At 44.1% G+C, this 144,179-nt stretch overlaps 1 protein-coding gene across 1 annotated transcript; it reads left to right on the top strand.

Moving 5' to 3' along the window:
- Positions 1–47,766: 47,766 nt before the first annotated feature.
- LOC309567716 (vomeronasal type-2 receptor 26-like) lies at positions 47,767–143,615 on the top strand (the record flags this gene model as incomplete). Its single annotated transcript, XM_082273159.1, has 6 exons — positions 47,767–47,984; positions 89,990–90,281; positions 107,630–108,412; positions 135,734–135,967; positions 142,101–142,224; positions 142,705–143,615. The coding sequence occupies 6 exons, from the start codon at positions 47,767–47,769 to the stop codon at positions 143,613–143,615; spliced, it is 2,562 nt and encodes an 853-aa protein (XP_082129285.1).
- Positions 143,616–144,179: the final 564 nt, after the last annotated feature.

Below are 144,179 nucleotides of genomic sequence, written 5' to 3'. Positions count from 1 at the left end.
GCTGGTGGGAAACTTCAGAGTGCCCTGGTGAAGGAACCCTCTGGGTGCCCATCTTCAAAAGCAATGACACACAGAGACCACAGCGGAAATCCAAACCCTCTCTGAGGGCTCTCGCTGTAGTCTCTGGGTGACCCAGTTTCCCGCTCCCCTTGACACACGCTGCCCGGCGTCAGAAAGTCAGTGCACACCAAACCCCCAGAGCTCAATGAGGACTTGAGCTGGATCAGAAACCCCACAAGAAAGGAGGGAGGATACAGGCTAAAGGGCAGTCTGAGGCTACCAAGCTTGTGGGACCTTCTCCTGTCATGCCCATTCAGGTAGAAAGAATCTACACCAAAGTCCTTGTGAATACTGGGGCACAAGTGACCCTTCTCTACTGAGACTTCTACGACAAGCATCCTAGACACCTGCCATTGCAGAGGTTTGAGAAAAAATATATATAGGGCATTGGGACCCAAAATTTCCCCTACAACAGGTACCTGCAAGTCAAGCTGACCTTTGACCCCTTTGTGGCTGGAAAGACAGAGATGTTCTACACACTGGCCCACGATCTGTCCTCGCTCACCAGGGGCCAGCAAGAGTTCCTTGATTATAGAGACCAACACTGATCTTGTCAGAAGACTGTTGGCACCTCTTGTCCTGGAACCTGGCACTTCATCCATGGATGTACACCAAATGCTCAGAGAAGCTTACCAGTGCCTGGTGCTACAGCAGAAGGTCCCAGCTTAAGGAGTTGGAAAGACATGGCGCCCGGACCGGTGTGAGAAGGTGTTAAAGTCTTACCTTGCCTTCCTGTTGGCAGCCATCTTGGACATGTGCAAACTGCTTTCTCTTATAAACCCTATTTGCATCACTTGTCTGCTGCCTGGGTATCGCTCAGTGATGATGTTGCACATCTGACTATATACAGTATCTCACAAAAGTGAGTACAACCCTCAAATTTTTGTAAATATTTTATAATAAAGCTGTTTTGGAAAAAAAAATACAATTTCTTATATATATTTAGGCCAATATGTATTCTGCTACATTATATATATATATATATATATATATATATATATATATATATATATATATATATATATATATATATATATATATATATATATATATATAGTATCTCACATTTCTGTAAATCTTTTATAATATCTTTTTATGTGACAACACTGAAGAAAATTACACTTTGCTACAATGTAAAGTAGTGAGTGTACAGCTTGTATAACAGTGTAACATTGCTGTCCCCTCAAAATAACTCAACACACAGCCATTAATGTCTAAACCGCCGGCAACAAAACTACACCCCTAGGTTAAAATGTCCAAATTGGGCCCAAAGTGTCAATATTTTGTGTAGCTACCATTATTCTCCAGTGCTGCCTAACCCTCTTGGGCATGGAGTTCACCAGAGCTTCACAGATTGCCACTGGAGTCCTCTTCCACTCCTCCATGATGACATCATGGAGCTGGTGGTTGTTAGAGATCTTTCGCTCCTCCACCTTCAGTTTGAGGATGCCCCACAGATGCTCAATATGGTTTAGGTCTGGAGACATGCTTGGCCAGTCCCTCAGCTTCTTTAGGAAGGCAGTGGTCATCTTGGAGGTGTGTTTGGGGTCATTTATCATGTTGGAATACTGCCCTGCGGCCCAATCTCTGAAGGGAGGGGGTCATGCTCTGCTTCAGTATGTTACAGTACATGTTAGCATCCATGGTTCCCTCAATGAACTATAGCTTCGCAGTGCTGGCAGCACTCATGCTGCCCCAGACCATGACACTCCCACCACCATGCTTGACTGTAGTCAAGACACATTTGTCTTTGTACTCCTCACCTGGTTGTCACCACACATGCTTGACACCATCTAAACCAAATAAGTTTATCTTGGTCTCATCCGACCGGAGGACATGGTTCCAGTAATCCATGTCCTTAGTCTGCTTGTCTTCAGAAAACTGTTTGCGGGCTTTCTTGTGCATCATCTTTAGAAGAGGCTTTCTTCTGGGATGACACCCATGCAGACCAATTTGATACAGTGTGCGGCATATGGTCTGAGCACTGATAAGCTGACTACCCCCACCCCTTCAACCTCTGCAGCAATGCCCAAAGACAGCCTCTGGATATGACGCTGAGCACGTGCCCTCAACTACTTTGGTCAATCATGGCGAGGCCTGTTTTGAGTGGAACCTGTCCTGTTAAACCACTGTATGGTCTTGGCCATTGTGCTGCAGCTCCGTTTCAGGGTCTTGGCAATCCTCTTATAGCCTAGGCCATCTTTATGTAGCTCAAAAAATATTTTTTTTCAGATCGTCAGAGAGTTCTTTGCAGTGAGGTTCCATGTTAAACTTCCAGTATGAGAAGTAACTTGTAACACTAACGAGTCACATGACACCGGGCATGACATCGGGGGGGGGCTAATTGGGCCCAATTTGAACATTTTCTCTTAGGGGTGTACTCACTTTTGTTGCCAGTGGTTTAGACAATAATGGCTGTGTGTTGAGTTATTTTGAGGGGACAGCAAATTTACACTGTTATACAAGCTGTACACTCACCACTTTACATTGTAGCAAAGTGTCATTTCTTCAGTTACAATAAAATATTTTAAAAAATGTGAGGGGTGTACTAACTTTTGTACATACTTTTGAGATACTGTATATATATATAGATACTGTATATATATATATATATATATATATATATATATATATATATATATATATATATATATATGTATTCCCTCTGCTGACCAGCTTAATGGAGCTGCTGCTTTAATTTTCCAGCAGGACTTGGCCCCTGCCCACACTGCCAAAACCAATATCTGGTTTATTGATCATGGTGTCATGGCCAGCAAAATCGCCTGACCTAAACCCCATAGAGAATCTGTGGGGTATTGTTAGAAGGAAAAAGAGAGACACCAGACCCAACAATGTAGATGACCTGAAGGCCGCTATCAAAGCAACCTGGGCTTCCAAAACACCTCAGCAGTGCCACAGGCTGATAGCCTCCATGCCACGCCACATTGATGCAGTAATTCATGCAAAAGGAGACTTGACCAAATATTGAGTGCATATTATACTGTACATGGACATACTTTTCAGTAAGCCAACATTTCTGTACTAAAAATTTTTTTTTTTTTATTGTGTTAATGTAATTTTATAATTTTCTGAGATAATGAATTTTGGTTTTCACTAGATGTAAGCCATACTCATCAAAATTAAAAGAAAGAAACGCTTGGATTATATATCTCTGTGTGTAACACATCTATATAAAATATATGAGTTTCACTTTTTGAATTGAATTACTGAAATAAATTAACTTTTTGATTATATTCTAAGTTTATGAGATGCACCTGTATATTACATAACCTTTCTTCACAAATCATAAATCCACTATTTATAGTATTTATTGTAATCATTTTTATTATTGATATTTTATTGAATAGTACATTTTATCTTTAACTATTATATGCAGGTTCTTAATATTTGACATGCTAATAGCAATTAAATTATTTTGTATATTTGCATCTGAATGTTAAATATAATATATACTGAATATCTAGCAAAAGAAACTACTAAACTTTATAACTTTTATTTCTCGGCATTGCTGATACTGGAAAGCAATCTTTTAGTAAAACATTATTAGACATTTTCTCCAGACATCAGCCGGAGTTTATTCTATTGGATGAAAGTTTAGAGACACGTTTAGACTTTTGTATTTCTTGTGTCTTAAGCAGCAAAATCTTTTAATATCTGTGTGTAGTGTTGGATTCCCCTGATAGGGGATATTCTGGAGGCCGGTTACCATATGATGACAATATCTCACACATTGCAGCAGATTGTAGAGAATAGTAAAGCCGGTGACTTCATTCTTCATTTTTAGAGTCATTCTAAACCTTCTGTGTGCCGTTCTCCCGGGACTACTGACACCTGAGCTGACACCTAGAGACACCACAAGACCCACACATGATTACAGTGGTGGGACCACTCCATTCAGAATAGAACAAAAGAACAAAGAGTCACCAAAGAACAACAAACCTGAGATTTTATTGGATGAAAGTTTCTGCCGGATTCCCCCAGGAAACAGACGCTGAATTTACCGATCACCATCTGCTTTCCAATACAAACTGTCATCATACAAGTCTTACTATCTCTCCTTCACTTTAACTATTCATTTATCCATTTAGTTTAGATACATAGTAATAGGACAGAAACAAATAAATAAAATAATAGTAAAAAGCAATATTATTATTGTTTTATAACTAGCACTAAGCAAAGTATTGATACAATTGTACAGTGATGTTTAATGTGTACATTGCAGCCCTAGTTTACTATTAATACTGAACATCCAATTATCCAATCCTAAAAGGTGCGGTGCATAACGCAGTTCAACACTTCACTTAAGATGAATTCATTAAAAAAATTAATTAAATTAAATAATGTGAGTGGCTTTCTGTGTAATAAATTGTGCATCTACTAAGCTAAATGACATGTCAGAAAAACTCCTGTACAATGTGCTGTCATCAAAAAAAAGGCAACAAATGTATGAGTGCTGATACCCAGACAGCAAGCAATTGTGCTGCAAGTTTGAAAATGACTTGATAAGCTATTGCTAGACGTGCCAGACTTTACACGTTTGTTGCATAATTGCAGCAAATTCGCATTACAAGACTCCAAATCATCTTTCTGTGCAAACACTCGGCAAGTCTGCTGCAAGTTCTGTTTCAGTTATATTGTGCAATAGTCATCCCACCACAGGGGTCACTGTGGCTAAATGTTCATGCTGTAGACTTGCAGAGCTCTTGCTGTAGGCTCACTACTGCAACTTTGCTTTTGCTAGAGACTTGCCACGCAAATTTGCTACCAATTGCAAAAGTGCCAACTAGAACTTCTTCAACCACTTCAAGTGCTCTGCAAGTGTACAACTTGCCAGTGAAAATGTGCAGCAAGGTAACAGACTCACGATTCAACACTGTCACACATTTGTGGCAAGTTATCCTTGCTATCTGGGTAGGGTATAGCATAAATATATATACTATATATATATATATATATATATATATATATATATATATATATATATACATATACTTTGTACATGAGCAGTTCAATATGCTCCACATATGGCTTTTTATTTTTCTTAAATTATTACTTTTTTTTTTACAGTCTTCTTTAATAATAAATACAACTGTGGTCAAAAGTTTTGAGAATGACACAAATATTAATTTTCAAAAAGTCTGCTGCCTTTTTATGGTGGCAATTTGGATATACTCCAGAAGAAATTAATTGCAAAGCCCCTCTTTGCCATGAAAATGAACTTAACCCCATAAAAAAAAATTTCCACTGCATTTGTGAAGGAGGCTTCAGGGCGCCCAAGAAAGTCCAGCAAGCGCCAGGACCGTCTCTTACGGTTCAGATCCACAGGTTCAGCTGTGGGATTGGGGCACCACCAATAAAGAGCTTGCTCAGGAATGGCAGCAGGCAGATGTGAGTCCATCTGCACGCACAGTGAGGAGAAGACTTTTTGAGGATGGCCGGGTGTCAAGAAGGGCATCAAAGAAGCTACTTGTCTCAAGGAAAAACATCAGAGACAGACGGATATTCTGCAAAAGGTACAGAGATTGGACTGCTGAGGACTTGGGTAAAGGCATTTTCTCCGATGAATCCCCTTTCTGATTGTCTGAGGCATCCGCAAAAACCTTGTCCTGAGAAAGAAAGGTGAGCGCTACCATCAGTCCTGTGTCCTGCATTCTGAGACCATTCATGTGTGGGGTTGCTTATCAGCCAAGGGAGTGGGCTTACTCACAATTCTGCCTAAGAACTTAGCTATGAATAAAGAATGGTACAAAAACATCCTCGAAGAGCAACTTCTCCCAACCATCCAAGAACAGTTTGGTGAGGAACAATGCCTTTTTCAGTATGATGGAGCACCTTGCCATAGGGCAAAAGGGCTTGAGGAATAAAACATCAAAAATTTGGGTCCATGGCGAGGAAGCTCCCCAAACCTTAATCCTATTGCAAACTTGTGGTCAATCCTCAAGAGGTGGGTGAACCAAAAAAACCCCCACAAATTCGGACAAATTCCAAGCATTGATAATGCAAGAATGGGCTGCCATCAGTCATGATGTGGACCAGAAGTTGATTGACAGCATGCCAGGGCGAATTGCAAAGGTCTTGAATAAAAATTAATGTAATTGTCAATAAAAGCCTTTAACACTTATGAAATGCTTGCAATTATACTTCAGTGTACCATAGTAACATCTGACAAAAAGATCTAAAAACACTGAGGCAGCAGACTTTGTGAAAATTAATATTTGTGTCATTATCAAAACTTTTGGCCACGGCTATAAGCTTTTTTTTTTTTTTGCAATATTGTCTTGCAAAAATTATTTACATTTTTTATACAATGACAAAAAAAATGCTGCCTGCACTCAGTTTTCGGGAGGTTTGCAAACTCCAACATCTGTGAAGTCTATGGGAGATGAATGTTGATATTAACCACTTGCTGACCGCTCACATGGATACTACTGCGGAAAAGTGGCTAGATTCTGTCCAGTGACATAGACCTACGTCGGGCGCGATCACGAGCCGATCCTGGTCTGATTCGGTAGATAACCGATCAGTCACCAGATACAGACCAATGATTTTTGGTCTGGATTTGGTGATCGGTTCCAGCCAATGGCATCATGTCCCCTGCCTGTGTAATGTAAACACAGGCAGGGGAAGTGATGTAACTGTCCCTTCTGGAGCCCTTTCGTTTCCAGGAGAAGACACAGAGACATCAAAAACATGAGTTCCACCAAACACTACACTGACACACCTCACATAGGCACATTTAACCCCTTGCTCACCCCTGATCACCCCCCAAACCCCTCACAGTGAACACTATATACAATGGTATACAGATCTTTTACTGATCACTGTATAAGTGTCATTTGTGCCTTAATTTGCGCTTGCGTTAGGCCCAAATAGGGTTAGGGCACCCGCCATCTATCCCCTAATAAAGTTTTAACCCCTGGATCACCCCCAGTTAACCCCTTCACTCCCTATTGCTCTGTGCACTAAATACAGTATATAGGTAAATACTGATCACTGTATTTAGTGTCACTTGTGACACTAATTTGCGCTTGCGCTGAGCCCAAATAGGTTTAGGCCACCCGCCATCTATCCCCTAATAAACTTTTAACCCCTTGATCTCCCCCACTTAACCCCTTCACTGCCCTGTCACAGTGTTCACTATATACAGTGATTACCGATCACTGTATTAGTGTCACAAGTGACACAACTTAGGCTAGTTAGCGTCAGGGTCCCACCACACCACCGTTATTTAGCATCAGTTAGAGTCAAGTACACTAACACACATACACACACACACCTCCATTACTAGTATAGTGTTTGAACAGATCAATATCTGATCTGATCAGAACTATACTAGCGTCCCCACAGTTTAGTGTTCCCAAAACGCAGTGTTTGCACAATCAGCACTGATTCCTGCCAGCACCTGCATTTAGCCCCTCCACCCAGCCCACCCTACCCAGGCAAGTGTAGTAATCAATAGATTACTGTCACTTCCAAAAAAACACAAATCACACAAAAACCACTGCGTTAGCAGAGTCAGGCCTGATCTCTGCTAGCACTAGCAGTTTTTTTTTGTAGCAACCAAATAGTCCTTGACAACCAGGTGCTTTTTTACCTGTTAGTCACACTACTGTACTGGTAAATTTAGTTACTAAAATGACCAAATGTTGGTACAGTAGTGCAGAGGCTTACAGTATACTGACCATGTCAGATGAGAGTGATCGGGAAGCCTCACTGGCAGAATCAGGGTCAGTATACGAACCTGTAGACAGCAGCGGCTCCCTGACAGATAGCTCCGGCGACAGAGGGGTCCCAGCTAAGGACAGGCATACCTGACCCTATTCTGGAGTTGCTGAGATGCAAGAACCGGATGTTTCTCGTATGCAGCAGAGTGCCAGTACTAGTGCCGCTCACACTTCTCATGATCTGGCAAGCACGAGCAGCCTAGTACACCCTGGACCTAGTACAACCAGCATTGCAGTAAGACTTGGTGAAGTGGCGAGTCCCATAAGTGCAGTTGAAGCTGGTGCTGTGGCTAGCATGAGTAGTGGCCTGCAGCCACCGCTTATTCGAAGACAAGCCCATAGAGCCCATAGTGCCCTCCCTGAAGCGCTGGCGTATCCTAATTGGCAGCCCACAGATTCCACCGCGCCAGTACTTCCCCCATTCACTGCCCAACCTGGAATCCAAGTGGAAACAGCTGGTTTTAATCCCATTAATTTTTTTGAGCGGTTTTTCACTGAAGATCTTTTCAGATCTATTGTGGATCAATCAAATTTGTATGCACAACAATTCATCGCCACCAACCCAAATTCACTCCTTGCCAGACCATTCGGCTGGAATCCCATAACGATTCCCGATTTTAAAATCTTTCTGGGCCTATCCTTCAACACGGGCATTACAAAAAAGAATGAATTGTGGTTATATTGGTCCACTGAACCAATTCATCGAATGCACGTGTTCTCTGCTGCTACAGTATGTCCAGGGCTCGATACGAACAAATATTTTGGTTCATGCATTTCAGCAACAATGAACTCTGTCGTCCTGAGACCCTGAATTTGATCGGCTCCAGAAAATTGGGCCCCTCGTAGACCACTTCAATCAGCGGTTTGCAGCCTTGTTTACCCCCCCAACAAGATGTCTGTGTTGACGAGTCCCTGATTAAGTTTACTGGTCGCCTTGCTATCAAACAGTATCTCCCCAGCAAGCGTGCCAGATACGGGGTCAAGCTGTACAAGCTTTGTGACAGGGCCACAGGCTATACAGTTAATTTCTGTGTCTACGAGTGAAAAGAAAGCTCTGTGGAGTCCCCCGACTGCCCAGACTACATAGGGAGCAGCGGCAAGATAGTTTGGGACTTGGTGTCACCCTTATTCGGAATGGGGTACCACTTGTACGTGGACAATTTTTATTCAAGCGTGCCACTTTTTAGACACCTCTTTCAATTGCAAATTGGCGCTTGTGGCACCATGCGATCTAATCGCTGGGGCTTCCCCCAATGGCTAGTAAATGCCTCACTGAGCTTGGGGGGAGAGAGCCTGCTTGAGGTGCGATGAATTGCTTGCAGTGAAGTGGAGGGACAAAGGGAAAGTTTTCGTTCTGTCCTCCATTCACCCAGACACGGCAGTGGAAATTACTACGGTCACCGGTGTTGTTGTTAAGAAGCCCCTCTGTGTCCACGACTATAACCGTAAAATGGGAGGGGTGGACTTCAACAACCAGATGATGGGACCGTACTTAATTGTCCGTAAGGCCAGACGCTGGTACAAAAATGTGTCTGTATACCTATTTCAATTGGCTATTTACAACGCTTTTGTCTTTTACAAAGCGTCTGCTGGAACATTATCCTTCTTTCAATTCCAAGAAGAGATAATCAGAGCCCTTCTGTATCCAGCTGGTGCTCCTGCCCAAATTCCCCAACCATATGCAGTGAGCCAAAGATACCCCCAAAAAAGATGCCGTGTCTGCAGCAAGCGCGGATTTAGGCGTGACACCCGAAATTATTGTCCCGACTGTCCTGACCGACCTGGTCTTTGCCACGGTGACTGTTTCCGTCGCTACCACACACTAGTGGATTATTAGCGTAGGTTACAGCATGGCACAGTTTAGGGCACATTTACACAGAGTCTCAAAAGATGTTCGATGGCTATCGTCATTTTGAGAGACCCTAACCTGGAACTCTAACGTTTGAAAAAAAAAAAAAACATAAAAACATAAAAATGCTGAAAATAGTTGTCATCTAAGTTATTTTTATGCTCTTCTACATTTCCTACTGTACTTTGTTTGTTTTTCATTCTTTTGTGAACCTGTTTCTCTTGCAGGTACCTGTCGGCTGCCACATTTATTTTATATATTCTGACACAAACAGCGTTTGCGCACAGCATATATGGATACCTCTGATGGCAGTGCTGTGGTAGGCTGATTTCAGCACTGCAGTTAAAATACCTTTAGGTATACGTGGAATATTGTCATGTATACCCACCATTAAAATCAGTGGGTGGCTGTTTGGGCGTGTAATACTACACAATGGTGTGTAATACTACACAATATTCCTGTGGTGATTTCTGTTAGGTTCTCTTTTTTTTTTTTGTTCAGCCCACAGGCAAAAAAAAACCCCTACACTATATGTCAAACAAGGACCAGCAATGTACTGGTACGTTGCTGGACTTTGAGTGATAATACCAGGATGATGCCTGCAGATTTAGGCATCATCTTGGTATTGTTTTTTACAGCCAGAGGTCAGCTTACATGTAAAAGCAATCCTAGCGGATAATTGGCCGCTAGACTGCTTTTACATGCAGTGGGAGGGGACTCCCCCACCTCCTGCCGCCTTCCACGGTTTTTCTTGGGCTCTCCTGTCCCACCGGTTAACCCGAGAGTGCAGTTGGTGGTTCAGTTATCTAACCATAGAGCTGATTAGAGATGAGAATGGCTCCAATCATCTCTATGGCCTAAGATATCGGAAGCTACGAGCAATTCATGACTTCTGTTTCGCCAGAAATAAACAGCGCCATTGGGAAATTGGGAAAGCATTTTATCACACCAGTTTTGGTGTGGTCAGATGCGTTAAGGTCAGAGGAGAGATCTAGAGTCTAAAAGACCCCAATTTTTTTTAAAAAGAGTACCTGTCACTACAGATTGCTATCATAGGAGAAATTTAAATTCACTGTGATAACAATAAAAATGATTAAAAAAAATGAAAGAAAAGGTGTCAAACTAACATAAAAAAGCAAAAAAAAATAAAAAATCAAGCCCCCCTGTCCCCCCGTGCTTGCGTGCAAATGCGCACACAAGCGTTGGTTTAGTGTCATATGTAAACCTGCAATTGCACCATGCATGTGAGGTATCGCCGCAAACGCCAGGTCGAGTGCAGTAATTCTTGCAGTAGACCTTCTCTGTAAGTCCAAAGTGGTAACCTGTAAAGACTTTTAAAGGCTTTTAAAACCGTACGTAGTTTGTTGCCGCTGCATGAGCATGTCATGTTTGGTGTCTATGTACTCGGCATAAGATCATATTTTAAATTTTACCAAACAATTTGGAATTATATAGTGTATTTCTGCATATCTAAAAAAATTTTTTTTTACGCAAAAATTGCGTTTGGAAAATCTGTGCGCAAATACCGTGTGACAAAAAAAATTGCAACATCCACCATTTTGTTCTGTAGGGCCTCTGCTTTAAAAAAAAATAGATAATGTTTGGGGGTTCAAAGTAATTTTCTTGTAAAAAAAATATATTTTTTCATGTAAACAAAAAGTCACAGAAAAGGCTTGGTCTTCAAGTGGTTACAAGAGTGGGTGATGTGTGGCTAAGATTGAGCATAAAATGTCAGGACTGTTCAAATACCCCCCAAATGACTCCTTTTTGGAAAGTAGACACCAAAAGCTATTTGCTGAGAGGCATATTGAGCCCATGGAGTATTTTACATTTTGCCCTAAGTTTCAGGAAAAAGACAATTTTTTTTTTTTTTTTTACACAAAGTTGTCACTAAATGATATATTGCTCACGCATGCCATGGGTATATGTGAAATGACACCCCAAAATACATTCTGCTGCTTCTCCTGAGTACAGAGATACCACATGTGTGAGACTTTTTGGCAGTCTAGCCGCGTACAGGACCCCAAAACCAATCCCCGCCTTCAGCCTTTCTAAGGGCGTAAATTGTTGATCTCACTCCTACCTATCACACTTTTGAAGGCCATGAAATGGCAAAATGGAACGAAACCCCCACAAATGACCCCATTTTGCAAAGTACACACTCCAAGCTATTTTCTGAGAGGCATGGTGAGTATTTTGCACCTCTCATTTTTTTGGAAAATGAAGAAAAAACAGGAAAATGCATTTTTTGCCTCTTTTTACAATTTCCAAAACTTTGTGACAAAAAGTGAGATCTGCAAAACACACTCAACACGCCTCTCTGCAAATAGCTTAGAGTGTCTACTTTCCTAAAAGGGGTAATTTGGGGGGGGTTGTGCTGTCTTGGCATTTCATGGCCTCCGGAACTGTGATAGGTAGTCAGAAATTAAATCAAAGGGGTGCATGCGCGGCGCGAAGCTGGACGGCTGCTAGTGTTTCAGCTCCGCCGGAGGGGAGAAAGAGAAGCTGCTTCCTCTGGGCCAAATCGATACTTTTCCAGCCTTTTACCTCCCGCACCCCCGTAGGAACTCACCGTGCATGCCGTCAGCCAAAAAGAAGCAACGGGGTCGCCCGCCACAGCATTCCCTGACAACTTATCTGCTCCGTACCAAGGAGGTCACCAGGATGACGAAAGATGGCGCCCAGTCTCAACCCACGCTGCCTCGTCCACCGCTCCATTGAGGGATCGTGAGTACACTCAGGGCATTACTAAGGCAGACTTAGATGCAGGGTTTCCAGCCATTTATGAAAAGTTGGCTGATAAAATTCAGACTGAAATCCATAAGTCCACAAGCACCCTGACATCCGAGATTGCTGCATTGGGAGGCCACACAGATTTACTTGAGACAAAACATGATAAACTTTCACTAGCTCATAATGATCTCAGGAAGGATTTCAAGCTTCTGTCTGATAATTATAACCTGCTCCAGTCTCAAGTGGAAGATTTGGACAACAGGAATCGTAGGAACAATCTGCGTCTCAGGGAATACCTGAATCCATAGCTGAGCTTTTTCCTGCAGTTTCCAAGCTCTTTAGGGAGCTGCTGCCTGACAGGCCAGACAGAGTCTGCATTTATTTGTGACAGTATTCATAGGGCCTTGCGCCCCAAGCCACCACCTGATAAGCCCCCCAGGGATGTGATCTTGTGCCTTAAAGACTTCCTGGTAAAAGAAGATATTCTTCGTGCTTCCAGAAACACCCCTAACATTTAGTTGAAAGGAAACAGGATCCAAATTTTTCCTGATATCTCTCAGGCTACATTGGAAAAACGCCGTAAAATTAAAGAGGTTACTTCATTATTGCAAGCGGCTCGGATCAGATACAGATGGGGCTTTCCTGTTAAGCTTACTGTCCCACATAATGGCTAAGTTTATGTTGTCTATAATGTCGCTGAAGGCAAAGAACTGCTTATCAAACTAGGCCTTTTGGAGGCTGAACCTGAAGTTCGCCAGCAAGTGACCCCTAGACCTTCACCCATCTGGGCTGCTCCTGCAACTAGGCGTGATCAACGGAGATGGCGCAATCCCTTCAGGGACGGTTCTCTTTGATCTCTAATTTTTTGAGTCTCTTTTTGTTCCTGAACTCTCTACATGCGTTTTGCACTCTGTGCTTTGGTGTGTTTGGTGCTATTGAGTGGGCCCCCATCGCCGCATGGCCGCCCTGCTTTTGGGGGGGGGGGGCGGGCATGGGGTGACGGCTGTGCCCGCCAGTGTTGAGGTTTAATGTGGAAGGTTACACTCCTATGGACTGGGTGCTACGTTTTATTTGCACAAACTATATGCCAACCTGATTATTATGCTTAGCATGCTTTCAACTTAAATGTTTCATGCTTCTCTCTCTCCCCTTTGTCTTGTTTTTCCCTATTGGTCAGTTTTGTGTTGATTCGCATCCCGGCCATGCATCGGCTCACGAGTTGGCTCATGTACTTTAGTGGACTGGTTGCGGATCCCCACGGATGGATGTTGGACGTTGAAGTCCATAGGTACGTGATTTTCTGGATGGGTTTACTTTTTTAGATCTTTGAAGATTTTTATTCTGTTCTCACTTATGGTTTGTTGTTTTTTTCTCACAAGAGGAATAGAAAAGAGAAAGTCATCTACTCAGATTTATACAATGCTTTCTATGTCAACGGGTTTGATCCACTGGCCTCTGGCGCTTGGGCCTAGGCCCAGACCAGATTTTGCCTCCACAGGCTTGGTTTTTATTTCTATCCAAGGGCTAATTCTCCTTTTTGCTCAGGCTGCCGTTAAGCTTATACAGCAAATACATTTTTTTCTTCTTAAACATTTCTCTAGGAGAGATATCTGCACTCGAACCGCTTACCATGGGGCTTAAAGTTATATCACACAACGTACAGGGGTTTAACTCCCCTAACAAAAGACATAAAGCCTTCAGGCAGTACAAGCGCTTGGGTGCAGATATAATACTGTTACAAGAAACCCATTTTGCCACAGATAAACATCCTAAATTTTTTAATAAATCCTTTCAACAATTTCGGTGCTCAATCTATAATAACAAAACTAAGGGGTTGCAATATTCATCCGTAATAATATTATGTTTGATGTTTCTTCCTCATATTGTGACCCTGAAAGTAGGTTCCTGATACTCAAAGGTAGTGTTTGTGGTAAACCGATCACAATTGCATCGCTATATGCCCATAATGACGCTCAAGCTACGTTTTTCAAACACTTTTTCGATACTCTAGGCAGATTTGAATCTCCTCATATGATTGTTGGGGGGGATTTTAATCTGACGGCTCACCCACTTTTTGATAGAAGTAGGGTGGTGGCATTCTCTAAGGCGTTCCCTAAGAGCTTAACTCGTGCGCTCAGTGACTCGCAGCTGGTGGACGCATGGAGAGCCCATAATGTTGGAATTAGGTCATATACTTATCATTCACACCCTCATGATAGTTTTGCGAGATTGGACTATATCTTTTGCACACTGGTTCTTTTGGCAAACTCATCTGATGCTCACATTCACGCTTGCCCGTGGTCTGATCATCAGATTGTTACATTTGAAGCCTGTGGCATAGGGATGGAAAGATCATCCTTTAACTGGAGATTGAACGACTCTTTGACCAATGATCCCACACTGGTCGCCCAGATTTCCTCCTCGTTAGATGAGCATTTTGCAATTAATAAGAATGAAGACACCCCTATTTCTACTGTTTGGACAGCGCATAAAGCTATAATCAGGGGTAGATTCATTGCTCTTGCCTCTGCGAGGAATAAATCTAGATTAGCTGATATTAACTCATTGACTAAAGATGTAAACCGTCTCTATAACTTAGTCAACCATTCTTCCTCCCCTGCACTTTTAGATCAGATTTCCACCAAGAAGAGGGACTTGGATGAGATTCTTTCTAATGATGCTGAAAAAGCACTTAGATGGTCAAGAGCCAAATTTATTCTTAACAGTAATACATCCTCCACAATGTTTGCCAAGAAACTTACACAAGCAGTTAAACCCACCCATGTCTATAGGCTTAGATGACAGGATGGTAAAATGTTCTCTCATCCTAAGGAAGAATTGGAGGTCTTTACAAATTTCTATAAGAACCTGCTTTTGGAGATTACTTCGGTGCCTCTATCTAAATTTGATGCTTGGATTGATAAGTTACACCTCCCATCCCTTACGGTTGGGCAGAGGGAAGCGTTGGAGGCACCCTGTACGGAAGCTGAGATTTTGGTCATAATTAATTAAAGTCTTCCACAGCACCTGGCCCAGATGGCTTTTCCGCGACCTATTATAAGACTTTCTCCTCTTTCCTGGTCCCTAGATTAACCAAACTTTTTAATTGGGTTCTCCAAGGTGGTAGTTTTCCTGAGGAGATGCTCCTCGCAAATATGTCCCTCATCCCTGAGCCCGATAAAGATCACTCACTTCCACAAAACTACAGACCTATCTCGGTCATGAATAACAATCTTAAGCTATTTGGTCGCTTTCTCGCTAATAGATTGGCCTGTAACATAACTCAATTAATTAACCCTGACCAAAAACGGGATTTATCCCGGGCAGACAGCTCACGGATAACATTAGACTGGTCACTAATTTAATACAGGATGCTAATTTTACCAAAATTCCAACATGTTTAGTCAGCTTAGACATCCACAAGGCATTTGACAGCGTTAGTTGGTCTTATATGGAGAATCTATTGCCTAGATTTGGGTTGGGAAATGGATTCATCCATGGTTTCAAGGCCCTGTATAACTCCCCCCCAAACGAGGGTCCGCCTGCCGTGATGTAACTCAGATTTATTTCACCTTAAAAGGGGTACCAGGCAGGGGTGCCCCCTTTCCCCTCTACTTTTTGCCTTGGCCATTGAGCCTTTGGCTTGTGCCATCAGAAACAATAATAAGATAAGTGGTTATTGTAAAGAGGGTAAAGAATTCAAACATAGCCTATATGCGGATGATGATTTGTTATTTTTATCAAATCCACATTTGTCTCTACCTCAGTTGCTGGTGGAACTGGAGGCTTTCCACTCTGTATCTGGTCTTGGCATTAATATTCCAAATGTTCCCTGATGCCTATCAACCTGCCAAATTGGATGCAAGTTTCTATTAAAGAAAGTTTTTCATTTTCATGGTGCAAAAAATCTTTCAAATACTTAGGGGTTCATGTTACCCCCCTCATTATGATTCCCTATACTTATCTAATGTTCCCCCAATTTTCAGAAAATTGAGCACACTTTTAAAGACTTGGTCTTCATACTATATCTCATTCCTGGGCAGAATTATGGCAGCAAAAATGATTATCCTTCCTAAGATATTATTCTTTTTTAGAGCCCTCCCCATTAATGTGCCTAAGTCCCACATTGTTACATTTCAGCGCAAATTATCTAAATTCATATGGAGTGGGAAGAGGCCCAGATGCAACAAACATGTTCTTCATGCTCCTCAATCAACAGGAGGTATTGGTCTCCCAGACTTATGGTCTTACTACCTCTCTGCTAAAATGTGTGCAGATGGCACAATGGCCTTCTGAGGGGAACGATATACCATGGCTGATTTTTGAGAAAGCTTCCATTGCTCCTTACTTTGTACATGCTACTTTATGGAACAGGTCAGCTATCCCTAGATATGTCACTCAATCCAATAAGGTTATTAATCATCTATATCAACTATGGTTGAGGTTTAGAGATACACATGGGTTGGTTTCTCAGGTACCCCCTTAACTTCATTCCTGGCCTATATAGACACCCCTACTCTTCCCTTAAATAGGGAGGATTTGGAACCTTGGATATCCAGAGGCCTTGTTTCACTTAAAGCCTTATCTGTTTGCAATACTTTTTGTACATTTGATCAGCTCAGGCGTATACACAAACTCCCCATTTCAGAAGTAGATCACTATGATTTTATAAAACAATTCTTTCAATCTCAATATTCTTTGATGCTACACCCACCTTATACACCATTCGAAACCATATGTTGCACTTCCCCCAGGGGCAGGGGCTTGATTTCAATGTTGTATAACCATTTTAACTGCTCCCCCTTACCGGATAAACAAAAATATATGATTAAATGGGAGGAGGACTTGGGTTGTACATTTTCTGTCCCAGAGGGGCAGGGTATGATAGGTAACCTGCGCAAATGTACGCGCTTTAGTGCTAGCAGAGAATCTCCCCTTAAATTGTTCACTAGGTGGTATTTGACCCCTCCCCTGGTACACTCCTTTTACTGTTCAGTCTCTCCCTTATGCTTCAGAGGCTGTCCAGAGGAGGGTACACTTCTGCATCTCTTTTGGAATTGCAGGCATTAACAGACTATTTGGGATAGGGCTAAACAGAAATTATCACTAATAGCAGGTCCGGGGGTTGCCCTTTCCCCAAAAATTTGCCTCCTTTTCTCACGTGTACCTGGGGTCCCCATTCCTGTGTCTAGGCTATTCCACACTTTAATGCCCTCCATTCATTGGATGATTGCCCTGAATGGGAGATCTGATACTCTTTTGTGGTCTCAAGTTTTATCTAGAATGGATATCAGGCTCTCAGAGAAAGTATTTCATTCCTTGCACAGTTCTATGCCGGCTTACCATGCCAAATGGGATCCATGGGATTCCCCTAGTTAATTGATTTGTGCTGTGAAATATATGTTGTGATATCTAATATTGTACCTATGTTTATTGTCATTGCATTTCTATTCTGTTCAGCTTGTATAACATGTTCAGTGTCATTTACGGTATGCACTACCTTACCTTCAGGATACACCTGTGAAAAATACCTTTTTTGTTTTTCTTGTCTTCTCCTTTTTCATATGGCATTGTATGAGTTATGTCCTTTTTTGATATGACTTTCTAATAAAAATTTTTTGTAAACAAAAAAAGAAGTGAAATCAACAATTTACGCCCTTGGAAAGCCTGAAAGTGGTGATTGATTTTCGGGGTCCTGTACTTGGCTAGACTGCAAAAAAGTCTCACACATGGGGTATCCCTGTACTCAGGGGAAGGGGGTGTCATTTCACATATACCCATGGCATGTGTGAGCAATATATCATTTAGTGACAACTTTGTGTAAAAAAAAAAAACAATATATTTGCCTATTTGCCGGGAACTTGTGGCAAAATATAAAAATATTCCATGGACTCGCCATGCCTCTCAGAAAATAGCTTGGGGTGTCTACTTTGCAAAATGGGGTCATTTGGGGGGGGGGGGGGGTTTGTGCTATCTTGGAATTGTAGGGCCTCCAAAACTGACAGGTAGTGCGGAGGTGAAATGCACAATTTACGCCATTAGAAAACCTGAAAGTGGTGATTGCTTTTCAGGGTCCTGTACACAGTTAGGCTCCCAAAAAGTCTGACACATGTGGTATCCCTGTACTCAGGAGAAGCAGCAGAATGTATTTTGGGGTGTCATTCCACATATACCCATGGCATGTGTGAGAAATGTATCTTTTAGTGACAACTTTGTGTTAAAAAATAAATAAATAAATAAAAAAATGTAATTTTCCGGAAACTTGTGGCAAAATATAAAATATTCCATGGACTCACCATGCCTCTCAACAAATAGCTTTTGGTGTCTACTTTCCAAAATGGGGTCATTTGGGGGAGTTTTGTGCTATCTTGAATTTTCAGGGCCTCTGAAACTGTGATGGGTAGTGAGTAGGGTTGAGCGAACACGGACTGTATTATTCGTGTTCGTACCGAATAATTGGATTTTTGTTACCCGAACACGGACCCGAAAACTTTACTGTATATTCAGGTAAAAATCCGTGTTCGGTCATTTTATTTCCGGGTTTTGCATGCTTTGGCGCGCTTTTCATGGGGGGCTTTCAACAGCCAATCTAAAAGCGTTTAACTGGTGTGCCTAAGCCATCCCAGCCATGCCTACAAATGTATCAGTAGCTGTGATTGGCCGTCTGGAGCATGTGACCAAGTCTTTATAAGTTCGAGGCAGCGCCGCTGCGGCGTCATTCTGCTGTTTAGTTCAGGGAGAGAGCACACATCAACGTGCTGCCTGCTGATTAGGGACAGACAGGAAAAAAAAAACATTTGTGTCCGGATAGAATTGAGGGACAGGTCGGAGTGTGTTAGGTAGGGCGAGTTGTAGGCATTTTAGGGAGAGAGTCTGCTGATTTTTAGGGTCAGACAGTGTGTTCTACAAACTACAATCGATATTGCTGTGTGGGGTGGGGTTTGCAGTGACTGATCTACGATCTCAGCAATCAGAGTCTGCTGATTTTTAGGGTCAGACAGTGTGTTCTACAAGCTACAATCGATATTGCTGTGAGGGGTGGGGTTTGCAGTGACCGATCTACGATCTTATCAATCCTTTTAGGGAGAGAGTCTGCTGATTTTTAGGGTCAGTGTGTTCTACAAACTACAATCGATATTGCTGGGTGGTGTGGGATAGGAGATAGGCAGGTGTCAGTGGGCAGGTGTCAGTGGTCCACATCCATTTTGCTGTGTGTGGGCTGCAGTGAACACAATCTTTTTGGGCTGCAGTAAACACAATCTTTTTGGGGTGCAGTCAACACAATCGTTTTGGGGTACAGTGAACACAATCTTTTTGGGCTGCAGTAAACACTATTTTTGGGGTGCAGTGAACACAATCGTTTTGGGGTGCTGGCTGCTGATTAGGGACAGACAGGAAAAAAAAAACATTTGTGTCCGGATAGAATTGAGGGACAGGTCGGAGTGTGTTAGGCAGGGCGAGTTGTAGGCATTTTAGGGAGAGAGTCTGCTGATTTTTAGGGTCAGTGTGTTCTACAAACTACAATCGATATTGCTGTGTGGGGTGGGGTTTGCAGTGACCGATCTACGATCTTAGCAATCCTTTTAGGGACAGAGTCTGCTGATTTTTAGGGTCAGTGTGTTCTACAAACTACAATCGATATTGCTGTGTGGGGTGGGATAGGAGATAGGCAGGTGTCAGTGGTCCACATCCATTTTGCTGTGTGTGGGCTGCAGTGAACACAATCTTTTTGGGGTTCATCTCATACTTCTGAAGATTTGAGGGTGCTGCCTGTTCCATACTCCTCCTACTCCTCATTCAGCCTTTTATGGGTACAAACAATAGTAATTGGGGCCTAGTGTGCTTCTGTACGTGTGAGATACATACACTTTTTTGATCATATTTTCTATTCCGCTATTTAATCAAAACCTTTGGGTATAAACAATTAAATTGCGGGATAGTCTGTGTGGGTACGTGTGAGATAAACCTTTCCAATTTTTGGGGCGCATCTCATACTGCCGAGGATTTGAGGGTGCTTCAGTCTGCCTCCTGCCTGTTCCGAACTCCTCCTACTCCTCATCCTGCCTTTAGGGTACAAAAAAATTGTAATCGGGGCCTAGATTGTGTTTGTACGTGTGAGATACACCGTATTATAACATTTTTCCTATTCCGCTATTCAATATACACCCTTTTGGAGTGTAAGAAAATTAAATTACGGCATAGTCTGTATCGGTACGTGTGAGATACACCTTTTTAAATTTGTTTGGCGCATCTCCTTCCACCGCCAAGGATTGCAGGGCGCTTCAGTTTGCCTCCTGTTCCCAACTCCTCCTACTCCTCTTCCTCCCTTTAGGGTACAAAAAATTTTAATCGGGGCCCAGTCTGTGTTTGTACGTGTGAGATACACCGTTTTTTTATCCTTTTCCTATTCCGCTATTCAATATACACCCTTTTGGGGTAAAAAACATTAAATTGCGGCATAGTTTGCATATTTGACTGTCAGATACACCCGTGCGATACTGTTGTTGTTTTGTTCCGCTATTCAATAAACACCTTTCTAGGTGCAAGATCATAAATTACAGAAATATGAGGAGACCGTCAAATAGGGGCCGTGGCCTGGGTCGTGGTGCTGCTGGTAGAGATCCTGTTGCAAGGAGAGGATGTGGTCGATCTGTGCCAGCTACACGCACAAGTGAAACACCTTCCTCAAGTGTTAGTAGGCGACAGAACCTGCATCAGTATTTGGTAGGGCATCATACGCCTCTAGAAGTGATGAGGCCAGAACAGAGAGGGGCGATAGTAGATTGGTTTGCTGCTGACAGTGCCTCCAGTTCCTTCACATTGTCTCCCACCCAGTCTACTGCAGAAAGGTCAGAGTTGGCACCTGCAGCCGATGTCCAACCGTCTTTCACCTCACCCCCTTGCAAATCAGGCAAGCAGTCTGAGCCCCAAGCCATACAGCAGTCTTCTTTTTGAGGACTCTGTCAGCAGGGTTTCCCAGGGCCATCCACCTAGCCCTGCCCCAGAAGTGGAAGAGATTGAGTGCAGTGATGCCCAACCACTCATTTCTCAAGATGAGTACATGGAAGGACCATCGCAGCACGTCTCCGATGATGACGAAATGCAGGTGCCAACTGCTGCGGCGTTCAGCATTGTGGAGACCGACAAGGAGGGCAGGGGTGAAGACTGGGTGGAAGATGATGTGGAGGACGATGAGGTCCTCGACCCCACATGGAATGAACGTCATGCAGGTGACCTGAGTAGTTTGGAGGAAGAGGCGGTGGTCGCACAGAGCCACCAGCACAGCAGAAGAGGGAGCAGGGTGCAGAAGCGGAGCGCCCGTGCCCTAGACACTACGCCTGCTACTGCCCAACGCAGCAAGGGAACGAGCGCACCAAAGTCAGCTCAAAGGAGTTCTCTAGCGTGGAAGTTCTTTAGAAAATGTGCTGATGACAGGACACGAGTGGTTTGCACCCTGTGCAATCAGAGCCTGAAGCGAGGCATAAACCTTCTCAACCTGAGCACAACCTGCATGATCAGGCATCTAAGTGCAAAGCACGAGCTGCAGTGGAGTAGACACCTTCAAAACCAAGAAACGTCTCTGGCTCATCCTGCTTCCTCTTCTGCTGCAGTCTCGGCCGCTCCAGCCACATCTGTAGTGATACCGGCACCTGCCACCCCGCAAACAGAGGATCTGTCAGCAACACCACCACCTGGGTCACCAACCATCTCCACAATGTCCCGTGGAAGCGTTCAGCTTTCCATCTCCCAAACACTTCAGAGGAAGAGGAAGTACCCCCCTACCCACCCGCGATCCCTTGCCCTGAATGCCAGCATTTCAAAATTCTTGGCCTTTGAAATGCTGTCATTCCGTCTGGTGGAGACGCACAGTTTTAAAAACCTTATGTCCGTGGCTGTCCCACAGTACGTCGTGCCCAGCCGCCACTACTTTTCCAGGCAAGCCATCCCTTCCCTGCAGAACCAAATGGGGGAAAAAAAATCAGGTGTGCACTGCGCAACTCCATCTGTGCCAAGGTCCACCTAACTACCGATACGTGGACCAGTAAGCACGGTCAGGGGCGTTATATCTCCCTAACGGCACACTGGGTAAATGCAGTGACGGATGGGCCTGAGGCGGATAGCAATTTGGCGCATGTCCTTCCACCACCGAGGATTGCAGGGTGCTTCAGTTTGCCTCCTGTTCCTAACTCCTCCTACTCCGCTTCCTCATCCTCTACCGCCTCCTCATCCGGACAGCGTACCACCTTCACCACCAACTTCAGCACGGCCAGGGGTAAACGACAGCAGGCAGTTTTAAAACTTGCCTGTTTGGGGGACAAACCACACACCGCGCAGGAGTTGTGGAGGAGCATGGAACAGCAGACAAATGAGTGGTTGCTGCCAGTGAGCCTCAAGCCCGGCCTGGTGGTGTGCGATAATGGGCGAAATCTCATAGCAGCTCTGGGCCTAGCCGGTTTGACGCACTTCCCTTGCCTGGCGCATGTGCTGAATTTGGTGGTGCAGAGGTTCCTTAAAAACTACCCCGATATGTCAGAGCTGCTGCAGAAAGTGCGGGCCGTCTGTGCGCATTTTCGGCGTTCTCACCCTGCTGCTGCTCGCCTGTCAGCGCTGCAGCGTAACTTCGGCCTTCCCGCTCACCGCCTCATATGCGACGTGCCCACAAGGTGGAAATCCACCTTGCACATGCTGGAAAGACTGTGCAAGCAGCAGCAGGCCATAGTGGAGTTTCAGCTGCAGCACGCACGCGTGAGTCGCTCTGCGGAACAGCACCACTTCACCACCAATAACTGGGCCTCCATGCGAGACCTGTGTGCCTTGTTGCGCTGTTTTGAGTACTCCACCAACATGGCCAGTGCCGATGACGCCGTTGTCAGCTTAACTATCCCACTTCTATGCCTCCTTGAAAAAACAATTCGGGCGATGATGGAAGAGGATGTGGCACAGGATGAGGAGGAGGAGGAGGATGAAGAGGTAACATTTCCAAGGCTTTCAGGGCAGTCATTCGCAAGGGGCTCCGAGGGTTGGTTTCTGCACACACAAACGCCAGGGACACAATTGTCCAGCAGGGGCACAGTTCTGGAGGATGAGGAGGATGAGGAGGAGGAGATGGAAGCATGTTCACAGCAGGGTGGCACCCAGGCCAGCTCATGGCCATCACTGGTGCGTGGCTGGGGGGGATACAGAGGACACGGACGATACACCTCCCACAGAGGACAGCCTTTCGTTGCCTCTGGGCAGCCTGGCACACATGAGCGATTACATGCTGCAGTGTCTCCACAACGACTGCCGAGTTGCCCACATTCTAACTTGTGCTGATTACTGGGTGGCCACGCTGCTGGATCCCCGTTACAAGGACAACGTACCGTCCTTAATTCACTCACTGGAGCGCGATCGCAAGATGCGCGAGTACAAGCGCACGCTGGTAGACGCCATGCTGCTGGCATTCCCACCTGACAGCGGGGCCACAGTGGAAGCACAAGGCAGAGGAGGAGGAAGAGGTCGCCAACGCAAGCAGGGCACCGCCAGCACCTCAGAAGGCAGGGTTTTTTTGTTGTTTTAAGTTATTTCCCTATCCACATTTGTTTGCAGAGCACTTGCCATGCTCTTAACAATGTTTTGCTGCCATTTGCAGCACTCTAGCCCCTTCCATTGGTGTTTTAGAGCCATTTTAGTGCCTGAAAGTTCGGGTCCCCTTTGACTTCAATGGGGTTCGGTGTCCGGGAAAAGTTCGGCAAAAGTCCGGGACACGGACCCGGACTTTTTTTTAAAGTTCGGCCGAACCCGCCGAACACGGACATCCAGGTGTCCGCTCAACTCTAGTTTTGATTAAATAGCGGAATAGAAAATATGATCAAAAAAAAAGTGTATGTATCTCACACGTACAGAAGCACACTAGGCCCCAATTACTATTGTTTGTACCCCTAAAAGGCTGAATGAGGAGTAGGAGGAGTATGGAACAGGCAGCACCCTCAAATCTTCAGAAGTATGAGATGAACCCCAAAAACTTGGAAAGGTGGATCTCACACGTACCAACACAAACTATCCCGCAATTTAATTGATCCCCAAAGGTTTTTATTGAATAGCGGAATAGGAAATATGATCAAAAAAAGTGTATGTATCTCACACGTACAAAACCACACTAGGCCCCAATTACTATTGTTTGTACCCCTAAAAGGCTGAATGAGGAGTAGGAGGAGTATGGAATAGGCAGCACCCTCAAATCTTCAGAAGTATGAGATGAACCCCAAAAACTTGGAAAGGTGGATCTCACACGTACCAACACAGACTATCCCGCAATTTAATTGATCCCCAAAGGTTTTTATTGAATAGCGGAATAGGAAATATGATCCAAAAAAGTGTATGTATCTCACACGTACAGAAGCACACTAGGCCCCAATTACTATTGTTTGTACACCTAAAAGGATGGAGGAGGAGGAGGAGGAGTATGGAACAGGCAGCACCCTCAAAGCTTCAGAAGTATGAGATGAACCCCAAAAACTTGGAAAGGTGGATCTCACACGTACCGACACAGACTATCCCGCAATTTAATTGATCCCCAAAAGGTTTTTATTGAATAGCGGAATAGGAAATATGATCAAAAAAAAGTGTATGTTTTTCACACGTACACAACCACACTAGGCCCCAATTACTATTGTTTGTACCCCTAAAAGGATGGAGGAGGAGGATGAAACAGGCAGCACCCTCAAATCTTCAGAAGTATGAGATTGTGTTCACTGTACCCCACAAAGATTGTGTTCACTGCACCCCAAAAGGATTGTCTTCACTGCACCCCACAAAGATTGTGTTCACTGTAATCCACAAAGATTGTGTTCACTGTACCCCCCAAAGATTTTGTTCACTGCACCCCACAAAGATTTTGTTCACTGCACCCCACAAAGATTTTGTTCACTGCACCCCACAAGGATTGTCTTCACTGCACCCCACAAAGATTGTGTTCACTGTACCCCACAAAGATTGTGTTCACTGCACCCCAAAAGGATTGTCTTCACTGCCCCCCACAAAGATTGTGTTCACTGTACCCCACAAAGATTGTGTTCACTGTACCCCACAAAGATTTTGTTCACTGCACCCCAAAAGGATTTTCTTCACTGCACCCCACAAAGATTGTGTTCACTGTACCCCACAAAGATTGTGTTCACTGTACCCCACAAAGATTTTGTTCACTGTACCCCACAAGGATTGTCTTCTCTGCACTCCACAAGGATTGTCTTCACTGCACCCCACAAGGATTGTCTTCACTGCACCCCACAAAAATTGTGTTCACTGTACCCCACAAAGATTGTGTTCACTGCACCCCAAAAAGATTGTCTTCACTGCACCCCACAAAGATTGTGTTCACTGTAATCCACAAAGATTGTGTTCACTGTACCCCCAAAGATTTTGTTCACTGCACCCCACAAAGATTGTGTTCACTGTACCCCACAAAGATTTTGTTCACTGCACCCCAAAAGGATTGTCTTCACTGCACCCCACAAAGCTTGTGTTCACTGTACCCCACAAAGATTGTGCTCACTGTACCCCCAAAGATTTTGTTCACTGCACCCCACAAGGATTGTCTTCACTGCACCCCACAAAGATTGTGTTCACTGTACCCCACAAAGATTGTGTTCACTGTACCCCCCAAAGATTTTGTTCACTGCACCCCACAAGGATTGTCTTCACTGCACCCCACAAAGATTGTGTTCACTGTACCCCACAAAGATTTTGTTCACTGCACCCCACAAAGATTGTGTTCACTGCACCCCACAAAGATTGTGTTCACTGCACCCCAAAAGGATTGTCTTCACTGCACCCCACAAAGATTGTGTTCACTGTACCCCACAATGATTGTGTTCACTGTACCCCCCAAAGATTTTGTTCACTGCACCCCACAAGGATTGTCTTCACTGCACCCCACAAGGATTGTCTTCACTGCTCCCCACAAAGATTGTGTTCCCTGTACCCCCCAAAGATTGTGTTCACTGTACCCCCCAAAGATTTTGTTCACTGCACCCCAAAAGGATTTTCTTCACTGCACCCCACAAAGATTGTGTTCACTGTACCCCACAAAGATTTTGTTCACTGTACCCCACAAAGATTGTCTTCACTGCACCCCACAAGGATTGTCTTCACTGCACCCCACAAAGATTGTGTTCACTGTACCCCACAAAGATTGTGTTCACTGCACCCCAAAAGGATTGTCTTCACTGCACCCCACAAAGATTGTGTTCACTGTAATCCACAAAGATTGTGTTCACTGTACCCCCAAAGATTTTGTTCACTGCACCCCACAAAGATTGTGTTCACTGTACCCCACAAAGATTTTGTTCACTGCACCCCAAAATGATTGTCTTCACTGCACCCCACAAAGATTGTGTTCACTGTACCCCACAAAGATTGTGCTCACTGTACCCCCAAAGATTTTGTTCACTGCACCCCACAAGGATTGTCTTCACTGCACCCCACAAAGATTGTGTTCACTGCACCCCACAAAGATTGTCTTCACTGCACCCCACAAGGATTGTCTTCACTGCACCCCACAAAGATGGTGTTCACTGTACCCCACAAAGATTGTGTTCACTGCACCCCACAAAGATTGTGTTCACTGCACCCCAAAAGGATTGTCTTCACTGCACCCCACAAAGATTGTGTTCACTGTACCCCCCAAAGATTTTGTTCACTGCACCCCACAAGGATTGTCTTCACTGCACCCCACAAGGATTGTCTTCACTGCACCCCACAAAGATTTTGTTCACTGTACCCCACAAAGATTGTGTTCACTGTACCCCACAAAGATTGTGTTCACTGTACCCCACAAAGATTTTGTTCACTGCACCCCAAAAGGATTGTCTTCACTGCACCCCACAAAGATTGTGTTCACTGTACCCCACAAGGATTGTCTTCACTGCACCCCACAAAGATTGTGTTCACTGTACCCCACAAAGATTGTGTTCACTGTACCCCCCAAAGATTTTGTTCACTGCACCCCACAAGGATTGTCTTCACTGCACCCCACAAGGATTGTCTTCACTGCACCCCACAAAGATTGTGTTCACTGTACCCCACAAAGATTGTGTTCACTGCACCCCACAAAGATTGTGTTCACTGCACCCCAAAAGGATTGTCTTCACTGTACCCCACAAGGATTGTCTTCACTGCACCCCACAAAGATTGTGTTCACTGTACCCCACAATGATTGTGTTCACTGTACCCCCCAAAGATTTTGTTCACTGCACCCCACAAGGATTGTCTTCACTGCACCCCACAAGGATTGTCTTCACTGCACCCCACAAAGATTGTGTTCACTGTACCCCACAAAGATTGTGTTCACTGCACCCCACAAAGATTGTGTTCACTGCACCCCAAAAGGATTGTCTTCACTGCACCCCACAAAGATTGTGTTCACTGTACCCCACAAGGATTGTCTTCACTGCACCCCACAAGGATGGTCTTCACTGCACCCCACAAGGATGGTCTTCACTGCACCCCACAAAGATTGTGTTCACTGTACCCCACAAAGATTGTGTTCACTGCACCCCACAAAGATTTTGTTCACTGTACCCCACAAAGATTTTGTTCACTGCACCCCACAAAGATTGTGTTCACTGCACCCCAAAAGGATTGTCTTCACTGCACCCCACAAAGATTGTGTTCACTGTACCCCACAAGGATTGTCTTCACTGCACCCCACAAAGATTGTGTTCACTGTACCCCACAAAGATTGTGTTCACTGTACCCCACACAAGGATTGTGTTCACTGTACCCCCCAAAGATTTTGTTCACTGCACCCCACAAGGATTGTCTTCACTGCACCCCACAAAGATTGTGTTCACTGTACCCCTCAAAGATTGTGTTCACTGTACCCCACAAAGATTGTGTTCACTGTACCCCCCAAAGATTTTGTTCACTGCACCCCACAAGGATTGTCTTCACTGCACCCCACAAGGATTGTCTTCACTGCACCCCACAAAGATTGTGTTCACTGTACCCCACAAAGATTGTGTTCACTGCACCCCAAAAAGATTGTGTTCACTGCAGCCCAAACACAGAAAAATGGATGTGGATCACTGACACCTGCCTATCTCCTATCCCACACCACACAGCAATATCGATTGTAGTTTGTAGAACACACTTTCTCTAAAATTCAGCAGCAGCCTCTCCCTAACAGGATTGAGAAGAGATCGTAGATCAGGATTAAGTGCAGACCCCACCCCACACAGCAATATCGATTGTAGTTTGTAGAACACACTGACCCTATAATTCAGCAGACTCTATCCCTAAAATGCCTACAACTTGCCCTGCCTAAACACTCCGACCTGACCCTAAATTCTATCCGGACACCAATTTGTTTTCCCTGCCTGTCTTTCCCTAATCAGCAGCCAGCACGTATGTGTGCTCTGTCCCTGAGCTAAGCAGCAGAATGACGCCGCTGCGGCTGCCTCGAACTTATAAAGACTTGGTCACATGCTTCAGACGGCCAATCACAGCTACTCATACATTTGCAGGCATGGCTGGGATAGCTTAAGGCACACCAGTTAAACGATTGTTGATTGGCTGTTGAAAGCCCGCCATGAAAAGAGCGCCAAAACATGCAAAACCCGGAAATAAAACGACCGAACACGGATTTTTTACCCGAACATACAGTAAAGTGTCCGTGTCCGTGTTCGGGTAACAAAAATCCAATTATTCGGTACGAACATGAATAATACAGTCCGTGTTCGCTCAACACTACATGTAACTATTGTTTTCCTTTTGATATGGACATACGTCTCTGTTTTTAATCATATATGAATAAAACTGTATATTTTTATACAACTTGATTGTAATCCCTGGGTACAGAGATAGTCCATTTATCCTTCAGTTGGGGGCACACGAGGGACGTTCCTAACTCCCTCTTTAAATCTTTCCAAATTACTTGCTAATGATTCCCTATTATTGTCTCATTTTCTACATTGGGCATGCATAACAATGGTTCTACCTGAGGCTATTCAATCTCCTGGAAAACAAATGTAATAACTGACCACCCCCCATTGTAAAATGTTTCATTTATTGAGCTAGTAATTTATCATTTTTTTTCTTATTATTTGACTACTTGATGAAGCATATGATTTATTTGTGATTCTTATTCTATGTTACTACGTGAAAAAATCTATATTTCATTTTACCTCATCCTTTGGCTTGGTGGTGGCTAACTTGCACCTTGTTTTCCCCACAAGTCAGGCATTCATCCATCACCCTCCATCCTTTTTTTTCCCAGTCAAACAGAAAGTCAGTTGTGAGCATCCCATTTCCCAGGCCCCAGGCAGTGTAGAGCAAACCTCACAGTGTGCAGGCTCAAACTCAACAGCTGCACTAACAAAGTGTCAGTCCAAATTGGTACTCGTGACCAGGTTGATGCACATGTGGCTCCATCACCGCTGGTTTGTCCTGATGCATCAGGCATTGAATCCTATGACCATGAAAAGAGCTCTGCGGTGCGGGTATTTGTTAATGTATTTTGTGCCGACATGTGACCTGCAGAGTATCAACCTTGTATAAAGTACCAGCCATGACGCTGGAGTACAGAGCTTGGTGGGAACAGTATCTCAATGAAACACATTGCCAGAAAAAGGCATGCACACTTCCTCCTCAAAGGCATACAGCAGCCACTTTCCTTTCTTTTATAGTTCTGCTGATGTTCATTTTTTTCCTCCCTCTTCACTTCTTGAGGAGTGCATAGCCAAACATTCTTTTAATGCAGCCATTTCCTTTTCTTTCTCAAGGTCACAAAACAGTCATTTATTGAAGGATTGCTAATGTGCTCTTTACTCCTTCCTTCCCCTTATACTGTCATAAGAGGATGGGGGTTGAGATGCTATTAGTGAGATGGAGGGCTTGTGTTGCTGGTGTTGAGAAGGAGTGTTCTCATGCTGGTAGTTAGGAATAGGAGGTTTGGGGTTCACCACATCACCAAACTTTAAATAGGCTGCTGGACCTTCCATATTGCAGTGGGAAGAGCTGTCACGCAGTGTCTGGGATTTGATCCTGAGACCTGATGTTCCTTGGACAGTTCCCTATTGCCCGTGCCACTGGGGAACTTCCTTTTTGAGTAACACCCTTGTTTTTCTACTCCTTGAGTTTGGATGCTGGCCGTACCCTGTGTCCAGCTGTTGGCTGTCATCTAATCTAGTGATCCTATAAATCTTCACTTCCCCTTCCTGTCTTTGCCCTAGCTTTTGTCAGGTCTTGTTCCCTGGGGGTAGGTGGTAAATTTGGATTTCGTTGATTGCCATTGCCGACTCTGCCTGTTCCTGACTTTACCTCGTGGACTAATCCTTTGGATTTTCGCTGATCTTGGTTTGCTGACTTCTCTCTCTACTATCTGTGAGTGTTTGTTTGGAGTTCCTTGATATAGCCTGTGTGCACTTTCTATTGAGGTCGCATATTTCTGGCTGTAGGATCTCAACCGCCCTTCCACCTGATACTGGGATAAGAAGACTACCAGTCAGGAAACCAGAGGGATGGTTAGAGTCTCCTGCCAGACCTGACATTATACTAGGGCCAGATGGACCTCAGTGAGTTGGTGCAGGCAGTCTCTCTTCAGGGACAACTGTTGGGAGAGCAGGCCAATCGTGTGCAGGCATTAGAGGGGAAATTGGATGCTATCACAGCTATGTTATCCTCTTTGTCTACTGCACGGGGTTCTAGGCCCGCTACTTCTGGTAACCAAGAGTCTGGGGCTAGGGAACCTGTTGTTGTGTCTAGCCCCCAGGGTGCTTCTGTTCCTAAGATTCCCTTCCCTGAGAAGTACATTGGGAATCCTTTGGAGTGCAGGGGGTTTCGATTTAGGAGCCAACCTTTTGTGTTTGCCTCTGCTCAAGCCAAGGTGACTTTTATTATTTCCTTTCTAAAGGACATAGCTTTGTCCTGGGTGTCCTGGGTGTCCCCTCTTAAGAAAGATTTGCCTATTCTTTCTGATTATCTCACGTTTATGAAAACCTTTGAAAAAGTATTTGACGTTCCTGGCAGAGTATCTGAGTCCTGTATTCTCGATCTACATCAGGGTAAATGCACGGTAGCATCTTATGCCATTGAATTCCACACGCTTGTGGCAGAAACTACTTGGGATTACTGTACTCTTAAGGCTGCCTTCTGCAGAGGGCTTGCAGAATGCATAAAAAGGACAAATTAACCTACCATGAGGTCCCAGTGGCTCTGGAGGATTTCATCAATTTGTGTATCCTGGTGGACACTCGCTTCTCTGAACGCCAGTTAGAGAGAGGGCGCCAGAGACAATTTGTTCCTCACAGGTTTGGTGCTAAATCTCCCCCTCGGCAATCACTAGCCCCTTCTTCTGTCAGGTCTGAGGAAGAACTAATGGACGTAGAGGCCATGCATTTGTCTGACAATGAACGTACCAAATGCAGGACCCTAGGCCTCTGTCTATATTGTGGAAAGCCGGATCACCTCCTGCGTACTTGTCCGGTTTGGCCGGAAAACTTCCAGGCTTAATGGGTGTTCGAGGAGACCCATTAGGCCATGCTGTTTTGAATTCTCCTCAAGAGAGTCTAGTAGTCCCTATATCCTTGTCCTGGAATGATAAGTGCTGTTCCACAGTTGCTTTTATAGATACCGGTGCTGGTGGGGTATTTCTCGATGCAGCACTGGTTAAGAGTCTTCTAATTCTGACTGTTCTTAAAGACCCACCGCTCTGTGTAACTACTCTGCTCGGAGGCCCTCTTGGTGACGATCTTATCACTCATGAATCCAAGCCTCTTTCCGTCATGTTGGGTGCCCTGCATTTTAAAGTTTTATCATTTGACGTCATTCTGTCTCCTAAGTATCCAGTAATTCTTGGTTATCCATGGTTATGTAAGCACAACCAGTCTATTGACTGGTCCTCTGGTCACATTTCTGCCTGGAGCACGTCCTGTCATGTCAACTGTCAGCAGAAGGTAGTACCTGATGTGTCCATTCATTTGGTAAAAAAGGCCCTTGGATTACCTGAAGCCTATGCCAATTTTAATGACGTGTTTTCTGAACAGGAAGCAGAGGTTCTCCCTCCCCTCTGCCCTTATGACTGCGCTATTGATTTACTACCTGGGGCTCCCCTACCTAAAAGGGAGAACCTATCCCCTCAGCTTTGCAGAGACTAAGGCAATGGAAGAGTACATCGACGACAGTCTATGGAAGGGTTTCATTCACCCTTCCACCTCTCCCGTGGGGGCGGGATTCTTTTTTGCAGGAAAAAAAGGTTGAGGACTTAGACCCTGTGTTGACTACAGGGCTCTCAATTGTATCATGATAAATAATCTGTATCCTCTCCCCTTAATCACTGAACTGTTTGACCGTGTGCAAGGTTCTAAGATCTTTACCAAATTGGACCTTCGTTCTGCCTACAATCTCATTAGAATCATAGCAGGAGACGAATGGAAGACCGCGTTCAACACTCGTAGAGGGCATTATGAGTGTCGTGTGATGCCATTTGGCCTTTGCAATGCCCCCGCTGCATTCCAGGAGTTTTTGAATGACAATTTCAGAGATATGTATATTAAAAAAGAATAGCGCGCAAATGCAAAAGAAATTACTACCAAATCTGAAGACAATCCATAAATAAAAATGGGGGTTTGGTCCCACCATATGGCCATATCGTGCTCAAGCCCACTACTGCGTCAAAGTACCCCATTATCCGTGGGTCCTACACTATCCATGAAAAAGACATGTCTTTTGGTTCATAGCTGCAGCAGCTTTAGAAATACATGGGTATGCTCCCCCAAATTTTTTGCCTGTTTATTATGTATTCGGTCTGACCAGACCATCGAGGTTGAGCAACCCTCCCCACCCCCCACACACACCTGTACTCAATCAGTGTCCACCATCAAGTGGATATAGGAAGAGTCCCCTGTAGTGCATTTGCACATCTTTCCCAGCAAGGAGTATTATCTCCAAGGGTTAGAAAGGCTGGATTCATCTCTTTTTCATGGATAGTGTAGGACCCACTGATAATGGGGTACTTTGACGCAGTAGTGGGCTTGAGCACGATATGGCCATATGGTGGGACCAAACCCCCATTTTTATTTATGGATTGTCTTCAGATTTGGTAGTAATTTCTTTTGCATTTGCGCGCTATTCTTTTTTAATATACATGTCTTTTGGTTCATAGCTGCAGCAGCTTTAGAAATACATGGGTATGCTCCCCCAAATTTTTTGCCTAATTTCAGAGATATACTGGACACTTTCATTGTCGTATATTTGGACGATATACTCGTTCACTCTAAGGATTTACAGCATCATCGCTGCCATGTACACACGGTTCTCCGTTTAAGGGATCATAGGTTATACTCCAAACCTTCTAAGTGCTCCTTTGAACTACCAGAAATACCCGTCCTGGGTTATACAATTTCGTCCGAAGGATTCCAGATGGATTCCAAAAAGCTTGATGCCATCTTACTATGGCCCAGACCGACCACTTTAAAAGAGATTCAGTTATTCCTTGGGTTCTGTAATTATTATTGAAAGTTTATCAAGAACTTTTCCAAGATTCTGGCTCCCATCACTGCTCTCACTAAGAAAGGGACCAACTGCTCTCAGTGGCCTCCAGAAGCTCTGGAGGCATTCGATCTTTTAAAGTCTGCCTTTTGCTCCACTCCTGTACTGCGCTATTCTCAGCCATTTGCCCAATTTTTCTTGGAGGTTGATGCCTCTGAAGTAATGTGCCATAGCAGTATTGTCTCAACGAGAACCTACTTCCTAAAGACTTCATCAGTTCGCCTTCTTCTCCAAAAAATTCTCTGTCGCAGAACAAAACTACGACATAGGGAATAGAGAGCTTTTGGCTATAAAGCTAGCATTCTCCAAATGGAAACACTTATTAGAAGGTACGGAAATTCCAGTTGTGGTTCAAACTGACTATAAGAATCTGGCCTACTTGGAGAAAGCTCAGAGACTAAATTCCAGACAAGCCCGCTGGGCACTTTTTTTCTCCCGGTTTAACTTTGTAGTAACATACATTCCGGGAATCAAGAACGTCAAGGTCAATGCCCAGTCTCGGAAATTTCCTTGTGAGAGTCTGCAAGCACCTCCGGATCATGTTGTTCCTCCTGCGCTAATTATTGCTCAACTGGATACGTCTCTACAAAAGAACTTGTTGGCTGCCCAATCTTGAGCACCTTCTAATCTCTCAGTTCTGCCCAATACCTTGTTTGTTCCCCTTGAACTACGGAAAGAAGTTTTGCAATGGGCCCATGGGTAGAAGGTATCAGGACACCCTGGTATCAATCAAACCTTCCTACACCTAAAACCCCTGGTCTGGTGGCCTCCTCTAAAGAGGGATGTTTATAGCCTTTGTTAAAGCTTGTGCGGCCATCAAAATGCATCGATCTGTTCCACAAGGTCTACTACAACAATTACCGGTACCTAGAGCTCCCTGGACTCATTAGCATGGACTTTATCGTGGACTTACCCTCTTCCAGTGGAAATACCATCATTTGGGTTGTAGTTGATCTATTTAGCCCACTTCATTTCCATGCCCACATTACCTTCTGCCCCCAGCTTGGCTTTTTCCTTCCTTTAAAAATGTCATCCCGGGTTGATATTGTCAACGACAGAGGCCCTCAATTCATATCCTCGTTTTGGAGGGCCATTTGAAAACTTCTGGGGATCCAGAATTCCTTGTCTTCGGGATACCACCCCAATCTAATGGGCAAATGGAAATTGTCAATCTAGATTTAGAGATCTACCTAAGAGCTTATATCAATGCTGAACATGACAACTGGTGCAAGATGTTACCTCTAGCTGAATTGGCGCACAATTCGCAATGGCACTCTTCCCTAAGATGTTCCCCATTCCAAGCTGCCTTTGGGTATCAACCTAGGGTTTTTCCCCTTCCAGTCTTTTCTGGTAGAGATACCTGCAGCAACCAACATGGTGTCCTGATTAACAAAGCACTGGAGGGACGTAAGAAAGGTTCTGCTGCAGTCTGTTCACCGATACAAAAGGTTTGCGGACCGTCGCAGAAAACCTGCTCCCCGCTTTCGTCTTAATCAGCTGGTATGGTTGTCCACCAAGAACATTAAGCTGTGACAGCCCTCTTCCAAATTAGGTCCTAGATTTATAGGACCTTTTTGCATTCTTCAGCAAGTTAATCCCGTGGCTTATAAACTTTGCTTAGCCCCTCACCGCCGTATCTAAAATACATTTCATGTATCCTTGCTTAAACCCTATGTTAAGAATAGGTTCTCTCTACCCTCGAGAAGTCCTTCCCCAGGCTCGGTGGATGATCATCAGGAATATGAAGTTAGCGAAATCCTGGATCCCCGATGTAGGGGTAGACTATTGCAGTATCTAGTGGACCGGAAGGGCTGCTCCATTGCAGAAAGGACTTGGGTGCCTGCTCATGATGTTCATGCCCCATGGCTGGTCAGTCCATAATAGGCACCCATCCAAACCCAAATAGGGCGGGGATCCTGAGACCCGTGTTCCTTGGATGGTTCCCTGCCTGTGCCACTGAGGAACCGCACCGATTGTCAGCTGAACGATCAGCCGTCTTTTGTCCAGTGTTGTTTGTTGGTTGAAATGTGCTCTAGACTTGCACTTTTGTTGGCCGACAGAAACCAACTTCAGAAGTGATGTCATGTGATGGTTGACTTTCCGTGTGTTTTTTCTTCTCTGAGCATGCCCAGTCTTGCCCACCTGATTTTTGTCTGCCGAAATCTGTACTGACCGACTGACTGGCTGTTCTGTTGACGGCCAACAAAAATTTTATAGCATGCACACCAGATTTTGTTCGGCCGAAAAAGTCGCAGTCGGTTGTCAGAATCATCATACTAACAAGCCGACAATCGGCCGATCGGACGTTGGCCGAAAATTTACGGCCAACAATCGGTGCGTGTGTACGGGCTTTACACCCTTGTTTTTCTACTCCTTGAGTTTGGATGCTGGCCCTACCCTGTGTCCAGCTGTTGGCTGTCATCTAATCTAGTGATCCTATAAATCTTCACTTCCCTTTCCTGTCTTCGCCCTAGCATAGGTCTTGTTCCCTGGGCGTTGGTGGTAAACTTGGATTTCGTTGATTGCTGTTGCCGACTCTGCCTGTTCCTGACCTTGCCTCGTGGACTACTCCTTTGTTTTTTGATTGATCTTGGTTCGCTGACTTCTCTTTCTACTAACCATGAGTGCTTGTTTGGTGTTCCTTTATATAGCCTGTGTGCGCTTTTTTTTTCTCCTCCTCAATGGCACATAGCAGTCATATTTTTGGACCTTCTAATTTACCCTTTTTCTCTTCCTCAAGGGAATCAAGTATGCATAGCAGCCATTTACATTTTGGCTTGCGTATAGGTGGAACCTTCGTTGTCAAAAGGGTCTGGGATCAAAGTTTCAGACTTAACAAGAGGCAGTTACAATTCCATGGGGACCTTTGGAAAAGAAGAGAGGTCTGTGTCATAGGAGTCCATCCTCCCAGTCAGCCGGGGGATGGACAAAACAATCTCTGCCCAGGCCTCAAAAGATTTCAGTGGAGGTGTTTTCAGTCACTCACAGGACCATCTGACACCACATCATATACAGGAGATGGTGGGAACAGTTTTTTTTTTTTTTTTTACTTGATACAGGGTGGTTTCTTACCAAGGCTCCAACTTACCCCCCTTTTGTATTTTTTACTAAAGCTCGGTCTAGACGCTGAATGTGGTCTTCAAAAGTCCTGGCGAAGATGATATTATCATACAAATAGATCCAAAGTTAAAGTCTCCTCAGCACCGCTCCATCAGTCTTTAAAAAGTACTGAGGGCATTGGTTAGCCCAAACGGCATGTAAATAAACTCATATAGTCCTGGTGGGGTGCCCAATACTTTTTTCCTAGTATTGCTCTTACACTGGGACCTGCCAGTACCTACTAGCCAGTTCCAGGATGCAGAAATACTAAGCCTGACTCAATGCCATAAGCGACTCCTTTACCCAAGGTAGCGGGTAGGTATCCTGGTGGATACAGGCACTGTATAAGTTCCATAAGTTTGCAATTCTTTCAAACCAAGATAAACAGGTGCGGTCCAAGGACTGTGCCTTTTTAAAATTTTCCACTTTGCAGCATGTTGCAGATCAAGTCCTTAACCTATTGGCACAGGGCAGGCGTTATGTCCTGGTGTCTTTTCCCAATAGGTGAAGTGCTTCCCATGTGTATGAGGTAGCCTATAGCCAACCATAGTCTTCGGGCCCAACTGCAAAAGCTAATCATTCTTCTATAATAGCTGTTGGTGTAGACGGTGTTGGGACAATGGGTATTCCTAGAAGGAGATGGCCACATGGTCTAGCAACTGTTGGTACTGCTTGCTATCCAAGGAAGACATAGTGACTTGAGAAATGTGGTGGAGGAGGAAAGTGGCTATTAAAACATATATTTTGTTGGCACCTCCCCTCAAAAGCAAAAAATGTATGTAGGGGGTATGGGCCTATGCTGGTCTGCACACCAAAGGAGTACAGTCCAAAGCATTAAGCCTAGGGGTTTGAGTGTGCCACGAATACCAATATGAAAAATAAGAATACTTCCACACTTCCAGAAGGTATAAAAATGAAAAAAATATATAAGTTTATTCAAAGTTCATTTACATAATTTAGGGATATATGGAATTGGGTAGACAATACAAAAATTACATATGACAATACATATTACATTTCAAAAGACCAAGAGAAAACAAAGAGAATGGTGCAAAAAGATCATTAATTTTTAGAAGCTTTACAAAATGGAAAAAAGAGCTGGAACTACGCGTTTCGCAAAATATGCTTCTTCAGGCTCCAGCAGGTTAAGGATATAGGTACTTCTATGAAATAAACAATATATGTATTATTTTATAATAGAAATACATGCTCTTATAATACAACACAACTAATCAAAACATACATAATTACCAAAAATTAAAAAAGGTTTGGTTATTTACCAATATTGTTCAATATTAGATATTCATAAATATTCAGGTATTGAATGTTCATTTAAAAACACAAATTAATTCATTTTAGCCAATGGTTAGATGAATATATATTTGTTGTATATTCCTTAGATTTAAAAGCTAGGAATGACTTAGCGGATATTATCTTATCTGACATTCAATTATATAAAATGACAAAAAAAGAAAAAGGAGGGAAGAAAAAAAAAAAAAAAAAAAAGGGGGGGGTATATCAAGTAATCCATCAGAGAAGCTTGAGGGGGGGCGTTTAGGCCAAAACCCTAAACAATCCCTGGATAGGAAGTCCAGGGTATGTCTGGGAAAGGGCCAGACATGAAGGGAAGTGATTGGCAAATATATGAGGAAAATCAGTATTATCCATATGGCAAAGAAAGCTTACCTATGATCTTGTTTTGACGTTGTTTTTTACTGGATATATATATCTGGTCAATTGACTGAGTATATGTCTTTTCCGTATGGTCACAAAATAGGAAGAAGGGAAGGGGGAAATTGGAAAGAATAGGGATGGAAAAAGATTTTGTATATATGTGGGACCTATAAATAAGGAGATAATGTTGCCAGGGTTATAAAAGATTCAGTGATTAACACACAGTGTGAATTATAAAGAAGATTGTGCCTAAAAGATAATGTGATATGATTGTTTTCCCAATCGAGTTATAAGGTGAAAAAATTGATGTTACAGGTAGTGAATAAAATAACAAGAGCCAGAGAAAGGTAATTAGTATTTATAAATAAATAAATAATTAGCATAGGAACCAAATGTGATAAGAAGGGAAGGAGAAGGGAATATAGGTGGGAGTGTGTGTAGTGCTAGTAAAGATAGATGCCAATATGTAGATAAGGGATATGATTGTTTAAGAAAGAAACTTACCCTAATTGGATGGAATAGAGTCTTTTGATTTGTTATTTATGTCTCTCAGCATAAAAGAGGCATCAAAAAAATAATCATTAATATGGCCTGGATAGAAAGAGAGAGGCCCATAGGGGAAGATAAAAAATAGGGATATAAATAACAGACGACTCAATCATATCTCTCAATAGCGCTGTTTGTGGATATTATTGACTGAAAAGTCAATTGCAGTTGTCCAATCTCTATAAAAAAGAGAGATCATAAAGATGGTTTATTAACCTTATCTATACAGAAAAAAAACGGTCAAAAGTGACCAAGAATACAATCTATAAGAAAAAATAAAAATAAAATAAAATTTGTATTTAAAGTCTTTTAGGACTTTTACCTTATTCCATCAGCGCTCAAATGAGAGAGTACGAAAAGATTGAGAAATCTGGGAAGTTCAAATATGTGTGTCCGCATCAGTTTGGCTGGCAGTATCAATCTGCACATTTGTTTGGTACTTAAATAGGTGTAGGTTTGGCGCCAAAACAGTTCCCCTGCGTCTCCCGCCCCCCACGTCCGCCCGCCAATTGTCCGTAGAGGACTTGCGGGAGGACGTTCCTGCATCACCATCGCTAACGTCCGCTTCCGGTCGTATGGACCGGAAGTGACGATAGCGTGCCACCTGTAGTGTCAGCAGAGGAGGTATCTCTCAAGAATAGAATAACAGAGATGTATATAAATAACATAAGAATGGGTAATCTCAGCAATGGATTATAGAAATAATAACATTTAGTTTCCTTCTTGATATAAGATAATAAAAGATTTTGCCAGAGCAGCCAACAAAGAAGAAGAAACATAACTAAGGAATACAATTTAGAAAGGATATAATTTTCAGAAAAGCGGGAAATTAGATATATATAAGTATCGCACATCCAAGAATTACTGATTTTAAGGAGTATAATGTTTCTGGATTAGACTTTTCACTATTATTCATGGTAATTAAATAAAGGATTATAAAATAATCCCATGAACATGATAGAGGCTCATGGATAAAATAGTGTATCCAGCCGTCAATAATTGATATGCTAATAATTATCTATATTTTCAATTTTCATTCATCTATACATTTACAGAACCCTTGCTTATAGATAGGTTATTTATAAACTTACTACATGTTAGGTGGAGTTAAGGATAACAGGACAAAAGGTCCCCTGATGGTTAAATGATAAACAAACCAATAAGAAAAAAAAAAAAAAAAAAAAAAGGGGGGGGAGGTAAGGGAGGAGGAAAAGGGGAAAGAAAATAAGGAAAGAGGGGGAAAAGGGATGAGTGTTCCCAGGAACATCATGACTGACAGAAAAATGTTCCACATGTGGCGTTAACAAGATGGGGTTTAAACCATCTACCGTTAAAGGTGGTTAGCCTCTCAAAAGAACCCCAGATAAGGGAGGACAATGTTATTTTTCCAAGAATGGAGCATAGCTTAGTTGCTCATTTAAGCCTGGAGGAATGCAGGCATTTAAATTAAAAATCCAGCGAGATTCTCTCTGAAGAATAACATTGTCAAAGGGTCCACCCCTGGGGCCTGGGTGGATTCTTTCTAGAGCAAAGAAACTAAACTTCGGTCGTTTATATTTGTGTATATAGGCTATATGGCGGGCTATTGGGCTTTCAAGATCCCCTCCTTTTGTATATGTCACATGATCCTTGATGCGTTCCCAAAAGTGGCGTTTAGTTTTGCCTATATAGAAGGCTGGACATTCGCATTTCCACATATAAACTACACCAATTGTTTCACATGTGACAAAGTGTCTTGATATGAAAGTTTTTCCATTTGGCAGTTTTTGTTGCGATTTCGTGGCAATAAATTGGCAATATGCACAGGAGCGACAGGGAAAGGTGCCATGTGGTAATTTTTCACAGGGGTCCTTTTTTTTAATTCTCTCATAGTGACTCGCTGTAACTAAATCACCAACGGATTTATTTCTTCTGAATATAAGGTTAGGTTTGGTTTCTACAAAGTTGTTTAAGACCTTATCCTCTGTCAAGAGATGCCAATGTTTTGTTAGGATTTTTTTCAACTGGTCTGATTGAGAGCAAAATTTGGTTATTAACTTAGTTTTATTAGTATTGGCCAAGGGCTCCCCTTGAAATAGGAGAAGATCACGTGGGCTATCTTTGGCCTTTTTATAGGCCCTTTTTGTGCTTTTTTTACTATAACCTCTATTCAAAAATCTTGTTTGGAGTTGTTTAGCTGGGGGTTCTTTTTGGGGAGCTCTGGGGTTCTTTTGAGAGGCTAACCACCTTTAACGGTAGATGGTTTAAACCCCATCTTGTTAACGCCACATGTGGAACATTTTTCTGTCAGTCATGATGTTCCTGGGAACACTCATCCCTTTTCCCCCTCTTTCCTTATTTTCTTTCCCCTTTTCCTCCTCCCTTACCTCCCCCCCCTTTTTTTTTTTTTTTTTTTCTTATTGGTTTGTTTATCATTTAACCATCAGGGGACCTTTTGTCCTGTTATCCTTAACTCCACCTAACATGTAGTAAGTTTATAAATAACCTATCTATAAGCAAGGGTTCTGTAAATGTATAGATGAATGAAAATTGAAAATATAGATAATTATTAGCATATCAATTATTGACGGCTGGATACACTATTTTATCCATGAGCCTCTATCATGTTCATGGGATTATTTTATAATCCTTTATTTAATTACCATGAATAATAGTGAAAAGTCTAATCCAGAAACATTATACTCCTTAAAATCAGTAATTCTTGGATGTGCGATACTTATATATATCTAATTTCCCGCTTTTCTGAAAATTATATCCTTTCTAAATTGTATTCCTTAGTTATGTTTCTTCTTCTTTGTTGGCTGCTCTGGCGAAATCTTTTATTATCTTATATCAAGAAGGAAACTAAATGTTATTATTTCTATAATCCATTGCTGAGATTACCCATTCTTATGTTATTTATATACATCTCTGTTATTCTATTCTTGAGAGATACCTCCTCTGCTGACACTACAGGTGGCACGCTATCGTCACTTCCGGTCCATACGACCGGAAGCGGACGTTAGCGATGGTGATGCAGGAACGTCCTCCCGCAAGTCCTCTACGGACAATTGGCGGGCGGACGTGGGGGGCGGGAGACGCAGGGGAACTGTTTTGGCGCCAAACCTACACCTATTTAAGTACCAAACAAATGTGCAGATTGATACTGCCAGCCAAACTGATGCGGACACACATATTTGAACTTCCCAGATTTCTCAATCTTTTCGTACTCTCTCATTTGAGCGCTGATGGAATAAGGTAAAAGTCCTAAAAGACTTTAAATACAAATTTTATTTTATTTTTATTTTTTCTTATAGATTGTATTCTTGGTCACTTTTGACCGTTTTTTTTCTGTATAGATAAGGTTAATAAACCATCTTTATGATCTCTCTTTTTTATAGAGATTGGACAACTGCAATTGACTTTTCAGTCAATAATATCCACAAACAGCGCTATTGAGAGATATGATTGAGTCGTCTGTTATTTATATCCCTATTTTTTATCTTCCCCTATGGGCCTCTCTCTTTCTATCCAGGCCATATTAATGATTATTTTTTTGATGCCTCTTTTATGCTGAGAGACATAAATAACAAATCAAAAGACTCTATTCCATCCAATTAGGGTAAGTTTCTTTCTTAAACAATCATATCCCTTATCTACATATTGGCATCTATCTTTACTAGCACTACACACACTCCCACCTATATTCCCTTCTCCTTCCCTTCTTATCACATTTGGTTCCTATGCTAATTATTTATTTATTTATAAATACTAATTACCTTTCTCTGGCTCTTGTTATTTTATTCACTACCTGTAACATCAATTTTTTCACCTTATAACTCGATTGGGAAAACAATCATATCACATTATCTTTTAGGCACAATCTTCTTTATAAATTCACACTGTGTGTTAATCACTGAATTTTTTATAACCCTGGCAACATTATCTCCTTATTTATAGGTCCCACATATATACAAAATCTTTTTCCATCCCTATTCTTTCCAATTTCCCCCTTCCCTTCTTCCTATTTTGTGACCATACGGAAAAGACATATACTCAGTCAATTGACCAGATATATATATCCAGTAAAAAACAACGTCAAAACAAGATCATAGGTAAGCTTTCTTTGCCATATGGATAATACTGATTTTCCTCATATATTTGCCAATCACTTCCCTTCATGTCTGGCCCTTTCCCAGACATACCCTGGACTTCCTATCCAGGGATTGTTTAGGGTTTTGGCCTAAACGCCCCCCCTCAAGCTTCTCTGATGGATTACTTGATATACCCCCCCCTTTTTTTTTTTTTTTTTTTCTTCCCTCCTTTTTCTTTTTTTGTCATTTTATATAATTGAATGTCAGATAAGATAATATCCGCTAAGTCATTCCTAGCTTTTAAATCTAAGGAATATACAACAAATATATATTCATCTAACACTGGCTAAAATGAATTAATTTGTGTTTTTAAATGAACATTCAATACCTGAATATTTATGAATATCTAATATTGAACAATATTGGTAAATAACCAAACCTTTTTTAATTTTTGGTAATTATGTATGTTTTGATTAGTTGTGTTGTATTATAAGAGCATGTATTTCTATTATAAAATAATACATATATTGTTTATTTCATAAAAGTACCTATATCCTTAACCTGCTGGAGCCTGAAGAAGCATATTTTGCGAAACGCGTAGTTCCAGCTCTTTTTTCCATTTTGTAAAGCTTCTAAAAATTAATGATCTTTTTGCACCATTCTCTTTGTTTTCTCTTGGTCTTTTGAAATGTAATATGTATTGTCATATGTAATTTTTGTATTGTCTACCCAATTCCATATATCCCTAAATTATGTAAATGAACTTTGAATAAACTTATATATTTTTTTCATTTTTATACCTTCTGGAAGTGTGGAAGTATTCTTATTTTTCATATTGGTATTCGTGGCACACTCAAACCCCTAGGCTTAATGCTTTGGACTGTACTCCTTTGGTGTGCAGACCAGCATAGGCCCATACCCCCTACATACAACATAGTGACTTGCAGTGGTGCACAGGTGGCTTTGCCCAGCAGGTTGGGATTCCACGATACAATCTGGATACCATATAGAGGTCCCCAATGATCATACGATTCGGTAACAGAATGGGAGATGTCCCTAGGTTGATTATCTCTACAAGTACCTTACCCTAGTGAACCGTGGACAGGTATGACCCATTAGCCATTCTCTCATTACCCGCACATCCCTGTGATGATGAAAGTACCCCCCTGAAGTTGCTTGTGAGCCCTGACAGGTAACGAAAAACAACCTCTTGGTGGGGGGCAAGTAGCAGTCTTTGCTTGGGGGGTGTATAAACAACCCCAATTCTCTGTCTGGTGCTTGCTATCTTTGTGGTAGGCCTACTAGGCTCACATTGGCTTAAGTCAGACAGCTTGTAAGCCACAGCCTCACTTGGTTCCACAAAACTCCTCCACCTCTGTCATCAAATGGGATAAGTCTAAGTCTTTCAAATCATTCATCCCCAAATCAATAGGTACCAAGGGTATTTAAAGGCTTTGAGTGACTATGACCCTCACTTATTCCACTACTTTGTCAAATGCCTGAATCTCCACCCAGGAGATTCCTTACGTACTAATGGGAACATTTTTGGCCACCCTGTGAAGTTCCAGGAGTTAGTCCCGGGGACCTCTAGTTTATTTGAGGTACCCTTATTTTCCGGGTGACTACAGCTCCTAGCTAGGTGACCATATTGTCCACACCACCAGCACCTAAGGTCTTCATCTGGGTCCCTCCGCCATGGATTTCCACCTTTGGAGAGCTAGACCAGCTCTTGCTTGATGGATGTCATCTCTTGCCGTATGGAGGCCATGTTCTATGTCAGCTCTTAAATGGCTGTTTGTAGGGCTGACAATGGTGAGGGGACTAAGACCTCCTCTCTCATGTAGAAAGGCTCACTCTTCCTAATCACTGTGACATTGGCCTGCATGTCCCCCTGTTCTTGTGTCACTGTTTCCACCACTACATAATTGAAACCAAGGAACAGTCGATAGGTCACTTGTTCTTTTAGGGTTCTTCAGATGGGGTCAGCACTCACCCCTCCAATGAACCTGTCCTGTATCAACTAGTCTGAAGCACTTGCAGTGTCAGCACACCTATGCTGTTTTTTCTTCTCCAGCCATTTCAATCGTTTTGGAGGGCCATTGCGAAATGAGTGAGGCTCCCACCCTCTTGTTACCAGTGAATGAAGAACCTACATCTTAACTCCATCATGGTCTCATTCTCCCCAAATAGGCCTTCTAGCTGTGCCACAATCTGCTCTAAGTTGGTACTTTGCAGTCTCTTTTGCCACTCCATTACTGAAATAATAGACCCATTACATTTTGGGACCAGACCTAAAGCCACTCCCCATGATGCCATGGTGGCCCCTACTTCCCCATCCATGCTAACCACTACAAAGTGCATATCCTGCTCACTTATGCCAAGTGTAGGTGGATCCTACCACTGGTACCCACTAGAGAGCAATCAGAGGCAGGTGAAATATTCAGTTGTATTGGAGTAAACACAGACAACAGTTACATGTGGTATGGGGAGCAGCAAGGAACTTTCAGTGATCCCAATGGTACAACAGTAAGTACTGGCAAAACAACAATTCAATAGGTAACAAGACAAGTGTTTTATAACTCAGAAGTTGTAAACTCACTACACCGTGTATACCTAGCTGGCGGCAGCATCTGATGGAAGAGGGTTGCCGTAACTGAAACCATGGCTCGGTATACTAGCAGTGTGAGTCGTCCTTCAGTCTCTGATCTAAGCCTCACAGTGCCGAATAGCCAAGGTGTGCCTGTCCTGTCCGTCTTCACCAGGAACCTGTCCTCATCTCTGCCACACTGTCCCTAACAAGCAGGCACCATATCTCTGCACTGCCCACTACACAAAATGCACATCATTTTGTGTCACTAAAAAAGACCATAGAGGTCACCCAGGGTTGCAGTGCTCGATGAGACAGCTGCTCTCCTGCTGACACTGACAGAAGCTCCAGAGGGGCAAAGTTCCTCTTGGCTTCCATTCCTCCCTCCTGCACAGTGGCCACGACACACAGCACCCCCTACTGATAGGAGGGCACACTGTACCTGCCAAAATGCTAATGCACTATATGGTATTTTTTACATAGTTTGGACCAATCAAACTATGCATATGTCATACCAGTGGGATCCCTCTAGAATCTGGAAATCACTTTAGAAGAAAGCATTACTACAGTGATCTCCACTAGCTTGTGTGTCCTTTGCCAAGTACTTGCTCTGCTGCTTTATGAACACATGAGGTTGTGACGTCAGTGCCATACCTCTCCATATTATCCAATCAGAGAATGATTTGCAAATGAAATGCAAAGCATTCTCTGAGTAAGATCCATGTGGAGCTTCTGACCACCTGTATTAGAATGCAGCTAGGCAGCTGTTCAGCACAGGACCGAGAAGCTAGTGGAGATCACAGTGGTAGACACTGCTACTACACTGGTCTCTACTAGAATTTGGGTCCTGCGCTTCTGGTTGTAGAGTGGATCCCACAGGTATGATATGTGCATTGGTGCATTGGTCCAAGCTGCCATACCTAAGGAAACATTTCAGTCAATACTTGGGACTACTAATTCACTGTTTGTCTCCTCTACAAAGGATACATTTCAGTTTTTTTTTTTTTTTTTTTTTTGATTACCCAAAGTTCAAGCCAGTGCAACTATTTTGTGAAAAAGGCCATTCTTTCTCCCATATCAGCATGTAGAATGCCATAAGGCAGCAGGAGTGTTGGGGTGCTGAAAGTTAGGAAGAGAAGTCTTGGAGTGCTGGCAACAGTAGGAAATATAGTAGGAAGTTTCAAGGGAGATGTGTCTCCCCTTCTTAATACAAGGGGGGATTCTGGTGGATCTACTCCCACCATTCCATAGGGAGTCCAAGTGGAATGACTTATGGAAAAGAAAAAACACAAAGCTATCGCTATTTCATGAGTGTATATACAGAAGACACGGAGAAATAGGTATTCACACACTTGGACATGTGTGAAGGCAATAGCCAACAAAAAGGTAAGCAACAATGTGCTTATTTTACAGGCCGAGCTTAGTTTACAGGGTCACTTTAAGAAAATAAAAAAACAGTCATAGAGAACAGTTATGTGCATTAATATTGTAAATGGAAAAATCATTATGATATTATCTGGTACTACCTGTGTATTTCAATTGTATGATTTATTTGGCATACAGAATTTTCTTTAGTTTATTTTAAATAAAGTAATAACGTGTCTTAGCTTAGAGTTGTTAAAATAATATGAATAACAGAGGACTAAACCTAACCACTCACAAATAAACTATCTGCACAAACAACTAAAAGTAGAAAGAAGATGATGTCAGTGTATTGAGAACAATGAGAGATGTGTGGTACTGAACTGTATAAAAAGAGAGAGGAGAGGAGCCAGCTCATCGTATCATCATTGTGATACACATACTGCACAGGTCTGTGTCACAATGGAGGATTAAAGACTTTAATTAAAGAAGAATCCAGTGATCGGAGCCATGATTTTATCATTTACCTATATCTTCCAGTTCTGTGTGATCCTGCAATGTACGACACTCTGGAGATCAGGAATGCAGAGTCCGGCCTGTACCCTTCATTTTACTGATGTAATTGATGAATTCCAATATTTTCAGGATGGAGATTTGATCATTGGAGGAGTGTTCACTGTGAGGTCAAAAAAAGATGATATAGATTCATCTAAAGAAAAGACATACAGGTATGTAACTTACTTGCTAGGAAGAGAAAAAAAGTGATCAGGGTGACAAAGGACAACAAATAGGACTTTACACAATGATTGGAAGAAATACACATGATGGAAATATTATAAGAATGTATACAATGTATATAAAATGTCTGCTTATTTACATGCAAACTGATCTATTTTTTTTTGCTGTAAAAGTGATCACTTTAATACTGTCAATGGATGATTTATTTTTTTTCCCAGCGAGGTAGATGGAGGAATCCTCCCCACTGAGACATTGTATTCTGAAAGCGGGGCTCTCCACTGTCAGAATTCACAGATTTTTGTTTAACATTTTTTGTTTTACATTTTTTGTTTTATATTCTGTTCTGGGAGTTTTAGGTAATTTTATAATAAAAAAATGCAGATTTTAACATGTGTGTAAAAAAATTACCAACAAATCCTCTAGAGGAAGGGAAATATTTTTGCAAAAAGTGTTAAATGCACTCACAGTTTAATTCCAATTGTTCTGTTTCCATTCTTTATAGCACCAGACATGCAATCTGTGCTGTTATTTTATTATTTTTTTTTTTTTTTACAAACTCAAACACAGGGCAGAGGCGAGGGTTCTTCTACCAAATTGTTTTCATGTCCTTTATGTATGTTTAAAGGTCTTAATCTGAACCCCAGGCAGTTATAAAAAACACAAATGAATGCATCTCTGTATTCAATAGTACATCATTACACTGGTTTAACCCCTTCATGCCTTTTTCTGACATTTGTTGCTTACAAGTTAAAGCAGTTTTTTTTGCTAGAAAATTTTAGAACCCCCAAACATTATAATCTATTTTTTTTAGCAGAGGCCCTAGAAAATAAAATGGTGATCGTTGCAAAATGTTATGTCACACGGTATTTGCGCAGCGGTGTTTCAAATATACTTTCATGAATTACAAAAAAAAAAAACAGTAAAGTTAAGAAAAAAATAAATGTATCACTTTTATTGCTGTCACAAGCAATGTAAACATCTTTTGTGACAGTAATAGGCAGTGACAGGTACTCTTTATGGAGGGATTGGGGGTCTAAAAGGCTCCAAACCCCTCCTCTGCACTTAAAAGCATTCAAAACGCCAAGTTTGGCTGTTTTGAATACCGTATTTTCCGGCGTATAAGACGACCCCCCTAATTTTCAAGTTAAAACATAGGTTTTGGGCTATACTCGCCATATAAGACTGCCCCCCTTCCGAAGCAAGGCAACACCATTGAAAAACATCAGATTTCTCATAGATCTCCAAGGTACCCTAGTACTGTAATACATGTAATCTCTCATAATATCTCCAAGGTACCCTAAGTATTACCAGTAGATGTAATCTCAAGATGCTGGCTGTTCGGGAATCCTGGGTATACCGGTACAGGATTCCCACACAGCCAGCGTCTTGAGAGATTGCATCTACCAGTAATACTTATACTTAGGTTACCTTGGAGATATTATACTCGGCGTATAAGAAAATACAGTACTTTAATTTTTTTTTTTTTTTTACATCTGTCCGGGTTTCTACATCGGAGACCTGATCAAAGCCGAAACCGACTTTACTCGGGTCTTCGGCCAGCCAGCGGATGTGCTGGCTGGTCGCTCCAGCATTCCGGTGCGACGGGAGACCCGGGCGAGCCGCGGAAGGCGGTGGAATGTCCCCTCCCACTCCTTGTAATAACAACCGAGCGGCTACTTAGCCACATCGATTGCTATCACAAGAAAGTCAACCGTTGGCTCTAAACAACGGTACCAGGGTGATGCCTTTAGCTGCAGCCATCACCCCTGGAAATAACCCCTTGAAGCCTATGCCGCATATTTGCAAAGGGGTTTAAGAGCCGGCATTTTACTTGGTATCAGCAACAGACTGGGGGAGGGACAAAACCTGTAAGTATTTCTCAGAGATGTATAGTAACGAAGTAGAACTACTTCACTACTGTACTTAAGTACTAAAAGGCGGTATCTGTACTTTACTAGAGTATAATTTTTTTTCTCCTACTTCCACTTTTACTTCAGTACATATTTTCAATGAGATTAATACTTTTACTCAGATATTTTTTTTTTATGTGCTGCATCGTTACAATTATAAAAAATGTTACGAATATTTCCATTCCAAACCCGCACCGCCACTGACTTTTTTTACTCGAGTCTCACAAGTCACGACCAATCCCCGACCCGATGCGATGGCTCAGGGGCAGAGCCTCGCCGCCTCTGACCTCCCTCAGCTTGGCCCGAGTCCCGCCTCCCACTCTGCTCTCAAGTGAAGTGGTGGTGGCGACACTGGCGAGAGAGGAGAGACACCTGCCTGCGGAGTGATCTCTCTGGGCCCTGGCTGGGGGAGGGACTGTGAGTTACTAGAGTCTAGACTACTAGACTGTCTCTGGGCACTGTGAAGCACGGCCGCCCAGCGCGGGAGAACTGGATGGAGGTAGGAATATATTCTTCTTTAAGCAGAGGGGACTGGACTGGGGACTGTGGAGAGAGAGGCTGGAGGACTTGAGACAGCCTAAGGTAGGAGAAGTAAGAACTGTCTTGAAGTCAAGTTACTCACTAAGGGGATCGGATCTATTCAATGGGAGGAGAGACCTGCCCTGGCCTGCCCTACTCTAAGGGGGCTCTATAATGGGAGGGGGACCCTGGCCTGCTCTAAGGGGGATCTATAATGGGAGGGGGACCCTGGCCTGCTCTAAGGGGGATCTATAATGGGAGGGGGACCCTGGCCTGCTCTAAGGGGGATCTATAATGGGAGGGGGACCCTGGCCTGCTCTAAGGGGGATCTATAATGGGAGGGGGACCCTGGCCTGCTCTAAGGGGAATCTATAATGGGAGGGGGACCCTGACCTGCTCTAAGGGGGAGCTATAATAGGAGGGGAACCCTGGCCTGCTCTAAGCGGGAACTATAATGGGAGGGGGACCCTACCCTGCTCTAAGGGGAATCTGTAAAGGGAGGGGGACCCTGGCCTGCTCTAAAGGGGATCTAAAATGGGAGGGGAACCCTGGCCTTCTGACTGCTTTCTTTTATAACTACATAACACAATACTTGTACTTTTACTTTCAGTACTTGAGTAGTAAATTTTAAAATAAACTACTTGCAATACTTAAGTACAAAAAATGTGGAATACTTTAGTACTACTACTTAAGTGTGGTGCTTAAAGAGCACTTCAACTTCTACTCAAGTCACTTTTTTGATAGAGCACTTGTACTTTTACTCAAGCCTGGGTCTCTAGTCCTTTATACATCTCTGGTATTTCTGTACAGCAGCAGAGAAAAATCAGGTCTCCAGTCCTGTCCTGTATTGGGCAGAGCTGTGTAAACATCAGAACTGGATGGACAGAAATACAAATCTTTTGGCAGGTAAGACAGCTCCCGTGTATGCTTTTCATTTATGTATTTTATTATCTGCCTGGAGTTTGATTTTAATGTTTTGACACACATGATAAAATACACATTTTAGACCTGAAAATTACTTTAAGCTCTCCAAACATTATACAGAATATTTCTGAAAGCAGAGAACCTGTAGAAATAAATGATGATAATTTGTAAATCTTTATGTTGCACCACATCTGTGAAATTGTGCACTCAATACTTGGTGGGGGCTCCTTTTGCATGAATTACTGCATCAATGCGGCGTGGCATGGAGGTGATCAGCCTGTGGCACTGCTGAGGTGTTATGGAAGCCCAGATTGCTTTGATAGCGGCCTTCAGCTCCTCTGCATTGTTGATTCTGGTGTCTCATCTTCCTCTTGACAATACCCCAAAGATTTTCTATGGGGGTTTAGGTCAGGCGAGTTTGCTGACCAATCAAGCACAGTGACACCATGATCATGGGACCAGGTAGTGGTAGTTTTGGCAATGTGGGCAGCTTACTTTGGACTTGATAAAACACAGTGGACAAACACCAGCAGATGACATGGTTCCCCAAATCATCACTGACTGTGGAGACTTCACACTGGACCTCATGTAACTTGGATTCTGTGCCTCTCCACTCTTCCTCCAGACTCTGGGACCTTCATTTCCAAATGAAATGCTACATTTTCCACAGTCAGTGATGATTTGGGGAGCTATGTCATCTGCTGGTGTTGGTCCACTGTGTTTTATCAAGTCCAAAGTCAGTGCAGCCCTCTACCAGGAAATTCTAGAGCACTTCATGCTTCCCTCTGCTGACCAGCTTTATGGAGATGCTGATTTCATTTTCCAGCAGGACTTGGCACCGCCCACACTGCCAAAAGTACCAATACCTGGTCACATGATCATGGTACCACTGTGCTTGATTGGCCAGCAAACTTGCCTGACCTAAACCCCATAGAGAATCTGTAAATATTGTCAAGAGAAAGATGAGACACCTGACCCAACAATGCAGATGAGCAGAAGGCCGCTATCAAAGCAATCTGGGCTTCCATAACACCTCAGCAGTGCCACAGGCTGATCGCCTCCATGCCACGCTGCATTGATGCAGTAATTCATGCAAAAGGAGCCCCGACCAAGTATTGAGTGCATACTATACTGTACATGGACAGATTTTTTCACTAAACCAATGTTTCTGTATTAAAAATATATATATTTTTTTTATTGGTCTTATGTAATATTCTAATATTCTGAGATACTGAATTCTGGGTTGTCACTAGCTGTAAGCCATAATCATGAAAACTAAAAGAAAAAAAAAATGCTTGAAATATATAACTCTATATAAAATATGAGTTTCACTTTTTGAATTGAATTACTGAAATAAATTAACTTTTTTCATGATAATTTATTTATGTGTGTGTGTGTGGAAAACAGGTATAACTTAAAAGTCCACTTAACTCCAGCATAAATGGTAAATGATAATACGATACCAGCTTTTGGCAGGGGCTTGTACCCCAGGTATGCAGTCCCAAGCAGCCGCCAAGTCTCCAGCCACCATGCAGCAAACAAGCACACTTCTTTGTAGCAGTTCAGTCTCCCAGGTGTGTCTCCAGCTCCAGCTCCTACTCTCCCCCTCACTGACACTACTTCCTGTCTTTAAGAGCTGGTTTCTCTGGGAGAGGGCTAACCCTTGCCTTACTGAGATCCCATACTTCCCTTACAGGGACCACAGTCCAAATATTAGTGCAATGTAACATCCATCCAGGACCCAACCTCTATGACCTCCACAATATATATATATATATATATATATATATATCATTTTTTTTTCTTTACTCTAAAAAGGAGAGATTGTGTCTAGTAAATAGATACCAAACATGCCAATCTTAAAAATTGCATGCACCCATGAAACATACGCCTTTAAGTTACACTTTCAAAAGCCCTTCCAACTCTTCATTTTAGAGTTAACCATAAATATTGTAATAGAACTATTTCTCTCCTCCAATATGTGTTACACAGGTGACAGTTACCATTCCTAGCTGCACATATTTTTACATAAGTGCTTAAGGGTATCAACTGTGACTCTTTATATCTTTTTTTACTTTACTTATGTCTTTTTTTTCAGTTTTATCATTTTTAACTTCGCTTTTAGGCTGGGTTCACACTTGTGCAGTGTGGGAACCAGCAAAATTGCAGTTCAGGTTCCCCCATCGTATGTCACTCGCAGGCAGTTCACAATGCCCTCTGCGAAACACTGCAGGTATCAATGGAAAGTTAATGACACCCCCATATTGGTTCGCAGAATGCAGTGCAAAATTTGAAATGATGAAAGAATCGGATCGCATGGGTGTGAACACCCATGCAATCCAATTCCAGTGCTGACCAAAAATAGGGTCCTGCACCATTTTGGTCCCAATGCAATGCAAATTCAGCCATACAAACTGTATGGCTGAATGTGCATCACATGGACATTGTGTGTGCTCTGTAGTGATGAGCCAAACACCCCCCCTGTTCAGTTCACACCAGAACACCGCGAACAGGGGAAAAGTTTGTTCAAACAATTGAACTCCATTGAAGTCTATCGGACTCGAATTTCCAAAATCAAAAGTCCTCATTATAAAGGCTTAAATGCAAGTTATTGCCCAACTAAAGTGTATGGGGGTCTCGGTACTGACCTGGGGAACATATACCAATTTTCTTTGAAAACAATAATTTTTAAAGGAGCAGTGATTTACTGATTTTAATGATGCTTAAAGCGGTAGAATACAAATGTTTGTGACTTACCTACAGGTAAGCCTATAATAAGGCTTACCTGTAGGTACAATTAATATCCCCTAAACCTGCACGGTTTAGGAGATATTTGCCCTGCATGCAGGCGCTGACGCTAGCGGCGCATGCACTCTGACGGTCCGGCGGACCTTCAGAGTTCCAGGCCGGGCACTTGCCGGGAAGTGACTTCTGCACGCATGCGCGGGAGTGACGTCATCGTGGCTCCGGCCACTCACAGCGCCGGATCTGCCAAACCTGGAAGAGACACCGACGGAGCATGTCAGCTCCCACAGCGGTGTCCGGGGGTCCGTGTCGGGGCTTCATTTTAAGGTAAGTTTTTCATAATGAGCTAGTATGCAATGCATACTAGCTCATTATGCCTTTGTCTTGCAGGGTTTTTTTTTTCAATATATAACCGCTTTAAAGTGAAACTATAAAAGTGAAAAATTCCTTTAAATATTGTGCCTGTAAAGTAGCGCATCTGTACGATGTATGTATAAAACAAAATGCAGCGCTAGAGAAGTTTATATACAGTCCACCGTATGACCACAGTCCACTTTAAGATGGTATATGGAGCATTCAAATCCACAGAAAGACACCTTAACAAGTGAAGATCTATAATACTGGTGAGAGACTGGAACGGTAAGTACCTCCACCACACAGAAAAAAGCTGATTGGCTACTTACCAGATGTCTATGACCGCTGCTCTCACAGTCGTCATAAATAGCCTTATGGTCATATGGGAGATCATCCCCAGAAACTGCCGATGGAATATCCTAGAAGATCTAAGAGCCAGGACACATTAGACAACACTTCTCCCGTATATCCCAGAAGATCCAGGAGCCAGGACACATCAGACAATACGGATTGGTGGAAAGGATGGAGCAGGTGGGGTTTTAAACCTGGCTTCCAAAGCCTGTTGCTGTTGTTTTTTAAGGCATTGTTCACACATAGACAATCAGATGTTCCAGTGTATGCATGGCTGTCTGTGCTGTGTTTTCAAATCCAGAGGATAGCCGCCATGTCCCAGCGTGTATTGGCGTCACACGTCCTTGGCTCCTTCTCCCTACGTGTTTCTTCACCGATTGACGTCATCAGGGGCGTGGCCTTAGGATGTTCATTGGGATATTGCCACATTCAGAGCACACTGCTGTCTCCAAAACCACAGGTGCATTTTAACGCTCTTGTTGAAAGAACTTTCTGGCCAGTTGACATCCGGATAAAACATTGAGACCCACGTCTATCGTTTCCTCAGGGAATGTAGCCTGCTGCAGCTATACTGACATTTCTAAAGGAAAAAATGTCATATACAAATATACATACAAATATGAAATCGCATGTACTTGTCATACAGGTGCAGAAAAATTGGGCCTTGGTTGTTGGTGGTGCCTAAACACCGCAACCCCTCGCAGTTACTCTTGCTGGGGGAAGGAACAGGCCCTGCTGGTAAAAATTACATCCAAATTTGAAATCGCATGTACTTGTCATACAGGTGTAGAAAGATTGGGCTTTGGGTGTTGGTGGTGCCTGAATACCGTAACCCCCCACAGTTATTCTTGCTGGGCGCAGGGCATATGGACAGGGCCTGCTGTTAAAAAATTTCATACGACATTTAAATGATATGCACCTGTCATACAAGTGCAGAAAAATAAGGCCTTGGGTGTTGGTGGTGACCTAAACCAAAAACATTGTTGGAAGCTAACAGAATCAAGATTGAGGAAAAGGATAGGCAGCATATGCAGTCTTCAAGAGATGGCAGACCACTAGCAAATTCAATCAGTTACATCAGCATCAGGGGCTTGATAGCTCTTGTTGATGCAGGACTGGTTTATTTTGATAAAAGTCAGCTGGTCAACAGAGTCTGTGGACAGACACATTCTTTTGTCCGTCACAAAACCTCCAACAGCACTGAATGTCTATTCGGAAAGCATGCTGGAAGCAGGACAGGCCAGTAGTGATGGACGAACATCGGCCAGGGCGGTTCGCGAACACCAGCCGCAAATTTTCTCAAAAGTCTGCGAACCGCAAGCTCGCGGCGGGCCCCATTGACTTTAATGGGAGGCAAACTTTAAAAACCTTTAGGTCATATTTGCAGCCACAAAAGACGTACTAGCTGTGCACAAATAGTCCCAGCACATGGACAATGTCATAACAGAAGTATTACAATTGAAATTGCAATTGCCCTATCTTTTTTTTTTTTTTTTTTACAGCAAAAACATTTTTTTTCATAAATCAGCCAGAACTGACAGCAGGCGGTAAATACATTGTCTAATACATATAGGGTCCTTTCACACATCTGTAAAATGGGTCCGCATCCATTCCACAATTTGGCGGAACCTTTACAGACCCATTGTTTTTCATTTCCAGTCTGAAAAATTAGGCATTCACAGGATAAAGAAGTAAGTGTCGGCCATTCCAGGCCCCAAAAATTAGCCCACATGCGTTTACCTAACAGCTAAGAACGTAGTATTCTGTGGCTGAAGGTACATTAGGCATTCACAGGTAACAGAAGTAAGTGTCGGCCAGTATTGGCCCCAAAAATTAGCCCACATGGGTTTACCTGACAGACCTCCTCCTCATCCTCTTCCTCTTGTGTGTTTTGTGTCCCTGCAGAAATTATATCTTCATAAACAGCAACGATGTGGTCTACTGCACGTGTTCAAAAAAGCCCACACTAATGAACTTTTGGAAGTCTGTGGGGAGTTTGCAGCACCCTGCACCTGTGGAGCTCTGTGCTGTGATGCAATAGGTTGGCTACTCCTATGGTGGCCCCTGGAGCACACCCTGCCTCGTTGGAGTTGTGCTAACTCCTCCTCCTCCTCCCCTTCACTTTCCTCCTCTATTCTCTCAGGCACCCAAGTACAGTCAGTGAAATCCTCATTCCCTCCCTCCTTATCACTGGAGCGTACTTGGCAGTATGCTGCAACTGTGGCAACATGACTGCTAGTTTCTTGTCTGCCATTGTCACCCCTCTCTCTAGGCTCACGTTATTCCCTTCATCAACCTGGGAACCAAAGTCACAGCTTTCAAATTGCTGTGCATCCTCCAGCAGCATGTCACTGATACTATGATCGAATAGTTCAGGTGACTCCTCCATGCATGATGGTGGGGCTACAGAAGGAGTAGCTGTGGAGAAGGAGCCCGTGGAACGGGAAGCTTTGGCAGCTGCAGTGGAAGGCAAACTACTGTAAGTGTGGGTGTCAGAGGACAAGAAGGATGAGGACGGCTTAGTTATCCACTCCACCAACTCTTCTGCATGTTGTGGCTGAATAACACGGGCAGCACAGGAACAAAAGGACAGGCGTGCCCCGTCTGCAGAGGATGCATCATGTCTGTGACAACCACTTTTGACTGTTGACTAGTGATGAGCCGAACAACCCCCGGTTCGGTTCGCACCAGAACACCGCGAACAGAGCAAACGTTTGTTCGAAAAAAACGAACTCCATTGAAGTCTATGGGACTCAAACCTCGAAAATCCAACTGCCTCATTTTGAAGGCTTAAATGCAAGTTATTGCCCCAAAAAGGTGTATGGGGGTCCGGGTACTGACCTGGGGAACATGTAGAAATAAAAAAAAAGCATTTAAAATGATAGTTTTTAAAGGAGCAGTGATTAACTGATTTTAATGAGGCTTAAAGTAAAACTATAAAAATAAAAAATTCCTTTAAATATCATGCCTGGGGGGTCTCCTTAATGTTACTGTAAAGTAGCGCATCTCTATGATGTATGTAGCCTGCTACAGCAATACTGACATTTCTAAAGCAAAAATGGCATATACAAATATACATACAAATTGAAAATCACATGTAGTTGTCATACAGGTGCAGAAAAATTGGGCCTTGGTTGTTGGTGGTGCCTGAACACCGTGACCCCTCACAGTTACTCTTGCTGGGCACAGGGACAGGCCCTACTGCTAAAAATTCCATACAAATTTCGAAGTCGCATGTACTTGTCATACAGGTGCAGAAAAATTGGGACTTGGTTGTTGGTGGTGCCTGAACACTGCAACCCCTCACAGTTACTCTTTCTGGGCGCAGGAACGGGCCCTGCTGCTAAAAATTCCATTCCAATTTGAAATTGCATGTACTTGTCAATCATAGAGGTGCAGAAAAATTGGGCGTTGGTTGTTGGTGGTGCCTGAACACCATAACCCCTCACAGTTACTCTTGCTGGGCATAGGGACAGGCCCTGCTGCTAAAAATTCCATACAAATTTGAAATTGCATGTACTTGTCATACAGGCTACCAATATTTAAAAAAGGGCAGAGACATGTCCCGGGAAATCATAGGCCGGTCAGCCTGACGTCAATAGTATGTAAACTTCTGGAGGGGATGATTAGGGACTATATCCAAGAGTTTGCTAAAGAGAACAACAACATCAGTAGTAATCAGCACAAGTTTACAAGAGGGCGTTCTTGTGAAACCAATCTGTTAACATTCTACGAGGAGGTGAGCTGTGAGCTAGATAAGGGGAGACCAGTGGATGAGCTGTTTCTGGATTTTGCTAAGGCGTTGGATACAGTTCCCCACAAACAATTTATAAAATAAGGTCTGCAGGCATCGACCACAAGGTTTGCTCTTGGATATAAAACTGGTTAAAGGGGCGTGTCCAAAAAGTGGTAATAAATAACGTGTACTCGGACTGGTCTGGGGTGGTAAGTGGGGTCCCCCAAGGCTCAGTCATGGGACCAATTTTGTTCATTTATTCATGAATAGCATTGAGGAGAGGACGGGATCATTAGCTCAATCTCAGTTTTTGCAGATGACACAAAATTAAGTAGGGCAATAGCTTCACATCGTGAGGCAGAAATCTTACAGAATGAACTGAACAAAATAGTGGGCAACTACATGGCAAATGAGGTTTAATGAGGGTTCCCCCCCCCAATACACTTTGGGGGAGGGAACCCCTGGGGCAATCAAAGATGGAGAAAAATCTGAGAAGTCTTAGTGGAAGATAGACTTGGCAATAGCATGCAATGTCAAGCTGCAGCTGCCAAAGCCGGCAGAATATTAGCATGCATGGCATGGAAGGTTGTCTTATGCCTTATAAAGTATGTGGTGCCCAAGCAGCTGGTGTTCTGGCCACACTTGATCCGCTTCCGACAGATGTTGCAAACAGCAACGCTGCGGTCTACTGCACATGTGCTGAAAAAAACCCACACTAATTAACTTTTTGAAGTCCGTGGGGAGTTTGCAGCACCCTGCACCTGTGGAGTTCTGTGCTGTGATGCAATAGGTTGACTACTCCTATGGCAGCCCCTGGAGCACATCCTGCTTTGTTGGAGTTGTGCCTCCTCCTCCTTCTCCTCCTCCTCCTCCTCCTCCTCCTCACTTTCCTCCTCTATCCTGTCAGGCACCCAAGTACAGTAAGTGACCTCATCATCCCCTCCGTCCTCGTCACTGGAGAAAACTTGGCAGTATGCTGCAGCTGTGGAAACATGACTGCTAGTTTCCTGTCCGTCATTGTAACCCCCTCTCTCTAGGCTCACGTTATTCCCTTCATTAACATGGAGACCAACATCACAGCTTTAAAATTTCTGCGCATCCTCCAGCAGCATGTCACTGACACTATGATCGAATAGTTCAGATGACTTCTCCGTGCATGATGGTGGTGCGACAGAAGAAGTAGCTGTGGAGAAGGAGCCTGTGGAAGGGGCTGCTTTGGCAGCTGCGGTGGAATGCAAACTACTGTAAGCGTGGGTGTCAGAGGATGAGGAGGATTAGGACGGCTTATTTATCCACTCCACCAACTCTTCCACATGTTGTGGCTAAATAACATAGCCAGCTACAGAAAAAAAGGACGGGCGAGCCCCGCCTGCAAAGGATGCACCATGTCGACTGTGACCACCAGTTTTCACTGTTTCACTGAGATCAATATAGAGTATACGCAATGGACCGATAGATACTCAATGGCCTGATATCTAATCTATTGCCCTATATATAGATAGAGATCAGTGTATGGTATATGGTCTATGGTATACATATGGTCGACATGGTGCATCCTCTGCAGGCGGGGCACGCCCGTCCTATATTTCTGGTGCTTGCCATGTTATTCAGCCACAACATGTCGAAGAGTTGGTGGAGTGGATAAATAAGCCGTCCTCATCCTCCTGGTCCTCTAACACCCACGCTCACAGTAGTTTGCCTTCCACCGCAGCTGACAAAGTGGCCCGTTTCACAGGCTCCTTCTCCACAGCTACTCCTTCTGTAGCCCCACCATCATGCATAGAGGAGTCACCTGAACTATTCGATCATAGTGTCAGTGACATGCTGCTGGAGGATGCGCAGCAATTTGAAAACTGCGATGTTGCTTCCAAGGTTGATGAAGGGAATAACGTGAGCCTAGAGAGCGGGGATGACAATGATGGACAAGAAACTAGCAGTCATGTTCCCACAGCTGCAGCATACTGCCAAGTTTGCTCCAGTGATGAGGGAGGAAGGGATAATGAGGTCACTGACTGTACTTGGGTGCCTGGCAGGATAGAGAAGGAGGGGAGGGGGGAGGGGAAGGGGGAGAAGGAGGGGGGACAATTCCAACAAGACAGGATGTGCTCAAGGGGCCGCCATAGGAGTAGCCAACCTTTTGCATTACAGCACAGAGCTCCACAGATGCAGGGTGCTACAAACTCCCAGCGGACTCCCAAAAGTTCATTAGTGTGGGCTTTCTTCAGCACATGTGTAGTAGACCGCAGCGTTGCTGTTTGCAACATCTGTCTGAAGCAGATCAAGCATGGCCAGAACACCAACCGCTTGGGCACCACATGCTTGACAAGGCATATGACGACCTGCCATGCAGTATGTTGGCAACAGCACCTGAAAAAGACACAAGATCAAAACAAACATACTGCACCTTGCTCCTCATCTGGGATCTCTAGCCCTATACCTCATGTCTTCTGAAATACCTGCATTGAGAGGGATGATTGTATAGCAATGAGTGCCACAGAGACTTGCACCCAATCTGCTAGCAGTACCCCACCGCTTGATTTGAGCAGCAGGCAAATTTGACTACCCCAGTTGCTGAACCGTAGAAAGAAATACTGTCCCAGCCATCCACATGCTCAGCGTCTTAATGCTAGCTTGGTCAAATTGCTAGCATTACAATTAGTGTTGAGCGAACACGGACTGTATTATTCGTGTTCGTACCGAATAATTGGATTTTTTGTACCCGAACACGGACACGGACACTTTACTGTATGTTCGGGTAAAAATCCGTGTTCGGTCGTTTTATTTCCGGGTTTTGCATGCTTTGGCGCTCTTTTCATGGCGGGCTTTCAACAGCCAATCAACAATCGTTTAACTGGTGTGCCTTAAGCCATCCCAGCCATGCCTGCAAATGTCTCAGTAGCTGTGATTGGCCGTCTGAAGCATGTGACCAAGTCTTTATAAGTTCGAGGCAGCCGCAGCGGCGTCATTATGCTGCTTAGATTCAGGGACAGAGCACACATCAACGTGCTGGCTGCTGATTAGGGAAAGATAGGCAGGAAAAAACCATTTGTGTCCGGATAGAATTGAGGGACAGGTCGGAGTGTTTAGGCAGGGCGAGTTGTAGGCATTTTAGGGATAGAGTCTGCTGAATTATATAGGGTCAGTGTCTTCTACAAACTACAATCGATATTGCTGTGTGGGGGGTGGGGTGAATCTGCACTCAATCCTGATCTACGATCTCTTCTCAATCCTGTTAGGGACAGAGTCTGCTGAATTTTAGGGAAACTGTGTTCTACAAACTACAATCGATATTGCTGTGTGGGGGGTGGGGTGAATCTGCACTCAATCCTGATCTACGATCTCTTCTCAATCCTGTTAGGGACAGAGTCTGCTGAATTTTAGGGAAACTGTGTTCTACAAACTACAATCGATATTGCTGTGTGGGGGGTGGGGTGAATCTGCACTCAATCCTGATCTACGATCTCTTCTCAATCCTGTTAGGGACAGAGTCTGCTGAATTTTAGGGAAACTGTGTTCTACAAACTACAATCGATATTGCTGTGTGGTGTGGGATTGGAGATAGGCAGGTGTCAGTGATCCACATCCATTTTTCTGTGTGTGAGCTGCAGTGAACACAATCTTTTTGGGCTGCAGTGAACACAATCTTTTTGGGCTGCAGTGAACACAATCTTTTTGGGCTGCAGTGAACACAATCTTTTTGGGCTGCAGTGAACACAATCTTTTTGGGCTGCAGTGAACACAATCTTTTTGGGGTGCAGTGAACAAAATCTTTTTGGGGTGCAGTGAACACAATCCTTTTTGGTGTGCAGTGAACACAATCTTTGTGGGGTGCAGTGAACAAAATCCTTTGTGGGGTGCAGTGAACACAATCTTTTTGGGGTGCAGTGAACAAAATCCTTTTTGGGGTGCAGTGAACAACATCCTTTTTGGGGTGCAGTGAACACAATCTTTTTGGGGTGCAGTGAACAAAATCCTTTGTGGGGTGCAGTGAACACAATCTTTTTGGGGTGCAGTGAACACAATCTTTTTGGGGTGGAGTGAACAACATCCTTTTTGGGGTGCAGTGAACAAAATCCTTTTTGGGGTGCAGTGAACAAAATCATTTTTGGGGTGCAGTGAACACAATCTTTTTGGGGTGCAGTGAACACAATCTTTGTGGGGTGCAGTGAACACAATCTTTTTGGGGTGGAGTGAACAACATCCTTTTTGGGGTGCAGTGAACAACATCCTTTTTGGGGTGCAGTGAACACAATCTTTTTGGGGTGCAGTGAACACAATCTTTGTGGGGTACAGTGAACAGAATCTTTGTGGGGTGCAGTGAACACAATCTTTGGGGGGTACAGTGAACACAATCTTTGTGAGGTGCAGTGAACACAATCTTTGTGGGGTGCAGTGAACACAATCATTGTGGGGTGCAGTGAACTCAATCTTTGTGGGGTACAGTGAACACAATCTCATACTGAAGGTTTGAGGGTGCTGCCTGTTCCATACTCCCCCTACTCCTCATCTAGCCTTTTAGGGGTACAAACAATAGTAATTGGGGCCTAGTGTGGTTGTGTACGTGTGATATACATACACTTTTTTGGGATCATATTTTCTATTCCGCTATTTAATCAAAAACCTTTGGGGATCAGTTAAATTGGGGGATAGTCTGTGTTGGTACGTGTGAGAGAGATCCACCTTTCCAAGTTGTTGGGGTTCATCTCATACTTCTGAAGGTTTGAGGGTGCTGCCTGTTCCATACTCCCCCTACTCCTAGCCTTTTAGGGGTACAAACAATAGTAATTGGGGCCTAGTGTGGTTGTGTACGTGTGATATACATACACTTTTTTGGGATCATATTTTCTATTCCGCTATTTAATCAAAAACCTTTGGGGATCAGTTAAATTGGGGGATAGTCTGTGTTGGTACGTGTGAGAGAGATCCACCTTTCCAAGTTGTTGGGGTTCATCTCATACTTCTGAAGGTTTGAGGGTGCTGCCTGTTCCATACTCCCCCTACTCCTAGCCTTTTAGGGGTACAAACAATAGTAATTGGGGCCTAGTGTGGTTGTGTACGTGTGATATACATACACTTTTTTGGGATCATATTTTCTATTCCGCTATTTAATCAAAAACCTCTAGGGATCAGTTAAATTGGGGGATAGTCTGTGTTGGTACGTGTGAGAGAGATCCACCTTTCCAAGTTGTTGGGGTTCATCTCATACTTCTGAAGGTTTGAGGGTGCTGCCTGTTCCATACTCCCCCCTACTCCTAGCCTTTTAGGGGTACAAACAATAGTAATTGGGGCCTAGTGTGGTTGTGTACGTGTGATATACATACACTTTTTTGGGATCATATTTTCTATTCCGCTATTTAATCAAAAACCTCTGGGGATCAGTTAAATTGGGGGATAGTCTGTGTTGGTACGTGTGAGAGAGATCCACCTTTCCAAGTTGTTGGGGTTCATCTCATACTTCTGAAGGTTTGAGGGTGCTGCCTGTTCCATACTCCCCCTACTCCTAGCCTTTTAGGGGTACAAACAATAGTAATTGGGGCCTAGTGTGGTTGTGTACGTGTGATATACATACACTTTTTTGGGATCATATTTTCTATTCCGCTATTTAATCAAAAACCTCTGGGGATCAGTTAAATTGGGGGATAGTCTGTGTTGGTACGTGTGAGAGAGATCCACCTTTCCAAGTTGTTGGGGTTCATCTCATACTTCTGAAGGTTTGAGGGTGCTGCCTGTTCCATACTCCCCCTACTCCTAGCCTTTTAGGGGTACAAACAATAGTAATTGGGGCCTAGTGTGGTTGTGTACGTGTGATATACATACACTTTTTTGGGATCATATTTTCTATTCCGCTATTTAATCAAAAACCTCTGGGGATCAGTTAAATTGGGGGATAGTCTGTGTTGGTACGTGTGAGAGAGATCCACCTTTCCAAGTTGTTGGGGTTCATCTCATACTTCTGAAGGTTTGAGGGTGCTGCCTGTTCCATACTCCCCCTACTCCTAGCCTTTTAGGGGTACAAACAATAGTAATTGGGGCCTAGTGTGGTTGTGTACGTGTGATATACATACACTTTTTTGGGATCATATTTTCTATTCCGCTATTTAATCAAAAACCTCTGGGGATCAGTTAAATTGGGGGATAGTCTGTGTTGGTACGTGTGAGAGAGATCCACCTTTCCAAGTTGTTGGGGTTCATCTCATACTTCTGAAGGTTTGAGGGTGCTGCCTGTTCCATACCCCCCCTACTCCTCATCTAGCCTTTTAGGGGTACAAACAATAGTAATTGGGGCCTAGTGTGGTTGTGTACATGCGAGATACATACACTTTTTTTGATCATATTTCCTATTCCGCTATTCAATAAAAACCTTTGAGGATCAATTGAATTGCGGGATAGTCTGTGTCGGTACGTGTGAGAGAGATCCACCTTTCCAAGTTGTTGGGGTTCATCTCATACTTCTGAAGGTTTGAGGGTGCTGCCTGTTCCATACCCCCCCTACTCCTCATCTAGCCTTTTAGGGGTACAAACAATAGTAATTGGGGCCTAGTGTGGTTGTGTACGTGCGAGATACATACACTTTTTTTGATCATATTTCCTATTCCGCTATTCAATAAAAACCTTTGAGGATCAATTGAATTGCGGGATAGTCTGTGTCGGTACGTGTGAGAGAGATCCACCTTTCCAAGTTGTTGGGGTTCATCTCATACTTCTGAAGGTTTGAGGGTGCTGCCTGTTCCATACCCCCCCTACTCCTCATCTAGCCTTTTAGGGGTACAAACAATAGTAATTGGGGCCTAGTGTGGTTGTGTACGTGCGAGATACATACACTTTTTTTGATCATATTTCCTATTCCGCTATTCAATAAAAACCTTTGAGGATCAATTGAATTGCGGGATAGTCTGTGTCGGTACGTGTGAGAGAGATCCACCTTTCCAAGTTGTTGGGGTTCATCTCATACTTCTGAAGGTTTGAGGGTGCTGCCTGTTCCATACCCCCCCTACTCCTCATCTAGCCTTTTAGGGGTACAAACAATAGTAATTGGGGCCTAGTGTGGTTGTGTACGTGCGAGATACATACACTTTTTTTGATCATATTTCCTATTCCGCTATTCAATAAAAACCTTTGAGGATCAATTGAATTGCGGGATAGTCTGTGTCGGTACGTGTGAGAGAGATTCACCTTTCCAAGTTGTTGGGGTTCATCTCATACTTCTGAAGGTTTGAGGGTGCTGCCTGTTCCATACCCCCCCTACTCCTCATCTAGCCTTTTAGGGGTACAAACAATAGTAATTGGGGCCTAGTGTGGTTGTGTACGTGCGAGATACATACACTTTTTTTGATCATATTTCCTATTCCGCTATTCAATAAAAACCTTTGAGGATCAATTGAATTGCGGGATAGTCTGTGTCGGTACGTGTGAGAGAGATCCACCTTTCCAAGTTGTTGGGGTTCATCTCATACTTCTGAAGGTTTGAGGGTGCTGCCTGTTCCATACCCCCCCTACTCCTCATCTAGCCTTTTAGGGGTACAAACAATAGTAATTGGGGCCTAGTGTGGTTGTGTACGTGCGAGATACATACACTTTTTTTGATCATATTTCCTATTCCGCTATTCAATAAAAACCTTTGAGGATCAATTGAATTGCGGGATAGTCTGTGTCGGTACGTGTGAGAGAGATCCACCTTTCCAAGTTGTTGGGGTTCATCTCATACTTCTGAAGGTTTGAGGGTGCTGCCTGTTCCATACCCCCCCTACTCCTCATCTAGCCTTTTAGGGGTACAAACAATAGTAATTGGGGCCTAGTGTGGTTGTGTACGTGCGAGATACATACACTTTTTTTGATCATATTTCCTATTCCGCTATTCAATAAAAACCTTTGAGGATCAATTGAATTGCGGGATAGTCTGTGTCGGTACGTGTGAGAGAGATCCACCTTTCCAAGTTGTTGGGGTTCATCTCATACTTCTGAAGGTTTGAGGGTGCTGCCTGTTCCATACCCCCCCTACTCCTCATCTAGCCTTTTAGGGGTACAAACAATAGTAATTGGGGCCTAGTGTGGTTGTGTACGTGCGAGATACATACACTTTTTTTGATCATATTTCCTATTCCGCTATTCAATAAAAACCTTTGAGGATCAATTGAATTGCGGGATAGTCTGTGTCGGTACGTGTGAGAGAGATCCACCTTTCCAAGTTGTTGGGGTTCATCTCATACTTCTGAAGGTTTGAGGGTGCTGCCTGTTCCATACTCCCCCTACTCCTCATCTAGCCTTTTAGGGGTACAAACAATAGTAATTGGGGCCTAGTGTGGTTGTGTACGTGCGAGATACATACACTTTTTTTGATCATATTTCCTATTCCGCTATTCAATAAAAACCTTTGAGGATCAATTGAATTGCGGGATAGTCTGTGTCGGTACGTGTGAGAGAGATCCACCTTTCCAAGTTGTTGGGGTTCATCTCATACTTCTGAAGGTTTGAGGGTGCTGCCTGTTCCATACCCCCCCTACTCCTCATCTAGCCTTTTAGGGGTACAAACAATAGTAATTGGGGCCTAGTGTGGTTGTGTACGTGCGAGATACATACACTTTTTTTGATCATATTTCCTATTCCGCTATTCAATAAAAACCTTTGAGGATCAATTGAATTGCGGGATAGTCTGTGTCGGTACGTGTGAGAGAGATCCACCTTTCCAAGTTGTTGGGGTTCATCTCATACTTCTGAAGGTTTGAGGGTGCTGCCTGTTCCATACTCCCCCTACTCCTCATCTAGCCTTTTAGGGGTACAAACAATAGTAATTGGGGCCTAGTGTGGTTGTGTACGTGTGATATACATACACTTTTTTTGGATCATATTTTCTATTCCGCTATTCAATAAAAACCTTTCTAGGGCAAGATCTTAAATTACAGAAATATGAGGAGACCGTCAAATAAGGGCCGTGGCCTGGGTCGTGGTGCTGCTGGTAGAGCTCCTGTTGCAAGGAGAGGACATGGTCGATCTGTGCCAGCTACACGCACAAGTGAAACACCTTCCTCAAGTGTGAGTAGGCGACAGAACCTGCATCAGTATTTGGTAGGGCATCAAACGCCCCTAGAAGTGATGAGGCCAGAACAAGTTGAGGCGATAGTAGATTGGTTTGCTGCTGACAGTGCCTCCAGTTCCTTCACATTGTCTCCCACCCAGTCTACTGCAGAAAGGTCAGAGTTGGCACCTGCAGCCAATGTCCAACCGTCTTTCACCTCACCCCCTTGCAAATCAGGCCAGCAGTCTGAGCCCCAAGCCATACAGCAGTCTCTTATTCTTTTTGAGGACTCTGTCAGCAGGGTTTCCCAGGGCCATCCACCTAGCCCTGCCCCAGAAGTGGAAGAGATTGAGTGCAGCGATGCCCAACCACTTATTCCTCAAGATGAGTACATGCAAGGATCATCGCAGCACGTCTCCGATGATGACGAAACGCAGGTGCCAACTGCTGCGGCGTTCAGCATTGTGGAGACCGACAAGGAGGGCAGGGGTGAAGACTGGGTGGAAGATGATGTGGAGGACGATGAGGTCCTCGACCCCACATGGAATGAACGTCATGCAGGTGAACTGAGTAGTTTGGAGGAAGAGGCGGTGGTCGCACAGAGCCACCAGCACAGCAGAAGAGGGAGCAGGGTGCAGAAGCGGAGCGGCCGTGCCCTAGACACTACGCCCGCTACTGCCCAACGCAGCAAGGGAACGAGCGCACCAAAGTCAGCTCAAAGGAGTTCTCTAGCGTGGAAGTTCTTTAGAAAATGTGCTGATGACAGGACACGAGTGGTTTGCACCCTGTGCAATCAGAGCTTGAAGCGAGGCATGAACCTTCTCAACCTGAGCACAACCTGCATGATCAGGCATCTAAGTGCAAAGCACGAGCTGCAGTGGAGTACACACCTTCAAAACCAAGAAACGTCTCTGGCTCATCCTGCTTCCTCTTCTGCTGCAGTCTCGGCCGCTCCAGCCACATCTGTAGTGATACCGGCACCTGCCACCCCGCAAACAGACGATCTGTCAGCAACACCACCACCTGGGTCACCAACAACCATCTCCACAATGTCCCGTGGAAGCGTTCAGCTTTCCATCTCCCAAACACTTGAGAGGAAGAGGAAGTACCCCCCTACCCACCCGCGATCCCTGGCCCTGAATGCCAGCATTTCAAAATTATTGGCCTTTGAAATGCTGTCATTCCATCTGGTGGAGACGCACAGTTTTAAAAACCTTATGTCGGTGGCTGTCCCACAGTACGTCGTGCCCAGCCGCCACTACTTTTCCAGGCAAGCCATCCCTTCCCTGCACAACCAAGTGGGGGAAAAAATCAGGTGTGCACTGCGCAACGCCATCTGTGCCAAGGTCCACCTAACTACGGATACGTGGACCAGTAAGCACGGTCAGGGGCGTTATATCTCCCTAACGGCACACTGGGTAAATGCAGTGGCGGATGGGCCTGAGGCGGATAGCAATTTGGCGCATGTCCTTCCACCACCGAGGATTGCAGGGCGCTTCAGTTTGCCTCCTGTTCCTAACTCCTCCTACTCCGCTTCCTCATCCTCTACCGCCTCCTCATCCGGACAGCGTAACACCTTCACCACCAACTTCAGCACGGCCAGGGGTAAACGACAGCAGGCAGTTTTACAACTTGCCTGTTTGGGGGACAAACCACACACCGCGCAGGAGTTGTGGAGGAGCATGGAACAGCAGACAAATGAGTGGTTGCTGCCAGCGAGCCTCAAGCCCGGCCTGGTGGTGTGCGATAACGGGCGAAATCTCATAGCAGCTCTGGGCCTAGCCGGTTTGACGCACATCCCTTGCCTGGCGCATGTGCTGAATTTGGTGGTGCAGAGGTTCCTTAAAAACTACCCCGATATGTCAGAGCTGCTGCAGAAAGTGCGGGCCGTTTGTGCGCACTTTCGGCGTTCTCACCCTGCTGCTGCTCGCCTGGCAGCGCTGCAGCGTAACTTCGGCCTTCCCGCTCACCGCCTCATATGTGACGTGCCCACAAGGTGGAACTCCACCTTGCACATGCTGGAAAGACTGTGCGAGCAGCAGCAGGCCATAGTGGAGTTTCAGCTGCAGCACGCACGCGTGAGTCGCTCTGCGGAACAGCACCACTTCACCACCAATAACTGGGCCTCCATGCGAGACCTGTGTGCCTTGTTGCGCTGTTTTGAGTACTCCACCAACATGGCCAGTGGCAATGACGCCGTTCTCAGCTTAACTATCCCACTTCTATGCCTCCTTGAAAAAACAATTCGGGCGATGATGGAAGAGGATGTGGCACAGGATGAGGAGGAGGAGGAGGATGAAGAGGTAACATTTCCAAGGCTTTCAGGGCAGTCATTCGCAAGGGGCTCCGAGGGTGGGTTCCTGCACACGCAAACGCCAGGGACGCAATTGTCCAGCAGGGGCACAGTTCTGGAGGATGAGGAGGATGAGGAGGAGGAGGAGCTGGAGGAGGAGATGGAACCATGTTCACAGCAGGGTGGCACCCAGGCCAGCTCATGGCCATCACTGGTGCGTGGCTGGGGGGATACAGAGGACACGGACCATACACCTCCCACAGAGGACAGCCTTTCGTTGCCTCTGGGCAGCCTGGCACACATGAGCGATTACATGCTGCAGTGTCTCCACAACGACCGCCGAGTTGCCCACATTCTAACTTGTGCTGATTACTGGGTGGCCACGCTGCTGGATCCCCGTTACAAGGACAACGTACCGTCCTTAATTCACTCACTGGAGCGCGATCGCAAGATGCGCGAGTACAAGCGCACGCTGGTAGACGCCATGCTGCTGGCATTCCCATCTGACAGCGGGGCCACAGTGGAAGCACAAGGCAGAGGAGGAGGAGGAGGAGGTCGCCAACGCAACCAGGGCACCGCCAGCACCTCAGAAGGCAGGGTTAGCATGGCCGAAATGTGGAAAAGCTTTGTCAGCACGCCACAACAAACAGCAGCACCAGCAGCTCAGATGGAACGTCTTAGCAGGAGGCAGCATTTTACCAACATGGTGGAGCAGTATGTGTGCACACGCCTACATGTAGTGAATGACGGGTCTGCCCCCTTCAACTTCTGGGTCTCCAAATTGGGCACATGGCCTGAGCTTGCCCTTTACGCCTTGGAGGTGCTGGCGTGCCCTGCAGCCAGTGTATTATCTGAACGGGTATTTAGCACGGCTGGGGGCGTTATAACAGACAAGCGCAGCCGCCTGTCCAGAGACAATGTGGACAAGCTCACGTTCATTAAAATGAACCAGGCATGGATCCCACGGGACTTTTCCGTACCTTATGCAGAATAGCAATGGATACCGACCTTACCCACCCATTGTTCCATTTTTGCTCTTTCTCACTCTTTTGGGGTGTACCCTCATTTAAAATTTGTGAAAAGAAGCAGTGTTGGCTACCTCGTCCTCCTCCTCAGGGCCAGATTAATGTAGGGTCTATTGGAGCTGCAGCTCCAGGCCCCTACCTTTTATATAGGCCCCGGGTTGGCCATATTCACTGTTACCGCTCTTCTGTCACTTGTAAACACAGAAGTCTGGCTTCTATGCTCGCTTCCCCAGGCAGCACCCTCAGAACCTCCCCACACAGCGTGAAGGCCGGACAAGGAGGGACAGTTGGCGATGCATGGATGTGTTTATGGGCTTCAGAGACAGCATCCCATGTTGAATTAGGCATGCATGGCTGCACCCTTCCTCCTCTGGGTGCATGGCAAGGCACGGCCCTAAGGCCCTTCAAAATCCTCAGCACCAAGCCCATGATGCTGTTAATCCGGCCCTGGTCCTCCTCCACCGCCGCTTCCACCTACACCGCCCATAGGTGTGCGCAGCCTATTGCATTAAGGTGTGCACCCCAAAGTTGAAATACACATGCATGTGTTTGCCAGCAGGGAGAGTAATGTATCGGGGCCATGTACCTGTAGGCAAGGAGAAATAGAGCAGAGCAGGTCCCAGGGAGATCTTTCCCATCTCCTCACTGGCAATGCTATGTGCCCTAGGTGATTAGGGTGTGCCCAGGCACACCCAGCACACCCTGTGCGCACGCCTATGTCACCGCCACATCCACCACCACCTCAACCTCCCTCCTACTCCATATGGGCCTCGTCCTTCAGAGATGAAGAAGAACATTGTTTTATTTTTCTGTTTTTTTTTGTTGTTTTAAGTTATTTCCCTATCCACATTTGTTTGCAGAGCACTTGCCATGCTCTTAATTACGTTTTGCTGCCATTTGCAGCACTCTAGCCCTTTCCTTTGGTGTTTTAGAGCCATTTTAGTGCCTTAAAGTTCGGGTCCCCATTGACTTCAATGGGGTTCGGTGTCCGGGAAAAGTTCGGTAAAAGTCCGGGACACGGACCCGGACTTTTTTTTAAAGTTCGGCCGAACCCGTCGAACACGGACATCTAGGTGTCCGCTCAACCCTAATTACAATTGCTGCCTTTTCATCTGGTAGACTCTGCTCCCTTTTGCGAATTTGTGGAATGTGCTGTACCACAGTGGCAGGTACCTAAAAGGAATTTCTTTTCGCGTAAGGCCATTCCGGCTCTCTACCATCATGTGGAAGGTAGTGTTTTGGCCTCGTTGGACAGAGCAGTCAGCAGGAAGGTGCACATTACTGCTGGCTCTTGGTCCAGAGATGTTACATTTCTTTCACGGCGCACTGGGTAACTTTGTTGGCAGCTGGGAAGGATGCAGGACAGGGTTCAGCTTGTTATGCCACCACGCCTCCAAAAAGCTGGTGCTGGTTCTGCCACATCTGGCTACTCCACCACCTCCTCTTCCTCCTCTTCTTCTTGCTCCATGTCCTCTTCTGCTCAATTGTCCTCTGAAGCAGCAGTGCTCCCTAAGCGTTCAAGGGCCTATGCAAGCAGTCAGGCTAAAAGATGCCACGCCATGCTTCAATTGGTCTGTCTAGGGGATAGGAGTCAAACCGGGGCAGAGATTCTGTCAGCTCTGCAGGGGCAGGCTCAGAGATGGTTGACACCATCACAGCTTGAGCTAGGAATGGTTGTATACGACAATGGCACCAACCTTCTCTCCGCTCTCCATCAGGGTCACTTGACACATGTTCCATGCTTGGCACATGTCCTGAATCTGGTGGTGCAGCGTTTCTTGACCCAATTAAATTAATTAATAAAAACCCATTTAGGGGGAAAAAAAAGAAAAATTGTGGCCTAGTCTGCATATGTTACAGCGCAACAAGGCACACAGGTCTCGCATGGAGGCCCAGTCATTGGTGGTGAAGTGGTGCTGTTTCGCAGAGCGACTCACGCGTGCATGCTGCAGCTGAAACTCCACTATGGCCTGCTGCTGCTCCCACAGTCTGGCCAGCATGTGCAAGGTGGAGTTCCACCTTGTGGGCACGTCACATATGAGGCGGTGAGCGGGAAGGCTGAAGTTACGCTGCAGCGCTGATAGGCAAGCAGCAGGGTGAGAACACCGAAAGTGCGCACAGATGGCCCGCACTTTCTGCAGCAGCTCTGGCATATCGGGATAATTTCTAAGGAGCCTCTGCACCACCAAATTCAGCACATGCGCCAGGCAAGGGATGTGTGTCAAACCGACTAGGCCCAAAGCTGCTGCGAGATTTCGCTCATTATCACACACCACCAGGCCGGGCTTGAGGCTCACTGGCAGCAACCACTCATCAGTCTGCTGTTGAATGCCCCTCCACAACTCCTGCACTGTGTGTGGTTTTTTTTCCCCCCAAACAGGCAAGTTTTAAAACTGCCTGCTGTCGTTTACCCCTGGCTGTGCAGAAGTTGGTGGTGAAGGTGTTACGCTGACCGGATGAGGAGGCTGTAGAGGATGAGGAAGCAGAGTAGGAGGAGTTAGGAACAGGAGGCAAACTGAAGCGCACTGCAATCCTCGGTGGTGGAAGGACATGCGCCAAACTGCTATTCGCCTCAGGCCCAGCCGCCACTGCATTTACTCAGTGTGCTGTTAGGGAGATATAACGTCCCTGACCGTGCTTACTGGTCCACATATCCGTAGTTAGGTGGACCTTGCCACAGATGGCATTGTGCAGTGCACACCTGATTTTGTCACCCACTTGGTTGTGCAGGGAAGGGATGGCTTGCCTGGAAAAGTAGTGGCGGCTGGGCACGATGTACTGTGGGGCAGCCACCGCCATAAGGCTTTTAAAACTCTGCGTCTCCACCAGACGGAATGACAGCATTTCAAAGGCCAGGAATTTTGATATGCTGGCATTCAGGGCCAGGGATCGGGGGTGGGTTAGGGGGGTACTTCCTCTTCCACTCCAGTGTTTAGGAGATAGAAAGCTGAACGCTTCCACAGGATATTGTGGAGATGGTTGTTGGTGACCCAGGTGGTGGTGTTGCTGGCAGATCCTCTGTTTGTGGGGTGGCAGGTGCTGGTCTCACTACAGAGGTGGATGAAGAGGCCGATATTGCAGCAGAAGAGGAAGCAGGAGGAGCCAGAGAACTTTCTTGGTTTTTGAGGTGTCTACTCCACTGCAGCTCGTGCTTTGCACTTAGATGCCTGGTCATGCAGGTTGTGCTCAGGTTGAGAAGGTTTATGCCTCACTTCAGGCTCTGATTGCACAGCGTGCAAACCACTCATGTCCTGTCATCATCACATTAGAGATAGAAAGTATATTTTTTAGCCCTCACAAGGGGTGCTGCTCTGTGTTGGCTGCTAGTATAAGCAAACAGTCAGGCGGAGGTCAATCCAGGCACTGGCACATCAAAAGGCTGCAAGCTGGAGGAACCTTAGAGGGGATGGGGTGAAGGGTTCAAGTGCCTGTGGTATAAACTGAGGGTGTTGGGCTGACCTCGGTTCAGAGGAGGGAGAGGTGGGGGTATAAAAATCCACTGTTCTTCAGGTGGATGGGGGGAGTAAGGCTTGGTGGCACTCAGTGCTGCTATCCGGGTGAGCGAAGCAGCTCAATGTTAACCATAAAAGAAGAGGGGAGAAGTGCCACTTGAGTGCAATTAAAAAAGGGTTTTATTTAGGACAAGCAGGTTATGGTGACTCACATCTGAACTCACATCTGAACAGTCACTGTGGTGCCCTCTGTGGTGTAGTCAGGTAGCTGGGTGCCTGCTCTGGATCCAGTGCGGTCCGATCGTCTGGGAGAGGTCCGGGGGTAGTCTCAGGCGACTTCCGGGTCGGATCGGCGGAGGAACTGCAGAGAGCTGTTGTGGCTGCGGCCGGCAGCGCATGACGTCACGGGCAATCTGGGCTTAGTGGGCGTAGCCGGGCTTCACTACATGTTTCGGAGCATGCGCAACATGCCGCTGTCTGGCATGCGCACTCCTTTTTCAAGTGTCTCCCGGACGATCGGACCGCACCGGATCCAGAGCAGGCACCCAGCTACCTGACTACACCACGGAGGGCATCACAGTGACTGTTCAGATGTGAGTTCAGATGTGAGTCACCATAACCTGCTTGTCCTAAATAAAACCCTTTTTTAATTGCACTCAAGTGGTGCTTCTCCCCTCTTCTTTTATGTCATCATCACATTGTCTGAAGAACTGCCACGCTAGGGAACTCCTTTGAGCTGGCTTTGGTGTGCTCGGTACCTTGCTGCGTTGGGCAGTAGCAGGCATAGTGTCTAGGGCACAGCCGCTCCGCTTTTGCACCCTGCTCCCTCTTCTGCTGTGCTGGTGGCTCTGTGCGACCACAGCCTCTTCCTCCAAACTACTCAGGTCACCTGCATGACGTTCATTCCATGTGGGGTCGAGGACCTCATCGTCGTCCACATCATCTTCCACGCAGTCTTCACCCCTGCAACCCTTGTCGGTCTCCACAATTTTGGAATTCCGCAGCAGTTGGCACCTGTGTTTCGTCATCATCCGAGACGTGCTGCGATGGTCCTCCTTTGTACTCATCTTGAGACATAAGTGGTTGGGCATCGGTGCACTCAATCTCTTCCACTTCTGGGGCAGGGCTAGGTGGATGGCCCTGGGAAACCATGCTAACAGAGTCATTAAAAAGAAGAAGAGACTGCTGCATGACTTGGGGCTCAGACTGCTTGGCTGATTTGCAAGGGGGTGAGGTGAAAGATTGATGGACATCGGCTGCAGGTGCCAACTCTGACCTTTCAGCAGAAGACTGGGTGGGAAACAATGTGAAGGAACTGGAGGCACTGTCAGCAACCCAATCTACTATTGCCTGTACTTGTTCTGGCCTCAACATTTGTAGAGGCGCATTAGGCCCTGCCAAATACTGCTGTAAGGTTCTGTCACCTACTCGCAGCTGAGAAAGGTGTTTCACTTGTGCGTTTAGCTGGCACAGATCGACCACGTCCTCTCCTTGCAACAGGAGCTCCACCAGCAGCACCATGACCCAGCACTAACATGGTGGAACAGTATGTGTGCACACGCCTAGACGTACTGAATGACGGGTCTGCCCCCTTCAACTGGGTCTCCAAATTGGGCACATGGCCTGAGCTTGCTCTTTACGCCTTGGAGGTGCTGGCGTGCCCTGCAGCCAGTGTATTATCTGAACGTGTATTTAGCACGGCTGGCCAGAGCCAATGTGGACAAGCTCACGTTCATTTAAATGAACCAGGCATGGATCCCACAGGACTTGTCCGTACCTTGTGCAGAATAGACATGTATACTGGCCTTACCCAGCCATTGTTGTATTTTTGATCTTTCTCACTCTTTTTGGGGTGTACCCTAATTTAAAAAGAAATAAAATTAAAAACAAAACCAGTGTTGGCTACCTCGTCCTCCTCCACCGCCGCTTCCACCTACACCGCCACATCCACCGCCACCTCAACCTCCTACTCCATATGGGCCTCGGCCTCCTCCTCCTCCTCCACCGCCGCCGCCGCTTCCACCTACACCGTCATATCCTCCACCACCTTAACCTCCTACTCCATATGGGCCTCATCCTACTCCTACATCATTCAAGATGATTATTTTTTATTTTTCTGTTTTTTATGTTATTTTAAGTTATTTCCCTATCCACATTTGTTTGCAGAGCACTTGCCATGCTCTTAAGATGAGTTTGCTGCCATTTGCAGCCCTCTAGCCCTTTCCATGTTTGCTCAAAAGTTCGGGTCTCCATTGACTTCAATATATCATTTCAAAGACAACAAATTTATTTTTTTTTTTAGTCTTTTTTCAAACATCTATGCCAAAAAATGTAATATTCAGTGGGCTCAACATGCCTCTCAGGACATTCCTTAGGATGTCTACTTTCCGAAAAGTGGTAATTGGGGGGCGGGGGGGGGGGGGGTTCACTGTCCTGCTATTTTAGCACATCAAGAAGTGAGATAGGCAGTCAGGAAGTAAAAGCTGCATAAATTCCAATATATACACCATAGTTTGTAGACGCTATAACTTTTGCGCAAACTAATAAAAATACGCTTATTGAGATTTTTTTGTCAAAGACATGTAGCTAAATACATTTTGCCCTAAATATATGAGACAAATTGAGTATATTGGATATTTTTTAAAAGACAAAATAGAAAATGTCATTTTTTCTCAAAATTTTCGCTCTTTTTTATTAAAATCGCCAAAAAAAAAGCACAGAGGTGATCAAATACTACAGAAAGAAAGCTCGGTTTGTGGGTAAATAAGAACGTGAATTTTGTTTGGGTACAACATTGCATGACCGTGCAATTGTAATTTAAACTAATTTATTTTTTTGCAAAAATAACAATATTTTTCACATTTTTTTATATGAAATCCCCCCCCAAAAAAATGTAAAAATCTAAATTTTTTAACATTTTAGGCCAATTTGTTTTATGCTATATATGTTTGGTAAAAAAATCACAAAAAGCGTATTTTCATTGGTTTGCGCAAAAGTTATTGCGTTTACTAACTAAGGGAAAGATTTTTGTCATTTTTGTTGTTTTTTTTTTTTAACGCGTAATGGCGGCGATCTGCAATTTTTTTTTTGCGGTACTGCAACATTGCGGCGGACAGATCGGACCCTTGACTGACATTTTTGCCCCTTTATGGTTACCAGTGAAATTACTACAGTTATCAGTGCTATACATATGCACTGTTACTGTAAAATGACACTGGCAGTGAAGGGGTTAACTTTTTTTAGAGGGAGGGGTTATGTGTGTCCCTAGGGGCGTGATTCTAACTGTGATTGGCTGTGGCTTGAGGTGTAGGAACAGTGATCAACGGTCCTACATAGCAGAACCGTATGATCACTATTCATACACAGGGGAGAATGACAGACGGCTTGTTTATATTAGCCGCCTGCCTTTCTCCTGCTCTAACGGACGATCGCGAGTGACCGGCGGACATCGGGTCCACCGGGCACACGTGCGGGGAGGTCCGTGACCGCGCGGGAGTGGGAGCGCGCCTTCGGCGGCGCGCGCGCTCGCTCCCTGGACCTTCATAGGCTAGCGACGTATCCCTACTTCGCTTTGCCTGTGAGGGGCTGACCGCCGCAGTAAATAGTCGTGCGGCGGTCGGCAAGCGGTTAAAGTTCAGATATAAAAGATATAAAAGTCAGAAATGAATGCAACTCTACATTCAATAGCACATTATTACATTGGTGTAAGTGCTGACATTTTACTTGGTATCAGCCACAGACTGGGGGAGGGACAAGACCTGTATGTGTTTCTGTATAGCAGCAAAAAAAAAAATCAGGTCTCCAGTCCTGTCAGACAGAGCTGTGTAAATATCAGAACTGAATCTAAGAGAGTTTGAGAAGAGAGGACACAACTGCCAGTAGGAGTGGTAGAGAGTGCATGTTACAGAGTGGAAAAGGAGCTGAATAGAGACACAGGGTCATCTGCAGCCTTTTTGGTGCTTGTTGGCAGAGGTGGGGGACTTGAGTCACATGACTTGACTTGAGTCAGACTTAAGTCACCAGTTTTAGGACTTGAGACTTGAGACTTGCTTGACTAAAATTAATAAAAGACTCGACTTGACTTTGACTTGGTATTCATGACTTGAGACTTGACTTTGACTTGAGACATATGACTCGAAATAACTTTACTTTTTTAAGTTATTAAATATTTGCATTTTCTCAAGATGTGTTAAAGCAAAATTAATGTGCCGGTTATGTTTCTGACACCACAGTCACTTAAAACACCTCAGTGTGTTCTGATTTTTAGGACACTGGCTGTTTAACAATGGAAATACTTAACATGTTTTTAGTGACTGTGGTGCTGAAAAATGACCGGACGAAGGATTTTTGAGCTGTTTGGGCATTCAAAGTGTTTCTTTAATATGCCAAGAAAAAAGCACTAAGCAGTTTTGTTAATGTTGAAAATAAAACAAAACCTTTCCTGACCACTGACTTTTTACTGATTTAAAGGTGAAAATTGGGTTAGATCAGTATTTTGACTTGATTTGTGACTTGACCAAAACAAATGACTTGACTTGCTTGACTTCTAGCAGGGACTTGACTTGACTTGCTTGCTTTTCGCCACAGTTACTTGGGACTTGCTTGAGACTTGAAGGTTAAGACTTGAGACTTGCTTGTGACTTGCACATGTGTGACTTACTCCCATGTCTGCTTGTTGGTATAGTTTGCTGTGTATGTTCGCTTTGTGGAATCACTGAAGTGCAGAGCTTGAAGTGCATATCACTTGTAGAAAGAATCACTTAAAGAAAGAAGCCTTAAGGAAAGATACCCTGCAATGTGCTCCCCCAGCAATGCTAGGTGGCTGAAGGGAGAGGACACAGAAATCACATTGCACACTGGGAGATTTGGTCCCTTAGAGCAGTGTTTGTCAGTCAAGGCACCCTTTAAAATTTTCCACAAACCCAGGGCACCTAATTTTTAAATGTATAAAAATAAACGAATAATTTTACTTAATGCATCAACATTCACCATTGTAGGAAATCCAGCATTAGAGGTGATTTACTCTTCCAAAGCAAATACACCTTTGCACAGTGGTACTAACTAGTATTCCAGCGTTTCTCTTCTCCCTTGAATCACTTAAGGCTCGTACACACGATAAGAAAAATCTGAAGGGAAATTTCGTCCGACGACCGATCTGCCGATTTTCGGATTGTTAGTATGGTGCTTTCGACAGCCGACTCCGACTTTTCGGCCGAAAAAATCCTGATGTGCAGGCTATAATTTTTTTTTGTCGTCCGTCAACACAACTTCCAATTTTCTTCTCATTAGTACAGTTTTCGACGGAAAAAAAAAATCTTAAGAGCAAGACTAGGCATGCTCAGAGACGAAAGAACACATACAAAACAATCCAACACATGACATCACTTCTGAAGTAGAATTCTGTCGTACGGGAAAATTCGTATGAAAATAACCTCTTCACGGACGACCGATCGTTCGACAATCTGATCGTGTGTACAGGGCTTTAGCTCCGGTTCACACTATAGCGATGACAGACATCACATGTGATTTGGAGCGCACTGCTCTGAAAATCACATGAGATGTCTGTGTGATGCCAATTCAGCCATACTGGCTGAATTTGCATCTGTTTATACTGAACACGCACAGGACCCTTTTTTGGGTCCGCAGCAGAATCAGATCGCATGGTGGTTCACACCAATGCGATCTGATTCATGGCCAAACTGTCCGTTAGCACTGCGATATGCAAACTGATCTGGGGGTGTCGTTAACTTTGCGTTGACACCCCCAGCGATTCACATATGGTAGTGTGTACTGCCTGAGATTTGAATGCAATGCGGCAACCCGCAGTGGATTCGCAGGGTTCCTGCATCGCATATGTGTGAACCGAGCCTCACTCAGCTAATATGATCCCAGTGCTGACAGAGAGAATGGTTAAATACAGTGCCGAGGGGGGTCTCCTTAGTCGGCCTGTAAAGTGGCGCATCTGCACCGTGTATAAAACCTGCTGCAGCAAAAATTAGTTATAAAGGCAAAAAAATGATATTTTCCCTGCAAGCTTTATTTTATAAACGACGGCTTGGGGAGCCAGTCTGTATGATGCATCGGCATCGTTAACAACAGATGAGTTATCAGCTGTCAACAGGCTTCCCCGCTGACAGCTGAATGAAAAAAACATTGCCAACAAAAGAAAACTGACATGATATGGTATGGTCCAAAATCCATACCAGACCCTTATCTGAGCATGCAGTCTGGCAGGTCAGGAAACAGGGGGGCGAGCAAACCTAAAACATACCAGGCCACATGCCCTTGACATGGTGGGTGCTTTGCGGTGGGGGGCTTAGCCACCCCACCCCAAAGCACCTTGTCCCCATGTTGATGGGGAAAGCGCCTCTTTCTGACAACTCTGGGCTGTTTTTTTGGTGGTCTACAGGCAGGGGGCTCATCAGAATCTGTAAGCCCCCTTTAATAAATCTTCCAGTGAATAAATATTTAGGAAGATTTCCTTTCACTTCCTGTAGCATCTCCAGGACAAGAAATAAAGGAAAATCTCCCCTTTGATCCTGCCCTACTCTAAACAAACATACGTTGATGGTTTGATCTATACATAGGTTAGAACTTTGGCTGTTCAGAAGTTTGGATGAACACCTGGACTTTAGCTCATTCTATGGGATTGATGATGAATTTACAATGATGAACACTTTTGGGGGATTTATGTTGTTTTTAATAAAGAACCTGTTTGATGTGATATATGTAAGGAGACAGCACAAGCCATTACTGTACACAAGCTGTGCTTTACTGAAGTAAGCAAACAGGAACAGGAAACATAACACAGGAAGTATTACAACAGAGATGCACCATAGAGTTGCATTTAAAGAAACGTATCATCCATAACATCTCCCCCTTTTAGTATTAATAAAGGAACATGTGAAATTTGATAGAGACACAGCAATAACACATTCTATAGGTTAAGTCTCATAGGTGGTTTTGAACATCTACCACTATGGGTGAAGACTGGTCCTTGTGCAAGGATTCCTGTAGCCCTCTCTGAAGTTACTGGGCTTTTATCACCACGTACTGGCATGCTCTACACTTGACAGCTATCGGGCATACTTGCTTGCCCAGAACTGTCATTGCCATTGGTATGAGGCTGTGCCTCTGTACACTCCTAACTGTCAATGGGTGAGTATGTCCTTTTGATACTGGGTGAGTCTGATCTATCAACGGGATACTGAGATTCAGGCAGCTCTGCCACTCTCAAATCCACTCAATTGCAGCGATAGCGAGTTCCGTCAAAGTCCACAAGATAGGAGCGCGGTGCCACCTTTTGCAGACAAGTACCTATTCTCCAACGGCCTGTACGATCTCCAGGCAATGGCTTCATATGGATTTGTTCCCCCACATTCAATTCTGGCCAATCTCTGTCCGATGTATTATATCTTGCTTTTGACACTTGTCTCTTAATCCTTAACTTTTCTGGAACACCTTGTATGACAGAGGGTTCAAGCAGCCTATTTGCTACTGGTAAGGAGGTCTTTAATCTCCTTGACATCAGTCTTTGACTACTATCCATGCCTTCAGTGTTCAGTGTTTCTCCAATGTAAAATGGCGTTCCATGGGTCTTTACCATCACTTTGTGCTTTCTTGCATACATTTTTAACAATCTTCACAGCTGATTCAGCTTTGCCATTAGTCCGTGGATGATGGGTTGAGGAAGTAACATGCTCAAACTCCCATTCAGTAGCAAATTTTCTGAATTGTAGGCTTGCAAATTGAGGGCCATTGTCGGAGATCACTATATCTGGTTGGCCATGACGTGCAAACTGAGCCATGCACCTCTTAATTGTAGCTTCAGTGGATAAGTCGGGAAGAAAATCTATTTCCCAGAAGTCTGAATAATAACCAACTAATAGCAGGTATTCCTTGACTGCGTAGTTGAATAATTCCATACTGATAATCTGCCACGGACGTGTAGGTATCTCATGTGACATCATGGTTTCTTTTTGTTGTAAGTGGGCATATTTATTGCAGGCGGGACAATTACTGACAAAGTCTTTGATTTCACCATGCATGTTGGGCCAGTAAAGAGTTTCACGAGCTTGTCGGTAGCATGCTTCACCACCAATATGGCTGGAGTGTATGCACAATAACCTCTCTGCTCTCAGTGACTTCGGCACAATGACTCTTGGACCTTTGTACAAAATACTATTTTGTATGCTGATCTCATCTCTAAAGGACCAATATTCCCTTACAATTCCAGGTACTGCCTCTTTTACATCCGGACACCCATCAAAACAACAGACTTCAAAGCTTGTAAAGTTGCATCACTGTCAGTGTGCTGAGTGAGTTAATGTAATCGCTGATCTGTGACATTAAGATAGTCCGTTTGATTGATATCCAGCAAATACATTTTGTTCCTGTTGCAGCAGACAAATTGTATGATGCTCATGCTCACCTCCAGGTGCCACTTCATCAGACGTAGCTCTGCTCAGGGTATCGCTGATATACATATCACATCCTGGTTTGTAGACAACATTGAGGTTGTAATGCTGCAATGTAAGCATCGTGCTCTGCAAATGCTTGGGAGCACACAAAAGGGGCTTTTTGAATATAGCTATCAGAGGTTTGTGATCAGTTTCTGCTGTAATTGAATCCCTTCCATAAAGATAATGATGGAAACGCTGGCAAGCAAATACAATACTTAAACATTCCTTCTCAATTTGAGCATACTTTTGCTCAGCTGATGAAAGAGCTCTGGATGTATACGCAACTGGCTGACCTTTCTGCAAAAGGCAACAACCTAGACCATTTTTACTGGAGTCAATTTGTATCGTAACAGGCTTTGCAACATCATAGTATTTCAACACTGGGGCAGAGGTGACCAAGCGTTTTATGTCCTCTACTGCTTGGTCATGCTTGGGAAGCCAGTGCTAAACTGCATCTTTGTCCAGAAGTCGCCGTAACGGATCACACACCTCAGATAAGTGTCGGAGGAATTTTGCTAGGTATGTAACAAAGCTAATAAATCTCTGTACTGCTTTGGCATCAGCAGGCAGTGGCATGTCCACAATGGCTTTAATCTTATCCGGGTCAGCTTTTAAGCCTTGTGAAGACAGGATATGTCCATGGAAATTAACTTCTCCCACCTTGAACTGCAATTTATTTACACTAAGCCTCAGCATCACCTGCCTACAATGATCCAGTAGCTCTATTAACTTTTCATCATGGTCATGCTCAGCCTCCTTATCAGTATTACTGCAGCCAACTATAAGAATGTCATCAGCTATTGGCCCAATTCCACAAAGACCACCTAATAGTTCATGCTGCATTCGCTGATATACTTCAGGTGCTACAGAGACTTCAAATGGTAGCTTGAGCCATCTCTTTCTGCCCCAAGGAGTCCAGACCGTGGTCATGAAGCTACTCCTTTCATCCAGTTTGCAGTGCAAAAAGGCATCTCTAGCATCAACAAGTGTGAATACACGTGCTCTAGGTAGTTTGTGCAAAATATAATTGAGTGTTGGCATTAAGTAGTGTGACCATTTCAGGGCCATATTCAGAAACTTGGGATCAATGCATATTCTGATCTTCTCAGGCTTTCTGATAACCATGTTACTGATCCAATCTGTAGGCTCTGATACTGAAGTTAGATGTCCTTCAGCTTCATATTTATCTAATTGAGCTTTAACCTGTGGCTTAATGGCGATAGGCACATTGCGAGGGGCACATTGTACAGGTTGAATGGTAGGATCAAGATCAAAACGAACCTCTCCTGGAACAGAGACAATTGGGCCCTTAAACACATCACTGTAGGCATGAAGAATTTGCTGTTTTGTCAGTAGCCTAGTCAGAGATTTTCCAGGCTGATTATCAACATGTAGCTCACCAGGAATGGTGAACAGCATCAGTCAAAGGCGCTCACATGTTGAACCCGATAATAGAGGTTGCTGATCCGCGTCAACAATCTCAAAGTTCAGTTTGTGTATACAATCACATATGCTGCATTCTGTTTGGAATAGCCCCACACGTTGCACCCGAGTCCAGCTGGCAGGGTTGGATTATATTGTTTAATCTGAGGTTTACAAACCATTTTTTGCTCTTTGTGTTTACAGCACCAATGCATTCTGAGGAGTAAACCATATCAGTGCTAAGCAGGTGTGCGTCCTCCAGATATGACATTTGCTCAATTGTGTGCAGCTTCCTTGCTTCCATTTTACTGGAAAGACCCTTGCAAAGTGATTTGGTTTACCACATGCAGTACAGATTTTCCCATATGCAGGACACTTTTCTTTCTCTCGTACATGCATATTGATGCAATACTTGCATGATGCAGGCTTCCTCCCAGATGAGTTGTGTAGAAGAAGTCACAGCCCTTAGCGCAGACGTAACGCGTACAGGGGGGCGGAGCCATGCTGCGGACATCACTCCCTTTCCCTCTCTCGCTTGGAACCTTGTTTGTTTGCCTGACTCCATTGAGTGTATTGTGAGTACCCCTTTCTTCAAATAAACGTTTGCTGATTGATTTATAGACAGAGAGCACTAGGTTTTGTTTGTTTTCTGTCCTCATATTTATCCGGTTTTATGGATTTATGGGCTTCATGATCCTGGACTCGCCTGAGATATCGTTTTGCTGGCTTTATATCACCCCTGCAGGGGACTGCTGTTTCTGAACCTGGGTGGCTCCTGGGTCAGATACTGAGGTGAGAGGCTTGTTTATCTGGTGGCAGATCCTTATAATCATGGAGGTGTCTTTTGGAATGAATTGATCACAGCACTATTATTTGTTTTTACACGTGGACTTTATAATACTTACCCTAAGGGGCTTATCTAGCACTATTATCACTTATTTGGATTTTATGGACTTTTTTCAAATTTTTTAATTGTTGAACCATATTATCACATGTATTTATTTATAATTTAGCGCAACACATTTACCATCCTCAGGGCCGCCATCAGGGGGGGACAGCCGATACAAATGTAAGGGGCCCAGGGTCCAGAGGGGCCCGGCCAGGCCAGGAGAAGGCAGCAGTGGGTGAAGGGGAGCCGCATTGTGCATTACAGAAACAAACTCGGCAACTTCTGCTGCGCTGTCTCATTGAGCTCAGAAATCAAGCTCATTACTGCCACCTCTGGCTACTATCTGCATGTGCACCCCTCGTGTGTGCTGCTTTTACAGTATTGTGTTATGTGCTGTGATCGGCTGCAGCTCCTCTGTGTCTCAGCTATGTGTCAGCTTTGTGGAAACAAGAGCTGGGAGAAGGTAGGAAGACCTCATTTACAAGTAGGTGTAATGAAGGAAAGGGAGGGGGCTGTGTGTGTACAAGGAGGGGCCAGAGCTTTGTGTGTTTACAGTTGTGTGTGTGGGGGGTGCTGACATATATACAGGTGTGGGGGGGGTGCTGACAGATATACAGGTGTGTGGGGGGGGTGCTGACAGATATACAGGTGTGTGGGGGGTGCTGACATTTATGCAGGTGTGTGTGTGAGGGGGGGCTGACAGATATACAGGTGTGTGGGGGGTGCTGACATTTATGCAGGTGTGTGTGTGTGTGTGGGGGGGGGGGGGTTGCTGACATATATACAGGTGTTTGGGGGGTGCTGACATTTATACAGGTGTGTGTGGGGGGTGCTGATATATATACAGGTGTGTGTGGGGGGGTGCTGACATATATACAGGTGTGTGTGGGGGGTGCTGACATATATACAGGTGTGAGGGGGGCTGACACGTATACAGGTGTGGGGGGGCTGATACATATACAGATGTGAGGGGGGCTGACACGTATACAGGTGTGGGGGGGGCTGATACATATGCAGGTGTGGGGGGGTGCTGACAGATATACAGGTGTGTGGGGGGTGCTGACATTTATGCAGGTGTGTGTGTGAGGGGGGGCTGACAGATATACAGGTGTGTGGAGGGAGCTGACATTTATGCAGGTGTGTGTGTGTGTGGGGGGGGGGGGGTGCTGACATATATACAGGTGTGTGGGGGGTGCTGACATTTATACAGGTGTGTGTGGGGGGTGCTGATATATATATACAGGTGTGTGGGGGGGGGGGGTGCTGACATATATACAGGTGTGTGTGGGGGGTGCTGACATATATACAGGTGTGTGTGGGGGGTGCTGACATATATACAGGTGTGAGGGGGGCTGACACGTATACAGGTGTGGGGGGGGCTGATACATATACAGGTGTGAGGGGGGCTGACATATATACAGGTGTGAGGGGGGCTGAAATATATACAGGTGTGAGGGGGGGGCTGAGTGAGTACAGGTGAGGTGGCTGATGTGTGGATTTGGTGGGATGGCCCATTGGCAGGCCCTTGGTGGTCCGGCTCAGAGGGGCCCAGGCCTAAAGCTGTGTAAGGGGCCCAAAAATTTCTGACGGCTGCCCTGCTTGGATGAGTTGTGTAGGTGACCCTTGTGCTGGTGGTTTCTGAAGCTTTGCTGTTGTTTAGAGGCTGCATTGATATTGTAAATCAGCTTATCCTGCTCCATAGCTTTCATATGTTTGTCAGTAATTTCTGTAGTGCGACATCTCAATTGCTGTATGTAGATCTAAATCATGTTTCCTCAACAGGTGACGATGTGTGCTTTCACTGGTGATACCCAAAACGATTTTATCACAAATAAGTTCTTCTCTCAGAGAGTCATACTCACAGCTTGAAGCTTTTTCTCTTAGCCGTGTGACAAACCTGTCTATTGATTCACAGTCCTCCTGCTCACAGCAGCCAAACATGTATCTTTCCTATATGACATTTTTAGAGGGTCTAAAGAAAGCTTCCAATGCATCCAGAATGGTCACTCTTTTCCTCCTCTGTGAGGATCAGATTATGCTTGTACACATGGAGGCATTCACTGTCCATCACCCTCCTCAGTGTGGCTGCTTGCACTGCTGCAGGCTTCTCATTTCACCCTGTGGCTAGGGAGTAGTCCTCAAATTCAGCCCTAAAATTGTCCCAGTTACTGCTGACATCTCCACTCGCCCTCATTGCCTCAGGCAGTGGAATGCTGTTAGCTGCCATGATGGTGTTTTCCTTGCTGCAAATGCTCAGTATCCAGGACAGGACTGCAATTGTTAGAAAGCACAATCAGTTCTAAGAACACTCACATCAAGGCTAGCAGGCTCTCAGCATCAAATGTGTAGAAGGAGTATGGATCCAGAAATCTTCTGACACCATGTTTGATGCGATATATGTAAGGAGACAGCACAAGCCATTACTGTACACAAGCTGTGCTTTACTGAAGTAAGCAAACAGGAACAGGAAACATAACACAGGAAGTAGTATAACAGAGATGCACCATAGAGTTGCATTTAGAGAAACATATCATTCATAACAGAACCAAATGTTCTGGTTATTTCTAGGTTACAACTTTTCTTTTTGTGAATATCTAAAAGGTACCCCTACTCATTCACATTGGGGGTGGCATCCAGGTGCCCCCTTATTATTAAAGGGGGCTTTCAGATTGCACTAAGATCCTGAAGACCACAGGGAAAGGGTTGTGAGGTAGAAACCCTGGATCTCATTAACAAGGAAACAAAATGCTTTGCCAGGGGGGGTCCGCCCCCCTTTACAAGACAGCACTCATAATGAGGGCATGTGGCTTGATATTTTTCACGAGGAGAGGTGCATGCTCATCCCTCCCTTCCCTATCCCACCAGGCTGCATGCTTGGGTTAAGCGTCTGGTATGAATTTTTAAGGGGACCTTGCTTTTTATTTTTGCATGTAGTCCCCATTAAAATCTGTACCAGAACCAAATGGTCTGGCATACAGTATATATCCTGGAGAACCTCATGTTTTTTTTCCTGTTTCCCCGTGTAGCACTGCCCCCTAGGGGACTGCTGAGAATTACACTTTCTGGATTCCTCTCGGTTATCCGTAGCAACAGTCTATTGAAATGTATCACTTTAAATGCTTGGCTCAGACAATTAACAGTCCAGGGGATGTTGTTTTGTAGTTTATTCTAGAACTGGGATAGGAGAAGGGATGAGTGGGATACTCCAACTGATTACTATTCACAATGTTGAGGACAACTGACTTAGGATGCGGCAAGGCCGCTGCTTCACCTTGCCACTGAAGTAAAGATACTTTAATGCTTTAAGTATTCCTGCTTGAATTATCTCTTCAGGGTTCTAAACTTGGCACCCCCTTTCTCTCTTACTGTGTATGCTGACACCCGTTCACTGACTCTATCCACTGAAGTGGTCCCCTTCCTGGGCAGACCCTCGGCAAGCTTCCCTGTACTCACTGACACTGTTTTTCCAGGGTCACTCTGCCTTCAACTCCACCAGTCAGCTTTCCTAGACCTCCAGATTCAGCCCCACACTCCTGGTTCACAAGGCCGACCGCCTGTGACCACTATCCACAGCAATAGAAGGAGAGACAGCCATCACCCTTCTTCCGGGGACCTGGCTACCCACCAAAAGTCCTCCTGCCTCATGTGCTCTCGGCTTTTATCCCCTATCCCAGGATGAACCTCTCTCTGTGCCATCCCACTGGGACAGTACAAAAGCCTGTGCATCATTGGCCAGGTTTACTCCACTGTCCAACGAACCTCCTCATTGGATACAGTGGGGACACTCTCTCTGCCCACATGAATCGCACATTGAGCACACTAAGCAGGCCTAACTACTGATCAGGCTCCCCTGATAAGCAGGAAGAGCAACTATGCTTTGCATACCTAGCACCTATCTAGGAGGGTGCTACACCCATAACATCTATACACGACTCAAAAGGGTTTACTTTAAGCATTTAAAAAAAAAAAAAAAATCGCTGCTCCTGGCCAAATGGATTCTATAAAAATGTTTTTGTTTTGGCACATGTCCCCCAGGGCGGTGCCTGCTCCCTCTTTTTACACCGCTTTGTCTATTAGAGCAGAAAAATAGCATTTTAAATTGAATCAGTTTCAACAAAGTTTACCAAACCCCTGCTCAACTGATCCTAGAGCAGTTTGGCTGATCACTACCTGTCATACCTGTGCAGAATATCCCAAAACAGTCCACAAACAGGTATTCTGGATCTACAAAGGCCACGATTGTAAACATCTAGTGGTGAAACTTAAAGGAGTTGTAAAGTCAGGCAGGTTTTTTATCTTAATGCATTCTATACATTAAGATAAAAAACCTGTGCAGCAGCCGTCCCAGCACCCTCAAATACCTACCTGAGGTCCCTCGAGCAACAGCGATGTTGTAGGAATGTCTCGGGCGTACGGACTACCCTGCTCATAGGCTGAGAGAGCAGCACGGTGCCATTTGCTCTTGCTGCTGTCAATCAAAGTCAGTTAGCCAATGAGAATAGAAAGGGGATGGGGTCGGGGCTGCAGCTCCGTGTCTGAATGGACACACGGAGCTGTGACTCGGCTCAGGTGCCCCCATAGCAAGCTCCTTGCTGTGGGTGCACCCAACAGGAGGGAGGGGCCAGGAGAGCCAAAGAGGGACCCAAGAAGAGGAGGATCCGGGCTGCTCTGTGCAAATCCACTGCAACAAAGCAGGTAAGTAAAACATTTTTGTTATTTTTAATTTAAAAAAGCGAGACTTTACAATCACTTTAAATTTACCTGCTGTGTAAAACTTAGCCTTAACCCTCTGTATTTAATATTAGGTTGATCACTTGTATGAATATTTAAAAGAAAAATAAACATATTGTATATTGAAATTGTTAACATGCTGTTTTGGAAAAAAATAAACTTTTTGTAGCCCATCTTTCCGGTATTTCATGAACCTTCTGGCTTTCCTTTCGGCAATTGATAATATTAACCAGGATCCAGACATCTTACCCAATATTACTCTCGGCTTCCATCTATATGATTCATGGCTGGAACCCAGGAAGGCTGTACAGAGCGTTCTGCAGATCTTATCTGGACCAAATTGGACAGTTCCCAATTATTCCTGTAAAGGACAAGGCAAGCTGGCTGGTGTTATTGGAGATCACTATTCTTCTTCTACAATCTCAATCGCCCAAATCCTCTCACTGTACAGATACACACAGGTGAGTGAAAACAACTTTTATATTTGTAATACAATTCTAAGCCAACTGAGACAACAATATATATTTACAAAAATATGCCAGCCTGAAAGTTAACCACATGAGCTCCGGGAGATTTCACCCCCTTGTTTTTCATCCACTACATTCCCAATTGCCCAAATCCTTGGACTGTACAGACACTCACAGGTGAGTGAAAAATCTACGTATATTTTCAATACTATTCTAATCATCAGAGACAACAATATACATTTTACAGAAAACATGCCAAACTGCGGAAGTTAAAGTGTATGTAAACTCTAACAGCTAAAGTGTTTGCAATTGCAAAGTCAGTCAAACAATTGAAAACACACCTAGCACCATCATTAAAGTGGCTGTTTTCTATGCATTAAAGAGGTTGTAAACCTCAGAATTTAAAAAAAAAAACAAACAAACACCTGAAAGACAAAAACATAATGAGCTAGTATGCATCGCATACTAGCTCATTATGAAATACTTACCTTAGAATGAAGCTCCGCAGTGCCGCTTGCTCACCTCCCTCACAGGCAACATGTCCGGGCGCTCTTCTTCCGGGTTTGCGGCATCCGGCCATCTGATTTGCTGGAGTCGCGGTGACATCACTACCACGCATGCGCGCGGGAGCCGACTTTCACGTCCCTGGGCTCTGAAGGAACGGCATGAGCGGCCGTTCCTTCAGAGTGCATGCGCCAGTGATGTCACTGGCTGCATGCAAGCTAAATATCTCCTAAACGGTACGGATGTTTAGGAGATATTTACAGTACCTATAGGTAAGCCTTATCATAGGCTTACCTATAGGTACAAGTTGCAGAGGAGGGTTTACTTCCTCTTTAAGATAAAAAGCCTTCTGTGTGCAGCAGCCCCTCTTAGCCCCCCTAATGCTTACCTGAACCCCCTCTTGATCCAGCGATGTCCATGACTGTGTCAGCCTTCCAGGACTCCCCTCCTCATTGGCTAAGACACAGCATTGGCGCCATTAGCTCCCACTGCTGTCAATCAAAATCAGTTATCCAATGAAGAGAGAGAGAGGGGGCATATCTGAATAGATACATGGAACTGTGCCTCGGGTTGGGTGCCCCCAAAGCAAGCTGCATTCTGTGGGGGAACTCAAAGGGAGGGAGGGGCCAGGAGAGCCAAAGAGGAACCAGAGAAGAGGAGAATCCAGGTAAGTATAACATGTTTGCTATTTCTATTGAAAAAAAAAAGAGACTTTACAATCACTTTAACCTCCCTGATGGTCTGATTATGTCAGTATTTTTAAATGTCAAAGCGGTACATTGTTTTACATGGAAATCTGTTGTTTTATATTGTAGGCCTGTAATTCTTAGGAAAAAAACTGTAAAAGTGAATATAATCATTAATAAATTAATAAATTAATACAAATAAATTAATACATTATTAATAGAAAATTATTAATAAAAATAAAAGGAATAAAACAGTAAAAGTGCAGGCAGGGCTCTGGACAAAGCACTAGGCACAATACTGAGGTGAAATGGTTTGATACAGTAATGTAATCCTAACAGATTACAATGTATCATGTTATGTTTTGTGTACTTTTTTTAAATTTCCCACCCGGTTCCGCCCCACTGCGTCGCGGCGCTCGCAGGGAAGGGAACCCAGAAGATGGATGCCGACATCGGCAGGAGGACACGGCGGGAGGACATTAGGGGATTGTTAGGACAAGGTAAGTTTTACTACAGGGTAACCCCAAGTGTGGCTCAGGGTTACCGGTTTTGGTACTGATAATTAACCAGGAGCCACACTCGGGATTACCGCCAGGGAGGTTATGGATTTTGCCCCATTTTCCATTGTTAAAATTGAATGAAATTACCTTTTTTTAGGGCTTTTATATATGGTCATGTAACTGCTTGGTCCCCTTTTCTCCTGTTGTTTGGAGGGCTGGGGCAAAAACTGCAGAAGACCTTTGGAGCAGCTACCAATTACTGTAGTAAGGGTTGGGCTATGGGATAGGAGGAGCCACTGTTAATCTTAGAACTTTACCCTCCCCAGTTAGGCTCCCATTTTGCCTATTTCACCAGCAGCATTGTTTGATGGGGTGGGCAGGGGTATTTGACTGACAGTGGCTCCTCCTGTCATTATTACTAACAGTAGGGCAGAGGTCCAGCCCATTGCCAGGGCCATTCAAAGAGATAATTACCTTAAAGCATGTGCACAAGCAGTGGCAATGCAGGGCAGAGGTCCCACCCACTACCCAGATTGTTCAGAGAACAGGGTAAGCAGTAGATACTTGGAGCATGCTTATACACTGTAGAACCTAGAAAAGCCTGCAGATCTTTTCCACTGCCAACAAGCAGGAAGAAGTGACTGGCAAAAATGAATGGTCACTACACTCACACTGACTGAACTATCACTAGATTCACACTAAACTGATATTCTACACAGACAATAGAATCAGAATAGCACACTTTAGCACACTAACTCTCTAGTAGCACTGAACAGAGCCCTGTTCTATCTTCCTCTATCACCAATATCACACTACAAATGACCGCTATTGAAAGAACACTTTTATAGTGTGGGGCAGGACTAAGAGCAATGAGCCTTTTATTGCTTCAGCCAACCAGGGCTTCTAATGCACTGTGCGGCAGAGTAGTGATGGGACAAACATTGGCCGGGGCAGTTCACAAACGTCAGCCGCAAATGTTCTCAAAAGTCTGCGAACCTTGAATTCGCGGCAGGCCCCATTGACTTTAATGGGAGGCGAAATTTAAAAACATTTAGGTCATATTTGCAGCCGCAAAAGACGTACTAGCTGTGCACAAATAGCCCCAGCACATGGACAATGTCATAACAGAAGTATTGCAATTGAAAAAGTTGCCCTAAATGTTTTTTTTATGTTTTTACAGCAAAAAATATATATATATTTTTTTTCATAATTCAGCCAGAACTGACAGCAGCCGGTAAATACATGTCTAATACATATAGAGTCCATTCACACGTCTGTAAAATGGGTCCACATCCATTCCACAATTTGGCGGAACCTTTATAGACCCATTGATTTTCAATTCCAGTCTGAAAAATTAGGCATTCGCTGGGGACAGAAGTAAGTGTCGGCCAGTAGAAAAAAATTATGTAACATATAAATCAGTTACAAAAGTGCGCTAATAAAACAAGAGAACAATAACAAAATGTCCATATGAGTGAAATCAAATGAATCAATCTTTTGAAATAAAGTCTTTACATCCAAAGAAAGTATTCCCAAAGTGATGATATAAAAAAAACCACAGGTGGATGACTGGTGATGTGAAGTAGGTGAATTAACCTCTTACAAAAAGGTAATCCATACGCGTGATTTTAAACAAAAAATACAATCTTATGGTGACACCCAGTGATGTGGACGGACTCTTACCACAATTGAGAGAGAATAGCGCATGTACTGTGGTACCAGGGAATCCAATTGATCAGCGATCTGGAGGCTTCCAAGGATGGGATTGCCAGCAAGGAGACCACAATAAAAGGAAGGGACTGATAGTGCATTACCCACGGGTTTTTATTCATAAAAAAGGTAAAAAACACTTACAAGATCCAGAGAGGTAAACAGCAAATACGGTCACGGTCGCTGTTATGAGGCAGGTGGAAGCCTGTCGTGCAGAGAAGGCTTACCGTTGCCGGTGCGCAGAGCTTAGTTGGAAACCCAAGGTGAGTAGCACAGGCTAACCTGTGGTGCGGGGTCTAAGCATCCACCGGTCTTCACCAGAGCCTCTGATGGTGAGGATGGATTTGGCTGCAGGTGGATACCAGGTCGCGGTCCCCAGGGTCGCCCCACCAGGGGGTAACTGGTCAAGGTCCGAAGGTGGATGAGCCGACAAGGAGAATCCAGAAGAGTAGTCAAAACGAGCCCGGATCAGGACTGGCAGCAAACAAGCGAAGTCAGGGACGAGCCAAAGGTCAACAGGTATCAGACAGGAAATCAACAGGAATCAGGTTCAGAACACAGGAGAGCTGAAGACAACACAGCAAAGTGCAGTGCTGCTTTAAATAAGGCAGCCTGTTTGCCAATTATTGCAATTAGTCTGCTCTAGGTTAACCCTTTAGGTTGCAGACTCATGACAGCACATGCTCAGGAAGCATTCCTAACAGTCGCCTGCAGTGCGATCCGGGACATGCAGCAGCACAACTGGCTCCCCCCGACGCGTTTCCACTAATAAGTCGGCTTCTGGGATTGGAGCTCTTGGCCCCAAATATTATCCCACATGGGTTTACCTGTGTCGTGGAAATTAATAGGGCTTGGAGCATAGAAACCCGCTCACTGCGCTCAAAATTAATACGCACCAAACACCATTAAACCCTTGTACTGAAAAGTACAAATGTATAGCTCTTTTGTATAAGGTTATCCAAGCGCTCGGCAGCAAAGGAAATGAACAGACAAGCTTGCTGTAGTCAATTCGATGCCATCTGGAGGGTTCCTCTGTGTGACTGACTCCTCCAAGACACAGTAGGTTTATTTAACAAAAGGGTGTTACAGGGAGTGGCTTCAGGACCACAAATCACAGAACATGTATGCAATCAAAAAGTACAATAGAAACTGTGGAGTAGATGCCCATGAATGGACATGGACGAACAAAGGGAATCCCAACTGTAGCAGATGGCTTCTCATTGTTCACCCATGTCAATCCATAAACAGACTAATACCCGTTAGTGGGTCCAATCATAAATGATTCATATATAAACCAGATGTGATAGTGACCATTCTATTTGTTCCAGTTGATGAGGCTTTATCTGCATAAGATAATAGCAGCAGTGTTTCAGTCACACGGATCCGAATATGACTAACAAATGCCATCTATTAATCTTGGTAAAATGATAAGAATTTCCATATCACAAACATATCTCAGCAGTGATGGACTCTCTTTGCTACTAGTATTGTGCAATCTCATCCAATGAAAGGTTTTCACTAACAAGTCTTTCCTGCAATGACAGTTAAAGCGATAATCACTGTGAATAGCGATTATCATTAAAACCCGACACTGGGAGACATTATGCCTATTTAACTAAAGAAAACGTCCACAATTAAATTTCCACAACAACCTGACAGCTAAGAACGTACTATTCTGTGGCTGAAGGTACATTAGGCATTCACAGGATACAGAAGTAAGTGTCGGCCAGTATTGGCCCAAAAAATTAGCCCACATGGGTTTAACTGACTGCAAAGAACGTAGTATTTGATGGTTGGAGGTACATTAGGCATTCACAGGATACAGAAGTAAGTGTCGGCCTGTATAGGTCCCAAAAATTAGCCCACATGGGTTTAACTGACAGCAAAGAACTTCGTTTTTGATGGCTAGAGGTACAGTAGTCATTCACAGTATATAGAAGTAAATGTCGGCCTGTATAGGCCACAAAAATTAGCTCACATGGTTTGAACTGACAGCAAAGAACTTTGTTTTTGATAGCTAGAGGTACAGTAGGCGTTCACAGTATACATAAGTAAGTGTCGGCCTGTATAGGTTTCAAAAATTAGCTCACATGGGTTTAACTGACAGCAAAGAACGTAGTATTTGATGGCTGGAGGTACATTAGGCATTCACAGGATACAGAAGTAAGTGTCGGCCTGTATAAACCCCAAAAATTAAACCACATGGGTTTAACTGACAGCAAAGAACATAGTGTTATTGACGGCTGGAGGTACATTAGGGGTTCAGAGGATACAGAAGTGCCGACCTGTATAGGCCCCTCTTGGCTAGAGGTACAGTAGGCATTTACAGTATACATACATAAGTGTGGGCCTGTATAGGATCCAAAAATGAGCTCACATGGGTTTAACTGACAGCAAAGAACTTAGTATTTGGTGGCTGGAGGAACATTAGGCATTCACAGAAAAAATGATTGTCGGCCCTGAAAGGCCCCAAAAATTTGCCATTCAATGGACATGAAATGCCTTTTATGCCGCTGTATGTAGCGAAGCCACGGAACAGGAATTGTTGTGGGTGGATGGCGGTCTTTCGGATATTTGTGGCCTGGCATGAGGAATTTCGATGAAACCTGGTCTACTGGTCACATGTGTTGAATTCCTCAGAGATCCATGCCTTAATTTTTATAAATGGGAAGTAGTCTACACTGTCATGAGCTAGGCGAGTGCGCTTATCGGTCAGGATCCCCCCTGCTGCGCTGAACGTCCTTTCGGACAGGACACTTGACAGGGGGGCAAGCCAACAATTCCATTGCAAATTGTGCAAGCTCTGGCCAGAGGTCAAGCCTGCCCACCCAGTAGTCTAGGGGTTCATCACTCCTCAGAGCGTCCACATCGGCCGTTAACCCGATGTAGTCGGACACCTGTCGGTCTAGGCATTCGCTCATGCTGGATCCGAAGTACAGCTGTCAATGGTTCGGCTGAAAGAAGGATCTCATCTCTGAAGTGACCAAGGCATCTTCCAACCGCCATCTTCTTGCAGGCGCTGTTGGATTGCTACCCGCAACTGTCTCTCTGTGACTGGAAATTCCTCTGCCAGCGCACGGAAAATCAGAATGCAGCATTTCCCGCAGCAAGGCCTGGAAGTGCTGCATTCTGACCGCCCTCTGTGATTGTGGTAGCATTTCCACCATTTTGTGTTTGTACCGGGGGTCTAAGTACATTGCCAGCTAGTACTGGTCCTTGGCCTTTATGTGTTTTATATGGGGGTCCCCCTTAAAACACTGCAGCATGTAGGCCCCCATTCCCACTAAACTGAAAGCGGTATAGTTGCCTGCTTCCAGCTCATCATCCAGGATAATGTCGTCCTCGTTCTCCTCCCCCCATCCACGGATAACACCAGGGATGCAAGAAAGGTTTAAAGCATGCTCTTCTTGCTCCTCCTCATCCCCCCCAGCACCATCCTCCTCCTCTGACTCTTCTTCAGACTCCTACTGTTGATTTGTCTCAGATGGAGTAGCACCCCTTGGGAATTCATCCAACATTGCGACTTCCTGATCTTCCCGCATGAGCAGCCACTGGTAAGGTGAAAAAAACCCAAGCTCCCTAGAACCTGTCCTGCAGCCGAGTTCGAACAGGTAGTCGTTAACTGCACATTTCTGCTGGAGCAGCCTATCGAGCATATGCAACGTTGAGTTCCATTGCGTCGGGCAGTCACAAATAAGACGCCTGACGGGCAGGTTGTGTCGCCGCTGAATCTCAGCAAGGCGAGCCATGGCTGTTTAAGATCTTCTGAAATGGCCCGAGATTTTCCTGGCCTGCCGCAAGACGTCCTGGACCCCAGGGTATTTGCCAATGAATCGCTGCACGACCAAGTTCAGGACGTGTGCCATGCATGGCACATGTGTTATTTTGCCCTGTTTCAGCGCGCTCAGCAGATTGGCACCGTTGTCGCACACCACCTTACCAACTGTCAAATTGAGCGGTGTCAGCCACTGATCTGCCTGTGAACACAAAGTTGAAAGGAGTGCAGGACCAGTGTGGCTGTTGGCTTCCAGGCACAACAGACACAGCATGGCAACGTCTCACCTGGCATGTGGAATAGGTTCTGGGGATCTTGGGCGGTGCAGGAGAAGAGACGGTAGCAGCGGAAGAGCAGGAGTCAGCCGAGGAGGAGAGGGAGGATGGAGGAGGAGGAGAAGAAGAGGCAGGCCTGCTTGCAATCCGTGGCAGTACAACTAAATCTACACGGGTGCCACGGGTTACATGCCTTATGGCCGTCAGAAGGTTCACCCAGTGGGCATTAAAAGTGATATACCTTCCCTGCCCGTGTTTGCTAGACCATGTGTCTGTGGTCAGATGTATCTTGGCACCAACACTGTATACCAGAGATATATTCACTTGCCGCTTAACATGGCCATACAGCTCTGGAATGCCCTTTTGCGAGAAATATTTCCTGCCTTGGACCTTCCATTGTGGTGTTCCAATGGCCACAAATTTACGAAAGGCGTCCGAGTCCACCAGTTGATATGGCAGTAGTTGACGGGCTATCAGTTCCGACAAGCTAGCAGTCAAACATTGGGCAAGAGGGTTATCCGGCGTTATCATTTTTTTCCACTCCAACATTTGGACCACAGAAGCCTGCCTTTTTCCAGAACAACGTGACAACGGAATCATGGAAGGTGGAGTGGAGGGCAAATGTGAGGAGAGAGGAGAAGGAGAAGGGGCTGGACTGTGAGAGCCTGGAGTGTGGCTTTGTGGGTTCTGACGGTGTTGCTCCCACTGGGCACGGTGATGGGAGTTCAGGTGCCTTCTTAAGGCGGTGGTCCCTAGGTGAGTGTTGGGCTTACCGCGACTTATGTGTTGACTGCAAAGGTTGCAGATGGCAACACTGTTGTCAGCAACGGACACATTAAAAAAAGCCCACACTGCGGAGCCATGTGCCGGCGTCCTGGAAGCGCCAGATGTGACTGTACATGGTTGATGGCTTTAAATGACTTTAAATGACTTTTGTGCACATTAACAGAGCGATGTGTTTCACTGCAGACGATCTCTAACTGCCCCTACAGCAACCACTGGATACCTCTCCCTATACTAAAGAGACTGTAATAGACCCTAAAACGACAGTGCAGCACTTTAAATTACTTTTGTGGACATTAACAGAGCGATGTGTGTCACTGCAGACGATCCCTAACTGCCCCTACAGCAACCACTGGATACCTCTCCCTATACTAAAGAGACTGTAATAGACCCTGTAACGACAGTGCAGCACTTTAAATGACTTTTGTGGGCATTAACAGAGCGATGTGTGTCACTGCAGATGATCTCTAACTGCCCCTAAAGCAACCACTGGATACCTCTCCCTAAACTCAAAAGATACTAGTAGACCTATACCGAAATACCAGCCCTGAAAAGGGCTTTTGTGGATCTTCAAAGCGCTATATGTGTCTAGCAAACTCTCCCTGATGAGCACAGCAGACCTCTCCCTACACTGGCAAAAAGCGGAATGTGAAATGGCTGACAGGTCAGGTCTATTTATAGGGTAGGGGGACTGTCCATGTGCTGAAATGTTTCAATTGGCTGTCCCGTTCCACCTGACGGCTGTGTCATGGGTCAAAGTTCTCCCCAATGTAAACAAATATGGCCACTGCAAACGACGCCATGTGTTTGTAAATTTGGCGGGTAGCGAACAAGAAAAATTCACCGTGAACCGACCGCCGTGCGAACCGCAAGGCCATCTCTATTGATCCCATAAAATGGCCGCAGAGTCTGCATGCATCGCGCATGAGCAGCCACTGGCACTGTGAAAAAAAACAAGCTCCCCAGAACCTGTCCTGCTGCAGAGTTCGTACAGGTAGTCGTTAACTGCATGTTTCTGCTGGAGCAGCCTATCAAGCATATACAAGGTTGAGTTCCATCGCGTCAGGCAGTCACAAATAAGCCGCCTGACGGGCAGGTTGTGTCGCCGCTGAATCTCAGCAAGGCGAGCCATGGCTGTGTAAGATCTTCTGAAATGGCCTGAGATTTTCCTGGCCTGCCGCAAGACGTCCTGGACCCCAGGGTATTTGCCAACGAATCGCTGCACAACAAAGGTCAGGACGTGTGCCATGCATGGCACGTGTGTAATTTTGACCTGTTTCAGCGCGCTCAGCAGATTGGCACTGTTGCCGCACACCACTTTACCAATTGTCAAATTGAGCGGTGTCAGCCACTGATCTGCCTGTGAACACAAAGCTGAAAGGAGTGCAGGACCAGTGTGGCTCTGCAGGCACAACAGACGCAGCACAGCATGGCAACGTCTCACCCGGCAGGTGGAATAGGTTCTGGGGATCTTGGACAGCGCAGCGAAAGAGACGGTAGCAGAGGAAAAGGAGGAGTAAGCCGAGGAGGAGAGAGAGGATGGAGTAGGAGGAGGAGAAGAAGAGGCAGGCCTGCATGCAATCCGTGGCGGTAAAACCAAATCTACACGGGTGCCATGGGTTACATGCTTGACAGCCGTCAGAAGGTTCACCCAGTTGGCAGTAAAAGTTATATACCTTCCCTGCCTGTGTTTGCTAGACCATGTGTCTGTGGTCAGATGTATCTTGGCACCGACACTGTGTGCCAGAGATACATTCACTTGCAGCTGAACATAGCCATATAGATCTGAAAGGCATTTCTGCAAGAAATATTTCCTTCCTGGGACCTTCCATTGTGGTGTTCCAATGGCCACTAATTTCCGAAAGGCCTCCGAGTCCACCAGTTGATATGGCAGTAGTTGGCAGGCTATCAGTCCTGATAAGCCAGCAATCAACCGTTTGGCAAGAGGGTTATCCGGCGTCATCATTTTTTTACGCTCCAACATTTGGGCAATGGAAGCCTGCCTTTTCCCAGAACAACGTGAGGACGGCATGATGGAAGGTGGAGTGGAGGACAATTGTGAGGGGAGAGGATAAGGAGAAGAGGCTGGACGGTGAGAGCACGGAGTATTTGTGGAGGCTTTGTGGGTTCTGACGGCGTTGCTCCCACTGGGCTCGGTGATGGGAGTCCAGGTACCTTCTTAATGCCGTCGTTCCTTGGTGAATGTTGAGCTTACCACGACTTATGCGTTGACTGCAAAGGCTGCAGATGGCAACACTATTGTCAGCAGTGGGCACATTAAAAAAAGCCCACACTGCGGAGCCATGTGCTGGCGTCCTGGGAGCACCAGATGAGACTGTACATGGTTGATGGCTTGCTCCTAATACATTAGCAGTCTGCTTTGTCCCTCCTGTGCAATGTAAGTTCCGCCTGCTTCACCTCCCTATCTTCTGGTCCATCTCTCTCTCTGAACTCCCCTTCACTTCCTCTCTTGTGGGCGCCCACGTGATGTCCATAGACACGTCATCATCAACGTCACCTTCCCCACCACTAACATTCGAGATCTTGGAGTAGGCAGCAACAGTGGGGACCAACCTCCTTTGGCTGATCTGGGTGCAATCGTCGTCAGACTGCTGGGTGGCGGCTGTTGCTACGTCCTCTTTCTGATCCGATGCCAAGAATGGCTGTGCATCGCAAATGTCTTGTGATGGATCGGAAAATAATTCCAGTGACTCAAGTGTAGGGTATATGGTGGTGTTGGTGGTAGTGTCTTTGGGGGTGAACACAGCAGAGAGTGAAGAGGGTGCAGATAGAGAGGATGAGGAGGGCGCAGAAGAGGAAGGCTGAGTGAGCCACTCAACCAAGTCTGGTGCGTCCTTTGACGTAATTGAACGCACCTTCTGAAACTTCACACTTTAGCTCCGGCCTACTGCTCCTGCCCTACCCCTACCAGGGCCTGCCTCTTCCTCTGCCTGTTATTTTTTAAATTACCCTGTAACAAAAGTCTCTATGGAAGCACAGTATATGTGGAACAAGGTATATAACACCCCGCTTCAATCTGTGGTATTGGGGGGCCACTGGTCTATCACACCAGTTATACAAAAAATTGGCTAGTAACTGTTGTCACTGTGTGTAGCACAGTTAACGCCGCAAAAGAGGTAATATTTTTGCAGGACACAAATACGCTGTTATAAAAGTATACTGTTAGATAACACCCCACTTCAATCTGAGGTATTGGGGTGCCACTGGTTTATCACACCAGTTATACAAAAAGTTGGCCAGTAAGTTTGACACTGTGTGTAGCAGAGTTAACGCAGCAAAAGAGGCAACATTTTTGCAGGACACAAATACACTGTTATGAAAGTATACTGTTCGATAACGCCCAACTTCAATCTGTGGTATTGGGGGGCCACTGGTTTATCATACCAGTTATACAAAAAATTGGCCAGTAAGTTTGGCACTGTGTGTAGCAGAGTTAGCACAGCAAAAGAGGCAATATTTTTGCAGGACACAAATACACTGTTATAAAAGTATACTGTTAGATAACACCCCGCTTCAATCTGTGGTTTTGGGGGGCCACTGGTCTATAACACCAGTTATAATACTTTTTTAAAAGTGCTTTTGTCACTCTTTGCAGTTGTAGTATCGCTGCAGAAACACTCACCACACCAGTCACAATGCTGCATAGTGCACAATACAAATTCCCTATAATATGCTTTCTATATTAGAAAGTATAATATAAGTATATTACACCATTATATAGTGCACACCAACGAATAGTACACCTATACCAAATACCAGTCCTTGAAAGGACTTTTGTGGACCTATAACAGAGCGATTTGTGTCACTGACAATCTGTCCCTGCTCCCCACAGCAAACCTCTCCATACACTGACAAAAGAGACAATATAGATAGTACACCTATACCAAATAACCGTCCTTAAAAGGACGTTTGTGGACCTATAACAGAGTGATCTGTGTCACTGACAATCTGTCCCTGCTGCACACAGCAAACCTCTCCCTATACTGACAAAAAGCAGAATGTAAAATGGCAGCCAGCTCAGGTCCATTTATAAGGTAGGGGGTATGTCCATGTGCTGAAATGTCTCAATTGGCTGTCCTGTTCCACCTGATGGATGTGTCATGGGTCAAAGTTCTCCCCAATGTAAACTAATATGGCAGCTGCAAACAACGATATATGTTCGCAATATCGGCGAACTGCGAATGAGCAAAGTTCGCCACAAACTGACCGCCCGGCGAACCACAAGGCCATCTCTACGGCAGAGCATTGTGGTCATTCGGCGGGCCAAACAAATTGTCAAACTTCCCAATAATTCCGGTGTTCGTCGAACAGGTGAACAGCCAATGTTTGGCCCGAACTCATGCTCGGGCCGAACCGTTTACCCATCCCTAGCAAATCCATTTCCCTTAAATAATGGGAAAAAATCTGGAATGCTACGTTCAAATTGTCCTGTTGTGTGGTGCAGAGAGAGACCTAAAAGATATTGATATTCTGGTATAAAAGATACCCCATTCTAATAACCCAACCTTGTCACAAACCTGATCGAGATGTAATTATGACATTGACTATATTTTTGGGTCATGTCCCCATGTCCAGCCCTTTTGGGCTTCTGTCTCCAATCTCCTTTCTGTGGTTTTGGGACACACTTCTTCCCATGATCTTCTCCCCATTTTTTTTTTTTTTTGACTAACCCTTCTCTGGTATCACCAAGCCATCTAAGAAACTGTCACCACATATTTTAGTGGCAGCGACAAGAGCTATTTCTTCACGTGGGCTCTCCCCAATGACACCTTCACTTTCTCAATTACTGAGTACTATTGACGATGTTACATGAATGGGGTACCTTTCAGCTCAGTCAAGTGACATTTTACCACATTTCAATAATATTACCATTGGTGTAACCTCATCTCAATCAGTCCTGGGATGCTAAACTGTTATTATTATCGAGGAACTTCCCCTTTTCTTATTTTTATTGTGATGTATTGCCTTTAACAATATTACTGATGTGTCTTTGTAGTCTCTTCTGTATTGTCCAGGCTCCAGGCATTTTCTGCTTCCACTGGACTGGAGCTGCCTGGATTTGCTCCCATTTTTTGCTCAGAGACTCAATTGGAACCATTTGTGGTTAGTCTTTTTGTGCAAGATGCTCCATACAGTTGTTGGTCCACTGCCTCCTAGGATACTCTGTACCTATCTATGTCTACTCAAGTAGATGTCATTTAAAAGGTTTCTTTCTCCCTATGAATGTTCCTTATGGCAATCACTGTAGTTTGTATTTTCCCTTGTACTCCATTTGTAATATTTTGAAAACTTTTAATAAAAATATATTTACAAATAAAAGGTGATTGCTGCTAAAAAGACATAATTGCCCATTTAAAAAAGCTTAACTGCAGGTCTGTGTTTGTGGGGTTCTTTGATCTTTGTAGATTCATCACCATATACAATGTATCGGGCATTGCTGGAGCCGAACAAGAAAAAAAGAAAACGCCCCGCCCAGAGGCGGCTCTAGGCTTTGAGAGGCCTTAGGCAAATCTTAGACATGAGGCCCCACTCACACCCAAAATGGGAAAAATAATTAAAGCGATAGAAATTAATTGTATAGATTGCATATATTAAGAGCCTTTAATCCTATGATCTATGAATTCACAGTCTCTAGAATTCCCTCTAACTGATTACTCTTAAATCAAATATCATTAAACATAGGGTATACAGTATCTCACAAAAGTGAGTACACCCCTGACATTTTTGTAAATATTTTATTATATCTTTTCATGTGACAACACTGAAGAAATGACACGTTGCTACAATGTAAAGTAGTGAGTGTACAGCTTGTATAACAGTGTAAATGTGCTGTCCCCTCAAAATAACTCAACACACAGCCAATAATGTCTAAACTGCTGGCAATGGATGTTGATAACAATGGGGTACGGGGGGGGGTGAATAAGACAGGGGGTGGGGTGGAAGGAAGCTGGCAGAGGGGTGCAGGGGGGGGGAAGTTGACAGTGGGATGATAGGAAGTTGGCAGAGGGGTGCAGAAGGTTGACGGTGGGGTGGGGTGGTAAGAAGCTGGCAGAGGGGTACAGGGGAGATGAAGATGACAGAGGGGTGTGGTGGTAGGAAGCTTGCAGAGGGGTGCAGGGGGGATGAAGATGACAGGGGATGGGGTGCAAGGAAGCTGGCAGAGGGGTGCCGGTGGATGAAGATGACGGGGGTAGGATGGAAGGAAGCTGGCAGAAGGGTACAGGGGGATGAGGATGACAGAGGGTGGGATGGTAGGAACCTGGCAGAGGGGTACAGGAGGGATGAGGATGACAGAGGGTGGGATGGTAGGAAACTGGCAGAGGGGTACAAGGGGGGATGAAGATGACATGGGGTACAAGGGCGGAAGGAAGCCGGCAGAGGAGTGCAGGGGGATGAAGATGACGGGTGGGGTGTTAGGAAGCTTGCAGAAGGGTGCAGGGGGGGTGAAGATGAAAGGGGGTGGGATGGTAGAAAGCTGGCAGAGTGGTACAGGGGGGATGATGATGACAGGGGGTACAGGGGTAGAAGGAAGCTGGCAGAGGGGTGAAAGGGGGATGAAGATGCCCGGGAGGGGACAGGGGTGCAAGGAAGCTGGCAGAAGGGTACAGGGGGGATGAAGATGACAGGGGATTGGATGAGATTGAAGGAAGCTGGCAGAAGGGTACAGGGGGGGATGAAGATGACAGGGGATGGGATGGAAGGTAGGCGGCTGTCACAGGAAGCGGTCACTGTCAGTGTCGGGCAGGACAGTCATGCAGTACCTTTAGGATCCAGCTGACTGGCTCCTCGATGATTGCCAGGGGGTGGTGCCAGCTCTAGCAGGTCCCTCCGGGAGAGTAGATAAGGGAGTTGCTCGGCTGCTGTGTGCATTATCCACGAAGCTTGGCAAAGGGCAGGAGAGCCGGGGGAGGGGAGTACATGGAGCCACCCACTGACCCTGGGACAGTGGGCAGTGCTCAGTGCACAAGAGGTCAGCCCATCTCTTGCCAGGGAAAACTAGTTGCGGGCACCGCAGGCTTTTGCACTGCGCTAAAGACGGCCCTAGGGACACGGACCGGTGTATATTTCCTATTACTGCCACACACACATCAGGCAAATTAGGCGGCTGCGAGGCCCCTGGGAGCGCGAGGCCTTAGGCGACCGCCTAATTTGCCTAATTAGAGAGCCGCCTCTGGCCCCGCCGTCAACTAAGGGAAACCGCTGAATGCCTGGCTTGCCATTTGACAATTGCTTGGTGACATTACAAAGGGAGCGATGCCACCAGGTGACGTCGCCAGGTGTCTCCACCCCTTTCCTATATAAGAACTGTCAAACAGAACAGGCAGTAGGCAATTAGCCTTCTTTGACGGCAGAGCTTTTTTTCTTTCTTTTTTCAGGTCGGCGGTGGTGGCGGTGTTGCAATTGATGATGGATCTACATTAGAGGACATTGTTTTTTTTTATTTTTCAATTAAAGAATTGTAAAAACAGTCTCTGTATTTTTATTACTTTTTGACACTTTCTTGCTGAATGGGTAGGGGTACATAGTACCCCATACTCATTCACATGGAGGGGCGGAATCTGGGTGCCCCCTTGTTAAAGGGGACTTCCATATTTCAATAATCCCCAACCCCCCACAGACCCCCACAACCACCGTCCAGGGTTGTCGTGAAGAGGCCCTTGTCCCCATCAACATGGGGACAAGGTGCTTTGGGGTGGGTGCCCCGAAGCACCACCCATGTTGAGAGCATGAGGCCTGGTATAATTCAGGAGGGGGGATGCTCGCTCAACCCCCCCCCCCTTCCTGGATTTCATGCTTGTATAAAGGTCCTAGTATGCTAGTATGGATTGGGGGAGACCCCTACGCCATTTTCTTTTCACCTTTTTTATTGCCGGCAATGTTTATTATTATTCAGCTGTCAGCGGGAAAGCCCATTGACAGCTTATGACTCACCGGTTGTTAAGGAGGTCACGACCAGCTTCCTGCCCCTGCTCCTTAACAACCAGCAATTCACTGCACCCTTATGGGGCAAAGCTTTGCCCAGTCAGGGCTTATATTGCACTGTGCAACGAGTAGGGGGGGGGGGGGGTTTGTAGTCCCAACACAACTTGCATCCTAGGGTGGCAAATATTTGCCTCTATGCATACGGTACAATAATAATTCTATTTGACACTAAAGATAATGGTATTTATAGTTTTCCATATGCCTCTAAAATACATATATTAACAATTCTCACCTTTGTGACTCTATTCCATACCCCACTTGAAAGTTCTTCAATCAGCAAAGCTCACATTGCCTAAGGAGTGCTGCTGATTGGAATACTGCCCTGGGGGTATGCCAGAGACTTGGACCACTGAATAATGCATTGAGCAGTTGTCCAGGTCTGCACAATGCTGCCAACATGGAGCCAACAAGATAAGGTTTTAACTGGGCTTCATGCAGAATGAATACAAAGCTCTATTGGAGCTTGTGCCGCTTTTACTAGGCTCTCTGATTCATTTTTAGTATGCTGTTAGCTTTTAAAATTATAAATATAAAGTACATCTTCATGCACATGTACTTAGAGAAACCTATAGAATATCCTTTGCTGAACTATTTCTGAAAATGCCGGTAAACTGTTTTTTTCTGGCTAATCAGAATCAGTGATCCAGAGCAAGCAGATCACAAGTGAAGTCAGGTCAATGTCAGGTCTCCTAATTAGCATAGTTTTTCTGGCTATGCATAATTTAACCTGAGTAGGAAAGCCTATCCCCTGCCAGCCTGCCATAGAGGAGGGTAACTGTCTTCTGTATGAAAACAGTAGATACAACATGCCCACTGATAAGTCCAAGCTATATTGAATAATAATTTTGACCCTTGCTAATTGTAGAGCTTTAGATCTGACACAACAGGGGGTGTATTGTACCTCTGCAGGTAGACCACTGTTTCAAGCAAGAGAGCAAGAATTTTTCTCTACAGCATGCTGGCAGGGGCAGGCTTTTCTACTCAGGCTCTGACTGATTTTAATATAAAAAAAATGGTAAGACTTTGAACTTCTTTGTTTTATTGATCCTAGACTGTATTTAGCCATTTTATTTTTAAAGTTAATAGTTAATCCTCCTCTTTTCAGATCAGCTATGGAGCCACTGATTACTCATTAGGTGACAGACGCCTTTACCCGCATGTTTTCAGGACCGTTCAGAATGATTATGTCCATTATATAGCAATTACCAAACTAGTGAAATATTTTGGCTGGAATTGGGTTGGAATACTTTTATCAGACGATGATACCGGAGAGAATGAGGCAAAAATTCTGAAGAGACATTTGGCTTCCCAGGAGATTTGTGTGGCTATTGAAAAAAAAATGACTGCAAATTCTGCAAGTGTGAATCAGTGGAAAGACACACTTAGTAAAGTACATTGTAACGTTTTAATACTTTGTGGTTCTTTCACAAGCAATGCCATAGAATATCTTTATAGTTACATTCAAATCGTTAGAGACAATATGCTTATCCTTTCCCCAGGCTGGGCTTCAGGTGAAATCAAGTTAATAACTGCTCTGTTAGGTTTTATGGCAAGTTTGTCTTTAGAGTTTTTGGATCCACAAATTCTTATAGATGAAAGTCTGTTTGATGACAATCTATTGTCAAAATATTCACAAACTGGGCTGGTGATTGATGATCTGATCATTACATTTTACAATATAACATCAACTCCAAATGGAAAAGACATTTATTTCCAAAATGTTACTACTTTTAGTGAGAGTTTATTAAGAGTCTTTCATCGAAAAATTGACCTAAGTATGCTTTCTGGAGAATCTGTACGGGTGTATATTGCAGTAGAAGCTATGGCTGAAGTTATACATTTTTTCAACAAGTTTAATCATAACTTTAATATTAACAGATTTAAGCAGGTAAAACAGTATAGTGCAAACATTTGTCAATTATTTTTAGCTTAGTTTTTAATATCAACATGAGAAGATTTTTTTTTTTTATTTAAGAGTACTTTGACCAAATGTTTTGGAGTTTATTATAAATATTCTACAAGGTTTATATAGTGTCAACTGTTTTCACCGTGCTTTACAAAATAAAGGGAAACACTACTGTGACAGGACTCACTGTCACTGGGAGTGAAAGACAGATACTTAATGGACACTGAGAATATGGTTTGGATTGCTTCAAATGGGTTCTGTGTTTACACTTATGATAATGTGTATTGAACTTCAATGTCAGAGACAGGTTTTCCTATTGTCTGTGTATTGAGGTGTGATGTGTATTCTGTTAAGCCTGTCTGTCCCATTGGTAATTGTTAATGAACTCACATATTGTTTCTGCCCAGGTGGATAGATAATTAGTTCAGGTAAATTATATTTCTGTATACAATTTAATCTGCATATGATAATGTAATCAGGTAACCCCTGACCTGTGTGGTAATCTGATCAGGAGGGGGGTGTTCATGCTGTATATAAACTGTGTGCGTTGTTCAATAAAGCAGTAGATTACAATACAAGTTAAGTTGTCAGCTAGCTTTGTATGGGGGCAGCTGGAAAATCCGATATCTATGTTCATGACTGGGAGGAAGCCGTATACTGTTGGAAGTCAACAAGTACAGTGTGGGTTGCAGTTCTGTTACAACTATAGCTACAATACAATTCAATGCAGGAGGGTTAGGCGTGTTGTGTAATGGCATCAGCCAAATGATCAGACCAGTGATGATATGCAATTTCTACTTTGCTAAACAATGGAGGTCAACATGACATTGCATAGGGGATATTATATGAACAGGGGAGTGCAATATAGAACATTATTATTAACAGTAGGGAAAACAGGAATTTAAGAAATGAAAACAATTCTACAAATGGCCACTTGATGACAGGAAAGTTTCCTGGTTCAGTGGAGCTTCTGAGAAAGAAGACAATGTCCCTCACATGTCCACCTTATGAAGGAAGGTTGTGGAACACTAATGACTGGGTGCATCTGCAGCTGGCAAATGCTTCACACTGGCATGGCTGCTGTTGTCTTCAGCCAGGAGGTTCTGGTTGGTTGAAGATACGGTCCCCCCACTGCATGGACAGCCTCTCCAAACTGACTGTAACAAAGTCCTCTCCAGTGACTGGAGCTTAGATAGATGCTGCATGCTCTTGTGCTCACTGCTGGTGGGCCACACACCAGACTTAACAGGGGATAACCCAGCACATGGTGACAGTTCACTTGCCCAGTCACTTCTGTCCCAACTCTCTGAGCCAAGGAAGCAGGGCAGAGCTAGAATTTATATGCTCTGGGTGTGTCCAAGAGCTCAGGGGATTTTGGAAGCCCAGAGGATTATGTGAGTTAGAATCGGTAAGAAGGGGTGTATTTTGGAGATATTATGGAGGTTAAGGCTACAAGATTTAGACAGCGATTGGCTGTGGGGTCAAAAGGAGAGATCAGAGTCCAGGATTGCACCTAGCATGTTGACATGAGGGGATGGACTAATGATTGTGTTATTTATCTTGAAAGAAAAGTCAGGGGAGAGGATATGAGGAAAGAAAATATATATTTTTTGCAGCTTTTGACATTTGACCATATCTCGGAGGTTCAAGTGGAATTTGTTCTGAGACTTCGATCTGCCAGACTTTGTGACCTCATGTCTGAATGGGGAAAACAGATCATTTTCATCATATGTCACTAAGTGCAGGTCTCACTCTGTCCAATGTCTGAAAAGTAGCTTCACTGAGGGACACCAACAAAACAAATCTTTTTAGTAGAAGCGTTAAGCTGGCCATACACCAGAGCAGGAATAGCCTGGAATTCAAGCTGTGAGTGGCCCTGTCGGCATAACCCAGCTTGAAAAACCACAATAAAAATCAAAGGAAGTGAGTGGAAAATTTAAGCCGAACAGTGACTGCATCCTAAAAGAAATGAATGTCTCTTGTATTTAGTGGCTTGCTACTTCCTAAGTATATGCCTTAATGTGTAAAATGTTTAGGTTTTGGAGTTCCCTTTGTGGAAGTGGAATAGTCAGAACTGGAGGATAAAAGATCACATTCTGAAAACTTTTGTCATCTGGGATCTCCTCAACTCTTTTTTTCTTCCAATCTTTAAATCTTTTCTTCTAATCTTCAACTTTCTGTAAGGCTAGCGAATCGATACATACATATATTTTTCTACACTGAATCTATACTGCCGACTATTGTATTCAGACAGCTACAGCACCCACAGCTGTCTGATTATAATAGCTGGTAGTATAGATTCCTCCATCCATGCTGTTTGGCACATACATCTATGCTTGTATACAGAAAACAAAAGATTAGAGGATCCCAGATGACAGTAGTTTCCAGAATGTGATCTTCAGGTCTAACATGGAGGCTTTGATGCTCCAATTCTGGCTGGCTGCCACGTAGGGTCCTCCCATAACATACAGTGCCTTGCAAAAGTATTCAGCCCCCTTGAACTTTGCAAACTTTTGCCACATTTCAGGCTTCAAACATAAAGATATAAAACTGTAATTTTTTGTGAAGAATCAACAACAAGTGGGACACAATCATGAAGTGGAACGAAATTTATTGGATATTTCAAACTTTGTTAACAAAAAAAAAACAGAAAAATTGGGCGTGCAAAATTATTCATCCCCTTTACTTTCAGTGCAGCAAACTCTCTCCAGTGAGGATCCCTAAATGATCCAATGTTGACCTAAATGACTAATGATGATAGATAGAATCCACCAGTGTGTAATCAAGTCTCCGTATAAATGCACCTGCACTGTGATAGTCTCAGAGGTCCGTTTAAAGGGCAGAGAGCATCATGAAGAACAAGGAACGCACCAGGCAGGTCCGAGATACTGTTGTGGAGAAGTTTAAAGCCGGATTTGGATACAAAAATATTTCCCAAGTTTTAAACATCCCAAGGAGCACTGTGCAAGCGATAATATTGAAATGGAAGGAATATCAGACCACTGCAAATCTACGAAGACCTGGCCGTCCCTCTAAACTTTCAGCTCATACAAGGAGAAGACTGATCAGAGATGCAGCCAAAAGGCCCATGATCACTCTGGATGAACTGCAGAGATCTACAGCTGAGGTGGGAGACTCTGTCCATAGGACAACAATCAGTCGTATACTGCACAAATCTGGCCTTTATGGAAGAGTGGCAAGAAGAAAGCCATTTCTTAAAGCTATCCATAAAAAGTGCAGTTTAAATTTTGCCGCAAGCCACCTGGGAGACACCAAACATGTGGAAGAAGGTGCTCTGGTCAGATGAAACCAAAATCAAACTTTTTGGCAACAATGCAAAATGTTATGTTGGGTGTAAAAGCAACACAGCTCATCACCCTGAACACACCATCCCCACTGTCAAACATGGTGGTGGCAGCATCATGGTTTGGGCCTGCTTTTCTTCAGCAGGGACACGGAAAATGGTTAAAATTGATGGAAAGATGGATGGAGCTAAATACAGGACCATTCTGGAAGAAAACCTGATGGAGTCTGCAAAAGACCTGAGACTGGGACGGAGATTTGTCTTCCAACAAGACAATGATCCAAAACATAAAGCAAAATCTACAATGGAATGGTTCAAAAATAAACATATCCAGGTGTTAGAATGGCCAAGTCAAAGTCCAGACCTGAATCCAATCGAGAATTTGTGGAAAGAACTGAAAACTGCTGTTCACAAACGCTCTCCATCCAACCTCACTGAGCTTGAGCTGTTTTGCAAGGAGGAATGGACAAAAATGTCAGTCTCTCGATGTGCAAAACTGATAGAGACATACCCCAAGCAACTTACAGCTGTAATCACAGCAAAAGGTGGCGCTACAAAGTATTAACTTAAGGGGGCTGAATAATTTTGCACGCCCAATTTTTCAGTTTTTTATTTTTTTAAAAAGTTTGAAATATCCAATAAATTTCGTTCCACTTCATGATTTTGTCCCACTTCTTGTTGATTCTTCACAAAAAAAATGACAGTTTTATATCTTTATGTTTGAAGCCTGAAATGTGGCAAAAGGTCACAAAGTTCAAGGGGGCCGAATACTTTCGCCAGGCACTGTAAGCATACGCTTAAGAATTTGCACAAGCAACATATTGGGTTAGATTTACTAAAGGCAAATAGACTTTGCACTCTGCAAGAGTAGTTGCACCAGAGCTTAGTAAATGACTAAAAGCTCCGCTGACTTCCATCATCCAATCATCTGCAAGCAAAAATGTGTTTTTTTTAATTTTCCTTGCATGTGGTTGAGCATTCCTGATTGGGTATTCTTTGCAAAGTGAAGCTTTACCTCAATTACTAAGCTCTGGTGCAAAGGCACTTGTAGAGTGCAACTGTACTCTTCAACTTGCACAGTCTATTTGTATCTTTAGTAAATCAACCTTGTTGTTCACTATAAGAGACATTTATTTCTGTTATCTTGGAACAACTTATCAGCATAACAGTCCTTTAGATCAGTGTTTTTCAACCTTTTTTCAACCAAGGCACCCTTTAAAATCTGGCAGAATCTCGAGGCACACCAACCAAAAATGCATCATGGACCAGAAGGGACGTCATGACTTTGCTCCTGTCCTCCAAGTTCATAGAGGCAATCAAAGAGGATGTACTCTTTCATCGCCTCTGGGACTACCCAGCCGCACCATTGGATTGTTTCTCGGGTGAGCCGGTGGGGAGGGGGCATCCCCTCCCACCGCTTCTGAAAGCATTCCAGTTGCTCATAATCCGTTTGGAATGCTTTCATGAGAAGGCCATCCCTCGACTGTAAAAAATCAATACCGAGGTTATGGCTGATAACCCAAGGTAAATCATTTCAAAGCCACAACGTATATTTACGTATTGAAGAGGAAAAATAATCTTCATAACACTTGTTACAATTAGAGCACTTTCATATTGACTTACTGCAGTTTGGCCGCAGTGCAGGTGTAGCGCAGAGTACCTGCGGTTTTCATGAGCGTTACCTGTGGTTTCTCATGAACTTCTATTATGTCCTACATTTTGGCGTATTTTCTGAAAGCACACCAAAAGTGAGGGACATAATCGAAGTCTATTGGAAACCGCAGGTAACGCACATGAAAGCCGCGGGTACCCTGTGCTACACCTTCGCTGCAACCAAATTGCAGCAGAGTAATGTGCAAGCAGAAAACAAAATAAAAAGGAGTGCAGTTACCATTAAAGAAGTATAGTTACCATTACCAATAATAACTCACATATCTTATGTATATTTATATTACATGAAAAAAAAAAAAAAAGCAATCACCATGCCTGCACATAAATCTATTACAAATACATGCAGGTAAATTACAGGTACAATTTCTGTACCTTACAGAGCTCAGAGGAGCTAATATGCGGCCACTGAAGAGCCTCCTCCCTGTTCTTCTTCCTCTTCTCACGCTGTGCTTCACCTACCCTCGGGGAAAAGCGCGTCAGCCATCGTCTCCCGGGACCCACAGCTTGAACATCTAAGAAAGCTGTGCGTACGTATATGACCCGCCCCTAGCAACCAATGGTGTCAAGACATAGTCAGGAGGCCGGCATAGCTTCCTAAATGCCTGTGGCAGTGGGAAGTGAGCTTTAGATAGCGGACCGGCATCACTGTAACAACAAGGCTTAACCGAGTAGCCAACAGAAGTTTGTTGATCAAATAGCTGCCTAAGTTGGGGTCATTTTGCCGCGGCACACCTGGGGACTCTTTCACATCACACCGGTTGAGAAATGTTGCTCTAGAGTGACAAACCCCTTATTGCAAAACAAGAGGATTAATTGTCTCCATGTTGCACATAAAAAGGCTTTTCAAAAATCCATAGAAGAGCCATGCGTTATAATAACATCTTTCTTCAAAATCATTCTAATGAGATACATAAGTTATTATACCAACAACCTAGCTTTAGAATTGTCCCCGTAGGGCTTGCTGTGTGAGGACTTCTTGAGTCTCCCTCTGATTACCTGCAGACAGTCACTATACTCCCAGTTGCTCGTTACTCAATAAACAGTCCAGGGGATTTGCGTTTTATATTTATTGTGGAACTTGGATGGGAAAAGGGAAGAGTGGGATACTCCAAATAGAACTATTTACAGTAGATAAGGACAACTCTCACTAGGCCGCACCAGGTTATTTGTGGAAGCAGAAATGCTGCTTTAACCATACTGCCACTTGGATGGTAGAACTAAGTCCTTTTTGCTCTCTTTAGCAATAGACTTGATGCAACTACATTATCTTCAGGATACCCTCTGGCATCCCCTTGACTGACACCCTTCCACTGACTCATCTGGCAAAAGGGGTGGTCCTCTCAAGACAGGCCCCACGAGACAGATCTGTACTCACTGTGGGCAGAATCAGATCCTTTCCAGTGTCTCCCTTCCAGTCAGCTCTGCAGGACCTCTGGGTTCATCTCTTCTCTAACTCTCAGGCTCTCAGGTTGACCACCTGAGGCTACATGGCAGCTTCTACAGAGGAGGGGCAGCTTCCCCCTCCCTGTGGGATCCCAGTCTTCAGTTGAAATACCCTAAGCACGTGTTCCCTTGGCATTTATACAGTATCCCAGAATGCACAGAGGAAAGTTCCTCTGCCAATCACCAGGGCTGTAACAAATGCCTGTGCACTTACTTGTCATGTTTCCTCCCACTGTCCAATATGTCTCGCTATTGGACCAGTGTGAAATATTTCAGATAAGCTGATCTTCACCTGAGCACCACGAGCAGACCTTGCTAATGGATCCTGTTCTCTGGTAGGCAGAGAGCAACATAAATTCACCTGGTAATCTCTCTGGTAATCATAAAGACCCAAAACTATACTCTCTCTCTAGCATCTACCTAGGAGGGTGCTACATAATATTTTCTTATAAACACTGCAATGCCATGAAATCATTAGTAAAATACATGAGAATTATACTTCTTTATCAAAACTTTTAGGGGACATTTATGGAAGTATCTGCTCATGTCTTTACACATACAGTATCATACTTATATATATATATATATATATATATATATATATATATATATATATATATATACACACATTTTTTATTTTACATAGAAAGCAACATTTAAGAATCATTCACAGAGCAGTCATTAAACCATATCTTTGTACAATAAATACATGGTTATAGAGGTAACTGTGCTTCAATCCTATCCATAAATTTGTGTAGAAATCAGAGTAATGTGAAATGAAAGATTATATGCTAATATTTGGCCAGTAATTTTTAAAGTATAACTAAAGGAAAAGCTTTTTTAAACGTTTTGGATAGAGTGGAGGGGGATTAAGAATCCCAGTCAGTTTTTATTGCTGTCTGTGCCCCCATTAAGAAGATACAGCCTATATATTGTCCTGTTTACCATTATCATTAAAAGTGAAAGTAAAAGAAAATCCCAAATTGTGGGATGTCCCAGAAAAGTAATAGAGAAGAAATATTCCAATGGGGACACTAATTTTGGTGACCTCGGGGTCCCCGAGGAATTACTTTGGTCCCCGAAGGAATAACTTTAATTTGCAGACATTTCCTCTCACTTCCTGTTTGGCTATGGGAAAGGATGTGAAGCGAAATCTCCACAATTGGACACGGATGGAGAAAAAAAAAAAATCTGACAGGGGTTATAACAATCCCTTGCGCTAAAGAAAAAAATAAGTTTTTCCTATAGTTCTACTTTAACCATTAGAATATGTGTGCAAAGGAGAAACTTTATAAAATCCACTGTGCTGGCAACTGTATGAAACATGGCAATCCAGATCAACATCTGTCCAGTATGATGCACTGATATCTATTTATAATCTTTTCTTGTTTACCATTTTAGCAGCTGACATTAAAGATATTGAGCACATGTTCACAAGAATAAGAAATGTGTAGACCTCTTTGGGGTAGGGGGGTTACGAGAAATGGCCCTTCGCAAACTGAACATTGCACTAAACCTGTAGCTAAATAAGAGAACCAGACCCTTCGCTAAGTGGAAGAATGGGATTGGGATATTCCCTTCCAGGGAAATGAATCACTAATCTAAACAAAGTCATTGGGAGCCACAGAAGTACTGCAACCAGCAAATAACATTAACCATAAGTCTATAGATACACACCAGTATGGAAATAATACAATCTAATTATAAGAACATAATATTAATAGTACATACATCCAATGTACAAACAGGTATTATAAGCAAAGGTCCCAACAAGAGTCCTGATGGAATTGTTAAAATATACCTGGGTATATATATATATTAATAGAGCTACCTCCAGATGAATGTTTATGCAAAGTCCAGTTTTAGGGGCCTCTGAGGATAATCATGATGGTGCATCCATCTTTTTGTCTGAGACCTGAAGACAAGATCTGTGGTGATTAGTAGACCCTTTAGCCGTTGTCCAACCAGCCTGGAATGGAGGTTTTCTTCAACAAAAATCATTATGTGGCACTTCAACTCAGAGTCAGCCTAACTACTCTGCACCTCAGTCCATAGTAAATTTGAATCTGTCGTGCTATCAGACCTTTAATCACCAGAAAATGCCATCGGATGCTAAACTGAGATCTAGCCTATGCTGGCTTTTGAGCCCTAAGCTAAAATGAAATACAGGAACCCAGACCAGAAGGGACAGGGTTAGCTAAAATAACAGGAGGTGTATATAAACTCTAAAGCAATAAACAGGTTCTTCTTCTAACATTCATTAAGGTGACTACTACACACCCACACCATATCACAGACTTAATTATCTGGTATAGTGCATGTAAGATAAAAACAAGGAGACAACTATACTTCTGTCACCAGTCTATATATATATATATATATATATATATATATATATATATATATATATATATATATATATATATATATATACACTGAACAAAATTATGAACGTAACACTTTTGTTTTTGCCCCCATTTTTCATGAGCTGAACTCAAAGATCTAAGACTTTTTCTATGTACACAAAGGCCTATTTCTCTCAAATATTGTTCACAAATCTGTCTAAATCCGTGTTAGTGAGCACTTCTCCTTTGTCGGGATAATCCATCCACCTCACAGGGGTGGCATATCAAGATGATGATTAGACAGCATGATTATTGCACAGGTGTGCCTTAGGCTGGCCACAATAAAAGGCCACTCTAAAATGTGCAGTTTTATCACACAGCACAATGCCACAGATGTCACAAGTTTTTAGGGAGCGTGCAATTGGCAATGCTGGCTGCAGGAATGTCTACCAGAGCTGTTGCCCATCAATTGAATGTTAATTTCTCTATCATAAGCTGTCTCCAAAGGCGTTCCAGAGAATTTGGAAGCACATCCAACCGGCCTCACAACCGCAGACCACCTGTAACCACACCAGCCCAGGACCTTCACATCCAGCATCTTCACCTCCAAAATCATCTGAGACCAGCCACCCGGACAGCTGCTGCAACAATTGGTTTGCATAACCAAAGAATTTCTGCACAAACTGTCAAAACAGTCTCAGGGAAGCTCATCTGCATGCTCGTCGTCCTCATCGGGGACTCGACCTGACTGCAGTTCGTCGTCGTAACTGACTTGAGTGGGCAAATGCTCACATTTGATGGTGTCTGGCACTTTGGAGAGGTGTTCTCTTCACGGATGAATCCCGGTTTTCCCTGGACAGTGCAGATGGCAGACAGCTTGTATAGCATCGTGTGGGTGAGCGGTTTGCCAATGTCAACGTTGTGAATGGAGTGGCCCATGATAGCGGTGGGGTTATGGTGTGGGGAGGCGTATGTTATGGACAACGAACACAGGTGTATTTTATTGATGGGATTTTGATTGCACAGGGGTACTGTGATGAGATCCTGAGACCCATTGTTGTGCCATTCATCATCGAACATAACCTCTTGTTGCAGCATGATAATGCATGGCCCCATGAGGCAAGGATCTATACACAATTCCTGGAAGCTGAAAACATCCCAGTTCTTGAATGGTGTTACTCATAATTTATATTTTGAGATTTCATGTATCTCAGATATGGTTTGGGTTAAATGAGAGTTCTTTGACCATATGTGAAAGCTTTAACACAACAACAGAGATTTATTGGTAACTCGCAAGGCGGCCTAAACTAATACACAGCAATCTATCTGCAATACAGAAAAGGAAGACAATTATAGGTTAAAGGAACAAATACAGAGTATGATACTCAAAACATGAAGATACAGACAGCAAGACAGACAACACTGGGACAGGCATTTAGATATAAGTACATGAGGTATATTCCATAGTTACCATGCTCATGAGAGCTTCCTTCTAGTCTACTGTTTCAGAGACTTCTCTCTTCCAAGACTTAACTAATATATACCTAACTCTCATAGACTTCCCTAGGGCCTCTCCTCCCTCCGGCCGTATCTCATGCAGGATTAGACAATTTCCCCATCCCCTATATCTATCATAGCCCAGCCCCTCAATAGCACCTCCTCTCTGGGGGAGGGGGGGGAATTAATATTGCCAGGTCATCTCCTGAGAAAATTGTCCATTCCTGAACAGACAACCCCCTTCATTGCATAACTAAAGAGAGCAACTTTGAAGTGGAGACAGAGATAATGAAAGAAGTGTAATGATCTGGAGTAAAATTTTACCTCGGTCCTGTAAAGTCTGCGAAAAGGAACTTAATTAAGGTGTTGTCCTTTCTTGCATAAAAATTTATGAAGGATAAATAGCAGACATCTGTTGGGACAAACACACATGCTTAGCCCAACCTAACATTCCTGCACTTCAAAAGGACTTGGTAAATTAATTACTAACGCCTGCAGACTGGGTTTACACAAATGGGTACATTTAAATTATATCAACTATTAGTTTAAACCAAAATCTAATATCTCATAAGTATATAAATACAGTATCTCACAAAAGTGAGTACACCCCTCACATTTTTGTAAATATTTTATTTTATCTTTTTATGTGACAACATTGAAGATATAACACTTTGCTACAACGTAAAGTAGTGAGTGTACAGCTTGAATAACAGTGTATATTTGCTGTCCCCTCAAAATATCTCAGCACACAGCCATTAATGTCTAAACTGCTGGCAACAAAAGTGAGTACAACCCTAAGTGAAAATGTCCAAATTGTGCCCAAAGTGTCACCCTGTTATGGGTGGCTGACTGGCTTGGTGACTGGTGTCACCTTGTTATTGGTGGCTGGCTTTCAGAAACAGTCTGCGGTGTGGTGGCTGGTTGGCTGGCTTGGTGGTGTCACCCTGTTATGTATGAGTGACTGGCTTGGTGAATGGTGTAACCTTGTTATTGGTTGCTGGCTTTCAGGAACAGTCTGTGGTGGCTGGTTAAATGGCTTGGTGAGGTGTCACCCTGTTATGGGTGGCTGGCTTGCAGGAACACTGTGGTGGCTGGCTGGATTGGTGTCACCCTCTCATGGGTGGCTGGCTTTCAGGAACACTGTGGTGACTGGCTGGATTGGTGTCACCCTGTTATGGGTGACTGGCTTGCACGAACACTGTGGTGGCTGGCTGGATTGGTGTCACCCTGTTATGGGTGACTGGCTTGCACGAACACTGTGGTGGCTGGCTGGATTGGTGTCACCCTCTCATGGGTGGCTGGCTTGCAGGAACACTGTGGTGGTTTGCTGGATTGGTGTAACCCTCTTATGGGTAGCTGGCTTGCAGGAACACTGTGGTGGGTGGCTGGATTGGTGTAACCCTCTTATGGGTGGCTGGCTTGCAGGAACACTGTGGTGGGTGGCTGGCTTGCAGGAACACTGTGGTGGGTGGCTGGCTTGCAAGAACAGTCTCTGTGGTGCCTGGTTGGCTTGCTTGGTGTCAGCCTGTTATGGGTGGCTGGCTTGCAGGAACACTGTGGTGGCTGGCTGGATTGGTTTCACCCTCTTATGGGTGGCTGGCTTTCAGGAACACTGTGGTGGCTGGCTGGTTGGCTTGCAGGAACAGTATCTGTGGTGCCTGGTTGGCTTGCTTGGTGTCAGTCTCTTATGGGTGGCTGGCTTGCAGGAACACTGTGGTGGCTGGCTGGATTGTTGTCACCCTCTTATGGGTGGCTGGCTTGCAGGAACACTGTGGTGGCTGGCTGGATTGGTGTCAGGCTCTTATGGGTGGCTGGTTTGCAGGAAGGAACACTGTGGTGGGTGTTTGGCTTGCAGGAACACTGTGGTGGGTGGGCGGGTGGCTGGCTTGCAGGATCACTGTGGTGGGTGGCTGGCTTGCTTGAACACTGTGGTGGGGGCTGGCTTGGGGTCACCCTGTTGTTGTGTGGGTGACTGGCTTGGTGTCACTCACTCACACACCCTGGCCTGTTGTGGTGAGTAGCTGCTGCTGGCTTGCTGGAACACTGGTCAAGGTGGCGGGTGGCTGGCTTGGTGTCATCTGGGTAGCTGGTTGCTTGCTCACTGGGCTGGCATCCTGTTGTGGTGGGTGGCTGAGGCCAGGGCCTGTGGGTGGATGGATGGATGGCTGGCAGCGTGACCGGACCAGATTGCAGCTGGCTGTAACACGAAGCTGTGGGAGGCAGTCTTAAGTGCAGTGCGAGTGGTCAAATGGCATCACGTATGGGCCGCACAGGCATGGGAGGCGGTGTTAGAAGGAAGAACGTATGAGCGCAATATATGGAATGACGTCACGAAAATATCAGCAATATCGGTAAATAAAAAGCCGATTCCGATATATCAGGGAAAGTCCACATCGGCCCTTGATATATCGGCTTTGCCGATAATCGGTTGATCTCTAATATACAGTATATACATACACACACACATATCTATTTATAGTTGCTAATAGAGATTACACATAAACTCTCCTAAGGCAACAATGGCCAGCATATTCACCGGACATGTCACCCATTGAGCATGTTTGGGATGCTCTGGATTGGCGTATACGACAGTGTGTCCCAGATCCTGCCAATATCCAGCAACTTCGCACAGCCATTGAAGAGGAGTGGACCAACATTCCACAGGCCACAACCAACTCTATGCCAAGGAGATGTGTTGCACTGTGTGAGGCAAATGGTGGTCACACCAGACACTGACTGGTTTTCTGACACCCCCCCCCAATACAGTAAAACTGCACATTTTAGAGTGGCCTTTTATTGTGGCCAGCCTAAGGTACACCTGTGCAATAATCATGCTGTCTAATCAGCATCTTGATATGCCACACCTGTGAGGTGGATGGATTATCTCGACAAAGCAGTAGTGCTTCCTAACACAGATTTAGACAGATTTGTGGACAAAATTTGAGAGAAATAGGCCTTTTGTGTACATAGAAAAAGTCTTAGACCTTTGAGTTCAGCTCTTGAAAAATGGCGGCAAAAACAAAAGTGTTGCGCTTATAATTTTGTTCAGTATATATATATATTTGAATCAATATCAAAAATTGGAATTCATTCGAAAACGAATATACGAAACTAAACGAATTTCAAAAAAATTTCATTAGGAAATTCAGATACATTCAAATCTACTCAAAACAAACATTTTTATAAACAAACAGCTGCTGTGCCAGAAAAACTGAATAGTGAATATGTAAAAAAAAAAAAAAAAAAATGTATAATGACTAGGGTTGAGCGAACACGGACTGTATTATTCGTGTTCGTACCGAATAATTGGATTTTTTTTACCCGAACACGGACGCGAAAACTTTACTGTATATTCGGGGTGCAGTGAACACAATCTTTTTGGGGTGCAGTGAACACAATCTTTTTTGCCCACTGAGGAGGAGGGAGAAAAGTATTTTTCTATCAGGCACTCTGTGCAGCATTTTTCCTTCAGCTGTGCTGTGCTGAGTGACTGATCATACACTGCTGTGTTCAGTTCACATGTGCTAATATTGAGTGGTTTCAAAAATCATACACTTTTTTTATATTCCACTATTCAATATACAGCCTTGGGTTATCAAAAATTAAGTTGTGGCCTGCAGCAGAGCTGAATGATATTTGGGGTTTTTGGGGTTCATCTCATACTTCTGAAGATTTGAGGGTGCTGCCTGTTCCATACTCCCCCTACTCCTCATCCAGCCTTTTAGGGGTACAAACAATAGTAATTGGGGCCTAGTGTGGTTGTGTACGTGTGATATACATACACTTTTTTTGATCATATTTTCTATTCCGCTATTTAATCAAAAACCTTTGGGGATCAGTTAAATTGGGGGATAGTCTGTGTTGGTACGTGTGAGATCCACCTTTCCAAGTTTTTGGGGTTCATCTCATACTTCTGAAGATTTGAGGGTGCTGCCTGTTCCATACTCCCCCTACTCCTCATCCAGCCTTTTAGGGGTACAAACAATAGTAATTGGGGCCTAGTGTGGTTGTGTACGTGTGATATACATACACTTTTTTTGATCATATTTTCTATTCCGCTATTTAATCAAAAACCTTTGGGGATCAGTTAAATTGGGGGATAGTCTGTGTTGGTACGTGTGAGATCCACCTTTCCAAGTTTTTGGGGTTCATCTCATACTTCTGAAGATTTGAGGGTGCTGCCTGTTCCATACTCCCCCTACTCCTCATCCAGCCTTTTAGGGGTACAAACAATAGTAATTGGGGCCTAGTGTGGTTGTGTACGTGTGATATACATACACTTTTTTTGATCATATTTTCTATTCCGCTATTTAATTGAAAAGCTTTGGGGATCAGTTAAATTGGGGGATAGTCTGTGTTGGTACGTGTGAGATCCCCCTTTCCAAGTTTTTGGGGTTCATCTCATACTTCTGAAGATTTGAGGGTGCTGCCTGTTCCATACTCCCCCTACTCCTCATCCAGCCTTTTAGGGGTACAAACAATAGTAATTGGGGCCTAGTGTGGTTGTGTACGTGTGATATACATACACTTTTTTTGATCATATTTTCTATTCCGCTATTTAATCGAAAACCTTTGGGGATCAGTTAAATTGGGGGATAGTCTGTGTTGGTACGTGTGAGATCCCCCTTTCCAAGTTTTTGGGGTTCATCTCATACTTCTGAAGATTTGAGGGTGCTGCCTGTTCCATACTCCCCCTACTCCTCATCCAGCCTTTTAGGGGTACAAACAATAGTAATTGGGGCCTAGTGTGGTTGTGTACGTGTGATATACATACACTTTTTTTGATCATATTTTCTATTCCGCTATTTAATCAAAAACCTTTGGGGATCAGTTAAATTGGGGGATAGTCTGTGTTGGTACGTGTGAGATCCCCCTTTCCAAGTTTTTGGGGTTCATCTCATACTTCTGAAGATTTGAGGGTGCTGCCTGTTCCATACTCCCCCTACTCCTCATCCAGCCTTTTAGGGGTACAAACAATAGTAATTGGGGCCTAGTGTGGTTGTGTACATGTGATATACATACACTTTTTTTGATCATATTTTCTATTCCGCTATTTAATCGAAAACCTTTGGGGATCAGTTAAATTGGGGGATAGTCTGTGTTGGTACGTGTGAGATCCACCTTTCCAAGTTTTTGGGGTTCATCTCATACTTCTGAAGATTTGAGGGTGCTGCCTGTTCCATACTCCCCCTACTCCTCATCCAGCCTTTTAGGGGTACAAACAATAGTAATTGGGGCCTAGTGTGGTTGTGTACGTGTGATATACATACACTTTTTTTGATCATATTTTCTATTCCGCTATTTAATCAAAAACCTTTGGGGATCAGTTAAATTGGGGGATAGTCTGTGTTGGTACGTGTGAGATCCACCTTTCCAAGTTTTTGGGGTTCATCTCATACTTCTGAAGATTTGAGGGTGCTGCCTGTTCCATACTCCCCCTACTCCTCATCCAGCCTTTTAGGGGTACAAACAATAGTAATTGGGGCCTAGTGTGGTTGTGTACGTGTGATATACATACACTTTTTTTGATCATATTTTCTATTCCGCTATTTAATTGAAAACCTTTGGGGATCAGTTAAATTGGGGGATAGTCTGTGTTGGTACGTGTGAGATCCCCCTTTCCAAGTTTTTGGGGTTCATCTCATACTTCTGAAGATTTGAGGGTGCTGCCTGTTCCATACTCCCCCTACTCCTCATCCAGCCTTTTAGGGGTACAAACAATAGTAATTGGGGCCTAGTGTGGTTGTGTACGTGTGATATACATACACTTTTTTTGATCATATTTTCTATTCCGCTATTTAATCGAAAACCTTTGGGGATCAGTTAAATTGGGGGATAGTCTGTGTTGGTACGTGTGAGATCCCCCTTTCCAAGTTTTTGGGGTTCATCTCATACTTCTGAAGATTTGAGGGTGCTGCCTGTTCCATACTCCCCCTACTCCTCATCCAGCCTTTTAGGGGTACAAACAATAGTAATTGGGGCCTAGTGTGGTTGTGTACGTGTGATATACATACACTTTTTTTGATCATATTTTCTATTCCGCTATTTAATCAAAAACCTTTGGGGATCAGTTAAATTGGGGGATAGTCTGTGTTGGTACGTGTGAGATCCCCCTTTTCAAGTTTTTGGGGTTCATCTCATACTTCTGAAGATTTGAGGGTGCTGCCTGTTCCATACTCCCCCTACTCCTCATCCAGCCTTTTAGGGGTACAAACAATAGTAATTGGGGCCTAGTGTGGTTGTGTACATGTGATATACATACACTTTTTTTGATCATATTTTCTATTCCGCTATTTAATCGAAAACCTTTGGGGATCAGTTAAATTGGGGGATAGTCTGTGTTGGTACGTGTGAGATCCACCTTTCCAAGTTTTTGGGGTTCATCTCATACTTCTGAAGATTTGAGGGTGCTGCCTGTTCCATACTCCCCCTACTCCTCATCCAGCCTTTTAGGGGTACAAACAATAGTAATTGGGGCCTAGTGTGGTTGTGTACGTGTGATATACATACACTTTTTTTGATCATATTTTCTATTCCGCTATTTAATCAAAAACCTTTGGGGATCAGTTAAATTGGGGGATAGTCTGTGTTGGTACGTGTGAGATCCACCTTTCCAAGTTTTTGGGGTTCATCTCATACTTCTGAAGATTTGAGGGTGCTGCCTGTTCCATACTCCCCCTACTCCTCATCCAGCCTTTTAGGGGTACAAACAATAGTAATTGGGGCCTAGTGTGGTTGTGTACGTGTGATATACATACACTTTTTTTGATCATATTTTCTATTCCGCTATTTAATCAAAAACCTTTGGGGATCAGTTAAATTGGGGGATAGTCTGTGTTGGTACGTGTGAGATCCACCTTTCCAAGTTTTTGGGGTTCATCTCATACTTCTGAAGATTTGAGGGTGCTGCCTGTTCCATACTCCCCCTACTCCTCATCCAGCCTTTTAGGGGTACAAACAATAGTAATTGGGGCCTAGTGTGGTTGTGTACGTGTGATATACATACACTTTTTTTGATCATATTTTCTATTCCGCTATTTAATTGAAAACCTTTGGGGATCAGTTAAATTGGGGGATAGTCTGTGTTGGTACGTGTGAGATCCCCCTTTCCAAGTTTTTGGGGTTCATCTCATACTTCTGAAGATTTGAGGGTGCTGCCTGTTCCATACTCCCCCTACTCCTCATCCAGCCTTTTAGGGGTACAAACAATAGTAATTGGGGCCTAGTGTGGTTGTGTACGTGTGATATACATACACTTTTTTTGATCATATTTTCTATTCCGCTATTTAATCCAAAACCTTTGGGGATCAGTTAAATTGGGGGATAGTCTGTGTTGGTACGTGTGAGATCCCCCTTTCCAAGTTTTTGGGGTTCATCTCATACTTCTGAAGATTTGAGGGTGCTGCCTGTTCCATACTCCCCCTACTCCTCATCCAGCCTTTTAGGGGTACAAACAATAGTAATTGGGGCCTAGTGTGGTTGTGTACGTGTGATATACATACACTTTTTTTGATCATATTTTCTATTCCGCTATTTAATCAAAAACCTTTGGGGATCAGTTAAATTGGGGGATAGTCTGTGTTGGTACGTGTGAGATCCCCCTTTCCAAGTTTTTGGGGTTCATCTCATACTTCTGAAGATTTGAGGGTGCTGCCTGTTCCATTCTCCCCCTACTCCTCATCCAGCCTTTTAGGGGTACAAACAATAGTAATTGGGGCCTAGTGTGGTTGTGTACATGTGATATACATACACTTTTTTTGATCATATTTTCTATTCCGCTATTTAATCGAAAACCTTTGGGGATCAGTTAAATTGGGGGATAGTCTGTGTTGGTACGTGTGAGATCCACCTTTCCAAGTTTTTGGGGTTCATCTCATACTTCTGAAGATTTGAGGGTGCTGCCTGTTCCATACTCCCCCTACTCCTCATCCAGCCTTTTAGGGGTACAAACAATAGTAATTGGGGCCTAGTGTGGTTGTGTACGTGTGATATACATACACTTTTTTTGATCATATTTTCTATTCCGCTATTTAATCAAAAACCTTTGGGGATCAGTTAAATTGGGGGATAGTCTGTGTTGGTACGTGTGAGATCCACCTTTCCAAGTTTTTGGGGTTCATCTCATACTTCTGAAGATTTGAGGGTGCTGCCTGTTCCATACTCCCCCTACTCCTCATCCAGCCTTTTAGGGGTACAAACAATAGTAATTGGGGCCTAGTGTGGTTGTGTACGTGTGATATACATACACTTTTTTTGATCATATTTTCTATTCCGCTATTTAATTGAAAACCTTTGGGGATCAGTTAAATTGGGGGATAGTCTGTGTTGGTACGTGTGAGATCCCCCTTTCCAAGTTTTTGGGGTTCATCTCATACTTCTGAAGATTTGAGGGTGCTGCCTGTTCCATACTCCCCCTACTCCTCATCCAGCCTTTTAGGGGTACAAACAATAGTAATTGGGGCCTAGTGTGGTTGTGTACGTGTGATATACATACACTTTTTTTGATCATATTTTCTATTCCGCTATTTAATCAAAAACCTTTGGGGATCAGTTAAATTGGGGGATAGTCTGTGTTGGTACGTGTGAGATCCACCTTTCCAAGTTTTTGGGGTTCATCTCATACTTCTGAAGATTTGAGGGTGCTGCCTGTTCCATACTCCCCCTACTCCTCATCCAGCCTTTTAGGGGTACAAACAATAGTAATTGGGGCCTAGTGTGGTTGTGTACGTGTGATATACATACACTTTTTTTGATCCTATTTTCTATTCCGCTATTTAAACAAAAACCTTTGGGGATCAGTTAAATTGGGGGATAGTCTGTGTTGGTACGTGTGAGATCCACCTTTCCAAGTTTTTGGGGTTCATCTCATACTTCTGAAGATTTGAGGGTGCTGCCTGTTCCATACTCCCCCTACTCCTCATCCAGCCTTTTAGGGGTACAAACAATAGTAATTGGGGCCTAGTGTGGTTGTGTACGTGTGATATAAATACCCTTTTTTTGATCATATTTTCTATTCCGCTATTTAATCAAAAACCTTTGGGGATCAGTTAAATTGGGGGATAGTCTGTGTTGGTACGTGTGAGATCCACCTTTCCAAGTTTTTGGGGTTCATCTCATACTTCTGAAGATTTGAGGGTGCTGCCTGTTCCATACTCCCCCTACTCCTCATCCAGCCTTTTAGGGGTACAAACAATAGTAATTGGGGCCTAGTGTGGTTGTGTACGTGTGATATACATACACTTTTTTTGATCATATTTTCTATTCCGCTATTTAAACAAAAACCTTTGGGGATCAGTTAAATTGGGGGATAGTCTGTGTTGGTACGTGTGAGATCCACCTTTCCAAGTTTTTGGGGTTCATCTCATACTTCTGAAGATTTGAGGGTGCTGCCTGTTCCATACTCCCCCTACTCCTCATCCAGCCTTTTAGGGGTACAAACAATAGTAATTGGGGCCTAGTGTGGTTGTGTACGTGTTAAATACATACACTTTTTTTGATCATATTTTCTATTCCGCTATTTAATCAAAAACCTTTGGGGATCAGTTAAATTGGGGGATAGTCTGTGTTGGTACGTGTGAGACCCACCTTTCCAAGTTTTTGGGGTTCATCTCATACTTCTGAAGATTTGAGGGTGCTGCCTGTTCCATACTCCCCCTACTCCTCATCCAGCCTTTTAGGGGTACAAACAATAGTAATTGGGGCCTAGTGTGGTTGTGTACGTGTGATATACATACACTTTTTTTGATCATATTTTCTATTCCGCTATTTAATCGAAAACCTTTGGGGATCAGTTAAATTGGGGGATAGTCTGTTTTGGTACGTGTGAGATCCACCTTTCCAAGTTTTTGGGGTTCATCTCATACTTCTGAAGATTTGAGGGTGCTGCCTGTTCCATACTCCTCCTACTCCTGATCCTGCCTTTAGGGTACAAACAATAGTAATTGGGGCCTAGTCTGCTTCTGTACGTGTGAGATACATACACTTTTTTTGATCATATTTCCTATTCCACTATTCAATAAAAAACCTTTGGGGATCAATTAAATTGCGGGATAGTCTGTGTTGGTACGTGTGAGATCCACCTTTCCAAGTTTTTGGGGCTCATCTCATACTTCTGAAGATTTGAGGGTGCTGCCTGTTCCATACTCCTCCTACTCCTCATCCTGCCTTTAGGGGTACAAACAATAGTAATTGGGGCCTAGTCTGCTTCTGTACGTGTGAGATACATACACTTTTTTTGATCATATTTCCTATTCCGCTATTCAATAAAAACCTTTGGGGATCAATTAAATTGTGGGATAGTCTGTGTTGGTACGTATGAGATCCACCTTTGCAAGTTTTTGGGGTTCATCTCATACTTCTGAAGATTTGAGGGTGCTGCCTGTTCCAAACTCCTCCTACTCCTCATTCTGCCTTTAGGGGTACAAACAATAATAATTGGGGCCTAGTGTGGTTGTGTACGTGTGATATACATACACTTTTTTTTGGATCATATTTTCTATTCCGCTATTTAATCAAAACCTTTGGGTATAAACAATTAAATTGCGTGATAGTCTGTGTCGGTACGTGTGAGATACACCTTTCCAATTTTTGGGGCGCATCTCATACTGCCGAGGATTTGAGGGTGCTTCAGTCTGCCTCCTGCCTGTTCCGAACTCCTCCTACTCCTCATCCTGCCTTTAGGGTAGAAAAAATTGTAATCGGGGCCTAGTTTGTGTTTGTACGTGTGAGATACACCGTTTTGTAAAATGTGTCCTATTCCGCTATTCAATATACACCCTCTTTGAGTGTAAAAAATTAAATTGCGGGATAGTCTGTACAGGTACATGTGAGATACACCTTTTTAAATTTGTTTGGCGCATCTCCTTCTACCGCCGAGGATTGCAGGGCGCTTCAGTTTGCCTCCTGTTCCCAACTCCTCCTACTCCTCTTCCTCATCCTGCCTTTAGGGTACAAAAAATTGTAATCGGGGCCTAGTTGGTGTTTGTACGTGTGAGATACACCGTTTTGTAAAATGTGTCCTATTCCGCTATTCAATATACACCCTCTTTGAGTGTAAAAAATTTAATTGCGGGATAGTCTGTACCGGTACATGTGAGATACACCTTTTTAAATTTGTTTGGCGCATCTCCTTCTACCACCAAGGATTGCAGGGCGCTTCAGTTTGCCTCCTGTTCCCAACTCCTCCTACTCCTCTTCCTCATCCTGCCTTTAGGGTACAAAAAATTGTAATCGGGGCCTAGTTGGTGTTTGTACGTGTGAGATACACCGTTTTGTAAAATTTGTCCTATCCCGCTATTCAATATACACCCTGTTTGAGTGTAAAAAATTAAATTGCGGGATAGTCGGTACCGGTACATGTGAGATACACCTTTTTAAATTTGTTTGGCGCATCTCCTTCTACCGCCGAGGATTGCAGGGCGCTTCAGTTTGCCTCCTGTTCCCAACTCCTCCTACTCTTCTTCCTCATCCTGCCTTTAGGGTACAAAAAATTGTAATCGGGGCCTAGTTGGTGTTTGTACGTGTGAGATACACCGTTTTGTAAAATTTGTCCTATTCCGCTATTTAATATGCACCCTGTTTGAGTGTAAAAAATTTAATTGCGGGATAGTCTGTATCGGTACATGTGAGATACACCTTTTAAATTTGTTTGGCGCATCTCCTTCTACCGCCGAGGATTGCAGGGCGCTTCAGTTTGCCTCCTGTTCCCAACTCCTCCTACTCCTCTTCCTCATCCTGCTTTTAGAGTACAAAAAATTGTAATCGGGGCCTAGTCTGTGTTTGTACGTGTGAGATACACCGTATTATAACATTTTTTCTATTCCGCTATTCAATATACACCCTTTTGGAGTGTAAGAAAATTTAATTACGGCATAGTCTGTATCGGTACGTGTGAGAAACACCTTTTAAATTTGTTTGGCGCATCTCCTTCCACCGCCAAGGATTGCAGGGCGCTTCAGTTTGCCTCCTGTTCCCAACTCCTCCTACTCCTCTTCCTCATCCTCCCTTTAGGGTACAAAAAATTTAAATCGGGGCCTAGTCTGTGTTTGTACGTGTGAGATACACAGTTTTTTATCCTTTTTCCTATTCCGCTATTCAATATACACCCTTTTGGGGTAAAAAACATTAAATTGCGGCATAGTTTGCATATTTGACTGTGAGATACACCCGTGCGATACTGTTGTTGTTTTGTTCCGCTATTCAATAAACACCTTTCTAGGGCAAGATCATAAATTACAGAAATATGAGGAGACCGTCAAATAGGGGCCGTGGCCTGGGTCGTGGTGCTGCTGGTAGAGCTCCTGTTGCAAGGAGAGGACGTGGTCGATCTGTGCCAGCTACACGCACAAGTGAAACACCTTCCACAAGTGTTAGTAGGCGACAGAACCTGCATCAGTATTTGGTAGGGCATAATGCACCTCTAGACGTGATGAGGCCTGAAGAAGTACAGGCGATAGTAGATTGGGTTGCTGACAGTGCCTCCAGTTCCTTCACATTGTCTCCCACCCAGTCTACTGCAGAAAGGTCAGAGTTGGCACCTGTAGCCAATGTCCAACCCTCTTTCACCACAACCCCTTGGAAATCAGGCAAGCAGTCTGAGCCCCAATCCATACAGCAGTCTCTTCTTCTTTTTGAGGACTCTGTCAGCAGGGTTTCCCAGGGCCATCCACCTAGCCCTGCCCCAGAAGTTGAAGAGATTGAGTGCAGCGATGCCCAACCACTTATTTCTCAAGATGAGTACATGCAAGGACCATCGCAGCACGTCTCCGATGATGACGAAACGCAGGTGCCAACTGCTGTGGCGTTCAGCATTGTGGAGACCGACAATGAGGGCAAGGGTGAAGACTGGGTGGAAGATGATGTGGAGGACGATGAGGTCCTCGACCCCACATGGAATGAACGTCATGCAGGTGACCTGAGTAGTTTGGAGGAAGAGGCGGTGGTCGCACAGAGCCACCAGCACAGCAGAAGAGGGAGCAGGGTGAAGAAGAGGAGCGGCCGTGCCCTAGACACTACGCCCGCTACTGCCCAACGCAGCAAGGGAACGAGCGCACCAAAGTCAGCTCAAAGGAGTTCTCTAGCGTGGAAGTTCTTTAGAAAATGTGCTGATGACAGGACACGAGTGGTTTGCACCCTGTGCAATCAGAGCCTGAAGCGAGGCATAAACCTTCTCACCCTGAGCACAACCTGCATGATCAGGCATCTAAGTGCAAAGCACGAGCTGCAGTGGAGTAGACACTTTCAAAACCAAGAAACATCTCTGGCTCATCCTGCTTCCTCTTCTGCTGCAGTCTCGGCCGCTCCAGCCACAGAGGATCTGTCAGCAACACCACCACCTGGGTCACCAACCATCTCCACAATGTCCCGTGGAAGCGTTCAGCTTTCCATCTCCCAAACACTTGAGAGGAAGAGGAAGTACCCCCCTACCCACCCGCGATCCCTGGCCCTGAATGCCAGCATTTCAAAATTATTGGCCTTTGAAATGCTGTCATTCCGTCTGGTGGAGACGCACAGTTTTAAAAACCTTATGTCGGTGGCTGTCCCACAGTACGTCGTGCCCAGCCGTTACTACTTTTCCAGGCAAGCCATCCCTTCCCTGCAAAACCAAGTGGGGGAAAAAATCAGGTGCGCACTGCGCAACGCCATCTGTGCCAAGGTCCACCTAACTACCGATACGTGGACCAGTAAGCACGGTCAGGGGCGTTATATCTCCCTAACGGCACACTGGGTAAATGCAGTGGCGGATGGGCCTAAGGCGGATAGCAATTTGGCGCATGTCCTTCCACCACCGAGGATTGCAGGGCGCTTCAGTTTGCCTCCTGTTCCTAACTCCTCCTACTCAGCTTCCTCATCCTCTACCGCCTCCTCATCCGGACAGCGTAACACCTTCACCACCAACTTCAGCACGGCCAGGGGTAAACGACAGCAGGCAGTTTTACAACTTGCCTGTTTGGGGGACAAACCACACACCGCGCAGGAGTTGTGGAGGAGCATGGAACAGCAGACAAATGAGTGGTTGCTGCCAGCGAGCCTCAAGCCCGGCCTGGTGGTGTGCGATAACGGGCGAAATCTCATAGCAGCTCTGGGCCTAGCCGGTTTGACGCACATCCCTTGCCTGGCGCATGTGCTGAATTTGGTGGTGCAGAGGTTCCTTAAAAACTACCCCGATATGTCAGAGCTGCTGCAGAAAGTGCGGGCCGTCTGTGCGCACTTTCGGCGTTCTCACCCAGCTGCTGCTCGCCTGTCAGCGCTGCAGTGTAACTTCAGCCTTCCCGCTCACCGCCTCATATGTGACGTGCCCACAAGGTGGAACTCCACCTTGCACATGCTGCAAAGACTGTGCGAGCAGCAGCAGGCCATAGTGGAGTTTCAGCTGCAGCACGCACGCGTGAGTCGCTCTGCGGAAAAGCACCACTTCACCACCAATAACTGGGCCTCCATGCGAGACCTGTGTGCCTTGTTGCGCTGTTTTGAGTACTCCACCAACATGGCCAGTGCCGATGACGCCGTTCTCAGCTTAACTATCCCACTTCTATGCCTCCTTGAAAAAACAATTCGGGCGATGATGGAAGAGGATGTGGCACAGGATGAGGAGGAGGAGGATGAGGAGGTAACATTTCCAAGGCTTTCAGGGCAGTCATTCGCAAGGGGCTCCGAGGGTGGGTTCCTGCACACACAAACGCCAGGGACACAATTGTCCAGCAGGGGCACAGTTCTGAAGGATGAGGAGGATGAGGAGGAGGAGCTGGAGGAGGAGATGGAACCATGTTCACAGCAGGGTGGCACCCAGGCCAGCTCATGGCCATCACTGGTGCGTGGCTGGGGGGATACAGAGGACACGGACGATACACCTCCCACAGAGGACAGCCTTTCGTTGCCTCTGGGCAGCCTGGCACACATGAGCGATTACATGCTGCAGTGTCTCCACAACGACCGCCGAGTTGCCCACATTCTAACTTGTGCTGATTACTGGGTGGCCACGCTGCTGGATCCCCATTACAAGGACAACGTACCGTCCTTAATTCACTCACTGGAGCGCGATCGCAAGATGTGCGAGTACAAGCGCACGCTGGTAGACGCGATGCTGCTGGCATTCCCACCTGACAGCGGGGCCACAGTGGAAGCACAAGGCAGAGGAGGAGGAGGAGGAAGAGGTCGCCAACGCAACCAGGGCACCGCCAGCACCTCAGAAGGCAGGGTTAGCATGGCTGAAATGTGGAAAAGCTTTGTCAGCATGCCACAACAAACAGCAGCACCAGCAGCTCAGATGGAACGTCTTAGCAGGAGGCAGCATTTTACCAACATGGTGGAGCAGTATGTGTGCACACGTGTAGTGAATGACGGGTCTGCCCCCTTCAACTTCTGGGTCTCCAAATTGGGCACATGGCCTGATCTTGCCCTTTACGCCTTGGAGGTGCTGGCGTGCCCTGCAGCCAGTGTATTATCTGAACGGGTATTTAGCACGGCTGGGGGCGTTATCACAGACAAGCACAGCCACCTGTCCAGAGACAATGTGGACAAGCTCACGTTCATTAAAATGAACCAGGCATGGATCCCACGGGACTTTTCTGTACCTTGTGCAGAATAACGATGGATACCGACCTAACCCACCCATTGTTCCATTTTTGCTCTTTCTCACTCTTTTGGGGTGTACCCTCATTTAAAATTTGTCAAAAGAAGCAGTGTTGGCTACCTCATCCTCCTCAGGGCCAGATTAACGTAGGGGCTATTGGAGCTGCAGCTCCAGGCCCCTACCTTTTATATAGGCCCCGGGTTGGCCATATTCACTGTTACTTGTAAACACAGAAGTCTGGCTTCTATGCTCGCTTCCCCAGGCAGCTCCCACACAGCACGAAGGCAGGACAAGGAGGGACAGTTGCCGATGCATGGATGTGTTTATGGGCTTCAGAGACAGCATCCCATGTTGAATTAGGCATGCATGGCTGCACCCTTCCTCCTCTGGGTGCATGCCAAGGCACGGCCCTTAAGGCCCTACAAAATCCTCAGCACCAAGCCCATGATGCTCTTAATCCGGCCCTGGTCCTCCTCCACCGCCGCTTCCACCTACACCGCCCATAGGTGTGCGCAGCCTATTGCAATAGGGTGTGCACCCCAAAGTTTAAATACACATGCATGTGTTTGCCTACATGTACATGGCCCCGATACATTACTCTCCCTGCTGGCAAAGTGAAATAGAGCAGAGCAGGTCCGAGGGAGATCTTTCCCATCTCCTCACTGGCAAACAGAGCGATAATGCTAATGTGCCCTAGGTGATTAGGGTGTGCCCAGGTACACCCGGCACACCCTGTGCGCAAGCCTATGACACCGCCACATCCACCACCACCTCAACCTCCCTCCTACTCCATATGGGCCTCGTCCTTCAGAGATGAAGAACATTGTTTTATTTTTCTGTTTTTTTTTGTTGTTTTAAGTTATTTCCCTATCCACATTTGTTTGCAGAGCACTTGCCATGCTCTTAACTACGTTTTGCTGCCATTTGCACTCTAGCCCTTTCCTTTGGTGTTTTAGAGCCATTTTAGTGCCTGAAAGTTCGGGTCCCCATTGACTTCAATGGGGTTCGGTGTCCGGGAAAAGTTCGGCAAACGTCCGGGACACGGACCCGGACTTTTTTTTAAAGTTCGGCCGAACCCGAGGTGTCAGGTGTCCGCTCAACTCTAATAATGACAATATGTGTAAATAATAAGCAAACTCAATGACCTTAAATCATAAGTGCTTCCCAATATCACACAAAAAAATCAAAAAATACTTATTTTGTGTGGAAGTGGATAACACTATCTGGTGGTGGCTGCCAGATATTTTTTTCACATTTTTTTTTTCTATTTATTTCACATAACTGCGCTGATAGCTTTTTTGCAAATTTTTTACATTCAAATCTATGAATAACCAAAAATTTGTCCAAATTTATATTCGGACTGAAACCAATTGCACATGTCTAGTTGATAGAAGGAGATGTAAAGACAGGGAAAAGCTTAAAAAAAGTTTAAACTTCAGCTTTAACTTGTTTGAGGTTTTTCTGTCCTTCAGTTGCATAAATTTGTGAAACAAATAAAAAATCCATATAAGACGGAAGACAGAATGAACTTCTTTGATGAAAACGGTGAATTTCCATTCCACTACAAAATAGTAAATTGGATGATGTCTAGCCGCCACATTGGAACAAGCCGTACTGATGTTGGTTTATACACACCATGGGCTAATGAAGAAAATCAACTTCACATTGACCTAAACAAAATAACATGGAATTTTGACAATAATACGGTGAGGAGAAGCACATGTGGCACTCACTTTTCATGAAATTGGCCACCCATTGGACAGTTTTCACAACTGATATGTAAATATTATAGTCATACAATGACCTTTCATAGTGCTAGCCCCGAACTCAATTGCTTATCTGCCCTTCACATATAAGTAAAAATAACACAGAAATTGAATAAGAAAGTAGTTAGTTTATATTATTAAGATTAATAGATACATTAACCACTTGAAGACCGGGCCTATTTTTGACACTTGGTGTTTAGAAGCTAAAATCAGGTTTTTTTTTGCTAGAAAACTACTTAGAACCCCCAAATATTATATCTTTTTTTTTTAGCAGAGACCCTAGAGTATAAAATGGAGATTGTTGCAATATTTTTTTATCACACCGTATTTGCGCAGAGGTCTTACAAGCGCAATTTGCGTATGCGTTCGCTTCTGCGCTTGAGCTAACGGGAACAGGGCGCTTACATTTTTTTTCCTTTTTATTTTATTTATTATTTTTTATTTTTACACTGTTTTAAAATAAATAAAAAAATGATCATTTGTATTCCTATTACAAGGAATGTAAACATCCCTTGTAATAGAAATAGGCATGACAGGTCCTCTTTATTGTGAGATCTGGGGTCAAAAAGACTGGCAGGTCCGGTAGGCAGGTAAAATGGCCGGGACGCGGCAGCAGTGGGGGGCACCTCTTCTGCCGCACCGTAAGGGTGATCCCATGGCGAATCTGCCGCTGGGACCACCCTTATCTGAAAGCCGACCGCCTGCCTTTTAAAAAAATACCATGGTTGTGGCAGCTATCTGCTGCCTTAACCCTAGAATTTAGCGTTAAATTACCGACATAAATAGTCGTTAGGCAGTTGGTAAGTGGTTAATAATATTAAAAGGATATTTTAAAAAAGAGTGAATTTCTCGTATTTCCTCCTGTTTGCTCTGTTAAATATACCATTGAAGGAATTTTGTCATACCTGTTCAAAAAAAAAAAAAAAATGGTCAAGGCTGACACCATTCAATTTACAAAATAAAATTGACTACACTTTAGAGAGCGAGAAAAAGTAGGCATAGGAGTGGGACTTTTAAGGTGCCAATAAATGTTATATGATGGAGAAAAACTTCATTTTTTTGTAAAACAATATACATACTTTATTCAAAACATTAATTACAAAGACAATACTTTTAAAATCATAAAAGCACAAGAAGGTACTTGGTTATGTCTGCTCTACATGTTTCACCATCTTCAAAATGGCTTCTTCAGGAGTCTGACGGACATTTTTCACAAGTGAGTGTTCTATATACAAAGAAATATTATGAAAGAATCAAAAAAGCATATACATAGGAATATAATTATATATTGAAAAGCCATTACTGAATGAAACATCACAGTATGAATTCATGAAGTTTAGACTCAGTAAGTGAATATAGAACAGGAAAAATCATTGTACCTTGAAAAGGACTTGAACCCCTGAAATATTGAGGAGAGCTGTAGATGGATTTGGCCCCCGGGAGGGAGAAAAGGTGGAAACACCTGCTAGCCTGCGTCCACCATAGAGAGGATTCGAGCCAAGCCATAAAAATGTAAGAGAGTAAACAATGAATGAAAAATTAGGAGATTTGAGGAGTTTCACTTTCCTGAAAGAATTCAGCATTGATATATTGAATCTACCCTTTTTAAGAAAAATATCACTTAATTACCCCTCAATTTCACAAGAAGAATCTGAGGACTGAGGAAAGTCTTCAAAGAAGTTTGCAGTTGATAACTGATTCTTCAAATGACCATAAATTTAGATCTAGATATTGGTTCAAAAACTATTTTTTATTTTTACACTGTTTTAAAATAAATAAAAAAATGATCATTTGTATTCCTATTACAAGGAATGTAAACATCCCTTGTAATAGAAATAGGCATGACAGGTCCTCTTTATTGTGAGATCTGGGGTCAAAAAGACTGGCAGGTCCGGTAGGCAGGTAAAATGGCCGGGACGCGGCAGCAGTGGGGGGCACCTCTTCTGCCGCACCGTAAGGGTGATCCCATGGCGAATCTGCCGCTGGGACCACCCTTATCTGAAAGCCGACCGCCTGCCTTTTAAAAAAATACCATGGTTGTGGCAGCTATCTGCTGCCTTAACCCTAGAATTTAGCGTTAAATTACCGACATAAATAGTCGTTAGGCAGTTGGTAAGTGGTTAATAATATTAAAAGGATATTTTAAAAAAGAGTGAATTTCTCGTATTTCCTCCTGTTTGCTCTGTTAAATATACCATTGAAGGAATTTTGTCATACCTGTTCAAAAAAAAAAAAAAAATGGTCAAGGCTGACACCATTCAATTTACAAAATAAAATTGACTACACTTTAGAGAGCGAGACAAAGTAGGCATAGGAGTGGGACTTTTAAGGTGCCAATAAATGTTATATGATGGAGAAAAACTTCATTTTTTTGTAAAACAATATACATACTTTATTCAAAACATTAATTACAAAGACAATACTTTTAAAATCATAAAAGCACAAGAAGGCACTTGGTTATGTCTGCTCTACATGTTTCACCATCTTCAAAATGGCTTCTTCAGGAGTCTGACGGACATTTTTCACAAGTGAGTGTTCTATATACAAAGAAATATTATGAAAGAATCAAAAAAGCATATACATAGGAATATAATTATATATTGAAAAGCCATTACTGAATGAAACATCACAGTATGAATTCATGAAGTTTAGACTCAGTAAGTGAATATAGAACAGGAAAAATCATTGTACCTTGAAAAGGACTTGAACCCCTGAAATATTGAGGAGAGCTGTAGATGGATTTGGCCCCCGGGAGGGAGAAAAGGTGGAAACACCTGCTAGCCTGCGTCCACCATAGAGAGGATTCGAGCCAAGCCATAAAAATGTAAGAGAGTAAACAATGAATGAAAAATTAGGAGATTTGAGGAGTTTCACTTTCCTGAAAGAATTCAGCATTGATATATTGAATCTACCCTTTTTAAGAAAAATATCACTTAATTACCCCTCAATTTCACAAGAAGAATCTGAGGACTGAGGAAAGTCTTCAAAGAAGTTTGCAGTTGATAACTGATTCTTCAAATGACCATAAATTTAGATCTAGATATTGGTTCAAAAACTCTAGCTAAGAATTCTGGAGGATATTAAATCAGAAAAAAGAGATCAGTATGTTCACTGGATAAATATACAGAATTGTATGATAAACAGGAATAATAGGGATTTTACCTTATATGGGAATTGATTGAATAAATCAGATAGGTAGTGTGTACCATGAATCAAGCAAAGATGGATTTTAAAGTATAGGAATACCGGACTGTAAGTCAGGGAACCTATAAAAAAATATATATGTATATGCTGTCATAAGGACCATAAATATGTTTTACTTTGCAATAAACTATTAAGGATCAACCATTACCTTGTTCCTGATATCAAATATTGGATCAAATTTTTGGTATAGATGGACAGGAATCGGTATCCAAAGAAAAAGAGACTTCCCAGATCACCAACTACTGATATCTACAAACAAACAATCATCTCATGTACATATCAATGCTGAAGCGCTGCAGGGACAGCCAAAACGGCTGATCGTTATAATGAAGAGTTAACCAATTCCTCCATTACCTCATTCAGACATTCCTTACTTTCATCCCGATAGTCCAACAAGACAATGGGTGAATCTGCCGGCGTTTATGTATCCCCTCCACTACAGCGGCGTCTAACATCACCGCTGGAGTGAGGGCAAGTGCTATCAGCTGGCCGGGTGAACCCGACGAACGACGTGTGCCGCGATTGGGCGGCAACGTCACATGATCTATCTCAAACCCGGAAGTGGACTCAGTAGAGACTCCGGTGTAGAGGTTACCATGTTTCTTAAGGGCAAACACTAAGGGCAAACTTTGAATTTGTATAATTGAATCATAGGCAAACAGAAAGAATGAACTTGATTATACAATTTGGGTACATATATAAAACGAAGGTCCTTAAACTTTCCAATCGATGCCATGGAAATTAACTAGTAATAAATTTCACCATTGATAATCAATCAATTGGCTATTACTAGAAAGGAAATTATTGAATAAATCAATTAAAAATGTAATGTACCAAAAAAATAGCTTTATTAATTCAAATTGCATTATTGAGTTGTTTGCCTATATGATTTCTAAACTTTTATTTTAAAGGATCACCTAAGGGACAGCCAATAGGAAGACGGTGACCCCTGCCCTGATATGGGACACAGATCAGGGCAGGGGTCACCGTCCCCATGGGTGCCCATATGGGGACGTAATTGGAGCAAGGAAATCACACCAAATCTACAACCTTCTGGGCTGGCCATAAAACGTAGCTCTACCCAAAAAGGGGGTCAGGTCACAATTTTTAATTTTAATATTTATTTTGGGAAATTTCAGTGGATCTGTTCAGTTGCAGATGGACAATATTAATTGTCAATTGTTAAAGCGAGAAAAATTTTTTGTACAGAAAGAAACAACAAAAATGTATTTATACAAAGAGTTTGTAACCAAAAAAGGCTACTAACTTTTTAATACCTAGTGCTATATTCCTAACCAAGGAAGGGTTTAAAGCTTATAGTATCATTAATTCCCGGGTGACGTGTAGCCGACAAATTAAAGATCCATTTGGTTTCACGTTGTAACAAATTTTTATCCATACTTCCACCTCTTTCATTGAGTGGAATGTGCTCCAGAGCAAAGAACTTCATCATCCTGTCGTCAAATCCATGGTAGAGACCCATGTGGCGACTGATTGGACTTTCAAATTTCTTGCTCTGGACGAGTTTAACATGGTCTCTAATGCGATTAAAGAAAGGTCTCTTGGTCTTACCTATGTAAAAGGCCTGACAAGCGCAGTACATGATATATACAACACCAACCGTCTGGCAATTTGCGTAGAAGGTTGGTTTGTAGATATTTCCATTTGGAAGAGTTAATTCACTAGCAATTCTGTATATTTATCCAGTGAACATACTGATCTCTTTTTTCTGATTTAATATCCTCCAGAATTCTTAGCTAGAGTTTTTGAACCAATATCTAGATCTAAATTTATGGTCATTTGAAGAATCGGTTATCAACTGCAAACTTCTTTGAAGACTTTCCTCAGTCTTCAGATTCATCTTGTGAAATTGAGAGGTAATTAAGTGATATTTTTCTTAAAAAGGGTAGATTCAATATCTCAATGCTGAATTCTTTCAGGAAAGTGAAACTCCTCAAATCTCCTCATTTTTCATTCATTGTTTACTCTCTTACATTTTTATGGCTTGGCTCGAATCCTCTCTATGGTGGACGCAGGCTAGCAGGTGTTTCCACCTTTTCTCCCTCCCGGGGGCCAAATCCATCTACAGCTCTCCTCAATATTTCAGGGGTTCAAGTCCTTTTCAAGGTACAATGATTTTTCCTGTTCTATATTCACTTACTGAGTCTAAACTTCATGAATTCATACTGTGATATTTCATTCAGTAATGGCTTTTCAATATATAATTATATTCCTATGTATATGCTTTTTTGATTCTTTCATAATATTTCTTTGTATATAGAACACTCACTTGTGAAAAATGTCCATCAGACTCCTGAAGAAGCCATTTTGAAGATGGTGAAACATGTAGAGCAGACATAACCAAGTGCCTTCTTGTGCTTTTATGATTTTAAAAGTATTGTCTTTGTAATTAATGTTTTGAATAAAGTATGTATATTGTTTTACAAAAAATGAAGTTTTTCTCCATCCTATAACATTTATTGGCACCTTAAAAGTCCCACTCCTATACCTACTTTTTCTCGAATTCTATATAGGGATGTGGTGCTTGAATTAAATTCAATTCTCTAGCAATATATCCTTCTAAAATACACTTTAGAGAGCATGCAAACCCAAAATCAGTTTTTTAGTATTTTAGGCATCTTGTCTAACTGAATTCAGTTTTCTTAGGAAATTCATTTATTGTGAATCCTTTTCCATTTCTAACTGGAGATCACACCAGAAGCAGCACTTCCTGTAGCAGGCTGACAACGCTAAACAATTGCCTAAAAATTAGCACAAGCATTGTCAGCCTGCCATGAGATTTTCTCCAGTCTCAGGCAGTGGCTTGGTGTTGTCGGCCAAAAATTAATTTTTTTTCACTTCCTTGTAGAAGTTGGAGTCTCGGTGTGTGGACTCCTGTTTGCCCGGATACAGAAAGAAGCCAGGATCTTCAACCCACTCTTGCTGCTATGACTGTGTCCCATGTTCAAAGGGGCAGATATCCAATAAGACAGGTATACCTTATCTTTTATAACCAATTTTATTTAATAATGCTTTTACACTAAAATTCACAGATGTGCAAAAGTTGTAACTATTTAATAGAGCCCATATACAGAGCCCTTCAATATCACAGAGTTCCTCGTCACTTAGTCCCCTCTTCACATTAAAGCCCTCCAGCAGTGTGGTAGAAGATGGAAAGTGGAGCAAGTCTGGAAGAGCCAGACTTCCATCCTCTCCTGAATGCTGGGGTGAACTTGCATGCTGCCTGCCCTGGATTAGCATAAGGAGTTGCCATTTTTGCAGGCAGGCTGGCCGCCAACAACATAGCAACTAATGAAGACATTTGTTTTTATGGTGCAATGAGAATAATTAAAAAGTAATGAAAAACACCAGGAAATGTATGTACAAATTACATTCCCACTGCTCCTCTACAAATGACTGTTTAATTAATTAGAATATAAATTAATCTGTGTTATATCTTTTGTTCTTGGCAGATAGTGAGAACTGTATGAATTGTCCAGGAGAAGAATGGCCCAATGAGAAGAAAGATCGGTGTATTCCGAAACTCATTGAATTCCTTTCCTACACTGATGGCATTTCTAATATATTTCTAATAGTTTCTGCTTTACTCTGCATTGTGGCTGTTTTAATAAAGGGGATTTTTATCTCCTACCGGAACACCCCCATCGTGAAAGCGAATAACCGAAATCTGAGCTTTCTTCTCCTCGTCTCCATCTTGTTGAGCCTCCTCTGTGTCTTCTTGTTCCTTGGTCAGCCACTGGATATAACTTGTATACTCCGTGTCATGACATTTGGAATCATCTTCTCCATAGCCATCTCCTCTCTTCTTGCTAAAACAATCATGGTTTTCATCGCTTTCAGAGCCACCAAACCTGGCAGCTACTGGAAGAAATGGCTTGGAAGCAAACTGGCTATTTCCATAGTAGTAGTGTGTTCATCCATTCAAGTAATAATATGTCTTATTTGGATGTCCTCTTCTCACCCTTATAAGGAAATGGACACTCACTCTTATCAGGACAGGATCATCATTCAGTGTAATGAGGGGTCAGTTATCGGGTTCTACTCTGTGTTGGGTTATATGGGGTTTCTGGCAGCTTTGAGTTTGTTTCTGGCCTTCATGGTGAGGACATTACCGGACAGTTTTAATGAGGCCAAATACATCACCTTCAGCATGCTGGTGTTCTGCAGTGTCTGGATTTGCATGATCCCAGCCTATCTGAGCACTAAAGGGAAATACATGGTGGCTGTGGAGGTATTTGCCATATTGGCCTCAAGTGCTGGACTTCTAAGCTGTATATTTTTTCCAAAATGTTTCATTATCTTATTTAAACCTAAAATGAATACACAAACATGTTTACTTGATAGAAAAAATAGACAAAAGTAACAACTCTTAGAGATCTGTTTATAAATGTTTTTACACAAGAGAAATCACTGTCACCCAAGTCACATAGTTACATAGTGTAAGACTAAAGAGATTCCAGTGGAAAATGTGAATCCTGGGTGAAAGTTGTGTGAACCTGGGATGATGTTTTTTTAAATACTCAGGTAGATAGATAGCGATGAAACTTGGGGCTGGAAGTGGATGATGGTTTTGTGTTCATCAAACCAAGGGGTTACTATAATTACCCTGGGTTGTGTATTAAAACTCTTATCCATATTTAGAGTTGCACTTCAATATGCAGATTAAGATTTTTTTTTTTTTAGATTTTTGAACAAACCCCCTAGTATCCTTTAGTCAAAGTTCTCCTTTTGGTGGTCTCTCCTTACAGCAGCTGCTTCGACTATTGCCCGACACTGAGCCCCAATGCCTATTTCACATGGGCTGGACTCCACTAAAAAGCTTGTTAGGAGGGGATCTGGTCTGCTGATTTCCTGATGAGCAGAGCAGAACAGTCAATTGACAGATCTGTGTCGGCTCAGTTTATGCAGAGCAGACACAGACACAGCT

The sequence above is a fragment of the Pelophylax lessonae genome, assembly GCF_965119305.1.
Source record: "Pelophylax lessonae genome assembly, chromosome: 1".
In the NCBI taxonomy this organism is placed as follows: Eukaryota; Metazoa; Chordata; class Amphibia; order Anura; family Ranidae; genus Pelophylax; species Pelophylax lessonae.
The sequence above is the reverse complement of the archived record's forward strand: the minus strand, read 5'-3'. Positions and strand labels throughout refer to the sequence as shown.